The 121,255-nt window shown below is 38.8% G+C and overlaps 3 protein-coding genes across 6 annotated transcripts; 1 reads left to right on the plus strand and 2 right to left on the minus strand.

The window, feature by feature from the left end:
• Positions 1 to 14,533: 14,533 nt before the first annotated feature.
• Positions 14,534 to 57,886, minus strand: GSTCD (glutathione S-transferase C-terminal domain containing). Of its 2 annotated transcripts, XR_014493006.1 has the most exons (13): positions 57,040 to 57,886; positions 55,291 to 55,707; positions 53,723 to 54,175; positions 50,433 to 50,687; positions 49,716 to 49,809; positions 31,255 to 31,370; positions 30,271 to 30,315; positions 29,515 to 29,643; positions 28,891 to 29,024; positions 26,914 to 26,944; positions 20,595 to 20,664; positions 18,816 to 18,877; positions 14,534 to 15,297 (listed from the first exon to the last, which is right to left on the minus strand). XR_014493006.1 is itself a non-coding variant. In XM_083367093.1 (12 exons), the coding sequence occupies exons 1-12, from the start codon at positions 57,082 to 57,084 to the stop codon at positions 15,161 to 15,163; spliced, it is 1,926 nt and encodes a 641-aa protein (XP_083223219.1). In that variant the 5' UTR covers positions 57,085 to 57,886; the 3' UTR covers positions 14,534 to 15,160. The 2 variants fall into 2 exon arrangements, 1 of the variants encoding a protein (XP_083223219.1); XM_083367093.1 differs by lacking the exon at positions 18,816 to 18,877.
• Positions 57,887 to 57,932: 46 nt separating this feature from the next.
• INTS12 (integrator complex subunit 12) lies at positions 57,933 to 68,966 on the plus strand. 3 transcript variants are annotated; one of them, XM_083367098.1, is made up of 7 exons: positions 57,933 to 58,001; positions 59,498 to 59,661; positions 60,423 to 60,563; positions 61,930 to 62,117; positions 64,547 to 64,706; positions 66,269 to 66,421; positions 68,282 to 68,966. In XM_083367098.1, the coding sequence occupies exons 2-7, from the start codon at positions 59,506 to 59,508 to the stop codon at positions 68,852 to 68,854; spliced, it is 1,371 nt and encodes a 456-aa protein (XP_083223224.1). In that variant the 5' UTR covers positions 57,933 to 58,001; positions 59,498 to 59,505; the 3' UTR covers positions 68,855 to 68,966. The 3 variants fall into 3 exon arrangements, with proteins under 3 accessions (XP_083223224.1, XP_083223225.1, XP_083223226.1); XM_083367099.1 differs by having other exon boundaries at positions 57,956 to 58,230; XM_083367100.1 differs by having other exon boundaries at positions 57,983 to 58,068.
• A 199-nt stretch (positions 68,967 to 69,165) lies between these two features.
• ARHGEF38 (Rho guanine nucleotide exchange factor 38) lies at positions 69,166 to 121,007 on the minus strand. The gene is made up of 14 exons (XM_083367092.1): positions 120,177 to 121,007; positions 108,561 to 108,751; positions 105,963 to 106,086; positions 98,458 to 98,605; positions 97,099 to 97,116; positions 91,499 to 91,698; positions 88,958 to 89,091; positions 87,068 to 87,172; positions 85,266 to 85,388; positions 82,947 to 83,282; positions 81,398 to 81,538; positions 80,319 to 80,517; positions 73,740 to 74,002; positions 69,166 to 73,054 (listed from the first exon to the last, which is right to left on the minus strand). Exons 1-14 carry the CDS (start codon positions 120,379 to 120,381, stop codon positions 72,869 to 72,871), a joined length of 2,373 nt encoding a protein of 790 aa, XP_083223218.1. The 5' UTR covers positions 120,382 to 121,007; the 3' UTR covers positions 69,166 to 72,868.
• Between the last annotated feature and the right edge of the window lie 248 nt (positions 121,008 to 121,255).

The following is a 121,255-nucleotide window of genomic DNA, read 5'->3' on the forward strand; positions in this document are numbered from 1 at the left end:
AGGTAGGTAAAATGAGCACCCAGATTGTTGGGGGCAATTAAGCTGACTTTGTAATAATGCCGCTTGGGGGGGAGGGCGAAAGCCCTAATAAGCAGGCATTCTCTACATGGGGCTGCCCTTGAGATCCACTTGGAAGCTTCAACTGGTGCAAAGTGCAGCGGCACGGACACTCTTGGGAGCCTCCCGATACTCCCATATCACACCTCTCCTCCGTGCGCTGCACTGGCTTCCAGTTGCCTTCCGTGTGAAGTTCAAGGTGCTAACAATGACATACAAAGCCCTACATGGCATGGGTCCGGACTACATTCTCAGTGGGTGCGCCAGCCCTCTGGAACAGCTTGCCAACCGAAATCCGGATGGCCCCCGACCTCCGCACCTTCCGGCGCGACTTAAAAACTTACCTGTTCCAGCAGTCCGGCCTGGCCTGATAGCTCTAATTGGGGTCCCAGTTTGTTTTTACTATTGTTTTTTCACTATTGTTCAATCTGTATACCTACCTTATTCTGTACACCGCCCCGAGTCCCTCCGGAGAAGGGCGGTTTATAAAAACAAACAAACAAACAAATAAATAAATAAATAAATATACATAGAATGAAGGCTATCGCTAAGCACATTGATTTGTGCTTTAGATTGTAAGCCGCCCTGACTCTTCGGAGAAAGGCAGGATATAAATGGGATAAAAAAAAACCATTTACCAATGCATATAAAATTTACATTTTAATGGCAGGGGTCCGGAGTACCTTAGGGAACACCTGCTGCCGGCGTCTACTTCCCTCCGCCCTGTGTGTTCCCACAGAGAGGGCCTCCTCAGGGTGCCACCGGTCAGAGAATGTTGACTGGTGGCCCCCAGGGGGAGATCCTTCTCTGTGGGCGCCCCGGAGCTATGGAACCAGTTACCGGTTGAGCTCCGGACAGCGCCCGATCTTCGCTCCTTTCGCCGCGATCTAAAAACATACTTGTTCGAGCAAGCCAGCCTGGCCTGAGGGGGGATTGGTGGGGTTTTTATTATTTTTATTGGGGTTTTTAGTATGTATTAACTGTATTTTTTAATTGGGCATGTATTTAATTACTTTTTATCTTTTGTAATTTCTGTGTTTTATTCTTGCCCTGTACACCGCCCTGAGTCCTTTGGGAGAAGGGCGCTATAGGAATATTAATAAATTAAATTAAATTAATGTAATGAAATAAATAAACAAAGGTAACCAAAAAGAGTAGAGATAAGATAAAATCTGCAGTACATACGAAATACAAAATATCCACTATCACTAGGGTTGGGGTCATCAGCTGCAGGAGAGGGGGAGATAGGGTGGCCAATGCTGCTAGTGGTTTACTGCGCCCATCCTGGTTGCTGCTGCCACAGTCCCCAGCAATGTGGCCATCTGAATCTCCAAACTGCCAAACTGCTCCCTCAGCTGCTCCATCGATGGGCTGCAGGCTGCAACTGGGAGCTTCCACTTAGTGGGCTCGTCCATGGTGGGATTCGGCTGGTTTGCACCACTTCAGCAGAACCAGTAGCTAATTTTTTTGTTGCCCAGGCTCAGAATTGACTTCCAGATGTGGCATCCACACAGATAACTGGTTGTTCATATATTTCAATCTCACCACAGGGCTAATAAGCAGGCATATACATAGAATGAAGGCTATTGCTACTGCTAAGCTTGTAAGCCGCCCTGAGTCTTCGGAGAAGGGCGGGATATAAATGGAATTCTTTTAAAAAAATAAGGAAGCAAAGGCGCGGGGCCTCCGATCGGTGTTCACTTGGTGGATGTCCCAAAGGATGCTGACTTTTGACGATGATTTTAGTTGCCTGTGTTGGGTTGTGTTTCTTTGGGCGTGGGGATTAGCCTCGCTACACTTAATGGGGCAGAATCGGTGCTTTTTTTTTGTAAAAAAAAAAAAAAGTGCCGGAACTCACACGTCATACAACTAGCCTTGCTTACCCTAGTGCAGGGGTAGGCAACCTCGGCTCTTTTATGACTCATGGACTTCAACTCCCAGAATTCCTGAGTCAGCATGAAGTCCATGAGTCATAAAAGAGCCAAGGTTGCCTACCCCTGCCCTAGTTCCAAAACTCCGTTCTGAGGGTTCTATGACAAAAAAAAGCCCTGGGTAGAATGGAAGTACCGTTCATTAAGGCAATAAATTAATAAGCTAAGGTATAGTGGGAAGAAAACAAAGGGAAACAATCACATTAGTTTATTTCATGTACACCCCCCACGCTTTAGATGTTTTTTTATTTATTTTTCATGTTTCTTTCCAGTCACTTTCTGACTCCTGGTGAGTGCCCGAATTGGTCTCTGCAGTTTTTTGTTTTTGTTTGGCAAGATCAAGATTTCGGAAGTGATTTGACATTGTTGTTCTTTAGGGCTGAGAAGAAAAAGGGACTGGCCAAGAGTCATCTGTCTGTCTAATAACTCGGGGTGTCCCAAGTTTCTAGCCTGATGCTTTAACACTACACCAAACTGACTCTCTGGCTGTCTTGCCACGATATAACAAACAGAAGTGTAAATAAATAGAATAAAATTAAATCAATGAAACTGAAAATCAATCATTAAAACAACTAGAGTGAAAAGCTTGCTGAAGAGATGCTTTGGGCTGTCTTCTTAAAAGGTGTGAGTGTAGGAGTCAAACTAGCTCAAGCGAGAGTACATTCTATAACTTCAGAGCCACAGGAGGTTCTTTCCCACATATCTATAGCAAAGGTTCTGGCAAGTTGGGAAGGCATCTCGAAAGAGTTCCAGCCTATTTATATAAGCAGGACAATTCATAACAGGACAGGAACTAATGAAGACCTAAACTACTTAGAGCTTTAAGGGTCCATACCAAGACTTTAAATTGTGCCCTAAAAGCAAAGGGCATCAGTCCAGATCATGCACTACAGGATCCATATTATCTCTGTTGCTTGCTCAGGTCAATAGCCAATTGTAATTTCCAGTCACTTTAGAGGGTAATTTACAAAAGGAGCTTGTAATTAAGATATTGATCATTGTTGTTGCGTCAAAGCATCTCAGGAAGTATTGCATTTGGTGCACTGACTATAATTATTGTGCAAATGTGCTCCTTGCCAAAGCAAATCCAAAGGCAGCTGGAAATCAAGGAACAATCCCAAACTGTGAACCTGCTTTTTATGGGGGATGCATTCCCACCCAGAACAAGCTTCACTTTCATCCCAAGTTAAGCACCTCAATTCTACTTGGAAATTAATTTCAGTTCTTTCTTATGCAGCCCATCACTGAGACAGCATTCAAGGGTACTGATTGTTCCTTTGGAGTTAAAAAGGTAGCATTCCATAGGTCAACATCTAGTGGTCAAACAATACTCTTCCAGCACCACCTTCTGGACACATTCTGAAATAAGGTTGGGTGTCCCTCCAAAATCATGTCCCCAAGAGCCACCCTGTTAGAAAGATGGGAAGGTAGAAAGCAGCCAAGAGGTCCAATAAAGTTGCACTTTCCTCCAGCTATGATCTCTGGCATAGATCACTTTTGCAGATGACAAAGGTGTCTCAATATTTTATCTTGGAAGGAACACTATTGAAATGAGTATGACACATCTGGAATTGTGATGTCGTCCCTTTATCAATGCCTTATCCAAGAGTAGAATATTTGAGTAACCTATAATTATAGAGATATTCAAGGACAAGGGAGGACTTTTTAAATAAAGGCTTCTGCCTACATTTAGTATGCAGGTCACATTCCACACCCAGAAAAGAATTGATCACCTCCCTTAATTATGAAGTCTGTCGTGGCTGTTTTACTACTCTGCTTGGAAGAATAAGGGGTGAACAAGTAAATGGTGGCTTTCATCATCACACACCCTGCCCACATCTTCAGATGAAAAGAATATGAACATGATTTGCCTCAAGAGTTCAAACTGAAGCAAATCTGATCAGTTTCATTCACAAAAACACAAACAAACAAAAGTGAAAATTCCTGAGCTGGATTCTGAATTTGGCACTCCCCCCAAATCCTGATGGAGATGCCGCATTTTTTTCTAAAGCAACATAAGACTGTCCTGTGCAGGCCTCTGGTTTGCCAAGCCAGCTGACATGGACGTCTGGAGGACGGCTCTCATCTTCCACGTCGTTTCGCATCGCTGGGGGGTCCTAAAAGGGCCAAAGAGTCACCTTGGAGGGGCGACCAGAAAGAAGGGGCTTTTTCAGAAATGCGGGGGAGCCGCAAGCCCCCCGTTAGTGCCTGCATTCCCTTCGTACTGGCGGACGAAAGACTGGCCATAGTAATATGGCCAGTTAGTACCTGCAGACAGCCGAAGTCAAACTTACCACTAGGCAACATTAAAGCAGTGTGAAAGAGACAGGGGTAAGATTCCTCTCTTATACCTTAATCTTCTTCTTTTCACCTAAATAAGCTGCTAAGTACCTTCCCCCATGTGGAGAGGGAGGGGGGAATTCAATCCTCCCTTCAAATAAGTGGCGAGCAAGCTCAGGGGTGTTTTTTTTAAAAAAAGTTGGAAAAAAGAAAAGGATTAAAAGAAAAGAATTTTCAAAGTACTTGGGGGACACCCAGTGGCTAGACCTGAAATTGCAATCTGACTTTCTCTTTAAAAAAAAATCAAGAAAATATTTAAGAAACTTTGAACACCAGATGTGAAACTCCAACATGGAAGAGTTTCAAAAACAAATCTATGCTATGTGAGAAATATCTTACCAAACTTATCAATTCCTTTCTACAACTGGCAATGAAATAAGAGCTTTTGGAAAAGAATTAGAAAGCATCTCGAAGAAACAAACTCAAACTGTGACCACAACTAATATTTTATCGGGACAGAACTTAACAGAAGAAATTGAACAATCAAACACATTGGCAGAAGAATTAACTATTCAACAAATACAGACTTTTGAAGACCATAACGGGAAACAGGTGGGGAAAAAAGTATTCAGTCCAGGACAATTATATCAAGAGGTGAAAATAATGAGAAGATTTGGCGCTGTTAACAGACTCCTCAATCCTTCAAAAATGGAGACTGGAGGGCTACTTCAATATGATATAACAACACAAGAATGCTTCGATGACCCTGAGGCAAAGAAGCGAAAAATGACATGGCAAAGGAAGAAAGCAAGAATAAGATTGAAGAAATATGGACATCCTTAAGAGGCCTGAAATAGATAATACCAAAATAGACAGGATTGTACTTGGATTACGAGAGATTGTTTTGATGAGTAGATAAAAATACTAATTAAAAAAAATAAAACACAGATGTATGAATACTAACATTGAAATATTGAGCTCTTTAAATGACATGGATGTATATATGATAAGAATGATAGAATGTAACTAATATACTTGGATGTAGTGACATGAAAGGATGTATTAAATGTTGAAATGGAAGAAATTTTGGTTAATTTTTAATATGTGGAAACTATAAATGAGAAATAAGAATATTATATTGTCCTCCTCCTCTTTCTCCTCCTTGCAATTGGTATCCTAATGGCTACCATTCTAATATTGTACTACTAACATTGATATGGAAATGAGATAAATAAGAAGTGTATTTACATTACTAGGTATCGGAGAAAATTGTGTAAAGGGAAAGGAGGTTAGCAATATGAAAATGAGAAACTTTAAACGTTTAATTTTAATATCAATGTAAAATTAAAGTTGGAAAAATATATAAGGTGTTTGATGTTTTAAAGATGGAATGTTAAAATATAAAATATATCAAAGTATTGACAAATATAGGGACGCAGTGGCTCAGTGGGTTAGGACGCTGAGCTTGTCGATCAGAAGGTCGAATCCCGAGTGCCGCGTAGCAGAGTGTTACTCATCCCAGCTTCTGCCAACCTAGCAGTTCGAAAGCACGTAAAAAAATGCAAGTAGAAAAATAGGGACCACTATGGTGGGAAGGTAACAGCATTCCGTGCACCTTTGGCGTCTAGTCATGCCGGCCACATGACCACGGAGACATCCTCGGACAAGCGCTGGCTCTTCGGCTTTGAAACAGAGATGAGCACCGGCCCCTAGAGTCGGAAACGACTAGCATGCATGTGCGGGGGAACCTTTACCTTTACCTTTATTGACAAATACAAGAAAACTATTAAATGACTGATGGATAGCAATGAGAAGTATGTTAATTTAGATAAGAGATAATATGTATTAAAGGAAACAAGAGAGAGGAAGTATTGGTTACAACAATTTGGAGATTTGTAATAATATGTATTTTTCTGAAATGGAACTATTGTAACCCAGACACCACGTTGCTTTTTAAAGATACTATTGTAATATTGGAAAACTAAAAAAATGGAGAGAAAAAAAGGGTGTCCTGTGCAGACATAATGAGGACAGAGAGGCATGGCAATTGCTACTGCAGATATTATTTCAAGTGTGTTAAGCGGGCAGCAGTCTAAAAAATAGATGATAAATGGGCCTATAAAACCCCCTATGGTTCAGTCTGATTGCTCATTATATTTCCTCTCTTTTACTTCAAGTTCTCTGTTTGTTTAATTGTTCTCAGATCTACAATAACCAAGATGTCAACTGACTTCTGCTAAAGAGAAGAGGGCATTTAGATGCTATAGTACCAACTATTCAGGCCATTGCTATATTCTACAGATCAGGACTTTGATAATACCGGTAATAAAGATCAATTAGATGGGAGATTCTTCAAATTCATCCAAAAAGAAATCCAATTTTGTTTGAATTTTTAAATAAAGGTTTATAGCAGTTGCTACTGTAAATGTGGCCAGAGAATAATCTGACCATTACCCTGGAGTTACAGAATGATCCTCTAGCAGATCATTGGCACTAGCCAAACAGAATAGCCAAACACAAATCCACAGTTTCTCCTGTTGGATATGCAAAGCCAGATACCAAACAGGTCCGTGAAATCCTAATCCATTTCTCTTGCAGCAACCTCAGCATGGACATTGAAATCCTCAAGGTAAAAGAATATAAGGTAGTCTGGAGTGGTAACAACTATCCTGGCTAGAGTTCATTGATCAACAGTGCACAGTATCCTGAATGTATCCTTATATTGTCTCAGCTGCCTAAATGCATCAGCAAATATAGAAAACTGGCAGATGTGTCGAATGGAGCTTAACCAATAAGATGAATATAGTTGCTGCACGTGTGGGCACCTCTTTAAAGAGTCTATGTCTTCCCTTGAGTTTGTGTGATAGCTGCATCATCCCAGGAACATGTTTCCATTACAGAAATGTTAAAAAGGTGCATGTCTTTGTCATCACCTCCTTAACACTTCTTTAACTCAAATGCATTCTTTCTTGATATCAGGAAATGGTGCAGCAAGCCCTAAGCACATACCTTCCAAAGCATTTTTTTCTATTTTGGACCTGAATAGCTGCACAATCCTATGAGCTTCCCATAACTGTGATCAGATTAGCTTTGAAGTAAAGACTCTTCTAAAACTATTTGTCATCCCTAAAAGGAAACCCATGTTAAGCTGTCTGGAACTGATTGAAATTGCAGTCCCCAAACATCTGAAGGCACCAGATTGCCTCAGATAAAACAAATCTATTCAGCTGGCAAATTTCATATCTGCACATCTTTTGGCCACACCATCTACAATTTCCCTCCTCTCCACCACTATTCATTTTACTTACTGTACTAACTATACTTTTCTGCTGCTTTTCAGTTATCTGATATCAAAGCAGTTCACATCACTAAAAGGAAGACCACTAAAATAAAATAAAAACTATGCACAATTTGAACAACAGGAAATCAAGTCAAGAGATGCAGCTGTCTTCTCCCGGAAGACAAGAGATGGGTTGAGCAACTGCAGCAATGATGCTGTCACGGGCAGAACTCTGAAATATAGCACCCAAATCCTGCAGCTGCTTTTGACAAAATCCCTGTCCTTTGTGCCATTTCTTAATCTGAAAACTTAGCAAATTCCACTGAGCCTTCTTCAAGCTGCGCTCAACGTCTAGACAAATATCATCCAATTTTATCACTGTCTTTTTCTTGGATGGCTTTTGACTCCCAGAGTAACCTATGGCTGGCATTTCTGGGCAATCATCCTGACCTATCCAGGTCCAACATTACTTAGCTTTTAGAACAGCCAGTAGCTGGGCAGACTCTTTTGTAGTAATTTTAAAACCATTCTCAAGGTCGTAAAAGTGCAAAGATTGTATAGTACATGATGTTTGGGATGGGGTTGTGCTCATGCAGGAAGGACTGATTTGTAATAAGAGAATGCTCCTTGACCTGTGCTTTCATTGGGTTTGCAGGTGGTGGCAATGATTTCCTAAGATGAATTTGATTCCAATCTTCCCAGCATGCAGGAAGTTGGAAAAACACATCTTTTTCTACATTTTATTTTGTGATTTAAGCTTCGCTTTATTTTGATAAGCATCTATTTTATTGTCATGCTTTGTTCTCTCCATCTTTGCTGCAAAATGCTTTGAGTACTGGAGTTAATGGAACAGTAGGGTATCAATTCAGTAAGTAATGTGGTAGCCACATTTGTCTTAAACCTTTCACTATTGCCATCAGCCTGTAAAATGATAAAGATTTATGACAAAATTCAATTTTCACACTAAGATATGTGATTTGGCTGATTTCAGTACAGAGACTTGCACCAAATTAACTATTGTGGTTTAGTCAATATGAGCCCAAACAAAGACTGAAAGTGACTCTAAAGTGCCTGGAGTTAATCTTCTGATTTGCTAATACCTATCATCCTGAACATCACTAAGAGACTGAGTTCTGGTTTATCTAGTAGATCTTGCTTAAACAACATAGGTTATTGTGAACACTTTAAAAACACAAAGGCATAGTTGGTAATGTTTTAAATTTTATGGAAGCGGATTCTATAATACAAGTTTTGTAGCATCTACCAAATGATAATAGAATTAACAGGCCAAAGAGCATAAATGAGTAGGGCAGGAACTTACTGATATTCTCTGTAATGAATACTCATGTGTCTTTAATTTATATCTTGGTACAAAATTATGGGCACGATTTCCTAAGAATCCACATACCATTGCTTGGAAGTAAGAATATAGGAATACCAAGGAAAGTTTTAACCCTTTCCTTCCCCTTCTAAATCCTTACTGAAAACCATTCTATAGAAGCATCATTTCAATTAAGAAAAACAATTCCATTGGCATCAATTGAAAGTTTATCCAGACGAGTAACTTCAGAAGAGTAATTTTCATGATAGTTTCAGGAAGGAATATTAAATTCCCTTTCGTGTCTGCTGAAATCTTGATAACTTGCTGCTATTCCAAGCAATTATTTGCATGTTAAAGGATGCATGTTACATACCAAGATTAATTTAATAAATTAATTGGGCTCCATGTTAGAACTGCAAATAGTTAAATATAGAAATGCCATTGTGGCATTTATTTACAGTCCAGCCTGCCATAAAAATGCAAATATAAACTGTTACACAAATATTGAAGAAAAATTACAAGATTAGTTTTATACAGATTTTTGTATTGATTATCCTAAAAAAAATCTCTTCCAATACTGGAATTGGAATGAAGTAGATGCACTTGTCTATTCAACAATAACATTCTTAACAAATTCACCTTCTAGGAAGCTGACACATAAAGGACCTCTAAGACGCAAGAAAGTGAAAAAGTTCACACCTCCCTCTTTCCTCTAATTACAATCCTTTGGTGTAATTTTTATTTAAAACAGTTTAAGTAAATGAGTTAGTAAAAATACCAATCCATCTGATAATATGAAATACTAAACCATACTGTTGATACATAGGGCCTAGGGAAACTGCCTAATTTTTTAAAAAAAAAACTAATTCTGCATATACAAGTACAACATTTAAATAAGTGGGTATTGCAATTTTAGAAAAATAAATTAGCAGACCTAGTCAGAGTTCTGTGACTCGGTTATTTGGTCTTTGTCAGATGAATTTGACAGGATTGTCACATCGGTCTCTGTAACACATACTTCCACTACTAAACTTTATGCCAGCAAGAAAGTTAGAAGCTAAAAATAAAGCATAAAAAGTGTTGTGACCTTTTTGAAGGGGAAAAAAAGGAATGAATGCATGAAAGCCAATTGCCAATTTGAAAACAAATCTCTGGAATGCTTTGTTAACACACCCTAAACCATGACCCCAGTTGGAACACTACAATCTTAAAGAAAAAATAAACTAGAAAGCACAGTTGAACAGATAAAATTACAAGGAGAATAGATTAGGAAACTAGGTAATAATTTATGCATTAGCTCTAGTTGTTGATATACAATGGTGAACAAATGCCAAATATTTCAGAGAGAGTCTAATAATATTTTTGATTAGAGTAGAATGACTTACGAGGATCCTGAAGTGTGTGGCTTCATATATATTTTAATCAATTTATTTTGATAATATACAGCAAACGATGGTTACCAAAATATTACTTTTAGAGAAAATGTTTATTTCTATTCCCAAATGGCTCTCCCTAACCATCCAGTTATGCTTAAAATCCTACAAGCTAGACTCCAGCAGTACGTGGATCGATAACTACCTGAACTACAGGCAGGATTTCAAAGAGGCAGAGGAACTAGAGATCAAATTGCCAACATATGCTGGTTCATGGAGAAAGCTAGGAAGTTCCAGAAAAACATCTACTTCTGCTTCATTGACTATGCTAAAGCCTTTGATTGTATGGATCACAACAAACTGTGGCAAGTTCTTAAAGAGATGGGAGTACCAGACCTTCTTATTTGTCTCTTGAGAAACCTATATGAAGCAACAGTGTGAACTGGACACGGAACCACTGATTGGTTCAAAATTGGGAAAGGAGTCTGGCAAGGCTGTATACTGTCGCCCTGCCTATTTAAACTTATATGCAGAGCACATCATGAGAAAGGCAGGGCTAGATGAATCAAAAGTTGGAATTAAGATTGCCAGGAGAAATATCAACAACCTAAGATATGCAGATGATACCACTCTAATGGCAGAAAGTGAAGAAGAACTAAAGAGCCTCTTGTTGCGGGTGAAGAAGGAGAGTGCAAAAGTTGGGTTGAAACTTAACATTAAGGAAACCAAGATCATGGCATCCGGCCCTCTCAATTCCTGGCAAATAGATGGGGAAGAAATGGAGGTAGTGACAGATTTTATTTTCCTGGGCTCCAAGATCACTGCAGATGGGGACTGTAGCCAAGAAATTAACACTTGCTCCTGGGAATGAAAGCCATGGCAAATCTAGACATCACACTAAAAAGCAGAGACATCACCCTGCCAACAAAAGTGCGTATAGTCAAGGCTATGGTCTTCCTAGTTGCAATGTATGGCTGTGAAAGCTGGACCATAAGAACGGCTGAGCGCCAAAGAATTGAGGCCTTTGAACTATGGTGCTGGAGAAGACTCCTGTGAGTCCCTTGGACTGCAAAGCGATCAAACTGGTCAGTCCTAGAGATCAACCCTGACTGCTCTTTAGAAGGCCATATCCTGAAGTTGAAACTCAAATACTTTGGCGTGGCCACCTAATGAGAAGGAAGGACTCACTGGAGAAGAGCCTAATGCTGGGAAAGATTGAGGGCAAGAGAAGAAGGGGATGACAGAGAATGAGGTGGCTGGATGGAGTCACTGAAGCAGTAGGCGTGAGCTTAAATGGACTCCAGAAGATGGTAGAGGACAGGAAGGCTTGGAGGAACATTGTCCATGGGGTCGCGATGGGTCGGACACAACTTCGCAGCTAACAACAACAACCATCCAGACTGAAATAAAGGGAAATTTATACAGGCAGGAATAAATGTTAAATAGAAACACATAAAGAAGATTTGTCATCATAGGAAGAGGTAATATTAGCAAGATTCTCTGTTGGCTCCTTATTCATATATCAAATAGATTTGGTTTTGTCCGGTTAAAAAAAGTACAATACAGTAAAATGATTTCCTGCCCAGAAACTCTTATGATGGGGCAGGATTCTAATTGGTGATGGTAATCGAGTTCTGATCACATACCTACAGTATTTGGACTACTGCAATGAACTATTGAACATGACCTAGAAATTATAAACATGCAGTGGATAAGTCAAACTCCATCATGTGAAAATAACACATCCGTTACAAGAAGTCCCAATGAATTCAAATCTACAAGTTGCCAAAATCCTATGTGCTCACCTTGTCTGGTCATCTAGTGAGGAGGCACTAGTGGTCACTCCTCCTTACAAAGTTTTTGGTCCAGAGATCAAGTAACAGATCTTTCCAGAGATAGTCCTACTTTTATCGTATATTCTCCAGCCTGGAAGTCCAGGCAGCCTCTACACTACCGGCATTTCTAAAATTAAGCAAAAAGTGTTGTTCCAATTAGCCCTTACTTTAGTTTAACTCAGGGGTGTCAAACTCAATTTCATTGAGGGCCGCATCAGCATTGCGGTTGCCCTCAAGGGGCTGGGTGGGTGTGGCCTGGGTGGGCATGGCCTCCTGGGTGGGTGTGGCTAGTGTGCATATGTCCTACTGGGTGGGCGTGGCCAGCTCTACATCGTTCACATCAAGGGTGCCTAAGGGGGCCTGGGCAGGAGTGGGACAGATCTGAGGGTCTCTGGCAGAAGGGCCAGGGCCAAGGCAGTGGGGGCCGTTACCTCACTGTTTCCAGGATGGCTTCGTGGGCCGCATAAAACCACTTTGCAGGCCGGATCCAGCCCCCGGGCCTTGTGTTTGACATGTCTGGTTTAACTGAATGGTACTTACAATTTTCTATTGGTATTAACTATAATCTTTAATACATTTGGACTGTGGCCACACATTTGTTATATGAGGTATCCACAACAATGTGTCTGATTCATTTTTCCATGTTGCATCACTGTTATCTTGGATAGACGATGAGCTCTACAAGAAATTCTCTCACTAGCATTTACTGAAGAACTTCCAAAACACTTTTAGACCTGATTTTCTCCAACCAGGATCTTGTCACTTATGAAACTTCATTATCAGCTCATAAAGTGTCTTTTGAGCCCTTTTGCTTAGCCACCTGCTTATTTCTCTTTCTCCCACTGACTAGGGAGAAATGACACTGCTGCCATATTCCAGCATTTTTCCATTTCAATGTGTGAGTTCGTTTTGGATAATAAGCTTTTAGAGGTTTTTTTAAAAAGCTGATTTTAGTAATTATCTATCAAATTTCTCTCTGACGCAGTCAGTTTTGTAAGACTGTATTCAAACCTTTGTCACTTATGATTTGGTAATGAAACAGAATGGTACTACTAAAGATATTTCCTTTAAGATTGCTTCATTTATATTTTGGAAGATAAAAGCTGCACACATTTGGGTCTTCCTGCCTTTTATCTTCACAGAAATAAAGTGTGAACAAATTGCCTTGGGACTGTTTGTCTTGAAAGTCAGTTTTAAAGTGTCTTAAACATTACAATATAAAGTAATACAAGCAAAAACTATCATTAAATATGCAACGGACCACCTTAAATGTTCAATAGTAAATGTTAAATTTCTTATTGAAAGAATCCAATAGTCTCAAAAACACATTATACTGATATTAGAAAGCTAGTGCAATAGAATGAGAACAAGAAAAAATATGCTCATTGGTTATGCCATAAACAATAGTAAACTGTTACAAAAACCACTCAAAACAAAATGTTTCTTAACAGGATTACTGTATTACACATATTGCTCTTTCTTTGATTAGCTTTGGACAATCTCTTTAATTCTTCAGACAATAAATATGAGAGAAGAAACATAATCCAAGCTTGAAATATTAGAGTTTGAACATTTTATCCAGCCCTGACATTACTGGAGGAACAACTAAGTCTACTCTAATGAATTAATTCTGGAGAAGGTTTACAGTTCATTGCTTGAGTAAACCAAACAGAACCTAAACAATGTAATAATTTAAAAAGTGCTCTGTATCTGGTTACACTACTTTACCTTCTGAAGAATCTGTCTGAATGGTTAATGACAACATAACTTAAAATGAGGTTTTTTTAAAAAAATGAGCTGATATAAATTAAAGCCTGAAAAAGGAGTGCTATTCCAGTGTTTATTCAGGAGGACCAAGCTGTAACCTACACATGACCGCATATCTCAAAATACCAACAATCAGTTTTCCTAGAGAAACAGATCTAAAAAAAAAAAGAAATGAAGTACAGGCATGTGGCTTTTTTCTACTGTAACCAGGGCTTTTTTTTCTCATAGAACACTCAGAACGGAGTTCCGGCACCTTTTTTGGATGAAACCTTGTAGGGTAGGTAAGGCGGGTTATATGACATGTGTGAGTTCCGGCACCTTTTTCTTTTACAAAAAAAGTACTGACTGTAACTGTCATTCCCACAGTTGTTTTCTTTTCCCTATCCTCTTCCTCCCCAGCATTCATGTGGCCAAATCAAAACATGGAACATAATCCTCACAGGGAAAGATTAAAGGATCCTCTCACTGAAAGAAGATAAAGAGTTGCAGAAAAAACAGGTAAATGTACATACACACACTTAAAAGAATTCCTTACAAATCTGCTTTGTCCTTCAAAGGCCAGTAATCAAAGTTAATGTATAAATCTACTTGTAAATTATATACTGTAAATACAGTGGTGAGTTTGATCTGAAGCATTCCCTAGATGACCTTGGCTATCTTGAAATAGGCTAAGAAAGAGTGGACCTCGTTAGTACTTCAATGGGAAATTACCAAAAATATAAAAACCCTTAAGCTAGGGTAGGAAATTGCAAATAATCAAACCGCACTCATATAGTTATCAAGAAAACCACATGGATGTTGACCACATACGATCACATGTTGACTGCAATGTGAGATTTTTTTTTATTTAGAGTATACTTTTCTAAAAAAAATTAAAATATTTGACCAAAGTGATACTTTGTATTTACAGCAATACAGTTGCAACTGAGCACAAAAGATATAATTGTACAATATTGAAAAGAAGATACTATGATTTGTTCTCTAGTTCAATACTGATAAGCCTAAAATACTTGCAAAATGTTTCCCAATGTGCAAGACCAATTTTCATAAAAAAGGAAATCATTCTTCCAAGAATATATTGGTTGCTATTATAATGTAGACTGCTTAACATTTTGGGAGAGCCAGATGTGATTTAATCACATATTTCAAACAGGAATTAGGAAGCTTTGCAAGATAGCCCCTACTGCGATTCCTTCCTTTTTCTGGAGACAACTGATTCAAGATGTACAGCGTTTCCTTTCCAGTCTTCAGAAAGTTATTTGCATTTTGATCAAGAGAACTAAAAATTAATTCAACTTGACAGGAAAACCTTTGAATTAAATTGGGACACCAGTTATCAAATTATTCTTTGGGGAACATGACTCTGGTTCCATGGTTATCACTTGGACTGAGTAGTTGCTTCTTTCCACACTCCAAGCCCGGTCAAGGTCCACCAGTCCCATGCACTGTTTACCTGAAATATATGAACAGAATATATATAGGCAAGGTTAAGATAGGCAAGAAAATGGTAAGTGAGCACCTGTCCAGCCTAGACGAGTTCAAATCACCAGGACCAGATGGATTACACCCCAAGGTTCTCAAGGAACTGGCAGACGTAATCTCAGAACCACTGAACTATATTTTTCAAAGATCCTGGAGCACTGGGGAACTACTAGAGGACTGGAAGAGAGCTGATGTAGTTCCCATCTTCAAAAAAGGGAAAAAAATAGCTCCAGGAAACTACAGACCTATCAGCCTGACCTCAATAGCTGGGAAGATTCTGGAAAAGATAATCAAACAACAAATCAGCGAACACCTTGATGCAAACAAAGTCATCACTAAAAGCCAACATGGGTTTGTTAAAAACAGATCATGCCAGACAAATCTTATTGCATTCTTTGACCAAGTGACAAAATTAATGGACCAGAGGAATGCTGTAGATATAATTTACTTGGACTTCAGTAAGACATTTTATAAAGTAGATCACAACCTACTACTTGATAAGATAGAAAAATGTGGGTTAGATAGCATCACCACCAGATGGATTCATAGCTGGCTGACAGGCCGTACTCAGCGTGTGGTCCTCAATGGAACTGCATCTACATGGAAGGAAGTGTGTAGTGGAGTGCCCCAGGGCTCTGTTCTGGGCCCAGTGCTCTTCATCAACGATTTGGATGAGGGGATAGATGGGGAACTCATCAAATTTGCAGACGACACCAAGCTGGCAGGAATAGCCAATACTCCAGAAGATAGGCTTAAGATACAGGAGGATCTGGACAGACTCGAACACTGGGCGCTATCTAACAAAATGAAATTCAATGGTGAAAAAAGTAAGGTTCTACATTTAGGCAGGAAAAATCAAATGCACAGGTATAGTATAGGTGGTACCTTGCTCAATAGTAGTAACTGTGAGAGGAATCTCGGAGTCCTAGTGGACAATCACTTTAATATGAGCCAGCAGTGTGCTGCAGCTGCCACAAAAGCCAACACAATGCTAGGCTGCATTAACAGAGGGATAGAATCAAGATCACGTGAAGTACTAATACCACTTTACAAAGCCTTGGTAAGACCACACCTGGAATACTGCATCCAGTTTTGGTCACCACGATGTAAAAAAGATGTCGAGACTCTAGAAAGAGTACAGAGAAGAGCAACAAAGATGATTAGGGGGCTGGAGGCTAAAACATATAGGGAACGGTTGCTGGAATTGGGTATGTGTAGTTTAACGAAGAGAAGGGCGAGGGGGGTGACATGATAGCAGTGTTCCAATATCTCAGGGGCTGCCACAAAGAAGAGGGAGTCAAGCTATTCTCCAAAGCACCTGAAAGCAGGACAAGAAGCAACAGATGGAAACTAATCAAGGAGAGAAGCAACCTAGAACTAAGGAGAAATTTCCTGACAGTTAGAACAATTAACCAGTGGAACAACCTGCCTCCAGAAGTGATGAATGCTCCATCACTGGAAGTTTTTAAGAAGAGACTGGACAGCCATTTGTATGAAATGGTATAGGGCACAGGTCTGCAACCCGCGGCTCCGGAGACGCATGCGGCTCTTTCAGCCGTCTCCGGCGGCTCCCAGTCCTCTGCCATGTGCAGTCCCCCCAAAAAAAGTGGGACTAAAAAAGTTTAACCAATCAATTCAAATATGCAGGGTAGGTGCATATCTTGCCTTGGCTCCACTCTTCAGTCAAACCCTGTTCTGCACATTCGCGCATGTACACACATGCGCACACATTTTTTGCGGCTCCCAGTTTTTCCTTTTGTGAGGGAACCAGTTCCGAGTGGCTCTTTCACTGTTTCAGGTTGCTGACCCCTGGTATAGGGTTTCCTGCCTGAGCAGGGGGTTGGACTAGATGACCTCCAAGGTCTCTTCCTCCTCCTCCTCCTCCTCCTTCTTCTTCTTCTTCTTCTTCTTCTTCTTCTTCTTCTTCTTATTATTATTATTATTATTATTATTATTATTATTATTATTAAACTTTTATTCATAAAACATGAAACTCAGTCAACTGAACACTCAAATTGACTTGCACTAATGGTTGACACGGGCTGCTGCCAGCATCCTAGGTATCAACCAGGTATCTCCTTAAAATGTAAAATGTTCTGAATAGGACAGTTTTTTGTAGCTTTGCTGGAGTTATTGCAGAAAGTTGCAATTTCTTGATGTGTGTTGTAAAGTTTTTGGACATAGTTCCCAGTGCCCCGATGACATCCATAATTGCGCAGTTTCAATGGCCAGGTCGCGGTATTTCGTAATTTTTCCCAGTTCTTTTTCTTCGACTCTGGCATCTCCTGGTACAGCGATATCAATCAGTTGTACGCTTCAGTTCTCTACAACTGTGATATCTGGCGTGTTGTGTTCCAAATGGCGATCTGTCTGTATTTGGAAGTCTCACAAGATCTTCATCCTCTCATTCTCGACAACTTTTTCCACCCTACGTTCCCACGACTTTTCGGACACAGGCAAGTCGTATTTTTTACACAATGCCCAGTGAATTAGTTTAGCAACTCGCTCATGTCTAGCTTTGTAATCAGTTTGCGTGATTTTGCTGCACTCACATATTAAATGTGAAACAGTTTCAGCTTTGTTGTTGCAAAGTCGGCAATTTGGATTGTCAGTAGATGTTTGTATCTTCGCTTTCATGGCATTAGTTTGTAGTGCTTGTTCTTGAGCAGCCAGTATTAAGCCTTCTGTTTCTTTCTTGATGGTTCCCATCTTAAGCCATGCCCATGTCAAGTTGTTATCACATTTTCCTTCAATGTTTTTCAAATGTTGTCCATACAAAGCTTTAGTTTTCTATTATTATTATTATTATTATTATTATTATTATTATTATTATTATTATTATTATTATTATGTATGTGATAAAGGAAAAATCACTTTGTTTCAAAAAAAAATTCTGAAAGCCAGTTAAGATGTCAGCCTTACATCTGGGGAGACCCAAATTCCAGATCTCCCACAATCATAGAAGCTTACTGGTTAACTTGGGCCAGAACTCTCTCATCGCCACCTGTCCTATAGAGTTATTGTTGGGAAGAAATTGGAATGTATTTTGGGTTTCTGGAGATATATGAAAATATTATAATAATAATTGACAAAATACTAATAACTTTGAATGCTACTTTGTAATCTATCTTTGGTCTAAATAAAAATTTACACATCATCTAATTTTATACATCTGGTGACTACCATGCTTTATATTATATACAGAAGTCAATCCCTATAACAGTGATATCCATAGACAGAATACTATATAAATTATTTTTATATTGTTAAGAAACTGAGAAAGTAGAAGTAACAGAGGAGTAGCAAAAAGAAAATGTGTTGTTTGGAAGAGCAATTTGGGTTGGAAATATAATGAAAGAAATTTGACAGCACAAACTTAAGCATTTGTTGGTAAATATTCAAAAGTGAGTCCCACTGGTTCAAAAAACATTACTTTCAGGGAGGACTAGTTATGATTAAGCTTAACTGCACCCCAGTGTATTTCAGTACCTGCTTTTAGGGAACATGTGTTTCATGCTAATCTGATCTGACCTCCCTCCCCCTTCAGTCATCTGAAAATAAAATTACACACCCATTAGCAAGTTTAAAAGGTGAAGAAAGATGACTGAAATAGAAAGACTTTTAATGGACCCTAATGTCAAGTATAACATCAGAACTAACAAGACAAGAATAAGAACACAAAAGCTAAATGGAAGGACAGAAGATGCTTGAGGTTCAGAAATTTCTCCTTTTCCTATTTTTTCCATGAAGGGAAAAAGGACTGCTGAATCAACGTTTAAAAGCACACAAAGACACAACCATTCCACCCATCCTTATGTGACATATTTCCTTTATATATCACCAAAGTATTGTAAAAGGTACTCACACCCAATTGGTGAATGACACCTTTCAAATGCACAGCTGGGTTGATAACAGCATAATTTTGCTAACTTTAAAATCTGCCAGATTTACTGAGAGATACAAAAGGTTAGAAGATCCTGGAATTTCTTTATGTACCCTGAAGCATAGAGACCGAATATTTTATGCAGGTGTCAAAGCAAACACTTTTATTGTTGTTAATACCTCTGTGATATAGCCTGTAACTAAACACTTTCATTAATATTAATCCTCATTTTTTCTCCTGATTAATTATGCACCATCAAGTCATTGCTGATTCTTAGCAACCAGATAGATTTTTCTGTTACTTCTTGCAAATATTTACTTCAAATATTTATGGTTCACTTTTCAATCACATGTCTTCCTAAGACATTTAATAATGACTAAAACATAAAATCAATTAGAATAATACTGTAGAACATCACTTAAAAGTTTTAAAAATAGTCAAATTAATCAGCATTAGAATTTAGTCAATAGCCAGTTTTTCAGGGCAGAACAATTAGCTTTGATATAGTCAAACAATCACCAAGCTTGAAGGCTAATAGGCACAGGGCAGAGAGTTTGTTACAGAGAACACAAGAGTTGGGAAAAAGACGTAACTAAAATTAGAGTGGGGATAAATAGAGAGCTGTAACTCCAAGCTAACAGACAGCAATCAACTCTAAGTGAGTTACTGATATGCAATAAAGATTCCTAACTAGTTATGCCTATCATATGTCTAAACTAAGTATGAATCTAGAACTTGCTCAAGCCATGCCTTAGACTACTGCTTGAAAACTGCTGAGATCTTACCAGTGTGATTAATATTTTTTGTTCTGTTCTGCCTTACAGTGAACCAAATAATTTCTGTTGGTTGGCCTACTGTGTTTTGTTGCTGTAAATATTGCCTCATTTTATTTTTTAATATGTTGAGTGATATGTCTGATTTATTGATGTTGATTTCCATACTATCCATACTAAAGCATATTATTGCTGTTTTTTATGAGTCACTGACCATTTTGGATATTTATCCACATGTTATATATAATTAAATTGCTCAATGATATAAGCATTTAGCACAAAGAAGAGGTTGTGTTTGAATGTGTTATTATTACAAGAAAGCTAATTTCACAATAGCACCTACTGTACATCTATCAGAAGAATCAGGAAACAGATTTTGAAGAGAGGGAGGCAACATTAGTAGTGTTAGTATGATTTTTAAGGAAATCTATGTCTGCAAGGGCAAGGCTTGCCCAAGAGTCTTCGTGGTTGACAAGAGATTAGAATCAGCCATACACTTTTATAACTTCTTGTTAATAAACATGTCACAACCAGCCATTAATAGTAAGCTAATCACATCACCAACTACAGTGTATATAATCTCCACAACAGCTGTTCTACAGAAAAGCATACCTATTTGCCTGCGTTCAGAGGGCAGCTGGACAGCTGTCTGATCAGCAAATCTGCAAAGAATCATGTGCTCCTAGAATATAAAACACACACACACACACACACACAAATGGTCACTGGCATTGTTTCACTCTACAAAAATAATTATTTTAATAGGACTATCCAGAAAAGTAGGTTTATCTATGTTTCTCTTAAAAATTGCTATCAGCAGATTTTAGATTATACTTTTGTCATTCATTCTGAAAGGAGAGCAAGGGAAAGTTAATTCATGTTCATCTGACTCAGTCAAAACCGGATACAGCTATTATAATTGCAAATGAAAACTACAGGATTCTCCACTGGCAAATATTCTTTGGAAAGGGGAAACATATCCCTGACTGTATTTTTGCCTCTTTGCTTTTACTGCTATAGCATTAAATGACTTTAACCCAGTTGTAATGCCTCCTATGCTACTATTTTGTGCCTTCTCCTTCATTATTTTTGACTCTTGGATAGGCATGCTCTGTGATTGAGTACAAGACTCCCAGATGAATTCATAACGCTGTACTTTTATACCATGAGCTTTTGAACTGTTGATTTGTTTGCTTATTAAACTCTATCCCTAAAGATTAACTTTACCTGTACAATCTGGAACTAAGTTTCATTAATGCAGTCACATACTGTAATTGACTGAATATATTGTGCCTTACATGCTTCCTACTGAGAAGACCTTAGAAGTCAGTCTACTCCCTATTAAGTGAAAAAATAAAGATCAATGGCATGATGGTATATGTATTATTTTTATTTTTTCAACTTATGCTTTATTTTGTACAAACTGTTGGTCCTGAGACTGGTATGATATGGAATTTCAAACCAGTAAATTAAGAAGGAAATGTATTGGAAATTTAAACATAGGTAGACATATACATCATCCCCGCAAAAAAGGTGCCAGGCTTTGAACTACCACATCAGTAATGGGCAATCCTGAATAGAATTCACACCTCGCACGGCGTCTGCCAGGACTGTCCGTATAAATGGGGCACAGTATCCTCCCTAGTATGATTGTGAGATCCCACGTCAAACTGTAGATCACATTGTAACCAGCTCTAAGCTGAGGGCACATACCGGTCCAGTATCTGATTTTTAAAAAATACAAACAATGCTGTGCTTCAATGATTAGACGGCATAGACCAGGGGTGTTAAACTGCTGGCCCATGGGCCAGCTTCATCATACCTAAGCCATGCCCACCCCATTGCCAGCAATGCAAAAAGAGTTGCAATACGTCGCGACATGTCACATGACATGGCGAGTTTGACACCTGTGGCCTAGACATTGGTATCTGAACATAGATCTTTTTAACATTTGTATTTTATTGTGTTTTACTAATCTAGGTGAAATGTTAATAAATATTGCTAATCCATGTATAAAATGCCATATTCTCTTTCTCACTCTGGTTTTTAAATCACAGTGGGGGTTTTTTTGTATGTTTATTTAACAGTATAATTCAAAACAGAGTTTGGTATTCCAGAAATAACACTAACTAGGTACTTTGGATTCTAAATGTCTGGGAAACAGAAGATAAATCTAATATTTAGAAAAATGACATAATTGGAATAAAACTTCCTTAGATGTGTTAATGGCTTTATGTGTGTAAAGTGCTCCCTCTTTGGAAACATTAGCTTAAATGAAAAAGCTTTCTATTCGTGAAGAAAAAGGTTTTATTGTCTGGATATTTATACCCTTAATGGGACAAAATCATTTTATTAAATTGTACAACAGGTTTTCCTAATTTCCCTTTGCTCCTCTTTTCTAAAAAGCACTGTTCTGTATTACATATATGTGTATTTAATATTTACGTAACATCGTTTAGTGATACAAGGAATTTTCTATAAGAAAATTCACATAATCTCACTGACCAACTACCACTTCTTTATTATGAGTTTTTGGTACTGCCATTTTGAACAAAAAATTAAAGGATAAAAATGCTTTAAGCTTCATTTGACAAATAAAAAAAATACAAGACTGGGATAAACTATGGAGTGTGTGACAATGTCTAGCCACTAAGTTGGCTTCATAGGGATAATTAAAAGTATATAAATCCAAACTGGAAGGGTTCTCATTAGTGCTGATACAACCATGTTATAAGATATAAACTTGGAATTGGGACACCATCTGGTATAGATTCACATAAAATACTACAAATAAATTGGACTTATTTTGGAATGTCTTCTGGCACAAATGACCTTTTTTTAAAAAAAGAAAAAGAAAAAACCTGTTGCACATTTATGAAAACAATCTGTTTCTTGGAACCTGCAATGTTTCACTATGACACATCTTAACTTATGAATTTGCTATTTTCTTATCACTGCAACATTCAATGAACTCAATGAAAAAAAGAATTTTCAGAAATTTAAGAAGACATGGAAAAATATACTGCACCCATGATAGAATTTTTTTAAAATAATTTACATTAGTAACGTTTTATTTTTCCACTAGTTTAATACTTCCAGTCCAAATAGGTGTGAAGTAAAATGTTGATAATACACAAAAATAAAGTTAGCATGTATTTCTTTACATCTTTTTTTTTAATTTGAGGACATGCTGAGGTTTTGGACATAGCCATTGCAACGAATATGTGTGTGTGTGTGTGTGTGTGTGTGTGTGTGTGTGTGTGTGTGTAACGAAGCCAAAGACACCAGCCTGAAGATGACGAGTGGGACCTCGTTGAAACATCACGAAGACACTCTCAATCTTACAAGGGAAAAGACCCGAATACGACAAGACCTACATACCTGTACCTGTGAAAATCTACGAATATATATATATACACATACATACATACATACATACACACACACACACACACACACACACATATATATATATGTTTTTATTTTTATTCCATTTATATCCCGCCCTTCTCCGAAGACTCAGGGCGGCTTACAAGCTTAGCAGTAGCCTTCATTCTATGTATATGCCTGCTTATTAGGGCTTTCACACATACCCCAAGCAGCATTAGCCCACTGCTCCACATACATACACACACACATATATAAGTTTTGTATATAAATGCCTTTTAAGTGATTTCATCTAAAAAAGTGTTCAGAATAGATTTAATAAATTATGTGAAAAGATTTAATCCTGTGTTCTTTTACCTCCCTAGTTTATTTATTATTTATTTATTTATTTTATTTATTTAGATTTATATACCGCCCTTTCCCGAAGGACTCAGGGCGGTTTACAGGGCATTTAAAAGAAAGTCAATACAAACGTTAAAACAAATTAAAAAGATTAAATAGAACCCTGAGAAAATTAAAACCCAGTTAAAATTAAGATTAAAAAATCCTCAGCCTGGGCCAGAGAGCTCGAAGAGCCAGGTCTTCAGGTCCCGGCGGAATGAACGGAGGTTGGGGGCAGTCCTCCGCAGGCAGATGGTTCCACAGGGCAGGCGCACCCACTGAGAAGGCCCTACCCCTGGGTGTTACCCGCTGGCAATCTTTAATCGGCGGCACCCTGAAGAGACCCTCCCTGTGGGAGCGCACTGGACGAAGGGAACTTGATGCTGGCAGCAGGTGTTCCCTCAAATATCCCGGACCCTCGCCATTTAGGGCTTTATAGGTCATCACCAGCACCTTGAATACGATGTCCCTAAGTGTGAAAAACGGTCGTAAGTCACTTTTTTCAAAGCTGCTGTTGTGAGTAAAAAAAAAATCAAGTTCCACATGAGTTATTTATTTAAGCAGTGGCATGTATTAGCTTTTTAAAATATATTTTCATTTATTAGAAACTTCAAAACTATTCATTATTATGTTTCAATTTCAATTTTTTATTATGGTCACACTAGCAAATAAAACATTAAAAAAATAATAATAGTAAAAAAATAAAAGAGAAAATAATATATCGCAATTGGTGATAGGATTAATGAAGGCCAGTTAATGTTTGTCTAATTTTACACACAGCAGAGCAGACTTTGGACACGTTCAGAGAGGATGCTATTTCTTCTGTTCTCCATCTGAGCTTGGAGCACTTAGAGCAGGGGTGTCAAACTTATAACATCACGTGACGTGTCATGACATATCGCAACTTTTCCCCCATTGCTGTAGCTAGGGTGGGCGCAGTTTTGGCATGACACATCCAGCCAACGGGCTGGCCGTTTGACACCCCTGACTTAGAGGAAAGAAATACTCATGTGCATATGCTGTTTATCAACTTCAGTTCAGCTTTAAACACAATCATTCCTCAGCATCTAGTAGACAAACCTGGCCCTTTAGGCTTTAATACTCCTTTGTGCAACTGGATTCTTGATTTTCTTGTCAGGCCCTAGTATGTGTGAGTTGGGACTAATATTTCTAACACTATTTTCTTGGGCACAGGTTCTCCTCAGCAACCATATTGTGAAGTATGCTGACAATATAATAGTAGTGGGCTTTATTCAAGATGTGCTTACCTCAAGGAGGTAGAGGTTTGGTGAACTGGTGTATGAAAAACACCAGTGAAGCAGGCACAGCAGCATGCACATTTTCTGCGTCGCATGAGAAAAGTACATCTTCCTTCCCCTATCCCACTTTCTAGAGGGACGACTGAAAGCACCCTGTCATCCTGTCAGAGCCTTGGTGGAGCAGTGGGCTAATGCCTCCTTAAGTAACACCAGCTGCCTGCAATTAGTGCAGGTTCGCATCCCACCAGGCTCAAGGTTGACTCAGCCTTCCATCCTTCCGAGGTAGGTAAAATGAGGACCCAGATTGTTGGGGGCAATAAGCTGACTTTGTAATAATGCCGCTTGGGGTGTGTGTGAAAGCCCTAATAAGCAGGCATATACATAGAATGAAGGCTACTGCTAAGCTTCTAAGCCGCCCTGAGTCTTCGGAGAAGGGAGTGATATAAATGGAATTAAAATTAAAAAAAAAATATTGCATTACAGTCTGGTTTGGAAGCATCACTGCTTCAATCAGGAAGGCACTGCAAAGAATGGTGAGGATGGCTGAAAAGATTATTGGCAGTTCATTCCCTTCCATCAAGGATATAGCACATAAGCGTTGCTTGAGCAGGGTCCGTAAGATTGTGCGGGACACTACACATCCTCTTCACAACCTATTTACCTTGTTACCTTCTGGGAGGAGGCTTCGTGGCATCCGAAGCAGAACATTCAGATTCAGTCACAGTTTTGTTCCATACAGTATTAACCTTGTGAACTCTCAAGCTTCCTCTTTCCGCTATACATTCAAGATGGACAGTGATTAATATTGATATGTATTTATATGTAAGGGTGTAGGTATATATATATATATATATATATATATATATATATATATATATATATATATATATATATATATATATATATATATATATGCTGTATATAGCATGTTTATATGTGTGTTATCTACATGTACACTTTTGCAAGCAAGCAACAGATTTTCATTTTTAATGTGTGCCAGTGTATCCACAGTAAAAAAAATGAAAATAAAGGTTATAACAGTTGCACATAAAAATATCAGTATTTCTCAGATATTTTATTAGGAAAGGTGTTATGAATTGAGTCTGTGAGTCCTGATGCAGTATGGCAGGCTTTGAGCTATACTTTCAATGATCCCTTGTCCACAGGGCCACAGGTCATATGGTATATTTTTGTATTGGCCCTCCGATAGAAAATGCACTGTGGGAAGTACGTTGCAGTGGACTAAGGTTAATAATGCCCTTCAGATTTTTGGAACGGTTATTTGATATAAATACCTCGCTGCTTTAGAAGGGGATCATTAATATGTTATATTTAGCTCTTTAAATAAGGATTTGAAGTACAAGTCCAAATAATGTAATATTAAGTTGAGAGATACTTATTAAGAAATTTCAATCTGGAGAGAACATCAGGAGGGAAACATATGGAAGCAGAATGGTTGTTAAAACAGGAAACTGTTTCAAAGATGCACAGATCTGTATCTGGCCTAATACTACTGGATGGGCTCAGACTGCCTCCAGACATATTTCAGATACCATAGAAGACAGTAGAAACCACCTATTTGACAGCTATTCTTTGTATGTACAATTGATGGATGGACATAGTTCTTTTTATACTAGAACTAAAGGGTTTTTTGGCCCACGTTTAAATTCTTAATAGCTGTTTTAAATTTTAGGATTTGAAAAACAAGATAAGAAAATAAATTAAAAATAAAGTTGTATTTACTAAATGTTTATTCCTTTAATAAAAGGAGAAAAAGACACAAGCTTTTTAAGTTTGCTATTCTGATATATTTTTAATGGGAGATTTTTTTTACAGTAAAACTAAGCTAAACAAGAAAGATACGTAGAATGAAATTCTAAACCCAAAGTTTATATTTTCCTTACCTTATATGACAGCACTTTCTTGAACACATGGCTATAACAGAAAAGAAGATCTTATTTTAAATGTTAAACAAATTCTTAATCAAGTGATTGTGTTGTTGCGCATTGCGTAAGAAAGAAGCACCCAAAACAGATTTTATTTAGAACCTATCCTCTAAAAACAGATTAGCAGTTCAGTTTGTTTTGAACAATGTTGCATTCTTAAAAACTTAGTTTGGAAATGTTCCTGAAAAAACAGGAATACTTTAGAATAGTTGCACTTATTGCCTTATCTTTCCATAGCTATACATGCATGATAACATCTGAAGGAATACATTCTCCAGAGATTGCAACAGAAGAGTCTGGAGAGGAAAATTACAAAAACAAGTGAAATGACTGGCTATGCAAATGGTGTTAACAGGAAAAATGGTTTGGGGGACCATAGTCTCAATTATCTAAATAATGGACTGCTGGCACAAGGTCTAACAACTTAGAAGAACTGGTTAAAAATTACTTAGAATACAAGTCTGATCAGTAGAGCTTTAAACAGAATCCTTGGACGGGGTGGGTTAAAAATGTGAATATCTGTAACTTAAATATTTATGTACTGTAGAAGGAACAGAAGTAATAAAGTATTCACTCCTGTTTAGAAATCCAAATGAATGAATGTGACAAGGCTATAGAGACCATCTTGGTTAAAATAAGTGGAAGAATAAATATGCTTAGAGGGTGCTGCAAAGCACAATGAAGTGTTATATAAGTCTAAGTACTATTGCTATTATTGTTCTTGGTGTCTCCAAATGTCTACCTATTCAAAAAGAAAATGTGAACAATACCTTTTAAAATAAATGTCAAATCTTTCAAAGAGTAATAAAAGGATTTCAACCATCCAGACATCTGTTGGGAGTCTATAGTCATTCCAAAAAATCCTTGATTTGTCTTATGAACAGATATTTTTTTTCTTCAGGGGGAGGAAAACTCCTAACTCCGTACCAACTAATAGGGAAAACCTTGCAGGAAGTAATACTAGGAGAAATATAGGAAGAAGGTGACCATGTAATGTTGGGGTTCTTAATTTTAAGGGAAATTAAAGCTTAATATAGTCAAATAGGAGATACACCTCACTGGTAACACTACATGTGGAAAACATCTTGTAGTTGCAAATAAATGAATGGAGTTTAAGTGAGCAGTGTGACATGGCTGGAAGAAAAAGAGCAATGTAATTTTAGGCTGTCTCAACAGAAGAATTTCCAAATAGCAGGAAGGAATATTCTACCATATTCTACACTGATCAAACCACATTTTAAATATACCTAGTTCTAGGCATCACACTTTAAGAAGGATTAGAACAAAAGGTTCTCAGAAGGAATGATCAGAGGATCTTGTAAGACTCCTAAGAGACTTAGAAGAAATTGGGCCTCTTTAGCTTTGAGAAGACAATGGAAGGATAGCCTGCACTCTTCATAAACATGAAAATATATCCCAACAAGATATATCCCAAAATATATCCCAACAACCAATCTGTAGGTTCTGGTTGTAGAACCCATATGAAAAGTTTTAAGTTACAGAAAGATAGAATCCAATTGAAAGTTAGAAAAAGATTTCTCAAAAATAAGACCAATGAGCTACACTGGATCTGTTCAAGTGGAAGTCAGACATTTATCGGGATGCTTTAATCAGGATTTCACCGTTGAGAAGGAGGATGGATTTCATAAACAAAATGACTTTTTCCAATTGTATGTTTTGGGATGGGACTATGTATTTCTTTTCTACATAACACAGCACTAGTAACTTGCATTTTTCTTAAGTAACACAACCTGAAATATTTTGATATAAATTGTAAGCAACTTTAAATATTTTAAAATACCAGCTGTTAAACATAATGCTTCGATTTGCTGTTTTCTCTATTACGTGAGAAAGCTTTTACCACCGTACCCAACATGCAGTTTCAGATGTTGGGTAAAATGCTATAAATTTTAACATATTGGAAAAGCAACTGACCTTCGTGGAAATACAAACTTGGATGTATTCTGTATGAAACCATAACAGCAAGGAGAAATAACAAATGCTGCACCAACTTTGATACAGTGTTCAATAACCATGTCCGTTGCCACACCGCAAGCATGCAGTGCCACCTGCAAAAAGAAACTCTAAATATTTATTTGTTCAATTTTTATGGCTGCCCATCTCAGTCAATGACACAAATTTGAATAGAATACACTGTCCCACTACCAAGTGCCCATGAGAAATAAAGGCTTTCTATTCATATTCTGCAAAATTAAAGAGTGCACTAAGCATATTTGGAAGGTGCACTGAATAAGAGAGGGAAGCGTCTTTTTTTGTCAATGATAAGTGATTCCATGAATGAAAGCATATAACGAATAAGCAACCAATCATTCCCATGTCATTTTCTGAACAGCTGAGTTATCTATTGGACCATCAGCTTTTGTTAATTGTGACTTTTATTATTCATACTCAATTAGAAATAATGTTATAGAAACTGGCATGAGAATAAATGTCAACATTAACTCAAAACTCTTTCCCTAAATGAAAATTATTTTAAGATAGCATCTTTAGCTTTTCAAGTGCAAACAAGGTAATAATTACAGTGCTAAAATAGCTTACCCCAATATTAAAACTTCCTTTAAAATTGTCCATATTCGCTTGGATGAACCATATATTATCTAATCCTAATTCATCACTTCTTTTTTTTGCACATATGAGTGACTGTTCTTTATTTTCAACCAAAATTATCTACATTAAAAAAGAAAAAGAAAAAAATAATCCTGGTCAATTCCTGGATTAAAAAACAATACATATATTTTGCAATGAAAAGACTAAAGAGCTTGCATAAAGTTTCCTTGAACAGAAATATTTCCATTATAAACATAAATGAAATGCAGTTAAGCTTAAGATTTCCAATTTGCCAACAGATTTGGGATTATGTAAAGTTTTGGAATGAGTTTAAGCTAAAACATATTCAGGCCATTGCTTTAGCATTTTTATCAGATTTATATAAATTTATTTAAAAGTTTTACAAGTATCGTGTAGGATACACAATGATATGATATTTTATAATAACTGTGGAAGTTGTATAATAAATGTAAAAGTCTAAAAGCAAATTAGAATATAGTCAGAGAAAGATCCAACTCAAGTTTAATAAAGCACAACATAAAGGAAGGACACTGACATACTGGACCACTTCCAAATTTAAGATGAAGTATTGTTATTGAAGGATGGTTCATTATGATCAGTTAAAAAAATATATCCAGAAAAAGGTAAATAGGTATTTGAAAAACATACTACAGCACATAAGCCAAATGTATCTAATTGCATATTTGAAATTTTGAATTACCAATATTTATTTTATTGGTACTTTACCTGGCACAGTGGTAACATATAAGCAAGAACAATTCCAACATGGCCCTGTTCAAGACAAGAAATGAAAAAGTAAATCTTAATTCCACACAGCCACTGCTTTACAACTGGAAGTGTGCTTGAAATGGAAAATATACTTTATTTTGAATGTAAAATAAATTACAGAAGTTCCAAAAGAATTTTGGATTAGCCATGGTTCATCATAAAAAACACATCCGTTATGGTTATTCCGGGTTTTAAGGAAACAAAATCTGGATGGATCCCAAAGTGGTTTTACAGGATAAGTAAAGTAAGACTGGTTTGCCTGGGATTTCTCCCTCTCAGCACATCACCTTTCTCTGGCCTCCAAACTTAAGAGTCTTTTCCTTCCCCCAGACACTCACTGTGCCAATAGGCTGGCCTGCGCACTTGTTCGTTCTGGCAATGATCTTTTACTGTGTATTTCCCTATCACTTCTGCTCTGAACCTCAGAACAACCTCTGTCTCTGAAAAAAGTACACGCTTTTGCCCCAATATATGGATTGAGAGATGTATGCTTGAGATGGGCATTGAAACCTGTGGCACAGGTATGGAACATTTTGCATATCCTTATATGCAATGTATTGCAACAAAATATCAACAGGCACATGAAAGTCAATGAACCTCTAATTTGTTTGCCTCTGTCTTGTAGGCTGGTGGTACACTTGTATATGTGAAAAATATTTTTTTTATTGAAAAGTTTTTCAATACATTTTATCTTTAACAACCCCTCCCCCCCACCCCTACCCAACCCTTCCCAACCCTCCCCCCCTCCCCTTCCCCCCTCCCCATCCCCGACTTCCCAGAGCTAAATACAAGGTATAAAAGTAAAAACAATCATAAACAACCATATGCTAACAGCAATAAGCTATTAAGTCTATCGCACTCTAGCTCTTATAAAATGACTACAAGCAATACTAATATCACATCGATGTGAAAAATAATTGAGGTTGTAATTTACTACATTACCCCACCACTGCAAAAATCCACAATTACATCTCCAGGCTTAGACAGTTTTGTCACTAAAGCTATTAAGTTGTTCAGCTGCTGCTGTTTCCTCAAAGCACGATCAGCAGACATCTTTCCTAAGAATGAGAAAAAGAAATATAAATTGACTGAGGGGAAAAAAACAGTTTCTTTTTAAAAAAAATCAATTATTTAACTACTTATTCTGATTTGCAATTGATTTATTCTTAAAGTTTAGCAGCAGTAATTCTGATTTCAAATGGTGAAAAAAGGAGAAAAGAACAATCTCGGTTACATCATAAGTCAGTTTTCCAAGTAAGCGTAGGTTCTCTGACACATCCATGCAATTTTCTTTGCCAAAACAAAAGTAGTTTGCCACTGCATTGTTCCAAGGTATTTACTGACTCCCAGTCTAGTCTACATCCTTATTATTTTTTATAGAATCCCCACAAAAATTCTAAGTGTAATCCCGATTGGTATTTTGAGATCCAGTAAAATTGACAGAACTTCCTTCTTTCTACTACTCTGGTTTCATCTGACAATGTAATCTGATACTACAATAATCTGCACAATGTAAGTTTATATATGTACGTTCAGATTTACTAAGGATTAAATGTCAGCCTCTACTATTGTTGGTTCCTTATGCAACATTCAAAAGTCACAAAATGCACTACACAGCGGATTACAATATTTTCTATCTCATTTTAAACAAAAAATGCTTGTTCATTAAAATGAAGGTCCAATTCACTTTGATTTCTTTTATTCGAGAAATCCACAATCAACAAGAAAACCAGAAATTATTTATCTCCAGCAGAGGCCACACTTGGCATAAGTTCTTTTTAATTGAAGAAGCCGAGTTTTAGCTTTATCAAGGTTTGCATTGTCTTGAGGCAGCAGAACCAATGAATAGTATAAAACAGATTTTAAATTCCTATAAATACAAATCTGACAAAATATTAAGAGTTAGATTAAAAACAATGGCGACAGGAACAGGAGATTAAAAAATAACCTCGCAGAGCAGCCTCAATAGGTTTTCTTTTTTTTTCTTCTATTATTGGCTTTACAAAATGCTAACCTTTTACTACATTTGGCAGGGCTCTGCAAATGGCTATAACTTATTGCAAAACATACCCCGTATTTAATGTTTAGATTTTTGTGAAAAGCAGAACTTTCCTTCACAAACATTCAGCAATTTAGACAATGACCATACACAGGAACTGTAATTTAAATCATAAGAATAAAAAACAGACTTGCATATTAAAAGAATAATTTGTACCCTAAGAAAAAACATTTTACTTCTGTAATTCCTTCTGCTTTAACTTGTCGTGCAAGAACAACAGCAAATACATCTGAATTAACTATATGTTGTGACTATCTTTAACAATTTGGCAAATATTCCTTAGACTGCTTCCACACCTCCTAAATATGGAAGAGGAAGCATGAAAGACAATTGATGCTTGAAAAGTTGATTTAAAATGTAATTCAAGACAGCATGGTATTACAACGTGTTTGTTTTTCTTTACTCTTGTTGTTTCCTTTAGCTCTACTAGCCAAATTGTTTTCTGTTAAAATAAGTTCTTACAAGATTTCAAGCAGAAGAAAACGGCTTTTCCCACACAGCTTTTCCAAATATTTCCTGGAAAAATAACAGTATAATTCTAACAAATAAAATAAAATAATGTCCTGACTAGGTTCTCTTCGGCTTGAATTTGAGAAACTAACTGAAATAAAATCAAAACAAACTATATGAAAATAGCAATCAGTAAGAATTTCACTGAAGGGACAGTTTAATCAATTGTACCCTCTGGTACATAATTTTATTTAATTCTCAAGAGACATTTCTATAACATCTGATAAAGCAAATACATACCAACAAACTGCTAATGCCTATTTGAATCATTCAATCTAATGCTCTTATTTTAAAAGTCCGAAAAGAAATGAACTTTCTTTCTAATTCTTTCTAATGAAAAACATTTGAAGATCTGATTATGAGGTTTTTTTAAACATTGTTTTCTGTTTTTCCTTTTTTGTATTTCTTACGAACAAATTCTACATATTCTTAAGCAGTATTACTTAATTTCACTGTCACTTTAAGTCACTTTACGTTACCAAGTTACCAATGAGATAGCAAGTAATTTGGACAAAGATTCATAAATAGAACATATTAGATCTATCCATCCATCCATCCATTATAACCAAAACCAAGATCAAAACATAAAACATTCTTTTCCTGGTTTGCTATACTTAAGGTAAAGGTAAAGGTTCCCCCGCACATGCGTGCTAGTCGTTTCCGACTCTAGGGGCCGGTGCTCATCTCCGTTTCAAAGCCGAAGAGCCAGCGCTTGTCTGAGGACGTCTCCGTGGTCATGTGGCCGGCATGACTAGATGCCAAAGGCGCATGGAACGCTGTTACCTTCCCACCATAGTGGTCCCTATTTTTCTACTTGCATTTTTACGTGCTTTCGAACTGCTAGGTTGGCAGAAGCTGGGACGAGTAACAGGCGCTCAACTCTGTTACGCGGCACTCGGGATTCGACCTGCCAAACTGCCGACCTTCTGATCGACAAGCTCAGCGTCCTAACCCACAGAGCCACCGTGTCCCTTATGCTATACTTACTATATAATAAATGAATAAATGTTTTTAAGCAACAGCTCTAACTTAGATGTCATAGATTATTATTTATAGTTATAAATAATAGAAAACAATAAAACTGTTGTAGAGTTTCATAAATGATACCCCTTCAGTTACGCATCTTCCCCCTCACTTTAGAATTGAAATTAAAAATAAAAGAATCACTAATGGATCATTTGAGAATTGACGGAATTCCTAGCTACTGTGGCTAATCATCTTTAGCTAGGTAGTTAAAAAGCATATTCAAAGTCTGTGGGAAAGAACAATTCACCTTGTGGAAGTCATTTTACAATGAGTACCGTTTTAATTCACCATACCCTTAAGAGTGTAAGACAAAATAGTATGGTGAAGAACAATCTCTAAAATTCTGTCACTGAGAATCAAGTAATGTTTCTTACTGACAACAGCCAAAACAAATCATATTGTCATCATAATTAGTAACAATTATGTTACTTATTAGTAAAATGTCCCTGCAATGCCAGTAACTTCTAACATCCCAAATCCAACTGTCACAAAGAAAGGTTGTTTCTGGATGAACTTTGGCCAGATATAAACAGATGATTTTAACAGATATACATAATACCAAGGATAGCATAAATCAAAATGATTGATGCCTCTTTCAATAAGACTTTTAGTGCCAGAGAAAAAAATTACCAAAAAAGCAGAGACCTCTCTCTCTCTCCCTCCCTCCCTCCCCTGGAGAAAGCACACAAGCTACAATATTATGATCAAGACTTACAAAGTAATTAAAATGTGGAATGGCTATTGTAATTGTTAAAAAGTTCTGCTTTTCACTATTCATAAGATTGTAAATAGAATATATATTTATTTGAAGACTATAGAATACATACACACACACACACACACACACACTACTTATGTTTTAAAATGGCAGCTACATTTTATCTGGATAGTTTTATAAATGTTTTAACATTCAGATGGATTTACAGAAAACATGACAAAGTGGAATGACATTATACTGCAGCACAATATCTAAGGCAAGTTGTACACACATAGCTCTTCCCAAACCAAGGATAGTGTTTCTAAAGTGTACTGTGAAATCTGAACCAAGAACCTGCTTATTCCTGAATGTTCTGTACATGCACTGGTAATTTATGGAATGAACATAAAATAGTAACAATTACTAACTAGTTCAGGGGTAGGCAACCTTGGCTCTTTTATGAGTCGTGGACTTCAGTTCCCAGAATTCATGAGCCAGCATGGCTCAGCTTTTGAAACCTCTCTCCCCTCAGCATGCCTGGCTCAGGAATTCTGGGAGTTGAAGTCCAAGAGCCAAGGTTGCCTACCCCTGAACTAGTTCCAGCCAAAAATGTAGGTTTCAACTGTATGTACGCCCTACATTTTAGAATTAATAGCTCTACAGCTAGTCCTCGACTTATGACCACAATTCAGCCCAAAATTTATGCCGCTTAAGTGAGACATTTGTTAAGTGAGCTTTCCCTCATGTTATGACCTTTTTTGCCTCAGTTGTTAGGTGCATAACTGCAGTTGCTGAATTAGTAAAACTGTTGTTAAGTGAATCTGGTTTCCCCATTGACTTTTCTTATCAGACATTGATCACATGACACTGGGACACTGCAACCATCATAAATATGAGTCAGTGGTGAAGCGACTGAATTTTGATTACGTGATACTGCAAAGCTCATAAGTGTGAAAATGATAATAAGTCACTTTTTTCAGTGCTGTTGTAACTTCGAACAGTCACTAATATTAGACTTCAGCAGTACAAATACTTATGAAAGGTTCTGTGACTTAAGTAGACTTAAGTTATAACATCGAACAACTATATGGCTTTTTCGTTTCTAATCTGGTCTATAAGGTATATATTGAAATGCTTTTCTTTTACTTATGTTAACGGAAACAATAATTTATTACTGTAAACTCCGAGTAGGTATCTCACAAATACACAAAAGAAGATACCCATTGTTTGTAAACACCAATAAAAAATACATAAGATGTTACTTTAATTATATTCTTGTTATATATTTCCAGTGTTATGTCTGGACCATGGAGGCTTTTAAATAGGTTCAATCTGTTTTCAAGGCACTAATCTAGACAGGATTGCTAAATGTTAACTGTAGGTATTTAAATTAATAATACATTCTGTTCTTTTAGATATTAGGACAACATGAACTAGAAAAGAAAGTAACTATTTTGGAAGTTTAGACTAGTTAAATATTCATTTTACATATTAAAATAAAGAGCTAAGTTTGGTATTTGTTAATCTTTTTATAGTCTAAACTCAACAAGATACTGATAATCCCACTGACCTATTTCATAACAGAAACACAACACAGCAGTGATATTTTAATGCTTTCCCTAATGCTATTTCTAAATAAAAAAATCCATTCCTTGAAGCTAGTTTTTTCCATTTTGTAAATTTAAAGGTAGTTTTGGAAACCAAACAAAAACAATCTACTTAGGTCTCCAGATCATTCTATTTTAAAGCACCATAACATTTAATCCTGCTTATACTTGAATAGCTAGTATGAAAGACAGAATCAAACTTGCCAACTATGAGGTTAGTGTATGAACGTTTGCTGCTGTGCTTATGAATAATAATAAAAAACAGCAGGAAATTGTGTGACTACTATGAATACAATATGCCAAGAGATTTTATTATCCTTAAAAGTAGTAGACTGAATAAATTGGTTAACTAGAACTGGAGTTATATGAAGGATTCAAGTAGGTATTCACAATTATCCTGTACTTGCACTGCTACATTTGAAAAATTATATAACAACAACAACAACTTTATTGATTAGCCCTTGGGCCATATCAAAGTACAAAGTTCCAGCAACAAACTGTCACCAAAACTAGATAAAAACAATCCAAAATGGAATTTGATAAAATACAATTTAAAATGGAATTAAAATACAATTTAAGTTAAAATAGTAATAAAATACAAATTTAAGATATAGATAAAATATGGTAACATTATATTTCGGAGTCGCCCTTACAATCTACCCCAACTAGTCCCACATATGCAGATCTTAACTGGATCATTTTGTTTAAATACTGTGCTACGTTGAATATTCTTTTCAAGTTCTGGCCGGACATAAGGTAAGTTATTTTGATATGGGGATCCCAATGGGTCATTCGTTTGGTATATAGACCAAGATACCTGTCTCTCACCCTCTTATACAAACAACAGTCAAATAGGATGTGAGCCAGGTCCTCTACCTCTGCCGCTCCACAAATGCAGAGACGCTCATTATACGGTATAGCATGAAATCCCCCATATCTGACCATTGTATCAAGATGTTCGAATCTCGCTCTCGTAAATATCTCCCTAAGATGTTTTGGGAGTTGTAACTTCAAATAACTGTCCACTTGAAAAGTACATTTGTATTTACTTAGCCATTTCAAGTTACCCACCTTACTAAGGATAGCTATATCAGTTTGTGCTTCTATATCCTTAATTCTTTGGGCAACTCTTTTTTTAGATTGTTCTCCTGTTACGCAAGAAACAGGAAGGCCACAGCTTCTTACAAAATTTGTTAGTTTGGTGATCCAGGAGATTTGTGATTGCAGTTTTATTTGCTCTAGTAGGCATAATTTGGGGAGTCTATCAGTCTCCATTTCATTAACTTTGCACCAGTAGTTATAAGCTCTAATTTTAGATAATGCCTGAATTGTATGAATTCCCAATTCAGCTCTAACTGCTGCAGCAGATGTTCTTGGATCTACACCCAAAATACATCTCAGATGCTGGGACTGTGTTTGTTCTAGGACTGTGGTTGAATAAAGACCCCAAATTTCTGCTCCATACAAGAGCATTGTCGTAACCTTAGCCTTATAAACTTTGAGTAGTGGAGCTAGGGACCCTGGGTAACTATGGTTCTTTAGTTTGAGCAATAAATTCAAACGGGCTTTTGCTCTAAATGTACTTCGTTGATGATGGCAGGCCCAAGATCCAGTCTTGGAAAAAGTTACTCCCAAATATATAAAGGTATTAACCTGCTCAATTGGTTCACCATCTAATTGCCACTTATGTCTCTGATGGTTTCTTCCAAACACCATTATTTTCGATTTGGATTTGCTAATAATTAGGGAGTTATCCTGGCAATAAGAGCTGAATCTTCTTAATAGCCTACGTAATCCTACTTGTGAGTATGATAATAAAATCATATCATCAGCATAAAGCAAGCTGTTACAGTAAGTATTTAGGATCATCGGCATGTGTACCATGGTATCCCCATACCGCACCCTCAAACAGGTACTTGTGTAAAGGGCTTTAATCAAGGCCAGAAGTCTGGGTTCTATTTTAAGAGATGTCAATTTACTCCATAGTACGTCTCTATTTACCATATCAAATGCTGCTGTAAGGTCTATAAAAGCAGCAAACAAGGGCCTCCTCTTATAGGCATATTTGGCAATTAGATGGTTCAAAACAAAGCAGTTATCAATAGTAGATCTGTTCTGACTAAAACCTGCTTGTTCTTATGTGAGAATGTTGTTTTCCTCTACCCAGATTTCAATTCTGTTCAAAAGGTACCTAGCATATATTTTTGCTACAATGTCAATCAGGCTGATGGGCCTATAATTACTAGGATCCTTTTTATTCCCTTTTTTATATATGGGGACAACTATTGCCATCTTCCACCCGTCTGGTATATGGCAGGTGTTATTTATGTGTGTAAAAAGACCTGCTAATAAAGGGCCCCACCAGTTGGGAAATTTCTTAAATAATTCTGCTGGTAAAAAATCCTCGCCTGGGGCTTTATTGCTCTTTAAGCTTTTAATGATGGACTGTATCTCCTTTTCTGAGACTGGTGGCCAAGGGGGGAGAGTTCTAAGATTTACCAAATCACTGTTTAAAAATAATTTCTTTACCGGTTCGGTGGGGGCAAACAAGCACTGATAATAATTATCCCAGTCTGCAGCAGAGATTGGTATGTCAAATGCAAATCTCCGTTCCTTCAGAATACCTGCTACAGAGTGCCAAAATAATACTGAATTATGACTTCTGGCAGCCAACTCAAGTTCTGCCCAGATTGAAATGGCAAAACGTTTTTTCTTTAATGTTATAGTTTTTTTATATTCCCTTCTTGTGTGCAGCATCTTAGCTTGTATATGGGCAGTAGGATTCCTCTGGGCAAGCCTCATGGGTGCCTTCAATTTCTTTTTCTGTTGCTGGCAATCAGGATCAAACCAGCGAGGTCTACCCACTTGGGCTCTTTTTGCAGTAGATTTAGCTGTTAGGTGTTTCTTCAGTATGTTACAAAGATTGGAGAATGCATTGAAGGCTGACATCCAGTCAGTAGTAGATGACTGTATTGTTCTAGCCCACTTAGTAGCATTCTCTGTTTTAAGGCATTCTAATATTGCCTTAGTATCAACTTTGGCCCAAATTAACCTTTTATTTTGGGTCACCTCTACCTTTTTGGTGAGCCAGCTTTCAAGATGTCATGTAACAAAATACCTCAAAGAGCTGCAATAGATGTAATGACATACCTAGGAAAAGAGATCCACAGTTGTGTCAGCAGCGGACCACTGGATAATAGAAGATTGTGCAAATATTTAATTCGACCAATATATTACATACTGTGATAAAATTGATATGGCTTTCTTAAGCATGCCATGACAAACAAAAAAATGCTACGATTTATAATGAGTCAACAAACTGCTCACATAAAACACTAGTGTGAAAGACGTCCATATTATTACTCTAGAGATCCAAAAGGAGATGTCCTAAGTTGGAAACAACTTCAGCAGAAAGTTAATGAGTAGTCTCAAGTCCACTTTTCTCTATAAAAATTCATAGGATCTATTCTTAATCCACAAACTCTAATCATTACTAGATGGGCAAAGGCAATCACAAGTAAAAAGCTAACCTTTGTGAAAGGTTTGCAAGCTGGGGAAACGGGTACAAGGTAGACATTTTGCAAACCTTTTAAAAAAGTGCTGCAGAAAGGGAATGAGAAAGCAGTGGACTGTAATGCTCCTATAAGAGCATAAAATGTAATTGCTAAAAGTAAATTGAAATGGATAAAAAATTGGTTTATGAGAATCATGACTGGAATATAATATAAGCCACTTTTAGCTTCTCATCCCTCCTATACCAATATGTCAGACCGTAAAACCAGGAGAATGTTGCAGGCATGTACAGTTTTTTAGGGTTTTTTCTGGATTTTTATTGGAAGCTCCTGCTTTTACATTTGCATTAAGCTTAACTTGCCAACATGAGCTAGTATAACAAAAGAAGGAATGCCACACGTCCCTGACCACTGAGAAAGATGAAAAAAGGACAGTCTGGAACTGAACATCTCTTACGACAACCCTCTTGAGCATTTCTTGCGACACACAAAAATTGCAATGGTTTGCAAATTGGTGGCCTCATCCCTACTATCTAAAATAGTGTTAAAGCACTGCTTTTCTGCAATCTTTGGGCACTGAGAATATTTTTACAACTAACATAACTTTTGCTGTTATGAGTGTTGGATTATTTGGATTTGGATATTTATTGAAGCAAATTATCAATGTTCTGATTTATTATATAGTCCGTTATTGACTATGTGTAAGTTTCTTAGGAGTCACATGACTAAAATAACATTTAAGACTTAGTAATAAATAGGTAGTACATAAAAATGTAATGTGCCTATGAAAAAAGGCAACGGCTTATTCTGGGTTCAATAAATGGTTTTACCATTTTTAGCTGCGATAACTGCTCCAAATGTTTCCTATAATTGATTATTATTCTCTCACAATACAGCAGAAAAATTCATGTTGAAGGATCTCCCTTCATTTCATTCTCACAAAAATAAGTCTGTGAGATAGGCTGGATTAAGGGAGTGTCATTGGCCCCAAATTACTCAGTACATTTTTATGGTTAAAGGTGGACTTGAATCTATTTTTAAAGTTAATCCTTCAGCACTGTTATTAATTTAAAAATTGTGTTATCTCTTGGATACAGGTACCGGTATGTATTTATACTTTCCTGCTATTTTAGTACATTAAAAATTCTTAATCTCTATATCCTATTATTAATGTAATTTATCTTTACTGAAAAATATACTGATGAATATAAAAAAATTGTTTATAGCAGGTCTCTTCAAACGTTGCCCTTTTATGACTTGTGGACTTCAACTCCCAGAATTCCTCAGCCAGGCACGCTGTCTGAGGAATTCTGTGAGTTGAAGTCCACAAGTCATAAAAGGGCTAAGTTTGAAGACCCCTGGTTTATAGGAATCTTCAAAATGTATTTTTATGACACTGCAATAATTAATTACTTTTCTCTTGGCTTGATCTTGGTCCTATTTTCTGTTTGGTTCGAATTGACGAGGACTCAGAGTAGTTAACACTGAACGAGTTTATTGAATACACAAAGTCAACTGTCAAATGTCAAATGTTGCAACCCTTTTATAGAGAAAGCGTTTGAACTGTAACCAATACAAACAGTCTGTTTTCCCGCTCTTGGTTGTGGCGTCCAATGATTGCACCTTATTTTCCCGCTTTAACCTTGCAAAGCTGCACAGTGTTTGCAATATCTTTTATGGCTTATTGCTAACTATTTACATACACAACACCCCTTACCCCCCAGTTGGTGTCATTTCTTTACAAAGTCCATTAGGTATTTTGGTGGCCTATGTATTCTAGAAGGGTATCTGTTACTTTGGCTGCTAGGGACCCTACTTCCTGGTTGACTGCTTGGCTGCTGGTTACTATGCTGGTTACTGCTAGACCTGGGCTCAGGGTTACTGGCTTCAGATGTACTGCCTTGTGTATTAGGTTGTGTTTGGGATTCAGTTGTCACTGGCCTACTTCGCAGGGGTATTTCCCAATCAATTGGACTGAATTGTTGTTGATGGGCATCAGGAAATATGTCATCTTGCCCCACCACTACACCACTTTCAGGCCTAATGTTATCTGTACTGTTTGCCCTAACTGAGCTTTGGTCCCCCTCAGCTGGCACACACCCACTAGATCTTTTCCTCAGCTGGTCTATGTGTCTTTTACAGACCCTATTCCCTTCCCCCTCAATGATGTATGATAGGGGACCTAAGATTTCAGTTACCACCCCAGGAATCCATTTATCCCCTTGGGCGTAGTTCCTGGCCCAAATCAAGTCCCCCACTTCAAATGTTCTGTTAGGAATGTCTAATTCAATGTTTGGTTGGAGACGGTCGGGGTGTAGTCTGTCCAACTTGGTCAAGATTTTTCTTCCCCACCTCATTTCAGCTGGACTTTTCCCTGTAGCCGAACAAGGGGTTGTGTGTTGAGCCAACAAGAACTCAGCTAGCCTCTGATGCCAGTCACCTCGAATGATTCTTTTAAGCGCGTCCTTCGTGGTCCTCACGTTCCTTTCAGCCAATCCGTTGGTGGAGGGGTGGAAGGGTGCAGAAGTCTTATGCTTAATCGAGTTGGCCTTGAGAAAATCCTGAAATTCAATAGATGTGAATTGTGGCCCGTTATCAGACACTATTAAATCCGGCAACCCGTGAGTGGCAAAGAGGCCCCTTAATGCCTGTATTGTTCTGCCTGCTGTTACTGAACTGACCGGTACTACTTCTAGCCATCTAGAGTAGCTGTCGACCACTACAAGGAACGTTAACCCCTGGAAAGGTCCAGCGAAGTCAATATGAATCCTGGACCAAGGATTCCTAGCTAGCTCCCATTTATGTGTGCGGATGTGTTGTTGTTCAGGCCTGGAACGTTGGCACAGATGGCAATTGGCAACGCATTCCTCAATGTCTTGGTCCAATCCAGGCCACCACAAGTGACTCCTAGCTAGGGCCTTCATCCTTACTATTCCAGGGTGTCCCTCATGCAATTCAAATAGAATAGCTGATTTGTGGATTCCTGGGATTACTACACGAGTTCCCCAAAGTAAGCAACCCATATGAACTGATAGTTCATCCTTCCTTCGGAAAAATGGACTGTATTTTACGTCTGGGTTGGCGTTGGGCCAACCGCTCATGACCCAGGCCATTACTCTCCTTAAGATGGGGTCCTTATTGGTTGCCTCAGCTATGTCTTTAGCAGTTAGGGGCAGATCAGGAATATCTTGTAGGGACATTACTTGTCCCACTGGGGCAGGGTCCTCCTCTGTTGTGCTAAGGGGCAATCTGCTAAGAGCGTCTGCATGACCCATGTCTTTACCTGGTCGGTATTGGAGGGAAAATGAATATGCTGAGAGGAAAATGGACCATCTCAGCATCCTGGGAGACATAATTTGGGGAGTCTGTTTATCTGTGGTAAACAGTCCCAGCAGGGGTTTGTGGTCTGTCAGTATTGTAAAGTTCCTGCCATACAGGTAGTCGTGGAACTTTTTAACTCCTGCCACTATGGCTAAAGCTTCCCGGTCAATTTGAGCATAGTTCCGCTCTGCCTTGGTTAGTGTGCGGGAGTAATAAGCAATGGGTCTTTGCATTCCTTGGGTGTCTAAATGGCTGATTACTGCCCCAACGCCATAAGGCGAAGCATCGCACGCCAGGTAGATTGGTCTATTTTCTATAAAGTGGGTTACAGTTGAGCTACTGGAAAGGATATCTTTTAAGGTCTGGAAACTCACTTTGTGCTTGTTTTGCCAATGCCAAGGGGTCTTCTTATCTAAAAGCCTGTGCAGTGGTTCTGCAATGGCAGCCTTATGTGGCACAAAAGTGTGATAAAAATTTACCAAGCCTAGGAAGGCCTGTAGCTCAGCCTTGTTCCTAGGTTCAGGAGCCCCTTTTATTGCTTTAATTTTTTCAGGGGTAGGGTGGACTCCGCTTTTGTCAATCCTGAACCCCAAAAAATCAGTGGATTTAACCCCTATGCTACATTTTTCCTTTTTTAATTTTAATCCAGCCTTTCTAAATCTACCCAGTACCTGTTCCAGCCGCTCTATTAACATTCCTTCATCTTTTCCAGCTATTAGGACATCATCAAAGTAAGGGCATACTCCAGGTATGCCCTTTAAGGTCCTCTCCATCACTTCTTGGAAGATGCCTGGAGCAGCTGCAATCCCAAATTGCAGTCTGTGGACTCGGAACGCCCCCTTGTGGGTAACAATTGTTTGCGCCTCTGCAGCCTCTTTAGAAACAGTCAGCTGTAAGTACGCATGCGCCAAGTCGAGCTTGGCGAAGATGGCGGCGTCCTGGATCGTGGCGAGGACCTGCTTCACCGTCGGGACCGGGTAAGCATGCTTTTTCATTCCAATGTTGAGGGTCGCTTTATAGTCGGCGCAGATCCTCACATCCCCATTGGGTTTGAGGGGTGTGACGATCGGCGTCTCCCATAAACCGCCCTCAACAGGTTCTAAAACTCCGAGGCCTACAAGCCGGTCGAGCTCGGCCTCGATTTTTTCTTTTAAGGCAAAAGGTACCCTCCGGGCCTTTAGCCTGATTGGATTTACTGAGGGGTCTAGGTTAAAATTAATGGGGGGCCCTTTGTACTTGCCTAGAGATCCATCGAATACGTCTGCAAATTCTTTGCAGACGGATTCGAGGGTCTTATTTCTAATCACAGAATTTATTCCCCCTATCCAAATTCCCAGGGCAGGAAACCAATTAAGCCCTATTAAGCTAGTCCTATTCCCCTCCGTAACTACCACATCTAAGACCCCCTTAAATCCCTTAAAATTAACTCTAAGGCTGGTCTTTCCCTTTACGATTATTGGACTTTTTTGAAAGTCCATTAGTTGAATATTTGTTGGGCTAAGTGGAATTCTTTTTCCACTTAGTTGTTCAATTTTTTTCAGGGTTTCAGTGGAAATTATCGACACTGAAGCCCCAGAGTCGATTTCCATTCTGCAAGGAACCCCTTGCAGAAGGACTGTGATTTTTAATTTTCCGTCCGGAAAATTGTGCCCCCTTCCCTGCCTTTTGCGATTGACTCGGGCCACCTCCCCTGGGTTTGAAACTTTCGCCCGGGATCTAGGGGTCTCCTTGCCACTAACATTGGGGGTTACCTTACCCTCTGGCCACACATCGACTTCATTCAGACGGGAGTCCCGGACGCGGTTTCTGCAGATGGCCTGGATGTGGCCGGTCTTGCCACAAGCCCTGCACTTGGCGGTGCGGAATCGGCAGGAAGCGCGGGGATGGTTGCCGCCACAGCTGCCGCATCGGTTCTGGGTGTCGTTGTCGCGCGGTCTGGTTGCTGTGTCCCGCCACGGTCGTTGTGCCCCGGTCGGTGGTCTCTGCGGTGTTGCGGGTTGTTGCCGGCGGCCGGGTTCGGGCCCTTCGCTTCTAAGTTGTCTGGGTGCCATCTTCCCAAATCGCCTGGAGACTTCGGCGATCTCTTCCTCCCACTGCTGATCCACCTCCCCGCAGTCCACATAGCCCTCTTGGTTAATTTCAGGTGCTGTCGCCATGCTACTGCGGGGGGGGTCGCGATACCCGGTTGACTCATACGTTAGGAGTTCGTCGAGCACTTCCTGTAAATCGCCAGTAGGTTTGGCGATTATTCTGTTTTGTAATTGTTCATCGCGTAAGCCTAGCACAACTCTGTCCCGAATCCTAATTTCTAAATTATCGTATTTGCAACGAACTGCGGCTTCCCTAACGGCAGCGACGAATTTCTGTATGGACTCCCCCGGTCTCTGATTTCTCTTCTCGAAGATGCGCCGCCAAAAAAGTTCGGACCTCCGGGGAGTAAAGTGCACCTTTAGTTTTGCAAGGAGGTCGGCATAGGGCACGCTGGAGACTGGTTGTGGCTGGCACAGCCCGACAGCGACTCTGTAGACCGGTGTGCCGCAAATTGTCAAAAGTGCCGCCGCTTTTTTTCGGTCGTCGGTGATTCCGTTCACTAACAGGAATCCTTCGACCTGACCAATATATTCTTCCCAATCTTCGGGGAAGTTAGGGTCAAATTCCTTCAATGACCCGATTTGCGCCATTCGGAGAATTTTTTTTCCTATTCTGCCGCGGCCGCTCGGTTGACTGTGACTCGCTCAGACTTTGCCGCCTTCACGACAATTCTTCCTAATCTCTGGTCTCTGTCAATCCCACCCTCGTCGCCAGTTGTTTGGTTCGAATTGACGAGGACTCAGAGTAGTTAACACTGAACGAGTTTATTGAATACACAAAGTCAACTGTCAAATGTCAAATGTTGCAACCCTTTTATAGAGAAAGCGTTTGAACTGTAACCAATACAAACAGTCTGTTTTCCCGCTCTTGGTTGTGGCGTCCAATGATTGCACCTTATTTTCCCGCTTTAACCTTGCAAAGCTGCACAGTGTTTGCAATATCTTTTACGGCTTATTGCTAACTATTTACATACACAACATTTTCAATTTGGGATTTTTTTTTTTAGTTTTTTTTAGTTTTTGCACCAGTTCTCTCTGGTGTTGTTGTTTATATTTATTATATGTGATACATTACAAGAAGTTAGAGGGTACAGTTACAGAAGACACATTTCATGTCACCACCCTTTACAATTCTTTGCATGCTTGAAGACAAAGGGTGCTGATATTTATCAGCTTTTTCTTGCTGCAACAGATGTGAAATTTGCTTGATCAAAAACTCCTTGGGAGCTCCACCTGAATCAGTATCATACAGTCTACTACATGCTGTGCTATTAGGATAGCTGCTTAATTTTATTCTACTAATCTAAGGATTCCTGATGCTTTTTCTTCCAATTCCACCAAAATGTAATGCCAGAACTCTTAATAATCCGTTAGTGTGATAAAATGCATGCTGAAAGGCATTTCTGAAGCACACTGTTAGCTTATATTATGTTTTGAAAGATTTTAGTTTTAACAAGCGAAATGGTTGGGATTATGCTTAGCACGGTTAAAGATACGTATTTAAAAATGACCAGCTACTTTACAAAAATATGTGAATATTTTACATATTTATATTTTATAATATCTGGAAGTAAATTAGCCTTTTCTAAGACTAACCATCTTTATTTAATCTTTGTATATACAGTTGCCTAACTTTAAATTAAAATAATGAAAAACCTTATGGCAATGTTGCTTCTTTAGAATCTGCTAATAAATTTGATGAAATTGAAATTGAACTTATATTATCAGATAATACAATTTTTAAATTTTAATAGATTTCAAATCTGAAGGAAGAATGAAGATAAATGTCTAATGTTGTTAAACAGTGAACTGGTTCCAATTTGCATGTCTAAATTTGGGTAGCCAGACCTGCTAAAAAGGCAGATGGAAACAATAAACAACTGCAGATGTGATTTCCTTTATCTCTGTTTTAACTCTAAATTCCTGAAGACCAACATATAATGACAGCGTGCCAAAATAGAGCCTATAATGGAGACCTTGCTGATTTCCTGGCTGCGATAAATGAAGCAAAAAATTATATCTATAATCAAGATATATATGTATAATATTTTAGATGTATATTTCATATTTTATATATTTATCGCTTGTCCTTTTTAATCAAAATGTGATATGAATGTGTCATATGATAAACAGTATACCGTAAGATAATAAATATACTGTTCTCCTCCTGCCAAAATAATCTAACTGGCTTTAAAGTTCAATTTAATCATTTTTAAACAAAAATCTAAAAATCATAATTAGAGTCTATTGTCATGTTCTATCAAAGCAATTATTAGAGGCTTCCAACGTGGTCAAAGTCCTTCTGACAATCAATCAGGAGGTAAGAAGTGAGGGTGGTACACAACTTGCTGAACATCAACATGTTTTTACCTTCCTGAGAGAAGAAAAAACGTAGAAGAAAAAACAAGGAACTTAGTTGAAGTCAATGATTCTTGACTTTCCATTTAGTTTGGAAAAATTGCTCAATCAAGTGTTTACAAATAGCCACCACCACCACCACCTTATTTATATTAGCTGTCCTGTAATCTAATTAAAATCACTAAGAGGAGGAACACTTGCTCTTATATAAAGTGTACAACCTTGCCAATGTTTCCCTGATTGATGAGTTATGATCCTTATCTAGGATATAAACAAAAAAGAGCCCTTCCGGGAAATTCACACTAGTTGTGATGTGTTAACAGAACTGCTAATGTGTTTACGGTAATTTATAGAGTTTCCGATCTTACACACATGGACTGTAGTTCACATGATGGGACTTTTCTCCATTTCCTTTTCTTACACACTCAAAATTTGTTCCACATGGTCTCCAACTTCACTGAAATAGGCTACAGGAGTACATAGAGTAAAGAGGGTGAAGAGGCATCTCTCTTGATAATGATAGTATTCCGTGACTGGATGACTACCACTGGACATACTACAATGTTTTTATATACATGATATCTATTGTGCTATAAGAAATCTGTATAATTTGTGCACAGAATTCGTGTGATACAGTTATAGAGCACGACTCAATTTAGAATATTCATTGCATCATTTTAGAACACCTTTTCTTTTTAGGTATACGTTTGCCATAATAAAGCAAAGACTTAGAAATTGTAGCCCAGTAACGAACAGTTGAGTTTATTTAATTAATATATCACAAAAATCATACAACTCCTAGCAGGTTACAATCAAAATATTTTAAAAAAAATTATCTCATGACTTTGAATCTTTCCATGCAGCATTTTTTCCTATCTTTAACTAATTCAAAGTGTTTGCATCAACTAGTTCTTCACATAATACAGGGTTAATCTTATCAGATGTATTTATCTTAGGAATAATTACAAGGAATAACTACAAGGAATAAGCCACTGTTTCTACATATTTTACTGCCCTCTAGCGGTCTACAAATGAGGCAAACTGGTAAGCAAACAAAACAGCAATGATTTGTCCCAAAAATTCCAATAAAGAGAAATTTTATTTTTGAAAATTCTATACATGATCTCTGAAAATTTACTACCTTACTTTGAAAGCTATAATTTTCTTATTGTTTTCTTTGACTTAAGTCTATCTAAAAGTTATTCTAACCAAAGGTGTAAGCCTGATGCTCCTTTGAACCATCCATGAGTGAGCATCCCACATATGGTGGTTTCAGAAAATTGTTAATAACAAGAATATTTTCAATTAACAGACCGTCCATTTTGGAAAACATAATGAACTTCACTAAGACCATAAGACAAAAAAAAAAATCAAAAGCAAATGCTGTGAAACAGGAGTTTTGCAGTCAGCCAATTATTATTGTTTAATTATGTGGTGGAATGTAGTAAGGAGGTTGATTCCCAGGAAGGAGGGGTGCATTCCTGAGCAGTAAGAGGCAACTCAGCCCAGATCTTATGTGTGTGAGAGAGAGGGTGAAGGCAGTTCACAAAGTAAATTGTAGATGCAGATAGTAGAGGGCTTGGTCTGGCAAGATTTTATCTACAGGTATGAAACATTAAAGAACTCAGTTTGGAAGAATCACTGCATGTCATTCTTGGGGCCTAGTAGATAAACAACTTTTTAATGCCTGTTAAGGCACCTGAAATAAAATACACGGTAGAACATGAAAACAAAAACAAATACTTTTCCTAGATAAACTAATTGATTGACTACGTGCTATCAAATTGTTTTTGACTAGGTCAGGGGTAGGCAACCTTGGCTCTTTTATGACTCATGGACTTCAACTCCCAGAATTCCTGAGCCAGCCAAGCTGGCTCAGGAATTCTGGGAGTTGAAGTCCATGAGTCATAAAAGAGCCGAGGTTGCCTACCCCTGGACTAGGTGGTTGGTTGGAATCGAAAATAACTTGATGGCATATAATCAATCAATCAATCATTTCATCTAAGAGCATTCTTAATAGGATACAATCATTATGCTATTTGTTTTCAAATATATTATTTATGGTTAATTAGTGGTTTCACTGCTAACAGCAACATCACATATTCTCTCAATTATTTAAAAAAATTATATTTTTTTCAAAATTCAGTTTATACGAGTGTGAAATCATCATTTCACAAATGAATGAAAAAAAATATGATTCTATAGGAATATCAAGAGCCTTGCCTTTTCCTGGGTTGACTGCAGCAGGTAAACTCTCCCAGTCTAGGGCCCATGTAGGGTAAGGATGAGGAGAAAACATTGCTTCAATCCCTTTTTCCTGCATTTCAAAGAAAAGAAATCATCAATTCAGAAATCTGCTAGAAAATAACCTAGCCCTATCTATAAAATGTAAAGTATTATGTATTAATGACATCCTGGTATTAGTTGTTTGAAACATAGGATTATTACAGACAAATTATGCCCTTGCTTTTATATTTATCAAAGTAGATGCCCCAGAAAAGATTTGCAGTTGAGGTAGCTAAAATTGGCAGTTTTCTTACAACAGGAACCAAAACATTCTCTGTTCAAATCATCACTCAGCCATGAGTTACTCTTCAAAATATGTTTCTGCTTTATAAGGTTTACAAATTAAGTTTAAATAAAATATTTTACCCCTTAAGATAAAAGTAATTATGTAATCAAGCAAATAATACATTCTCCTCTTCCATTATAGTACAGAATTTCTAAAGCAACCCAAAGTCAACCTATTTTTTGGTTAAAGTTTCACTGTCATTGATGCAGAAAAGAATTATTTTGCAGAGAATAATTTAAGAAAAAATTAAAAACATTGCGAACATGATAAAATATCAATTCTCCAAACTACTTTTATTGCTAAGTTCTTAAAACATAAGGAAATATTTTTTATAGTTAATATATTTAACCTATAAAATAATTACCTACCATTAATTTTGTTATTGTTGGTCTTGGTCCACCTATAAACTGAATTTCCTCTGGAAAGATTTCTGGTTCTTTAAAAGCTGAGAAAGTATTCTGCTGGCATTCATTTGGTAAAGGTTGTGATCGACAATTCAGTATATTTTTTATATTGCATTTGTCAGTGGCTTGCTTTATTCCAGGTACTTCTAGAACCCTTTTGTACCAGCTCAATATTAAAGGCAGCTGTAATGTGTTGTTTTGGTGTTTCTTGCAGGCAGCCTTAAAATGATAAATGAAAAGTTTTATGCACCATTTTGATGTACAAAGAATGCCTTTCGTACTGAATACACACACACACACACACACACACATCCTTAATAAGGACTAAAAATGCAAATCCTGGGTGTGTGCATGTTAGAAAAGAATCGAGCAGCAGGATAGAAAAACAAACTGTTTAACATGCAAAACACTTAGCTTTCATCGGCCAAACTGCCGACATCATCAGAACAAGAATAGGAGATCTGGGAGTTTGCCTATATAGCTGGCTGCTTTTGCACCCTGCTCATTGAGCGGGTCACTGGTCTATTGACTTCAAACAGCCGTAGCGTTTCTAAATGTCCCGCATTTCTTCATGTGCTTGCAGGATCAGAAGTTGTTTTTTTATTCATGGTCGCTCCCCTGGTAAGCGTATACACATCAGGGAGCTGATTACCCAGCCACAATTGTTTTGTACCTCCCCCCCTCTTCTTTGGTCAAACCTGAGCCTCCGTCTCAAGACCTAAAGCCGGGCATGTTGTGGATTTGTCCTTCCTGGGGATCGTTGTTGTGGCCACACCCTCCAAATCAGGATCTAATACAGGGCATGTCCCAAAGAACAACAGCGATCCCCGGGAAGGATGAATCTTCAATGTGCCCTGTGTCAGGCTTTGGGACATGCTAATCTATGTTTGTTCCCACCGAACCGGTAAAGAAACTGTCTTTAAACAGTGATTTAGTAAACCCTAAAACTCCCCCCCTTGGCCACCAGTCTCAGAAAAGGAGATACAGTCTATCATTAAAAGCTTAAAGAGCAATAAAGCCCCAGGTGAGGATTTTTTACCAGCAGAATTATTTAAGAAATTTCCCAATTGGTGGGGCCCTGTATTAGCAGGTCTTTTTACAAACATAAATAACACCTGCCATATGGTAGAAGATGGCAATAGTTGTCCTCATATATAAAAAAGGGAATAAAAAGGATCCTAGTAATTACAGGCCCATCAGCCTGATTGACATTGTAGCAAAAATATATGCTAGGTACCTTTTGAACAGAATTGAAATCTGGGTAGAGGAAAACAATATCCTCACAGAAGAACAAGCAGGTTTTAGACAAAACAGATCTACTATTGATAACTGCTTTGTCTTGAACCATCTAATTGCCAAATATGCCTATAAGAGGAGACCCGTTTGCTGCTTTCATAGATCATACTTCTCTATATGGTAAATAGAGAAGTACTATGGAGTAAATTGACATCTCTTAAAATAGAACCCAGACTCCTGGCTTTGTTTAAAGCCCTTTACACAAGTACCTGTTTGAGGGTATGGTATGGGGTTAATGGGGCCCTGACTAACAGGATTCACACAAATAAAGGGATAAGGCAAGAGTGTATCCTGGCCCCATTATTATTTAATTTATACATCAATGACTTGCCAGGGTTAATGAAGGATACCATGGTACACATGCCAATGATCCTAAATACTTACTGTAACAGTTTGCTTTATGCTGATGATATGATTTTATTATCATACTCACAAGTAGGATTATGTAGGATATTAAGAAGATTCAGCTCTTATTGCCAGGATAACTCCCTAATCATTAGCAAATCTAAATAAAAAATAATGGTGTTTGGAAGAAACCATCAGAGATATAAGTGGCAATTAGATGGTGAAACAATTGAACAGGTTAACACCTTTGTATATTTGGGCGTAACTTTTTCCAAGACTGGATTCTGGGCCTGCCATCATCAACGGAGTACATTTAGAGCAAAAGCCTGTTTGAATTTACTACTCAAACTAAAGAACCATAGTTACCCAGGGTCGGTTACCACAATGCTCTTGTATGGAGCAGAAATTTGGGATCTTTATTCAACCACAGTCCTAGAACAAACACAGTGCCACCATTTGAGATGTATTTTGGGTGTAGATCCAAGAACATCTGCTGCAGCAGTTATAGCTGAATGGGGAATTCATACAATTCAGGCATTATCTACAATTAGAGCTTATAACTACTGGTGCAAAGTTAGTGAAATGGAGACTGATAGACTCCCCATGTTATGCCTACTAGAGCAAATAAAACTACAATCACAAATCTCCTGGATCACCAAACTAACAAATTTTGTCTTCTTGTCTCTTGCATAACAGGAGAACAACCCAAAAAAAAGAGTTGCCCAAAGAATTAAGGATATAGAAGCACAAAATGATATAGCTATCCTGGATAAGGTGGGTAACTTGAAATGGCTCAGTAAATACAAACGTACTTTTTAAGTAGAGAGTTATTTGAAGTTACAACTCCCAAAACATCTTAGGGAGATATTTACACGAGCGAGATTCCAACAGCTTGACACAATGGTCAGATATGGGAGATTTCATGCTATACCATACAATGAGCGTCTCTGCATTTGCGAAGCGGCAGAGGTAGAAGACCTGGCTCACATCCTATTTGACTGTTGCCTATATGAGAGGGTGAGAGACAGGTAACTTGGTCTATATACCAAACGAATGACCCATTGGGATCCCCATATCAAAACAACTTACCTTATGTCTGGCCAGAACTTGAAAATAACATTTAACGTAGCACAGTATTTAAACAAAATGGTTCGGTTGAGATCTGCGTATGTGGGACTGATTGGGGGAGATTGCAAGGGCGACTCCAAAATATAATTTTATCATATTTTATCTATATCTTAAATTATTGTACACTGCTACAATTTCATTTCAGATTGTATTTTATTCCCATTTCATTTTAAATTGTATTTTATTCTAATTCTATTTTAAATTGTATTTTATGAAATTCCATTTTAAATTGCTTTTATCAAATTTTAGTAACAATTTGTTGCTGGAACTTTGCACTTTGATATGGCCCAAGGGCTAATCAATAAAGTCTTAATAGATTAGTAATTATTAGTCTTAATTTTCATATCTGTATATAAAGAGGGAAGAGACTTATCTATAGGCTAAAGATGATCAAATCCACAAACAGGCTACAAAGGTTGAGCACTTCCCACAACTTATCATTGCTCAGCTTTTACTTTCAACAGAGATAAATTATTCATTCTTACCAAAAAATGATGGATACATGGCAAGAGAACTATGTCGGTCAAAGTGAAATAAAGCCCTTCAGCAAATATATGTTCCAGAGGTGGAAGTTCAGATGTCTTTATTTTCCTAATGTGAGATGGTTCCCTGTTGGTAGCAAGTGGCACCTTCTGCAGAGTTAGTTTAGAGAAAGCTGTCCTCAGTTCCAAATCTGCACAAGCAGGTTCCATATTTTCCACAGTCTTATCTTCTTTTGAGGAAACATCAGTGCTTGCTGTCTTGTCAAGCATCTCTTGCTGTTGAACTTTCTGTCTTCTAATTTTGTCATCATTGTGTACTCTTACAGGTTCCCCCAATTTATTTTCAAACTGCAGTATCTCTTTGGGAATAGTCTGAGGCTGATTAGGAGACACTTTTAGAAAGTTTTCAACTGCCAAAGGAATGCTGATCTCACAAAGTCTGGTCCATTCACTAACCTAGAAATAAATAAGGATGACGCAACAGTTAAAAGTGCTGGATTACAACTGGGAATATTCAGTTTCTACCTGACCCTCAACTAAGTAAATTTAATATGTGACTTTGGGGTAGACATTGTCACTCAACCCAACCTGAAAGGTATTACAGGATGAAATGAAGGGAAGGGAAGTGTAAATGAAGGGAAGTGTAAAACCTGAGATCCTGGGAAAAAATACTGGATATATCATTATCATCATCACCACTACCACCACTGACTAGCTGAGGATCAGCATGATTGTTGTTGTGAAGTCGTGTCCGACCCATCGCGACCCTATGGACAACGTTCCTCCAGGCCTTCCTGTCCTCTACCATCTTCTGGAGTCCATTTAAGCTCACGCCTACTGCTTCAATGACTCCATCCAGCCACCTCATTCTCTGTCGTCCCCTTCTTCTATTGCCCTCAACCTTTCCCAGCATTAGGCTCTTCTCCAGTGAGTCCTTCCTTCTCATTAGGTGGCCAAAGTATTTGAGTTTTAGCTTCAGGATCTGGCCTTCTAAAGAGCAGCCAGGGTTGATCTCCTCTAGGACTGACCAGTTTGATCGCCTTGCAGTCTAAGGGACTCGCAGGAGTCTTCTCCAGCACCATAGTTCAAAGGCTTCAATTCTTTGGCGCTCAGCCTTTCTTATGGTCATTAGCATGATAATAACAATCAATTGTAAAATATAAGCATTTTAACAAATTGACTGAAATGGCATACGTAAATTATTTGTTTTTGAAGCTACAGAAATAAATCTCTACTCATACGCACTGGAGCAGATTCCACTGCTACCACTGTATACCTAAAATAACTCCAAGTTTGTATTCATCAAAAAATAGCCTTGCTTTTACTATGCAACAAGCTGGTTTTGAAGCTGAATTAAAATTCATAAGACTTTAAATTCTAGCATTAAATCTAATATTAAAAATAAACAGGACTCCAGGGGATATTCTATTATAGTTTTCTACAGCTTGTTTTAGACATCTATTGGATGTTCTATATAAATATATCTTTTACTTTTATATACCAGAAAGTAGTTTAGAAATATATTTTATCTTGATTGCAAAGCACCTTCTAGATTTCAATAATAAACTCACTTCAGCACAAGCTTTCAAACAGGTCCTTTTAAAGCCCAAGAGTTCCACAATGCCTTTCTTTGATGGATCCGCCTCATAGGTTTTCTGTACTATATACCGCAATACCACAGCAAGCCCTGCACGACAAAATCTTCCATTCTTTTCAACTACAGCAGGTAAACAGCAGCTTTGAACCATCACAGGAATTTCAGATTTTTTGATGAAGCTAATCTCTGGGTACGCTGATAGTATTTTCTCCGTCTGTTGCATATCAGAAGTTATTTCACTTGGGGTTACTAAAAATATCCGGAAGATCTTACAATCACAATATGCCAACAGAAACAAGGATATAGACGTGTGCAGAGGGTAGGTACAGTCTTCATTATGACCGAAATAGTCTAGATATAGGCTGTCTTCGTTTTCGCTTTTCATGTTTTCCTTAAAGCAAGAAATGTAATTTTAAAAAATAAGAGCTAGAGTTATCTATTGACAAATCAATGTACTATAACCTACAATTACAGTCCTTATGGAAAATACATCATTTGGGTTTTTTTAGAATACATAAATAAACTAGAATTGATTCATGCTGTGTATGGACAGCAATCCAATGCCGAGTTCTCTTCTCTGAAATAGTTAGGACTTTTTATTTGTATAACACCTTTACCTTTTGCTGTTCCATCCTTCATATTACTGGTAACTATAAGAATAAAAAAAATGGGTATATTCTTGCACATTTCTAGGAAGGTAGAAAACTCATTATTCAGCAGTGTAGTAACATTTTACAACTTTCAAATGGTAATATTTTAAAACTAGATGGGAACCTTCAAAACAATTTTAGTTTACTAATTCTTACAAAAATGTTATAATGCCATTATAACAAGGCTAGTTACCATTTGCAGAATAAGTTTTAATGTTTAAGATACTTTGAAGTTATCAGCCAACCATACCGCACACTAATAAGGTGTGAGAGGCATCACACCTATGTGTACACATTACTGAAATAGTAATTTATTATATTGTTTATATATTGTAAGAGCATCTCATTCAAGTGCTGTTGGCAATTTTATTATAGATAGGGAATTTACATCACCTGGAGAGAACGACTTATGGCTGTGATACGAACATGGTCAGCCACAAAAACACATGACTGACAGGTATGATTTCTTAGTCCTAAGGGTGTTCTTTAAATTGAGATTATGATCTGAAAAAATGCTGAGTAGTACTTCACAATTTTTATAAGAGTAAAATAAGAGGAAGGAGGCGTTTTTAGAAATAAAGAATAGAATGGAAATTATTTACCAGAACTTCATGTCAAATTTATAGCAGCTTGCTATAATTAAAATATCAATAGTACATTATTTTAAAAATAAAATTGTCTAGAAGGAAATCACTGGTTTTAGAAGGGATATTTGCAGACATACTGAAGTCAAGGAACAAAGCTTATCTACAATACATAACTGCCTTTAAACATTGCTCATAAAACATTCTTTAATTGTTTTTCAGAACTTCTACATGATATTGAGGTTACAATTCTAAGTACTTCGAATCCCAATAAATGTTACAGCATTTATTCATGAATAAATATGCCCAGAACTGTACAGATGAATAGCAACCCAAAGTACTTTTTAGAGTAATTACACTAAATCAATGGGATACACTTTCAATGAAACAATGTAATACATAGGTACATGTTCTTAAAGCAGGACCCCATTATTGAATAGAATACTGTAAGCAAGGGATTCAGACTTAATTAGCAATATCAACACTAACCAGTTTCCACAAATATATCTTGAACCACAGTTCCAGCATTTTCATTACTAGTTCTTCCTTTTTTTACTTAATATTGCATGAACTATGCAATTACAGTTTCTTCCCATTAAGCCTAGGGATATGATCATGTTACATCTATAACTACAGCCTCAGCTTTCAGATGGTCTTTTACAGCTAATGCATTAATTCCAGATTTCATAGTTAGCTGAAGAAGCTCTCTACACTACTTTTAAACGCCTTTTGCAGAAACAAAGAGGTGAAAATCTCAATTAAAAGGATGCCCAAGGCAACTACATTATTCCTTATTTACAGATGGGTTCCAACAATTAAGAGGTCCCTTCAGTGGAGAAAAAAAAATATTAAGAGAATACAAGAAAACATCAGAAAGATGTTGTTGTTTTTTTGCCTTCATGTCATTTTACTAGATTTGATTCCTTGTGATTAACTGCAATTCCGATTCTTCAATTACATAGTAGATATTCTGTTTGCATTCCTTTCCCTTCTCCTATAAACGTAGCAGGCGGAATTGCACAAAAATTATACAATTTTTTACTCCGCTGGCATTGTACCAAGCTGACTGGTCAGCAACTGTTTTTCCAAGAAAGCGAGAAAGGAAGCACATCTAGATAAACTGTAATCTCAGAACAATTGTTGAAACAAACGTGAACCGAATACGCGCCGCGCATCCCTTACCGCAGGGGTCTTCAAACGTGGCCCTTTTATGACTTGTGGACTTCAACTCCCAGAATTCCTCAGCCAGCAAAGCTGGCTGAGGAATTCTGGGAGTTGAAGTCCACAAGTCATAAAAGGGCCAAGTTTGAAGACCCCTGCCTTACCGAATGGCTTCTTGTCCCCCGAAGCTCCACCCCTTCCTCCGCTTTGTCCGGGTTGGAGATCACCGCTTCCGGCGCCAGGCCGAGGAAGAGCGGCCGAGCGGTATCGGCTGGAAGCTTCCCAAAGCGGTAACCTGCCGAGGGTTGGGCGCGATTTTGGCGAGAAAGAGAGGACGGCCTGCCTTACGGGGTTTCGGTGCGCCAGAGCGAAGCCTGAGGCGTTGGGGGCTTAGGAGTAACCGCGGGCGGCGAAAGGGCGCGAAGGCTCGGTCCGCTTCTGCGATCGCTGCCCCTCCCTTGTTATGAATGAAGATGGTTCTTTTTAGTACTGTTGTGTAATAAACTTGGCAGCAGAAAGGCAAGGGAAAACGTCCCTTTTTTTGGAGAATGATAGGTGTCTGGAAATAAACCCATGTTAGTTTGGCCCACCCTCTTGTCTGAGGCAGAACCGTGGTCCTTTTGTGGTTTGTTTAGCATCCTGTGTCAATCCAGCCCGTTGTTTTTTTAGTCAGCATTTCTGCCTTGGCACAAGAGGAGAGTCCAGACCAGCTTTCAAAATGTATTAAGGTTAATTAGGCCAGGAATCGGCAAAGGGGAAAGAAATTTTTCCCAGGTAGATGTCATTATTATAAAATGATAAATGATAAGATTTCTATTATGAAATCTTATATGATGGTGAGATTAGCAAAAAGTAAAGGTAAAAGGTAAAGGTTCCCCTGCACACGCGTGCTAGTCGTTTCCGACTCTAGGGGCCGGTGCTCATCTCCGTTTCAAAGCCGAAGAGCCAGCGCTTGTCCGAGGACGTCTCCGTGGTCATGTGGCCGGCATGACTAGGCGCCAAAGGCGCATGGAACGCTGTTACCTTCCCACCGTAGTGGTCCCTGTTTTTCTACTTGCATTTTTACGTGCTTTCGAACTGCTAGGTTGGCAGAAGCTGGGACGAGTAACAGGCGCTCAACTCTGTTACGCGGCGCTCAGGATTCGACCCGCCAAACTGCCGACCTTCTGATTGACAAGCTCAGCGTCCTAACCCACTGAGCCACCGAGTCCAAAGTACAAATAGATAAAGTGACTGCAGTTGCATCAGATTGTAACATTTGACAGATCATCAGCAATCTTGCCTTTCAGAGTTCAGAACAACTCAGTCGTATTTCAGCCATTCTGTAATTGAGACTTTTAAAAGGCTTAATAAGTGTTCAGATTCTGTGGCAGCTCTCTCATCACCCCAAGTACAGATGTAAGATAAAATGCATAGAAAGTGAATTTTGTAGATGGCAAGACCAAGTGTATTATATGCGTATTTCACACTGATGAATGCATTATTATAGTCTGCTGTTGCTGACTATAACTTCCAGATGAGCCTTAACTGAGGCTATCCTAGATTCTGAAATTAACAGTGGGTTTCTTAAATTGATGCAATCAGAAATTGTATATGAACTGAAGAATTAATTGCTTGCATTCATTTAAGCTGTAAAAAGTAAAGTAATGGAAGAAACCTGCATTTCTTCAAACAATCTGGAATGATTTCACCAGTGCAACTATTTCCAAACCCTGTTAAAAACATGTGAGATCTGAAGGCCGAATGCATACTTAAAATTGACATTTTCCTTTCTTTTTAATTAAAGATTCTACCATGGCTGCTACTGTGAATTTGGAACTTGACCCTGTATTCTTGAAAGCTCTGGGCTTCTTGCATTCAAAGAGCAAAGATTCTGCTGAAAAGTTAAAAGCACTTCTTGATGAATCTTTGTCTAGGGGAATTGATTCATGTTATCGTCCACAACAAAAGGTACTGAAATTGATGAAAAAAATATATTTGTTGTCTCACATGGCATATTGTGTAACAATAAATGAGACCCATTTTGATTTAGAAGACTAGAAACAGGAGACTGTTGGTTCTCGTGCTACTTTAAACACAAAGCTAGTTAGATGACTTTGAGCCAGTCATATAGTCTCAGCTGTAGGAAGGAGGAAATGGCAAACCATTTTTGAAAATCCTCCCAAGAAAACTGCAGACTAGTCCAGCAAGTCTCCAGGAATCAATATTGATTCAAAGATAGATAAAAAATGTACCCTGTCCGATGCCATGTATTCTTATCTTACCGACCCTATTCAAAATATACTGTGCCCATATTAAAGGACCTGGTTTAAGACAAATTCTGGGAGGAAAACTATGATAGGTCTATTTGTTGCCTATTTCAGAAATAGATCGGGTTTACATATGACATTAGTCCAGGGGTAGGCAACCTCGGCTCTTTTATGACTCATGGACTTCAACTCTCAGAATTCCTGAGCCTGTTGGCTGACTCAGAATTCCTGAGCCTGTTAGCTGACTCAGGAATTCTGGGAGTTGAAGTCCATGAGTTATAAAAGAGCCGAGGTTGCCTACCCCTGCACTAGTCCATCAAATGTTTTTTTTTATTTTGATTTGGCAAGTTCTGTGAATCTAGCCATTTTAATTTATTCATAAGAATCCGTGTATTTTATGAGTTTTACTCATAATATTTACTCCAGTTTTACTCTTAATGTAATATTTTGTGCATTTTTTAGGAAGTAGATCAGCCCAAAGTATCCATTCCAAAACCAGTTTCTGTTAAGACCACTCCTAGCCTCACTACAAGTAACAATAATGGGAAACCAACAGTAGTTGAAAAGGTGAAAAAAGAGGTGGAAAAGAGAATTGTGGATAAGGTAAGTTTCTTTGTACATTTTGAACATTACACCAATTCCTAATTTAATAACCGACTTCCGGTTCAGCAATCAGATTGTAAGCAGAATGGTTGCTAAGTAAACAGAGAGAGAGAGAAAAAAAATGCTATAAAAATCACTGGTTGCTGCCTCACGTAAAGTGTTCTCACACAATTATGCCAGCATTACTCTCATTCTGTTGTTAGGCACCCAAAATGAGCTCATTGCCAGAAAATGAATTTTTTATTACCATTGTATTTGCAAATGGTCACTAAATGCTAAACAAGAAGTGGGTGTATTAGGGAAAGAGGTTCTGATAAAGTTACATATTTTTTAAAAAAATGCTAGCTTTTAATCTGAGGATTTCAAACACACAAATCATGCACATTTGCCACAAAAAATCCATAAAAGCACCTCAGTGAGCCAAAATATATAATTGCAAATGCTGTGCACCTAGAATCCTGTTCCATGACATCACTGATGGACTGTCTCTATTTCACAACCTGGAAGTCCCACCTATAAGATACGTGCTATGACATGAAAAAGGCTGAAAACTACTGTTTTAAATACATATTTTGTTTTGCAAACTATGTCTTTGCCAAATGTTACATAACAAAAGTTAATTTATTTCAGAAGTATAAAATGTGCTTTCCTCTTCCAGTCATTTAATTTTTAAAGGGCACTCTTTTCTTTTCTACAAGTTACTTCGTTGCTTTTCAATGATTAGGAGAACATGTTTCATTACTCAAACTATGTTTATTTAGTCTTCCCTTGCAATGTCACTTTGTTATTTTAACAGCATACTTTCAGCTTAATACAAGACTAATTAAACTAGTTTGTCTGAGTTGGTAATTCCTTAATTGGGGTATTGTTGGTATTCTAATCTCTGCTTATCAGGGTGTTGCTGGTGAAAAGCTGTTGTGGTCTTCTTAGCTTTTTGATTGCCCCTTTTGAATGATGTGTAGATGTTTTTTTATCTCTGTGTGCCTGTTGATGGCTGATTTGTCAGTGTCAGGCCTCCAGGAAATCTCTTGTATTTTACACATAGTGGCTGTTGCAATCCTTATACGGTATATATTGTAAATGACTTTTTTTCCTGGGGCTACTGGGTTTTGTTTCAAAGGTAACTATTATTAGCATGCACATGTGTCTTCAGTTTCCTTATTGGGTGAGGGGTGGCATATAATAAATAAAAATAAATAATTGTGCTCTTTTGTTCCTTTGTTATCAGCAGCTTTTTTAAGCTTATGTAGCATATTCTTCCTTCCCCTAAACAGAGATAATTACTTGGGGCAAATATGTAACAGAATATATTAAATATTTATTTGCTCAGAGTTTACATTTTGTTTGTTATGTGAATATCTGTTAGATAAAAGTGGAAATCAGTGAAGGAATTGACATTGCAAAAAAACCAAGACTAGAAAAGCCAGAAGCTCACACTTCATCAATCACAGTGCAGTCAAGCAAGGATTTGGCCATGGCAGACCTTTCTAGTTTTGAAGAAACTAGTGCTGATGATTTTGCAATGGAGATGGGTCTAGCCTGTGTTGTTTGCAGGTAAGTTTTTTATTTAATATTTATAGCATACATGAAGACCACAATTAAATATTTTGATATTAGTTGTAAATGGAATCTTTTGCCTAAATAGAGATCTTGACTCCTTAAATAATTCTCATAAGTTGTGAGATATAAATACTTTTGGTTTCTCATACATCATGTGTATCTAAAGCATACCTGTTAGAAGATGTTACATTCCATGTCAGTGAGATTATAAATACAAAATTGATGGAATCATCATTGGACGGAACCATATAAGGCCACTGAGTCCAAATCCTAGCGAGGCACAGGAATACAAATTAAAGCATTCCACACATCCATCATCAAGTATTTGGTCTACCAACCAAAGCCTTGGCTCATGTTCCTAAGACCAATTACTACAGAATAAAAACTGCTTACTTCTCAGTAAAAGCTAAGTAGAATCACATATCCTGGGATATTTTTTTGCCTTAATTTGGTTTTTGTAGCAGCAAAATGTTCCCAAATCCATCTATACAGTATGTTCACTCTTAATTTTCCTATTAAATTAAAAAAAATCTTTTTACCTAGCCTTCTGCAAATAGTTTCTATGGATACATATGTATCTGTCCAATGGGGATACATATAAAAGCAACTTAGCAATTAAGTAACCTGATTTGTTATCTAAAAATAATAGCCATTAGGGAAATAGTGTTTTGCTAATGTCGTTAAGGTATATTTTCATTCATATATAGGATTAATATTGTAACTTAAATGTTTCCAGTAGAATAAAATTTAATGCATATAATTTTCCTACTAATCTACAGCCTTATCTGATGTAGTCTTACTCTTATGACTTGAAGGCCTAACTTTTCCTCTGATTCAGTAGCTATCTTCTATTTATGTTTACTGTTTAAGTTGAAGGAATATGATTTGAACAATGTCATTGCACAATATTTTAATGCTGTATTTGTACTACATTTCATATTATTTAAATACTTTAACGGGTCAGCAACTTTCTTACTTTGATTTCCTTAACATGATTCTAGACTCAACAATTTTCATATAAATTTGTCTTGCTGTGGTTCTCTGTGCTTTTTTCTGTTATATCAGGTGTAGATATTTTGATGTCCAAAAACATACTTGATTTTTCATAATTTATCATTTAGAATTCCCAATTAAATATATGCTGCAATTGGGATTTATTTCCTTTTTGGATTAATCGGGAATTGGAAGAGAGGTCACCTTGCTTTTGTTGACCTTCGGTCATTGACCATTCTGGCTGAAACTACTGGAATTGCAGGTCTGCAACATTTAGAGAGCAGCAACTTTTTATACATCTGCTTTGAGTTAAAACCTTTGGCTCATGATTTTGTTGACAATTTTGGTCTGTTTTGGTTTGCATGTAACTAAGATAGGAAGAGAAGAGCATATCTTCCCTCTTATCTACCAGGAACGCTGCCTCATGTAATATATTCCCATGCAGCTTTCATATATGCTTAAGGTGATGGCACCCAGAGTCATTTTCAACCACAAGATAGGTGGCATATAAATTAAAATTCTAAAATAGCATAATAAATTTTGGTACCGGTAACTATAATGTTGCTTCGACCTGTAAACATTAGATTATATGCTGACAGGCAATAATCATTACACCCATTGATAAACGTATGGTAGACCTTTGGTTGAAAGAACCAGGCCTAAGCTTGCAGGTTTGTTAGGTGGAATTGGAAAGCCCTAATTTGGCTTCCATTGCTCACCCTGTGCATATCTGTCCATCTTTTCCAGTTTCACACTGTTGTGATTTTGTAGCTCCTCCTAATTCTCTACAGCTAAAGATACAGAATCATAGGGCTGGAAGAGGTCTTCTAATCAAACCCTCTGCCCGAGGCAGGAGCTCTTATTGCATCCCAGACAAATGGCTGTCCAATCTTGAAGACCTCCAGTGATGGAGGACCCACAACTCCAGGAGGCAAGCAGTTCCATTGATCAATTGTTCTCACTGTCTGGAAATGTCTCCTTAGATCCAGGTCGGATCTTTCTTTAAAACAAGCTTCTACCCCTTACTTCTTGTCCTGCCCTCGGGTGCTTGGGAGAATAAGTCGACCCCCTTCTCCCTGTGACAGTTCCTCAAGTACCAAGACAGCTCTCCCATCACACCTATTGCTTCTCTTGGTTAGACTAGACATGCCCAGTTCCCTTAACTATCATCATATAGTTTAACCTCTAGACCTCTTATCATACTTTTGCTTTTCTCTGCACTCTTTCTAGGGTCTCAGCATCTTTTTTGTATTGTGGCAACCAGAACTGGTGGCTGTATTCCAAGTATGGTCTCCCTAGTGCTGTATAGAGCAGCGCTATCACATTTCGTGATCTTGGTGCTATCTCTCCATAGAGACGAATTTGTAAAACGATGTTTCACGAGATTGTTTGAAGTAAATATGTTTAATTGACTACTTTGTGTTTTATAGACAAATAACAGTGACTTCTGGAAATCCATTAGTGGAGTGCCAGGAATGTCATAACCTCTACCACCAAGACTGCCACAAACCTCAAGTGACGGACAAGGAAATGAATGATCCACGGGTAGTGTGGTATTGTGCCAGATGTACCAGGCAAATTAAAAAAATGGTAAGTTTTTTTTCTATGTCTGTGAGGAAATATTGATTTATTTAAGGAAGAGATTCCTTAACTGACTAGAAAAAAGAAGATTAGAAAGAAGAATAGCTTGCTTTTAATAAATTCGGTTGACAGCAACAGGGTTCTTTTTTCCTAATGTTGTTTTATTATAAAATAAAAAAATATCCTTCAAATGTTTTGAAATATGCTGTTTTGTTTTTAAGCTGATGTTGTTTTGATTTTAATAGTTTAATACAGCCTTTATAAGAATAGTTACAGCAATAATATTTTTTAAAAAATAATTAGTGATAATTACACTGGAAAAACAATTCAGCTCAAAAAGTTTGTGCTAAATCTGATTCACCAACCCATGTTCTTAAACCCATTAGTGATGATCACTTCATAAACTACTTTAATAAAAGCCTGACTTTTATTGGATCAGGTTCAGAATATTTAAATCTCATAAAAAATGAGGTACTTTCCTATATTGATTTTCCAGGAAAAAAAGGCTTTATTTTCACGTAAACTGTTATTGATTTCACATGTAAAATTTATTATACCTGTATTGGTAAAATTGAGATAGAAGGAGAACTTTTTTATTATTAGAAAAAAGACAGAATAACTTTTTTAAAAATCAAAATATGAGAAAAATTTTCAAAGGAGAGATGAACTCTTGTACCTTCATTTGCAATAATATTTTTAATAAGGTCTAGCTTTTTTAAAGCATAAAATAATTTCCCCTGTCCTCCAACCATCATATTCTACCAGCTAATAAACTACTGTTAATTATGTGTTTTTTACAAGGCCTATATAGGTGTCTTTGGAATTAATAGTTTAAAAATCATGTATACCATAGGTTCATATTCCACTTTGTCTTGTGTTTTATCACATAGTAACTTTTGCCTATTGTGTAGTCAGCATAATATGTAAATTTAATTGAGTCTATCCTAATTTTAGTTTTGAGTATTTTTACATTTCCATTTCCTTTGCCATTTTGTCAAATTAATTGATGGAATTTTATTAAAATTTAAATATTTATTTTCATACATGTAAATTTAAATATGTACATTAGATATATAAATTAGCAACTGCCTAGTTCAGGGGTAGGCAACCTCGGCTCTTTTATGACTCACGGACTTCAACTCCCTGGCTCAGGAATTCTGGGAGTTGAAGTCCGTGAGTCATAAAAGAGCCAAGATTGCCTACCCCTGTTCTAGTGGTTAAGGCACTAGGCTAGAAATGCCTTCTAGCTTGAATGCTGGCTGGGTGACTTTCTTCTCTTCCCATGTCAGACTTGGACAACAAGTTGATTGGTAAATTCCTGTCACAACAAATGGATCAACGACTTGATTGGTACAGAAAAAAAATGGACCTTGCACTTTGGGGAAATTTCTAGGAAGAAAAAAAAATACAGTAGTAGTACATTAGGTTGTTGTATAAGATCTCCTGCACACCTCTTTAAGTTCCTTTATTGTGATTTGTCAATGTTACCTACTGGAAAGCTTAGTAGATACAGGTAGTACTGTTAAAGCAGAAAGCTATTTTTTCATATATTCAATATGTAATTTACACAGGCTCAGAAAACACAGAAGCCTTCCCAGAAGCCAGCTCCTGCTGTAGTGTCAGTAGCTCCAGCTGTGAAAGATCCATTAATAAAGAAACCAGAAATTAAGCTAAAATTGGAGACTACACCAGCCTTCCTAGCATTTAAGAGGACAGAGGTCAAGGTACTGTGCAGAGTGTACTGTGAAATATTGATTGATTGATTGAATTTATAGGCGTGTTTTTAGTTTAATTTTGTTTTGTTTTTCTAACAGGCAGTATTTTGTTTTACTAACATTCCTAACCTCATAATATCATCGTCCACTTACGCTTAGAGTTCCGTATTAAATATTTTTATTCTTAATTTTGTTCCATTTTGTTAGTGATTTTGAATAAATTACATAATTTAACATCAATACAATAATATTTAATAAAATTTTGTATTTCATTTTAAAAACAGAATGCTGCAGGTTGTTTTCAGGAATATCTATATTCATTTCTAGATTTAGATAGGATATAATATAATGTTATCTCTGTAAGTTTGTAATTGTTCTTTCTTTTCATTCATATTAAAGTGAGACAATTACTGGGAAATCACATTTTTATACCTAAAAGTTGTATAAAGTAAAATAACAGTTTTAACAGTAAAAATATTAAAATGTTATATTTGTCTTTTACTGCACTATTACTTACCAAGTGAAGGAAAGCAAAAATTACCAAAGGAAATAACTAACAAAGTTTGTGGTAAAATTACAGGTAGTTATGACCATTTAATGATGGTTTGAAATTATGATCGCCTTCAAAAAAGTGACTTACGGCCTATCCTCAAAGTTAGAACCATTGCTCCTCCCCCATCAGACAAGCAAAATAAAATGGAGAAGCTGGATTTGTTTAATAACCACATGATTAACTTAATAACCATGTGACTAACAATGACAATGTTAAAAATAATAGTAAAATTAGATCCAGTTGTGATGACTTAGTTAATCACTGCATCACTTAGCAACTAAATTCAATTCCCAATTGTGGTTGTAAGTTAAGGATTACTTCTATTTGCTTCTGCTATTGCAATTTAGGAAGCTTCTAGACAAATTCCGGGGCCATGGCCCTTCAGGTTTCCTGAAAGTTAGGAAATGTCATGGGCCTTGATTACCAGCTGCAAAAAATGCAGAACCAAAATTAACGTGTTACTTTAGGTAAAAAAAAAAAAGAAAGTGATAGTATTTTAAACCAATTAACATGCAGGACACATAGTTGAATTTTCTATGCGTTCTTTTATATTTGTAATAGATAAGAGAATTCTGAATCAGTTTGGTAGGATTCTGCCCTTCTAATCAGAGTTAAAAAGCACAATCCATCTTTTCAACTTGTGCCATTCAGAAAACACTGCTTGCCTTCATGCCAGTCCTAATAATTTTAATGAGGCTTATACAGCACCATTTGTGGTTGACTGTATCAAACAATTGAATATAACTGTGATGGAAACCTATAAATATACTATGGAAATCTGCATAGTATTGAAACCTATACATGTACTATTAATGTGCCCTATTGCATCTAAATGTCTAAACCACTGCTATTTTTGTCTCAATAACTACAAATTATATTTCTGAGATCCATTATTTATTTTCATGTTAAAAATAATTCTTGATTAAAAAAAACCTTAGGTATGGATCATTGAGCTATTGCAGGCATGTCAAACTGCTGGCCCACGGGCCAGATGCATCATGACAAAGCCGCACCCACCCCATTGCAATGGGGAAAAAGTCGCGATACGTATTGCGACATCACGAGTTTGACATGTCTGAGCTATTGTAAAGTATACATACAAGAAAAAAAAATTGAAGCTATGGTGGTGGTTGGCCTGGAACATTAAAAGATATTGAGGTGCTTATTTTTGTAGTCTGAGCCTTTGAATAAATAATAGAGTCCACTGATTTTTTCGTCTAATAATGATAGGAAGGTAAATGTTTAGTCCTTTTGCTTTGCATGTTGATCTCTGCTCAATTGCATGTTAGGTTACACTTGTTTCTATTTGATTTTAGACTTCAGCAACAATTTCAGGGAACTCCGCCACTGCCAGTGTTTCCTCCTCCTCAAACAGTGGCCTTACTGGATGGGCAGCTTTTGCAGCAAAAACATCTTCTGCAGGCCCGTCAACAGCTAAGATGGGGTCTGCCACCCAGAGTACCGGTGGGAAGCCCGTCCCTGGCTCAAACAATCAGAAACCCACCGGTTTGTCAGGGCTGGCCACAACCAAAGGGGTAGGGTCAAAAATAATATCAGCTAGTAGCACAAGCCCTGGCCAGTTGAAGCCATTACCACCTCTGACATTGGGGAAAATGGGTCTCTCTCGTTCTGTCAGCAGTGACAATGTAAGCAAAATAGGCCTCCCTAATGCAAGCAGTTCAACCCCAGGTAACAGCCCAACTATTGGTGGAAATGGCAACAGTGTGGCAGCAGGGAGCAACGGGAGCAGCACTAGCAAGTCAAGTACAGAATCGGGCAATCAGTCCCCGTCGCTGAAAGGCCCAACTTCACAAGAATCACAGCTCAATGCTATGAAGAGGTTACAGATGGTCAAAAAGAAAGCAGCTCAGAAGAAGCTAAAAAAATGATAGGTCTATTTTTTAAAAAAAAAAATAGATAATGCTATCAATAGTTTAGTCTGCAAAGTGCAAACATGTCGTTCAACTCTAGCCAAATACAGTAAAATCAGTGATCTATAAATTACTGTTGTGTTTTCATTTGACACTGTATGTATTCACAGGAATTCACATATGTGCTGTCTGCTCCATCCTTGACATTTACTGGCAAGACCATGTCTTATTTTACAATTTATATTCTATCTTTTAAGTTACACATCTTTCCAAAGAATAGCTCGCATACTGTATATACAATCTTTTAATACCAAAATCTTGGCTCCCTTTTCTTTTGTGCTCTATAGAAATCAACTAAGCTGATGTTTTCAATCTATTTGAAAATTAAACTAGCCAGCACTTCAACTGTTTAATTCTGGAAATTTATCCAAAATAGCTTACGAACTCTTGGTCTCATGAGACAAAATTTCAGTGTACAATATTTTTAGCCACTTGAACAGTTCAGGTACTTCTGGAAGGAAGATCCATGTTAATAATTTTATATGTAAAGTATCTTGAAGTGATTCTATTCATTAAAAAAAATATTGGGCAAGGTTGTTGTTGTTAGTTGCAAAGTCGTGTCCGACCCATCGCGACCCTATGGACAACGTTCCTCCAGGCCTTCCTGTCCTCTACCATCTTCTGGAGTCCATTTAAGCTCATGCCTACTCCTTCAGTGACTCCATCCAGCCACCTCATTCTCTGTCGTCCCCTTCTTCTCTTGCCCTCAATCTTTCCCAGCATTAGGCTCTTCTCCAGTGAGTCCTTCCTTCTCATTTAGAGGCTAACTCACTAAACTGCATCATTTGCAATAAGTTTGTCAAAAAGCAGAATTAAAGCAATATTTACTTTTGACTTTCTTTGCTGTTTCTTCATAGAATGGGAGAAAATATTTAGAACTTTGGAGTTAGGTTTATGGTAAAAGAAAAATCAATGCTGCAAGCATTTTATTAGTCACATTAGTCACCAAAAAAAAGTATGTATCACACAAATAAGGTGTATATGTTTGTGTCCGGAAATCAGAAAGCAATAGAAAGATCAACTATTTGAGTATTTGCCACCTTGTCATATGAGGGATCACTGAAAGTCTTATTGCTGAAATTCTCAACCCAGCAATGAAATATATGAGACTGATATGAATGAAAACAAATATACATGTCCCAGGAGCCAAATGGGGTTGGTCATCGGACCAGAGATTTAGTCTTCCAATCTTTTGGACTTGTGCTGTAGACTAAGACTGATTCTAAAGACAATTTGTAAACTATCTTTGCAGGATTGATCTTAGAAACCATTTATAAATAGTTTCTCGAACTCTACTGACATATACTTTGCTAGCCCTTAATACATGGGGAATAGCATCAGATTTAGTGACCTTTGTATTTTTATTTTTTAAATGATTTGGACATTGCCTAGGAAGATATCATTTATTATGAATGAAGGCAAATGTATGTATGCTGTCCCACTCACACACATACGTAACTGGATTAGTGAGTTTATTAATATTCCCCAACAATTCCCTTCACCAAAAACCCAGTACTGTCCCAATTAAGTCCAGCCATGAAAAGACCAATGCTGATCCACAGATCAATGGCTAAAGACTCCACAAGGCACTTGAAAGTTTCTCAAACAAAGTAAAGCCACAAAGCAAACTTAAATCCACAGTACAAGAGAGTTCACAAGGCAAGAAAAGTCCAGCGTTTCCAAGGCATGATCCAGGTCAAGGCAGTGTCAATCCAAAGTGAGGCAGGAATCACAATGACCAGAAAACACAGCTAAGAAACAAACATGTTCCCAGCATAACCTCCATCTGTCTGCTCTGCTAAATAGCTTCCCATGCAGCCCATCAAGAAGAATGAGGCTTTCTCATGAGTAATCTGGTTGACCTTCTCTACTCCTGCCTTTTCTCTGCCCTACCTGTTCTTGGATCAAGAGCAGAAGGCAGTTCCTCTTCCTTATTGCTGACTGGCTACACCTGTCTGCTTTCCCCACCTGGAGCCTCAGGACTATTCTGCTGCAGCTGTACTTCAGCCAAATCCATCACAGACAGCTGCTTGGAGCCATCAATCAACTCAGCTCCTGAGGTGCCAGGAACTGGTTCATTTGAGGTGCCAGGAACTGGTTCATCCTCCCCCAAGCTGACATCTAGAGAGGTATCTGGGGAAGCATCTGGTGGATTTATCAGTGTCCCAGGATAACGTTGCAGGATTAGGTTTAGTCTTCCAAGCTTTCAGACTCATGCTGGAGACCATCCTCAGGGAACTTCTCTCTAGCACAGGGGTCTGCAACCTTGACAACTTTAAGACTTGTGGACTTCAGCTCCCAGAATTCCTCAGACAGCTATGCTATGATTGAGGAATTCTGGGAGCTGAAGTCCACAAGTCTTAAAGTTGTCAAGGTTGCAGACCCCTGCTCTAGCAGAATGCATGCTTTGGGGTATTCTCTCTGTGTTATTTATATAGTGCCTGGCTGTTTGTGGCTTTTTAGTTATTGATTGGGATGTTGATGGCCAGCTATTACGTTATTGACTGTGGTTTGCTTCTGCTGCCAAGTCTTCGCCCCCTAAGTACTTGGTAGCACATATTCTGCTAGAGAGAGAAGTTCCCTGAGGATGGACTCCAGAATGAGTCCAAAAGCTTGGAAGACTAAACCTCTGGTCTTGGTGACCGACCCAGATTGGATCCTGGATATCATTTATGTTTATGTTCTATTAATTCAGGAGTACACAGAAGTTTTGCTTTTAAAATAACCTCTTCGTTTGGGGCAATACAACATTGTATTAATTTAGACATCTGATCTAAAGAGAATACTGAGATTTCATTCTAATGACTGCCTTGATCTGGAGCACTAATTCTATCCTGTTATTTTTTCTTGGGGGACATGTCCTCCTTGCCACAGCAGAGTATGCAAACACAGTATAATCCTATAATGCTTCATTGGAAGCGAGCTCTGCTAAATACAGAGGGATTTCTCTTTAAAATACAATTCTGAAACAAGAAATGGGTCCTATTAGAATTTATGAAGCTTAATTCCTGGTAAGTGTAATTGCATTTATCTCTCCATTGAGGCTATCAGCTGTCACTTAAAATATGTTTCAGGATGCATTTTCAGCAGAACTACAGTTCTGAGATAGCTGTTATGAAGTAATAATCTGTTGAAAGATCAAATAGTGCACAGTTCTTGAAATCTTCACAAGCTTAAATCTAGAAATGTCTTGCATAACCAAAAGGGCACTTCCATGTGCAAGAAATCTCCAGTGAATTTTCTCAACTCTCTGTACCACTTCAGTTCCTTACACCTGAGTCTAAACTGTTCCTAAGAGTATTTAGAAACCTGAAAACATTCAATGGACATTATAGGGTTCTTCTTGCCCATTCCTGATTAATTCACAGATCTATAAAAGTCAAAATCTAAATTTCACAGCTGGCATATTTGGATTAGTTGTGTTGGGCTTTCGCAGAAAAGTTCAACAAGACATCTTGTGGCACCTAAAGGACCAACTGGATTATCATATCATGAGATTTTTGTTGTTATAGGTGGTTTAACACAGCAGTCCCCAACCTTTGCTGCTGGGCTGGGGGGGAGAGGGGAACCGGGCCATGTGAACCCATGAGTGATGGGCCAGCACACACTCATATGTACATAGCTCTACTTGCACAAGTCAAACGTGTACATGCTCATTCAGGCTAGTTCCAAATAGGCCACGGCCTGGTAGTTGGAGACCCTCAGTTTAGCAGATTAGTTCAATATAATTAAATTTCTCATAAATCTGTGGAAGGCATTGCAAGAGTTCTTGTCCAGGCCAGTGTGACAAAAGTTGAAAAGTAAAAGCAAATGCACGCATTCCATCAAAAATTCTTCTTCACAAGTACTTCAATTCCGGATTTTGGAAGCTCTTGGCTTACTGCATTTTTTAAGGCACAAAAATTCACGGGTGATAATATCACAACAAAAGTCTTCTGTCTCTGAGAATGTATTCCGTCAGCAATCGGATATTTACGCATATGTCATCTTCCCAAGATAATTAGCTGGCACATATCCTTTTTCTCCTTCAACTTCAGCTAACCACCATTCTTTATTGCCACTCAGGTCTGAAAAACGAAGAATTTGAACTCGCTGATATTCATGAAGACTGAGTTCCTGCTTACTCCTTGCTTGAAATGCATGAACAGCATAGAAAGTCTAAGAGGAACGAGAGAGAGAGAGAGAAAGAGAGAGAGAGAGAGAGAGAGAGAGAGAGAATGAATTAATGAATGAATATTCAATTCTACTCCCTATTTCAGTGAAAAACAGGGGAAAAAGCACCCAATCCAGTCAGGAAATCAAGCAACATCTTTACTATGCTTGTTTCTTTAAAAATCTTGTGTCAGATTTGGAATAATGTGTTTGAGTAATGTCACTAATATTAGGCCTAAATCCCTAAGTTTATAAACTCTATACTTATTTCCCAATGAGATAAGTATGAAGCCATGAAACAATGGCATATTAAAGTTACCTCCTGGGTCTTTGAATACTTATCCTAATGCACCCTGAGAACCATAAAACATGACATGCTCTAACTTAAAACGATCCTGTAGCAGTACAGAATCAGCTCCAGATTTCGAAAAAAGCCAGACCTAGACCAGATGTTTTAGTGGGCCTACTTATTTGCCTTTTTCATAACTGGTCATTTGCACATCATCTTCCTCTGAGATCAGTCTATGCAAAAAGAGTTGGCAAGATTAATAGATGCTGCAATTCATTTATCTGGAGAAAAAAAATGAACGGGCAGCTACAATTAGGAAGCCCTCAGCAGCAACTAACTTATCCCTGAATTCATCCCCTCTTTTTTTTTAAAAAAAAGGACTCATCAGGAAATCATGCTTACATGTTGCTCATCCGTTTCATAAAAGCTGTCCAATTCAGAGCCATTAACAGATTCTTTTTCACACAGGCTATTATAGGAAGAGTCACTGCCATTTCTTTTGTGTCCTGTGGGTTTTGTACTGTTGTCATCCAGTTGTCGTGAAGAGACAAAAAGGCTGATGTTATCAAAATCACCATCACAGAAATTGGTTTCCCCAGCATTTTTTGGTGCCTTGGCTGGTTTATACGGTTTCAGGAAGGAAGAATAGACGTATCCTTTAAGAACTACACATAGGGGAGGAAAAAAAAGCCCAAGAATATGAAAACGTGGATTTTTAAAATTTTATCGTAAAAACCTTCAACTATTGCAAGTTAAGAGAGTAGGGGAGGAAAAAAAAGCCCAAGAATATCAAAACGTGGATTTTTAAAATTTTATTGTAAAAACCTTCAACTATTGCAAGTTAAGAGAGAGAGAGAGAAAGAGAGAGAGAGAGAGAGACAGAGACAGAGACAGAGACAGAGACAGACTTCTGGTTCTGCCTCGTAGTGAAATAGCTGAGGGATTGCAGAGCTCTGCACCCCAAGGCTGGTTTCATCCCACCAGGGTATCCTAAATGGGTTGAAAGTCGCGCCAGAGAGGTGACAAAGGAGAGGCACCCCGATGATCGCAGAATGACAGAGGTTGATCCATTTGATCTGGGGCAGAGGTCAGCAACCTGAAACAGTGAAAGAGCCACTCGGAACCAGTTCGCTCACAAAAGGAAAAACTGGGAGCCGCAAAAAATGTGTGCACATGCGCGTACATGTGTGCATGCGCAGAACAGGGTTTGACTGAAGAGTGGAGCCAAGGCAAGATATGTACCTACCCTGCATATTTGAATTGATTGGTTGAACTTTTTTAGTCCCACTTTTTTTTGGACTGCACATGGCAGAGGACTGAAAGAGCCGCATGCGGCTCCGGAGCCGCGGGTTGCAGACCTGTGATGTGGGGGAAGCCAGGAGAAAGGCTAGCTGCACATCAATGTCTAGCCCAAGCTACCAGCAACTGAAGTTCAAAAGCACCAACCAGAACAACAGCGAACAGCGTGCTTGGAACTGGGTGAGAATATCGATCTTCTCTCTTCTATTTTGCAACTGATTCCCTGGAAAAGATCCCCAAAGCAAGAAATCCTCCAAAAATGAGAAGAAGGGGACTATACCCCTACCCTTCCATAGACAGAAGCAGCGATTTAATTTTTACAGGGGAAAGAAATATACTGAAATGAAATTAACACTATTACAATCTGGATAAATCTGAAAATTAAGAAAACCATTAAGATTTTACGTCTCAAAGAGTTTTGATGAAATTATAAAAAAAATTCTTTGTTTGAAAAGTTGGAAAATGAATAACTACTAACATTTTGTAGAGGATTAGAGTATAGAACAACAGCAACACTGACTCAGAAATTGGCAATACACCTAGAAACATAGAATAATCTGTTCCCTTGAACCTTAGTGACCTTCAGCCAAATAGAAAACAGTTGGGAACAAGGAAAGAAAACATACTGGGCCATCTACTACAAACTGAGAACTATATTTGTTTTAAAAGGTTGTTGGAAGGTTGTTGAGAGTGTGGTGGCACATCAGCTCCCTTTGGTCCTGGATGAAGCGGATTATCTAGACCCGTACCAATCGGATTTCAGGCCCGGGCACAGCACGGAGACGGCATTGGTCGCGCTGGTGAATGATCTCTGGAGGGCTCGGGACAGGGGTCATTCCTCTGTTCTAGTCCTATTAGACCTCTCAGCGGCTTTCGATACCATCGACCATGGTATCCTGCTGCGGCGTCTCAGGGGACTGGGAGTGGGAGGCACGGTTTTACAGTGGTTCTCCTCCTATCTCCAGGGACGCTTGCAGTCGGTGTTGACAGGAGGGCAGAGGTCGACCGCGAGGTCTCTTGTTTGTGGAGTTCCTCAGGGGTCGGTCCTCTCGCCTCTCCTGTTCAACATCTATATGAAACCGCTGGGTGAGATCATTCGTGGCTTTGGAGTTGGGTATCATCAGTATGCTGATGATACCCAGCTTTTTCTTTCGACCCCAAACCACCCCAGTGATGCCCTCAACGTGATGTCCCGTTGCCTGGAGGCGGTTCGGGTCTGGATGGGGAGGAACAGACTTCAACTCAACCCCGACAAGACCGAGTGGCTTTGCATACCTTCATCCCGGGTCTATTCGGATATTCCATCTCTTTCTATGGGGGGTGAATTATTACCCCCCGTAGATAGGGCTCGCAACTTGGGAGTCCTCCTAGATTCACGGCTCACCTTGGAAGATCACATGGTGGCTGTGACTAGGGGGGCTTTCGCCCAGGTTCGCCTGGTGCGTCAGTTGCGGCCCTATCTAAGCCGGGAGGATTTATGCACGGTCACCCACGCGCTTGTGACCTCTCGTCTAGACTACTGCAACACTCTCTACATGGGGCTTCCCTTGAGGACCACCCGGAGGCTCCAACTGGTACAGAATGCAGCCGCGAGAGTTGTGTTGGGAGTCTCCCGATACTCCCATGTTACACCTCTGCTCCGTGAGCTGCATTGGTTGCCAGTTGTCTTCCGGGTGAGATTCAAGGTGCTAGTAATGGTGTTCAAAGCCCTACATGGCAGGGGTCCGGAGTACCTTAGGGAACACCTGCTGCCGGCGTCTACTTCCCTTCGCCCTGTGCGGTCCCACAGAGAGGGCCTCCTCAGGGTGCCACCGGTCAGAGAATGTCGGCTGGTGGCCCCCAGGGGGAGATCCTTCTCTGTGGGCGCCCCGGAGCTATGGAACCAGTTACCGGTTGAGCTCCGGACGGCGCCCGATCTGCGCTCCTTTCGCCGCGATCTGAAAACATACTTGTTCGAGCAAGCCGGCCTGGCCTGAGGGGGGATTGGTGGGGTTTTTTACTATTATTATTGGGGTTTTTTACCATGTATCAACTGTATTTTTAATCGGGCATGTATTTAATTATCTTTTAGTTTTTGTAAATTTCTGTGTTTTATTCTTGCCCTGTACACCGCCCTGAGTCCTTCGGGAGAAGGGCGGTATAGAAATATTAATAAATTAAATTAAATTAAAATTAAAAACTGCTGATCTTCTGGGATTATAAATATTTAGTGAGCTGTGATCTTTAAGCTCAAGAATTGTCTTCAGAAAAAGAGAAACTTTGTTGGCTAATCTTCTAGGGGGGAATTTTACTGGATAGTCAAACATACTGGACTGCAACTTTGGCTGGTAGATAAATTGTAAGACCCCCCAAACAAAAGAACTGTTATAAAATACTGCTTTCAGTGGTGCTTTGATAATTGGAAGTGCATTGGATGATAAAAAAAACTACTTAGAAAGATAAGAACTATATAAGATGTTGTTTGGACTTTAAGACTGGCTGGTTTAAAAGGCTAAACACAGAGATTATGTACCAGTGAAAGAATGTCTGGAAGGAGGAGATAAAATGGATGTTGCATACCTATCTAAAAGTGGCAGGCAACTAATATCTCCTTCTGAAGACCCCAGCCTGGAACATCACAGATCTGCAAAAGCAACACTTCAAGACAAGGCAAATACTTTCCAGAAGGAAATGTACGCAATGGTGACAGATTCAAATGACAGTGATTTCAAATCATGATGAGATTAAGAACAACTTTGATGGCATAAATCAACACATTTCCAACTTAAACGTACAAGTAAAAATTCTCAAAAAATGATGATAAAGAATGAACAAACAAACCAGATAATAGAATACAAATCAGAGGACAGTGATCCAAAGAGGGAAGCTATAAAGAGAATTACAAATTAATACAAACAAAAGAAAATTTGAAACAGGACATATAGTGATCCTATTTTTCAGGACCTAAAAATCAACTTGAAGATTGGAAAAATGACCTAATAAAATGGACTATAGAGCAACCAGGACAATCATTAAACTTTGGGAGACAAAAAATACATATCTTATCTAACTTGTTTTTTCTATTCCCAACAACATTGACAAAAATACAGGAAAAAACCCCAGGTAAGTCGAACACACTAACTTGGAAAGCAAACTGGCAAAAGAAGGCTAGAATCAGATCTGAGAGATTTGATGCAACTTACCAGATGAAATACTATATGATTAAACACCAGTTTAAATACAGTTAAAATAATAGATAAATTATGGATATAAAGGGGGTCTCACAGTAAGAGAGATAAGATATATTAGTATAGCAATTTCTATAATATATGAAATGTAAAAATATTGGGATGGTGCATATGAATGAAAAGGTAGGATATTTAAAGGTTATTCACTGAGAAAATTATGACTATAAGAATGGTTTGAATAAAGGTAAAGGTAAAGTTTCCCCCGCACATGCGTGCTAGTCATTTCCAACTCTAGGGGCTCATCTCCTTTTCAAAGCCGAAGAGCCAGCGCTTGTCCAAGGACGTCTCCGTGGTCATGTGGCCGGCATGACTAGACGCCAAAGGCGCACGGAACGCTGTCACCTTCCCACCATAGTGGTTCCTATTTTTCTACTTGCATTTTTAGATGCTTTCGAACTGCTAGGTTGGCAGAAGCTGGGACGAGTAACAGGCGCTCACTCTGTTACACAGCACTCGGGATTTGACCCACCAAACTGCTGACCTTCCGATCGACAAGCTCAGCGTCCTAACCCACTGAGCCACCGTGTCCCTTATATGGTTTGAATACAGAGGGGAAATTAAGCTTAAATAAAAATCTTGAAAACAGGACATATAGTGATCTAACAAGATGACTTTTATAAACACTGTTGAAATATAAATTGATAAGAAAAGATGCTATATGCTGATGTTACTGTTATTTGTATAAACACAAAAAAAGCTTTATATTTAAATTTATATGTATTGAATTTTAAGAATAATACTTCCTTAATCTTGACAAAAGGAGAATATTATTGGATGAAGAGAAGATCAAAGAAATATATCATTAATTAATATATTGATTTTGGAACTATAGAAATTAATGATTATTTGTTGTTTTTTAAACATATTAACCCAGACAACATGCTGTTTACTAAGCATTAAAGAATGTTATTGTAAAAAATTAATAAAATATATTAAGAGAGAGAAAGAGAGAGAGAGAGAGAGAGAGAGAGAGAGATACAATCTGAAAACCCAGTGAAAGTTGGAGGAATCATGAAAATGCTGTACAGCAGGGGTGTCAAACTGCCAGCCCATGGGCTGGTTGCATCATATGGAGGCCCAGCTCTGGCAGTGAAAAAAAGTTGTGATACGTCGCAACACATCACATGATGCAGCAAGTTTGTCACCCGTGCTCTAAAATATTGCAAACTATACAATCTAATAACATTCTTCTATCAACTAAAACATATAGGGAACGGTTGCTGGAATTGGGTATGTGTAGTTTAATGAAGAGAAGGGTGAGGGGTGACATGATAGCAGTGTTCCAATATCTCAGGGGCTACCACAAAGAAGAGGGAGTCAAGCTATTCTCCAAAGCACCTGAAAGCAGGACAAGAAGCAACTGATGGAAACTAGTCAAGGAGAGAAGCAACCTAGAACTAAGGAGAAACTTCCTGACAGTTAGAACAATTAACCAGTGGAACAACCTGCCTCCAGAGGTGGTGAATGCTCCAACACTGGAGGTTTTTAAGAAGAGACTGGACAGCCATTTGCCTGAAATGGTATAGGGTTTCCTGCCTGAGCAGGGGGTTGGACTAGATGACCTCCAAGGTCCCTTCCAACTTTATTATTATTATTATTATTATTATTATTATTATTATTATTATTATTATTATTATTATTATTATTATTATTATTGTGTTTTGTTCTGTTTTGGCAAGTCCTTATTCCATCAGTATTCAGCTAGACTTAGTACTTGTGATGCAAACTCTGACATGTACATTATCCTGACTAGAATACTTCTTCCAAGTTCTACAAGACACTGTCATAGAGTTGCAAAGAAGACACTCACTAAAAATGGGTAAGAACCAACCATGAATGCTGGATTGGTTCATATGGACTGCCTTCTGGTTAAGTTAGGAATTTCACATAAATCTCAAGTCAGTGGCTATCAGGAAGCAGAAGTTCATGAATCTTAAAAGTTGCGAGGCATAACAAACACAACTTTAGAGATCTGGTTACTTTAAAAATTTGGATAAATTCCAAGTGCTTGTTGAACTGGATTGAGAAGAATTGGAAGATTAGTTAAGAAGATTTTAATATCTTATTTTGTTTTAATGTATTTAATTATTGGCCATTCACTTTCGTTGGACAATGGACAGCACAAACAAACAAGATTATTATTTAAGTCAAAAACCTATAGTTATTTAGGAATAGCAATATAGAAATGGAAATAATAAAATAAGAGGTGAAGCAGTGATTAAACATAAGTGTCCATTAACCCCATATTTAAAACCAAGAAGGCAATGTTAAATGTCAAGTCTCTGCCACTAGGGCAGGGGTAGGCAACCTCGGCTCTTTTATGACTCATGGACTTCAACTCTGAGCTGGCTCAGGAATTCTGGGAGTTGAAGTCCATGAGTCATAAAAGAACCGAGGTTGCCTACCCCCTGCACTAGGGCATATCTAGGCTGAGAGTGCAATGTGAAGTACTTACTTCCAGTATCAACAAGCCACCTGCTTGTACAGCCAAAAGGATCCTTTTGGTCTATGAGAGCCACCACCTCTCCTTCATAAAGATCAATATCCAATTCCTGTGTGGCATTGCATTTACGCTTGGCTTGGTATAGCAAGTCCACATTGTACATAGAAAGTAGCATTAACCTGTGGGCTTCTTTCTGACGGGGAAATTCAGGCTGGAAACAAAAAGCTGTTTCAAAGAACTAATATACCATGGAACAGCATGCTCATCATTAACTGCAATTTTTTTACATAATGGGATTTCATTCCTGGCTTGGTTTAAAATAAGAAAAGGCTTATTTAATTATGATTTGTCAAATAAACCACAATTAGCCAAAGCCAAACGCAAGTTCATCAAGTTCAAAATCACTTTATAGTTTAGTCCAATGTATGAATCCAATCTTATTATTCAGATACTTGTGCTTGTTCATATTTTGGAAGCTATAAGGTTCGTCTTCCACAAAACATCATGGTACATTTATCTGCTTCTCTCATTTTAATACATTCATTCTGTCAATATAAAGCATTTGAAATTATCTTTATCCTATAGTGATTCACATCACAAGCCTATCCTTTAGAAATTAGCTAGCCATAGATAATACTATTTTATGACAAATTTTAAATATACATCAAGAATTAGATGCTGCTTCGTAGGCATCTGATATTGTTTAAATGACAGCAGAGTGGAAACTGGGATCCACACTTCACCAAAAGCGATGCTTATTTGTTAGAATTGTATCCACTTCAGTGCAGTTACTCAGTCGTGGTTTAGCATGTATGCACTTAGCCATAGCAGACTTTTGGTTTTAGACAGTGGTGGGATTCAAATATGTGAACAACTGGTTCTCTGTGTGGATGCCACTTCCGGAGGTCTGTTCTGGGCCTGGGCAATGTAAAATTAGCTACCGGTTCTGCCGAACTGGTGTGAACCAGCTGAATCCCACCACTGGTTTTCCAGTATACCCAAAGGAGATCTCAATATCTCTAGATTGAATATAAAGATGGTGAATCTGTAGGTTGATATAATTACTCAGAGTTTAATGGCAAATTACATACCTGGAGAGAGACAGGCCTCTTTTTTTCAAAACTCAGCTTTCTTTCAATAAAGGTTACACCGTGGTTTTCCTTGATACAACTCAAATTGTGAACATCTTCAAGAACCTGATCCTGTATTTCACTGATACTTGGAGAAGATTTCTGCAAATTATAAAAGAGCTTCAAGGTTACCTAATTATTCTGCAGCTTCAAGTATGAAGAAGCTTCTACTAAGAACCTTATCTCTATCACAGATTATAACAGACACATATTAACACATTGTAACTACATGTGCTTACTAGCCATTCTGCAAGCACATTTCCAGGTTTCCAAAATCCTAGTGCCTAACTGATGAGCTGTGTTTGCTGTATCTCCCAGAAAGCAGTTAGGGAAAGAACTAATTGTTCAGCTGCATAGGTTAATTCATTTTAATTCATGCCTTATGGGGGAAAAACACTTTTTTGAGGCAATAGTGCTGATTCAGAAAACATTGGATAGCAAAAGACCCAGCTGAGCAAATGTAAATGTTAGATGCAAGGATATGCTACTTCCAGATAATGCAATCCCCTCTGCTTACTGAATTGGAGCTTAACTACCAAAGGGATGTGCAGAGAATTGTTCTCATAATTTATTAACTCCTGGATTTAAATACGGTGTGCACCTTCCCTGTAGAAGCATGATGGGTGAAGTGGTTGGAATGCTGGGCAGGAGGTTAGCTAGCCTACGTTCAAGACCTGGGGGCTGCTGTGGTGCAGGGTTGAGTTCTCGTCCTTCACTCCAGCTCCTGACAGGGACATGAAAACGAGCTCCAAACTGGGCTTGCCCAGGGCAACGGTGATGACACTGGCTAATGTTTTCAACCCAGAAGCACTTCAGTGCTTCTAACTCAGGGGTCTTCAAACTTGGCCCTTTCATGTCTTGTGGACTTCAACTCCCAGAATCCCTCAGCCAGGCAAGCTGGCTGAGGTATTCCTGGGAGTTGAAGTCCACAAGTCCTAAAAGGGCCACATTTGAAGACCCCTGTTCAAACTGGATGCTTCTAACTTTCCCTATAAACAGAGATCCGTAACTCATGGGCTGCAGTTTACACACAGCCACCCAACTTCATTGAGGTCCCCTTTTCCAAAGTCATCATTTTGCCAGCAAAACAAAACAAAAACTATACACATTTCAGCTCTTGTTTTTTGTTTAAAATGTTAGTGGCGGGAAAGGGGACAAGTGTCTTCTGGCAGATCCTCCATCCCATTTATACCCTTAGCTTGAAAAAATCTCAGAGGCAAAAACGACCTTCCACATTTTGGTGACATCACTAACCTTCCTGTCATGCTTTTGAAAATGGAAAGTGCAGACCCAATCTAAAGAAAACCCTCCATCCCTGTCAACATTTCATCATCCAGCAACGCAATACCACTTCTTCAAAAATGTCTCCAGGATTTGTTTATTATTCAGTTGGATGAAGGTGAATTTGAATTGCTGGTTTAAAATGTGAAAGACAATTTGAATTGCCAACATAAGAAGCCTCCCTTCAAAGAAGAAAGAATTACAACTGCTTGCAGCAGGGTGCTAGTACCTCTGGTTTAATTGCTAGTAACTGGGATTCATTGGTTGAAAAGGACCGTGACGCTGATGACATCATGTCTTTCAGGAGAGCGATGAGACAGCACAGGCAACTGGTCACAATTTCCTTTGCTGCTTCATTGAACCTCTGGAGCTCCTCCACCAGCTGAGCGTTGAGGGCCTCGTATTCTTTCCTGGCCAGGTCAGTATCATCCCCTGAAGCCTTCTGATACAAGCTACTATAATCCAGAAGTTTGTCATAACGTTTTTGGATGAGCTTCTGGGGGCCGAGGAAAAGAGCCTGCAGTTTAGTCAATGGAATCAGCACCAACTTTTCTACTCGATTCAGCTTCATGCATTGGAAGAAGGGAAGGCAAAAGACACATATCAGAGCAAGGAAATCAGCAACATTCCCATTTGTTAAACAACATTAGTATCACTTTGACATAAGGATGGCATCATACAGACAGCAGTATGTTGGCAAATAAGGTAGTCTGTATCTTGCATGTATTAGTAATGACCTACAAAGCCCTACATGGCATGGGTCCTACAAAGCCCTACATGGCATGGGTCCGGAATACCTTGGGGAGCACCTGCGGCCGGCGTCAACTTCCCTCCGCCCAGTACGCTCCCACAGAGAGGGCCTCCTCAGGGTGCCACCGGTCAAAGAATGCCGACTGGTGGCCCTCAGGGGGAGGGCGTTCTCTGTGGGCACGCCAGATTTATGGAACCATCTTGCGGTCGAGCTCCGGATGGCGCCTGATCTCCGCTTCTTCCGGCGCGATCTTAAAACCTACCTTTTTGAACAAGCTGGCCTGGCCTGATGGGATGGGGTTGGGTTTTATAAATTGGTTTTAACTTTTAATCTGTACTAATTTATTACGGGCATTGCTGTTTAATTACTTTTTAATTTTTGTATCTTGTTTTTATTATGTATTGCCCTGTTCACCGCCCTGAGTCCTTCGGGAGAAGGGCGGTACACAAATTAAATAAATAAATAATAAATAAATAAATAAATAAATAAATAAATAAATAAATAAATAAATAAATAAATAAATAAATTAGCCTAAGGAAGTGAAATTGGACTTTGTATTTGTGGCATTCTGCCCAAAATGCAGGTAGTTCTCGACTTACATCAGTTTATTTAATGACTGTTCAAACTTATAACAGCAGAAAAAAAGTGACTTATGACCAGTGGTGGGATTCAAATATGTGAACAACCGGTTCTCTGTGTGGATGCCGCTTTTGGATGTCCGTTCTGGGTGTGGGCAACAAAAAATTAGCTACCGGTTCTGCCAAAATGGTACAAACTGGCTAAATCCCACCACTGCTTATGACAGTTTTTCACACTTATGACTGTTGCAGTCATGTGATCAAAATTTGGACACTTAGCAACTGACTGATAGTTGGAATTATGTGAAAGTCTGCTGGATGGCAGCAGAGATCAATAGCTGTGGGATCATATCATGAAAAGAATGCCACATGCGGGATTGTAACTTAAAGTATAAGAGAATTATGTATGGCAAAAAGCAAAGGAAGGAAGGAAGGAAGGAAGGAAGGAAGGAAGGAAGGAAGGAAGGAAGGAAGGAAGGAAGGAAATGTTCTAATGTTCTGCATACCCAAGGAACTAAGAGGAAGGACAATGTATCTGAATGAATAGTAAACCTATTTATATCCACTTTTTGCTAGTAATAAATTATTATTATTATTATTATTATTATCATTATTATTATTATTATTATTTCTCTAGTTTGGAAAATCTTACTAAATTCCTGGTTGTCTTAGGAAAATCAATTTAGGTAATGAATAATAAGATGAAACCCTAATTCAAAAATGCAGAATTTTCCATGTCATAGATTTAAGTTACAAAGTTTATGTTCAGGTGTAAAATTTACTGGATGAGTCACATTTTCTATTTAAATTCATCTTGTAAAGTTGTTGCAAGAATAAAGGTGGGAAAAGACATACTCGATTTTCTTCCTTTTGAAGACCACAGGTAGATGGTTGACATGGCTTTTATCCTCCAAACAGGTATGTGTGGTGGGCTATGCCCTGACTCAACACGTAAAATTTGTGGCTGAGCAAGATTTTTTTTTTTAAAAAAAGAGTCCCTAATCTATATCCATCATTTACATTATATCCATTCTCAATTCATATCTTTTGAACCATTCTTCTGATACGGAAGGCTGGATTTTGTATATACTTAATGTAAATTGGAATGTATAGTAACTAAGCTAAAAAACAAACTGTATTAGATTTGTTGTGTAATGTATACCCCTTTTTCACAAAATACATTTCCAATCACTTTAAATCTATATATTCAAGAACTTACAAATAGTTTGCTGGGATACCCAGCATTAATCAATGTGTCTGAAGATCTGTTTGCCCCTTTTTCGTTCTCATGTATCAGATCCTGAAGTTCACTTATGCACTGTGCTCTGACAAATACAGAGTCCTGAAAAAAAAAATGAAATGAGCAAAAATAATGTTACATATACTCACAAACCACCACTCATGTGTATACTTGCTCAATAATATTTTCAGTAAGAAGTGAATAATTTATGAAACAATCTGCTTGCTAAGCACTTTGCTGTAATATTTATAAAGCTATGTAGATAGGTCTCTCCCTCTCTCTCTCTCTCTCTCTCTCTCTCTCTCTCTCTCTCTCTCTCTCTCTCTCTGCCTTCAAATTATTGTTAACTCCTGGTGACTGCTTGGACTGGTCTCTATAGTTTTCTTCGCAAGACTTCAGAAGTGGGTTGTCATTGTGTGTGTCCTAGGGCTGAGAGAGAATGACTGGCCCAAGGTCACCCAGCTGGCTTTGTTTCTGCAACAGGACTAGTTTCCCAGTTTCTAGCCTGGTGATTTAAACACTACACAAAACTGCCTCTCTAAAACCCTAACTACAGAAGTAAAAACCAAAAAATTGCATTTCATCCCCTTTCATTTTCTTCCATCCTGTGAAAATGCAGGGAACAAAGAGTGGCAAAGATGATAATCAGACAATACATGTTAAAAGCTGGTAAACCAGTCCTTTCAAAGACATTAACACCAAAGTGTTATTCTAGGGTATCCATCAGACCAAAGCAAACACCCAGCCATCTATAGTTTCATTTCACAAGTTTGGTGGCTATATAAATCATTTAAATAAATATATTAATAATGATAAATTCTGAACTAGATACAAAAGAGATCAAGCCAGCCAGAAGATGGTGGTGGTCTAGATGAAGATCAATATAACTAGAAAACTTTTCACAAACACAGGTTAGGAATATTGGTAACCAAAGCAGGGTAAAAAGAATGTTGTGTATCTCAGCTTTTAATCCTATTTTCCATATTTCTTTGCAGCTGGACTGTAGTGTGGTGACCCTGACTTCTGCAGAGGAGACTTCTCCAGAGTCTGCAAATATATGATTAGTCCATGAAAATGATCCCTTGGATGAGGCCTGAAGCATAGATCTATAAAGAAATTGACTGGAGCCTTCAGACTTCAAATAGAAGACTATATTTTTCGATAGTACAGTATTATTATTTAAAAGCTCTTTGCAAATGAAAAAAAAAATCCCAACAGAAGAAGGCATTCTTTTTTTGATCTGCTAATGTAATTGTTGTCATTTATTTAAAAAATTTAAATAATTTATGCAATATGTAAATAAATTATGTAATACATAATACATAAATCTGAAGACTTTCTCAGATTATTTATTGTATCCACCATTCAGCATTTCATACAATTTGGGCCCAAAGATTTATGATCTGATTTGCATATTATAGTAAGCCATGAGTTGCTTAACAATTGTTTGTAACAACAGAACAAACCAGAATTGATTGTGCAACAGATAGCCAAACTATTTTTAAAAAATGACTTTCCATATTTTACAAACACAATATAGTCTTAAAATGTACATTTGCCACTAAGTGAATTTTAAATCTTCGTTTAATTATCTGGTCTGAGAATTCATTTCAAAACACTATTTCTGACATTTTTAATATGGATTAAGAGGAGCGCTTCAGAACTTTCTTCCCATCTGTGAGATCAATTCAGGATTTGAATGAGGTTTGACCGGTCAAATGTTGATTTGCAACTTTTGAACAGTTAGCACCAATCTTGCAATATTGTTACATAACACTTACTTCTAAATGTTGAAGAGACAATGGAATATTCTTCACACATAGTTTGACCATCTTTTCTAAGCTTTTGAATAACTTCTCCTCTTTATTAAAAACTTCATCTTTCACCTAAAGGCACAAGAACATTATAGTTAGGATAAGAACATAATTGCTAATAATAATGTCAAAATGCCTCAGGGTTCTTTCCGAGTGATCTGCTGAGGCATCTTCATATAACACTAAATAGCAGTTTAAAGGAATGTCAAAATATCTTCACTACCATTCTGGTTCCATTTCTTTAATTTCAGTCCTGTGAGATCCTGGTTGCTCTCTGAGCTTGGTGGTTTTCTTGCAGACATTTTATTATCTAGTTTGGTAATGAAATGTCTGCAAGAAAAAAAAACTGAGCTCAGAGACCAACAAGGACCGCACAGTTCAACTCACTGCTACTGGTACAAATATTCTCTTCCATCAATTTCAGGCTTCTTCAACATTATCTGAAAATGAATACTGATATGTTTTATAGGCAGGCATTTTTAAATTCCCTTCATTGTACGGGAACCTTCACTGTGTTAGCTGCCGAGAGCTATTTAAGTGAGATGGACAATTATATAAATCTCATAAATAAATGAATACATTTTTGAATGAATAAAAATATTATAAAAAACAAGGGAAGGATTTCTGGGATTGCTTTCACTTCCTTCATGATAGGTGAGATTTTGAGGGGGAGCATATAAAGAAACCAGCCATAATTTCTGTAGATACAGAAGATACTTAATTTAAGAAGCTTGTGTCTGTGAGGTCTTTCTGTAAAATAGTAATGTTGTGCTTTCAGTGAGCAAATATGAAATTGCACAATAAAGGTTCATTCAAATTGGTACGTGACTTTAGCTCAGTTGTGGGATTCAAATATGTGAACAACTTGTTCTCTGGAAGTTCATTCTGGGCCTGGGCAACAAAAAAATCAGCTACCACTTCTGCCGAAGTGGTGTGAACTGGCTGAATCCCATCACTGGTTGAGATGGAGATGGAGCAGTTAACTACACTTAAAGCAGTTTCCTCTATTCTTAAAGCATTGATCAAAATGTGAAATAGTAAAGATTTGAAATTAATCGAGCTGCCAACTACAATAACCTCATCTGAAGCCCAATTTTCACTTTTGTACTGTGTGCTAAGACCCCCATCTAGGGCAGAAAATTTCACAGACTACTTTGTTTAGTACTGGCTTCCTATTAAAAGATTAGTACTAAGCCACTGAAAAATGCAATTGGTTTTTTTTTGTTGTCAGATACATTCTGAAATTAATTCTCATCAATAAATAGCCCATACTTATGAAGTCAATCACAGACCCTAGCATAATATATATTTCATGAGTACTTTACCTTTTACCAATATAGATTATTTATTTATGGCCTAGTAAGCTACTGGTTAGTACCACTTTGTTAATGAGACTGGTTGAGATCACAAAGCAAAGAATTTAGCAAACATTCTGATCATAGTGCCTACAGAACAACTACAGAATTGTGACATTCTCATTAAAGTACCGTAAATTATGTACTCCAGATTTCTTAACACCTTGGTAAATGCATGGGCAGTTGATAAAACCTGTTTTGGAATGGGCAAATAGTAAGGACATAATAAGAAAACAAAGGAAGGATACCACAGGAATGAAAATGCTTAGCCTTCTGATCACTAACCCTCTTAAAATCCCTGCCAAACAATGGCTGGATTCACATGCTGCACTAAACCATAACAAAGTTGACTTAGTTGTCGCTTAAGCATGTTGCATGAAATCAACCACTGTGGATTTTAAATTATTGATGTGAGTGAATCCAGCAAATGTTTGTGGATTCGAGAAATCATGCCTAAACACACCATAATTTAGTGTGATGTGCAAATACAATGAGTGATTACCTGAGGTTCTCCTCCAGTCAAAATCTTCAAGTGACCAGTCACTCTCTTGGACTTTTTACTAATTGAGTGAATATTTAACTTTGAAAATTTATCCTTTAAAGATTCGTCTTCATCATTTTTCTTATACTTAAGCACTGTAATCAGACAAATCACATTAATAGTAACAATGTGTACTGATAAGACATCAATGAATTCCTATCTACTTTTTTAATGCTATCACAGATTAAAGGGGGGGGGAGAAATGGAGGCTACAGCTTGTTCTACTTATGGAAAGAAGAGATAATTAAATCCTTATGGCCACAGAAACTTTTAAAAAGTTTAATTTCACTAATTGTTCCTGCCATTTTCAATAGAAGCCTTTGTTCTATTGCAAAATGCATATAGATGCTTGAATTCTATATCATGTGTTTGCAATCTTTAGTGAATTTATCAGGGAGAAACTCAAATATAACAAGAAAAAATGCTTAACTTTATGATATGTCTTAAGCAAATGCAAGCATCTAACACTGGAGCTATAGCATTTTTTCCCCAGTCTTATGCAGTAAGATAAATAAGATGGGAAGAAAATGTGCCTTTTGGTTCTGGGATTTAATGGTGTTTTTTGCCTATAAATAAGCATATATTGTTCTTTATGAAGTACAATAAAAGGTAAAGGTAAAGGTTCCCCCGCACATGCGTGCTAGTCGTTTCCGACTCTAGGGGCCTGTGCTCATCTTCGTTTCAAAGCCACTTGTCCGAGGACGTCTCCGTGGTCATGTGGCCGGCATGACTAGATACCAAAGGTGCAGAGAACACTGTTACCTTCCCACCGTAGTGGTCCCTATTTTTCTACTTGCATTTTTACGTGCTTTCAAACTGCTAGGTACAATAGCCCAAGGCAATTACCATATAAAGAGACAGGATACCCATGAACTCTAAATGTAAATGTAAATGTCTATACTTTAAAGCTAGTAATTGTTGAAAATTGAATTGTGAACCTAATGAATATTACTTTGATCCTACAAAGAACATGCTACAATATTTAAAGTATCCACTCAAATATCATAACCACTGCCTATATTTGGACATCTCAATAAGCCAGGGGTGTCAAACTCCTGGCCCATGGGCTGGACACGTCATCCAGAAGCCACGCCCACCCCATTGCCAGCAATGGCAAAACTGTCCCGATACGTTGCACGACGTCACATGATGTTGCGAGTTTGACATGTCTGCAATAAACTATTTTCTCACAATATGAATATATTTAGCTTTTTTTCAGGGTTATGGGTCCTTACCATCTCTTCCTCAAGCATAGCCAGTGGGAAGAGGTTTTTTTGGACTGCCAGGTCTGAATTGTGAAATTCCAAACAATGTCTTGCTGGATAGAAACAGGGAGTTATAGATAACCCCAACTATTTGCTGCCATCTAATAATTTTTTAGATTTTTGCAGCCCTACTTTGTGATCAGATAAGATTCTACATAAGGCATCCAAATACATGACATACATATCCAAAACCAGCCAAATGCAAAGCGTAGATTATTGTCATATGAAGTGACTGCATATGACAATGCTGGATTTACAGACCATATTAATACAAACTGGTATTAATTTAAGTTTGATTTCCCATACTATATGAACCCAACTATATGATATATGAATGGACACCATGTGTGAAACCAGCCAATTTTAATTTATTCAATAGTTAAGCAGCTTAGGACTTTTGTCTAACATTTAGAAAGGTCTCTGAATCCTGGTCTTATGTCTCACTACACATTTTGGGCCTAATAAGCTAATATTGATGCATTCACATTTCTTTCAGGAATGCTTTGTACAAGCCAAATGAATTATCTTAAATTTTAAAACTTCATGCTCAGCAGAATTATTGTAGCTTGAATTTGAGTTCCTATCATGTGAACTTAATATTTCTATTACAAGAATCTTTCCTGTAATAGTTAGTATTACATCTGCAAATGTGTTTGGCAAACTTTCCCTACACAGAACAATCATTCTGAAATCAGACAGATATTAAACTGACAGAATCACTTTCCTAAAATTAAAGGTCCCATAAAATAAAAATCCCACAGGAACAGGTCCATTGTCTGTAATTGCAAATGCATTGCCCATATTTGTCATAAATGAATCCATGGCTTAATTTGTAAATAAATGTAGTCAGGTCTTTAGATGAACTCAAGTTAATGTGGAATGAACAGCCATCACAGGGAAGACATTTCAGTTGTATATCTAAGCTTTAGCCAAAATAAAAGTCCTAGCAGATTCATTTGATCTAATATTCTGTATTTCACAGTGGCCAATCAAATAGATTGAAGTTCACAAGAATGGAAAGGAGGAGAATGATGCTCTTTCAGTTATTCCATAAGTAGTTATATTTAAAACAAAGCTGCTTGTTGCTGCTTGCCATGTATGCAAGCTCCAAATTTCATTCCATTCAGGAAAAAATCAATATGGTCCAGCATCTTATTTTCTTTAATGGTCATTTCATTTTTCTGGAAAGTTCATACAAGCCAGTCCTTACAGATATCCCATATTACTGACTTCTTACCTATATCTTTTCTCCTTTTAAATTCATTTATATTCATGTTCATATCTTTCATAGCAACCAAGGCATCCTGAAGTGCTTTGTGGTCAGGGTGCGACCTGGGAGTTGCATTCAAGAGCTCACATAATAACAAAGGATACTTCATTACACGTTGTATTGGTTTGATCATCAGAGATCCCATTTCTAGTAGATTTGGTTTTCCCCTAGAATTTAAATTAAGCCATGTTAAGTACAAAAGAGAGTTCTTGCAAAATAGGGAAGAAGAAGAAAATTGTATTTCCTTGTAATAAGTTGCTTTCACAGCAACCACACACTAACCGTAATTCTTACTGTAATCCACTTAGTAGTGGGGAAATGTTAGCATGAATGTTTGATTGTTAATCTACAATTGTAGATACGCCTATTTCTGCAATTGCATTAGCATCTTTGTTGTTTAATATGCCAAATGATCAATATCTTCCATTGTTTTATGTCATGAATCTTAGCAGGAACAAAAATCTAATTCCCTTCTGTTGTAGTTCTGAGTCACCTACTTTTCAATGACTGTGCTGTCATAGCACACCAAACCACAAACTAAGTACCACAGTTTAGTTCAGTATAGTGTGCAAAGCCAGCTTTCTGGCTAATGGTAAAGATTTCCCTTCTCCAGTCATGTTTGACTCTAAAAGGCAGTGATCATCTCTGTTTCTTAGTGAAGGAAGCAGCGTTTTCCAAAGACACTTCGGTGGTCATGTACCTAGCATGACTATATGCTGAGATGCATGGAATGCTGTTATCTTCCCACCTAAGTGGTACCTATTTATCTACTCACATTTGCATACCTTCGTACTACTAGGTGGACAGAAGCTGGGGCAAATAACAGGAGCTCACCCCATTGGGCAGTGCTTGGGTCTCAAACCCAGGCTGTCAGCTTTCCAGCTGACAAGCTCAGATTCTTTAACCACGGAGCCAGCTTAAAGTGCAAGTCCACAGTATTTGCTTAATTCAATGAATGATAGTTATGTTAGCTGTGAATAAGCAGATTGCTTAAATACAGCTGCAAATGACAAGAGATTCATAAAAACATTACTTTTTGGAATGGTTTAACTGGTTTAAAAGGCTATTCCTGAGCTAATTTCAACCCTAGATTTAATAGCATTTGTGGTAATTATGCAGAGCTTAGGGAATGCTCCCATTACAGTGATCAGAGACTGCATTTTGCCAATCAGGGCATTTTACCATTTACTGTATACTACCACAAAACTTCATTGTATCACACTGGAAATAAAACTTCACTTGCAATTAATCTAATATAACTAGTACAATCAGATTTTGACCTTCTTTCTATTGGCAAAGTAAATTCATTTAACAGTTGCAGATATGTTTCTTTCATGACTTGGGAAGCCTTGCTTCTTTTCTTTCTATAAATCAGACTCTCATTATGTTACAAGAAATGGACAGGTTACTACACCTTTTGCAATCTGAGTTTTTCTCCTGTGGGAGTTTGATTACTGAACTCTATCCAGCAACCCAACATTAGGTTAGGTTGGGTTAGATTAGGTTAGATTAGATTAGATTAGATTAGATTAGATGAACTTGTTGCCCTTCCCTGTTGACTCAGTGACTTTACTTTTTAAAGTTGGAATTTTGCTATTATTTTTCCCAGGTACAAATCTTATCTTGGCAGGGTCATTTCCTAAATAATATGGCTGCAAACCATACTAGGAAACAACAAAATCTCAGATGTTAGTGGCAAGACGCTTCTATATTATCTCCAGGAAAACTACATGAACTGCAGTACATGTCTATGAAATCATCAGAATTCAAGCTCAACTTGAAGGAGACTTTTTGAGAACAAGCAAACAAACAAAATGACCCATGCTGCAGAATAAGGAAATTAATTTCTGCCATGAACTCAGTTGTTTGAACGGAGTTATTCAAGCTAGATTTGACAGCTTGGGGGAGCTCCTACTTCATAGTATACAGAACTCTGTTTCTCTGTTTAAACTAAAATGCAAAAGCTTTACACAGAAGGATTCTCATTTCTTTGTAGCTGTATATGTGTGTGCCTGCCTAAATGACTCTCAAAATTATTCATAGGATGTCATAGAGCTATTATTCTGCTAATCACCAACATACTGTCTTTGCTATGAGTTAAGGGCTCTGGGTAGAGCTTAGAGAAAAGGGTTATTGTGGAGCTGAAACATCTAGTAGACAGATGTGCAGAAATCCACATGCCAAAATGCTCATTAGGATTCCCAAAAAGAACAGAGCCTGTTATTGTGTCTGGATGCTTGGAGGTTGCACAAATCCCCTGTATCTAGTCCAAACAGCCCCATCCATATATTGTATTTTGAAAGCTAATGAATTACTGACCAATTTATAATCTGTGCAACTCACAGCTTTTGGTATACAGTACACTTTGACAATGATAAAGGCACATTGTTTTGCAGAAATTCAGCACAAGTAATTTAATGTACATCTACTATTGGTACACCTAGGCAAGAACTCCCTCTTTTGTCTTTGATGGTTTTTTTTATAAGCACAACCTTAACTACATTTGTTTGAGACAAGAGCTTTATTATGCCAGCTCAGGATCACAAAAATCTTTCCAATTAAAAAGATTTCATTGGCCAAGGAAGGGCAGGTCAGCTGTTGAAACTGTGGCTGTGTTTTGTTATAGGACAAGCATACCTGTATATATTATGGCAAGTCACAGACAAGTTCCATTGATGACCAGAGGTACTGCACCAGTAACGATTAGGTTGAACTGGGTAACATGAAAAGTGTTTCCTGATTTTTTTTCTTTAATTATATGGATGCTGTATTTAGAGTTCAAAACTATACACACCCAATCATTCAACAACCAACAAAAGGCTGACTTTACAGAAACTGTTAAGCCAGAACATGCTTTATTTATTTTTTTGGTTTTCGTTATGTTGTATGAAGCCAACAAATTGCACTTTATTAAATAAATCTTGTTTAAACCAGCATTGGATGTGGAGACCATGAGCAGAAGGCAACAAAATGACTGAGAAAGAGAGGAAGTCACTGGAAACGTAGCAGCTATTCCCCTACTATCTTTGACATCAGCACTCCTATCATCATCATCATTCCCCATCACTCTTATAGCAGCCAGGCTGGACTTATGAACAGGAGGAGAATGCGGACAGCAAGTCTTCACTACTCATTTGCTAAAGACCAGAAGGCGATTTTCTTTATCCTCAGGCTACTAATACCCTTAGAGGTAGAACTCCATGTAGAGCTCCGTGGATAGCATGGCCCTGTGAAGGAAGGATTTTGAGGGGGCATGAAGATGTGAGAAGGTAGGCTCTTTTGTATTTCCAGAGTATGAAAGTGAGCAAGTTGACTTCATCTAGGCCTTTCATATACTGTACGAATGTTGGATTAAGATTAGGTTCTGTTTCTGATCTCCTTCTTTCTTGTCTATCTTTTTGCTGAATAAGAGTTTGTTTGTTTGTTTTAAATTGCTTGATTATGGTCTATCAAGTCATGGTGGGTCAGTGGTCAGAATGCAGTACTGCAGGCTATTTCTGCTGACTGACGGCTGCCAGCAGTTTGGCAATTTGATTCTCAAAGTTCTCAGGTCTGTAAAGTGAGGACCCAGATTGTTGGGGGCAACTTACTGACTCTGTAAACCACTTAGAGAGGGCTGTAAAGCACCGTGAAGCGTTATATAAACCTACGTGCTATTGCTATTGCTATTCTTATCCCTCAAGGGACTACTCTATGTGATACTCCTCACCATATACGTAGATATTGTAGGTTTTCTGAATGAACTGCCCTTAACCTGCTCAATTTAATGTTTAGTTTAGTTTAATGAAAAGAGGGATCAGGGGTAACATGATAGCAGTGTCCCAATATCTCAAGGGCTGCCACAAACAAGAGGGAGTCAAGCTATTCTCCAAAGCACCTGAAGGCATAACAAGAAGCAATGGATGGAAACTAATCAAGAAGAGAACCAACCTAGAAATAAGGAGTAATTTCCTGACACTTAGAATACCGTAATTAATCAGTGGGACAGCTTGCTTTTAGAATTTGCTTCAGTGCTCCATCCCTGGAAGTTTTTAAGAAGTGATTGGACAACCATTTGTCTGAAATTGTATGGGGTCTCCTACTTGAGCAGGGGGTTGGACTAGAAGACTTCCAAGGTCCCTTCCAACTCTGTTATTCTATTATAACATTTTAAGTCTGCTGGCCATAATCTTCTTTCCTTGCTGGTGGCCATAATCTTCTTTCCTTTCCCCTTTACCACCATTACAGCCTTTTCCAGTGAGCTGGGTCTTTGTATAATGTGTCCAAAGTAGGATAATTTGACCTGTTCATTTGTGCCTCAGTGACAACTCTGAATTGATTTGTTTGACAATCCATCTGTTTGTTTTCTCAGCTGTCCATGGTTTTCTCAATATTTTTTTTTTACTTTATTGATTTCCAAAAAAAAATCAGAATATAATAATATATTCACAGATTTACATACATAACATCCAGATTCTGGATCTTATTATACATATAAATAGGTTTCACAACTAGCCACCGCAGATGCAGACCAGTGCTAGTGTAACTTTGGGAGAGTATTCTAAAGATAGTCCTCAATTTATGACAACTGTTAGGACTAAAATTTCTGTTGCTAAGCAAGGCAGTTGTTAACTGAATTGTGTCCAATTTTACAATCCTTTTTTTGCCAGAGTTAAGAGAATCACTGGAGCTTTTAAGTGAATCACATAATCATTAAATAAATCTGGCTTCCCTCATTGATTTTGCTTGTCAGAAATTGGCTGGAAAGGTTAGAATGGCAAACATATGACCCTAGGATGCTGTAACCATCGTAAAAACACACTATTGCCAAAAGTCTAAAATTTAATTATGTGACCATGGGGATGCTGTAATAGCCTTAGATGTGAGGCCTGGTTGGAAATCACTTTTCTTCAGTGACATAGTAACTTCCAAAGATTACTAAATGAATGACTGTAAGTCAAAGGCTTCCTGTACAATATATAAATTGCTCCTTTTGGGGAAATGTGCCTTCAATAACTCAGAACAAATGGAAAACTTCTGAAGTATGTGTGTTTTCCTTCACTGGACAGGGGCAAAAGAAAACCAGTTTTGGGACCAGCAACAGCAACTCTAAGAAACTACAAAATCTACAACATGAGGGGGGGATTTTTCTTTTTTAAAAAAGCATTTAATCCAACATGGGGAAATTAAGTCTTATTGTTTCATGTGCCCTACACTTTTCTATATTGTAAAACATTGACTATTTTGCATTGCTGAAATTATGCTTAACCAAAACATATTTTCTAAGAACCATACTGTATCTATTTTCAGTATAGATGACATTCCAGGATTAAAAATTTGACTTGCTTTATGTAATTCTTTGTTTTCTATTTTTTCAAAGATAGAAAAGTATCAAATTTAGATCAGGGAAACTAGATCTAATTTCCTTTCAACCGTGAAGCTTACCAGATGATTTTGAGCAAATTGGGCATTCTATATCCACCCAGCTGATCTCAAAGCTGAAGATAAAATAATAGAAATGGACATAAATGAGGAATTTGGATGAGAATGCCAAAACTGCAATACATCTAAATAAATGTATAACTTACCTTTCTTCATATATCTTTCTGCAAAAAAAGAAACACAAAATTATCAGCAGTCTCTTAAGAAAAGAGAATATTAGTAGGTTGATCAGGTATCTCTGATTTTTTTTGAGCCAGTGGGCATTAAGTATTTTGAGAACTGTCACAGGCATCTAATGAAATGGCTACCATAGAGAATCTAACTAATCACAACATATCAATTTTCAAGAACTGTTGAAATTATTTTCCATGACACACAAGGACATCTTTAGTCTCCCAGATGCATTCTGTCACCTCAGCTTACCTTTGTATTTTTTTCTTGGCAGATAAACACACATCCTAACAAAGCACAGGCTGGAGCCACCCACTGCTTTTATTGTTAAGATGAATAAAAGAATATATAAAAGAATAACAATAAAAGAATAAAGTATTCATTGTTAAAAATAAAACCTAGAGGATCCATGAGGAATCCAGAAGCCGCATTGTAGACCCTAAGTGCTTAAACCAAACTATATCTTGATTTAGTATTGCTACAATAAGGCAGTAACTTTTTCAATATTACATATCCCTTCTGACACAATGGGACTTTTGAATCTTCCCTTCAATTTTAGATTCATCACAGTTTGATATTATATTGTAATGTTTTGGGATAAAATAAGGACAGAGGTCTATTTGCCTGGACCTGAGAAAGGATGAGACATTTAACAAACAAATAAATAAATATTAATTCATAAATAACTTTCAAGTATTGCTTTGCTGAAGAACAACTGGAGTATTCGTTGTGCAATTTTCTAAATGTTTCACTGTATTGATTCTTCAATGAATTATTCCCTTCCAATCTACTTCATGAAGCAATACATTCCACTTGCTTCTAAGTCAAGCAAAGCACCTACCTCTGTGGCTTCACCTCACTGTCTTGTTTGAAAACCCTTCCAAAAATTCCAAAATCTGGAAAAGGCTGATGCCAATGTGCTTCCGTTCAATTGCTGGAATTCTCACAACCGCAGTAAATAGAACTGTGGTTTACTACTTAAACATATGAATTCTTGGGCCTTATTGCATGAATAATAAGAAAACCTATTCTTTTTCTTTTCTGTTTTATTTTTATTCATTTATTTTTTGTTTGTATTAGTTTTTTGTCCTTATAATAATTAAAAATAAAAAGTAATATTATATTTTTGCTAACACTTTTAATTCTTTGAAGCCATGCAAAAGGAGCCAAGAGCATTAGATAAATCTAATCAAGTAACTTCTTCAAAAAACAGTCCTTAAAGGGAAGACCCTTAATAAAGCAAACTGTTGAAAATATAATCCCCCCTCCAACTCTCACATAATTTACTCTCACATAAGCTTTGCAAATGCTTTTTTTTTAAAAAAAAATCTTACTTCAAGGATTGTAGACAATCTTTTATACATTCTTTCAATTCCTCATCCTTTTCATAGAATTCCAGAAGAAGGTGAGCATCATCATGATGGTAACAGTAGATTTTGTATGCTTCTTCTAGTACATCTTTAATCTGTAGAAACACCTGACCTGGGAAAGTGAAAAAACATACATATAAGCCAAAACAAAACCACTGTCACATGATACATGGTCTCCATTAAATCTGTAAAGAGATATATGGTCTCCTGTAAAAGTTGCAGGTCATTTATGATTGGTCTTGGAAATTCTGCTTTCTGCTTTCTGAGACACTATATTGATAAGAACTTGGCAAGGGGTTTCATCCAATCGGCAAGATCATGGATTGCAGCTCCAGTGCTCTTCAAGGAGAAGAAGGATGGCTCCCTACGCCTGTGTGTAGACTTTCGTGGCATTAATGGGGTTTGCGTCAAGAACATGTAACCCCTACCGTTGATGAAGGACTTATTGGCCCATCTGGCCAGCGACATCGCGGTGGGAGCAGTGTTACTCCAGAGGAACAGCCAAGGGACGTTACAGCCCTGTGCCTATACCTCCCGTAAGCTAACAGATATAGAATGAGCATGGGCAATATGGGAGAAGGAGGCATTCGCTGTACAGTGGGCATTGGCGATGTGGTGACATTACCTGGAGGGCGCAAAGGAACCATTCGAGGTGTGGACGGATCACAAGAATCTGGAGGCTTTGCAGACATCACGGTGCCTGTCCCCAAAACACATACGGTGGGCACAATACTTTCAGTGCTTCCACTTTCGGTTACTGTATGTACCAGGGGGGAAAAACTTTCTGGCAGATGCACTGTCATGCATGCACCAATATAAGAGCAAGCGGGAGGAGGTAGTACACGCCATTATGCCTCCCTTCAGGCAAGCGGTGGCGCAAATGGTTGCACACCATCCGGCCAGCAACCTGGTCCAGGAACTGCAGACGCCACGCAGGATGATCCCTGGCTGAGGGACCACCAAGCCCTGCTAACAAAAAGGGATGGACTGGCATGGAAGGGTGATAAGTTATATGTCCCACAGGCGATGAGGATAAGGGCATTGCAAAAATGCCATGATGTAAATCAGGCAGGACACTTTGGGTTACTCAAGACCCTGCACCTAGTGAGACGCCAATTCTGGTGGCCCCAGATGAAGACGGATATTGAAGCCTACATACGGGGCTGCCCTGTGTGTGCCACTGCAAAGCCTCATACCGGGAGGCCACCAGGGCTGCTGCAGAAAGTGACGGATCCAACCCAACCATGGGAGGAGATAGCGATGGACTTTGTCATGGAACTGCCAGAGAACCATGGTTATATGGTGATCTGGACGGTAGTCGACCTTTTCTCCAAACAGGCCCATTTTGTACCATGTAAGGGGTTACCGTCTGCACGGAAACTCACTAAAGTGTTCATCATGCAGGTATACCGCCTGCACGGGGTACCCCAGCGGATAATCTCGGATCAGGGGGTGCAATTTACAGCCCACGTCTGGCGTGAGTTCATCCGTTCCATCGGGTCATCTCAGGGACTCAGCTCGGCATACCACCCGAGTACCAACGGGGCAGCAGAATGGGCCAATGTGATGGTGGAGCGATATCTACGGTGCTACGTCTCCTATCAGCAGAACGACTGGGCTGACATGTTACCATTCGCAGAAGTGGCATACAATAATGCAGTGCATAGCAGTACTGGTTTTATCCCCTTCTGGGTGGTACATGGTCTGGACTTCGTCCCAATCCCCGAGTGTTCGCAGCAGGATCCCTCCCCCTGTCAACCCCAAGACTGGATAGCCCACATTAGGGGTTTGGGGAGACGTGAAGAGGGCCTTAGTACAAGCGGAGGAGGCCGCAAAGGTGCAGGCAGACAAGAAAAGGACAGCCCAAAAGCCTTTTCGGGTGGGGGACATGGTATATTTATCAACCAAGTACCTCCGCTTGAGGGTGCCATGCAAAAAGCTGGGACCAAAATACTTAGGGCCATTCCGGATCACAAAGAACATCAACCCAGTAGCCGTTTGGCTACAGCTACCCAGGTTCCTGGAGAAGATACATCCGGTCTTCCATTGCAGCCTACTGAAATCGGTAGAGGGGATCCCCTTGAGGCCTGTAACAAAAGCCCTGGGGCCCGTTACGGGGGACCATTATGAGGTGCAGGAGATACTGGACTCCTGGCTCCGGCAAGGCCAGCTGCAGTACCTGGTGCGGTGGAAGGGATACCCTATCACAGAGGCCTCATGGGTGGGGGAAGCAGACATTCAGGCTCCTCGACTGGTGAAGAGGTTCCACCGACAGCATCCCAGTAAGCCGGGAGGGGGGGGTTAGCTTAACTATCTGCCACAGTGGGTGATTAATCATATGTGTCTCCTTATTTTCCAGGTGGAGCCCTGGTAGAGGGGCCTCCTGTCAAGCCCTGTGGACTTGCCATTTCAGGGAAGGGAAAGGGAGGGAATTCCCCTTTGCCTGAGGAATCCCTCTGCCTGACCTCCAAGCAGCTGAGGCTCCTGGCTGCATGCTGGACTGCTGGAGACAACGCTGGAGGGAGGAGGCAGAGGCCAGCTATGCCGGTTTTAGGGACGGACGCCGGATGCTGGATCAGTACTAGTCACTAGCACTGATGATTTTACCTAGTTTGGGTAATGAAACATCTGCAAGAAAACAACCAAGCTCAGAGACCCCTTCATGTCAACCCTGAGCTACAAATATTTTCCTTTATTGGTATAATACCTTGAAAAGATCTGAGCTTTTTCACACCTGCTAAAATTCGTATTTTAAAGCAGGGGTGTCAAACTCGCAACGTCACGTGACGTGTCGCGACGTATTGCAACTTTTTCTCCATTGCTGGCAATGGGTAGGGTGTGGTTTTAGCATGAAGCATCCGTTCCTTGGGCCAGCAGTTAGACACCCCTGTTTTAAAGGATCAGTATTGCCAATAGAACACAAAGTATTAATCAGCTTGCTTTTGTTCCTTTACATTGTTTTTGCAGCATACTGTATAAATAAATAAATAATAACTCATCTCCATCATGATTATTGTCATTTAACCGAATTTTAAAATGATTGTATGCTTTTGGCTGGATGGGGGGTGGAGCTAAGGGGATTGCCTGTATATAAGGCAGTGGGAGCAAGTCACTCGCAGTGCTGACTTTATTTGCTGTTTAGTTGCTGTTAATTGCTGTTATTTGCTGTTAATTGCCGTCAATAAACACTGGTCAGAATGTTCCTGCCTAGCCAGCTACCTTGTTGACCATCATTTATTATTTGTGGAACCAGGGCTGGTAAGGACTGTGAGTTGGAATTCCTGCTTATGAGTTGGAATCTCAGTTGGCTTTCTCAGTGGTAGTGCTGCAATTACTGAATATTGCTCTAAATGACATCCATTAATGCAGGGGTGTCAAACTGCCGGCCCATGGGCTGGAGCATCACAGAGAAACCACGCCCATCCCATTTTCGGCAATGGGAAAAAGTTCCGATACGTCGCGTGATGTCACGTGACGTCGCGAGTTTGACATGCCTGCATTAAGGTCTCTATTTTAAGAGAACCTATTAAGAATTATTTTTTAATTTCCTGCATTAGGAATCTTTCCTTGTCATTCTCAGTTAAGTCAGGATGTGCAAACCAATCTTTATTTATATTCTTGGCTTGAAAATAAAGTACAGCACTGTTTGGCTCCTTGATTTATAAAAAGGTAAAGGTTCCCCCGCACATGCGTGCTAGTCGTTTCCAACTCTAGGGGCCAGTGCTCATCTCCATTTCAAAGCCGAAGAGCCAGCGCTTGTCCAAGGATGTCTCCGTGTTCATGTGGTCGGCATGACTACAGTAGATGCCAAAGGCGCATGGAACGCTGTTACCTTCCCACCGTAGTGGTCCCTATTTTTCTACTTGCATTTTTACGTGCTTTCGAACTGCTAGGTTGGCAGAAGCTGGGACAAGTAACAGGCGCTCACTCTGTTATGCGGCACTCAGGATTCGGCCCGCCAAACTGCCGACCTTCTGATCGACAAGCTCAGCGTCCTAACCCACTGAGCCACCGCGTCCCTTGATTTATAGTGGGCACTAAATTAAGTCATTCCGGATTTGTTCAATAGTCACAATAATGGTAGAGGCCCAATGATAATCAGCTTCAGAGCACACAGCTTGGTTTTGAAACACAAAGCTGTTATGAAAAGAAGCACTAAACAAAGAAAAGCACACATCAAAAAGGAAGTCAGTCTCTGAGTTCTTGAAAGCAACTGAAAGAAACTTCCTTAAAGAATCTACTTCTCATTAAGAGTATGATGCAGGTAGAGAAATGTGAAAGCATAAACATGGTTTCATTTAATACTTCAGCTGCAAAAAATATATCTGTAAAAAGCAGCACCTCTGTGCAATGTATTTATTTCATCTCCTATCTAATTTGGGGACAAAACAATTCAGTCTTTGATTTTTTTCCTTTGTGTCTAGTAACCAAGATAAATGCCAAACACAGAAAGGTGAACTGGACTGACAAGAGGCTAAATGCACAGCTTTCATGACAGATAAAGTGTACATGGATATGATTAAATGGAGCCATATCCTTTTGACTGCATGCATAAGAAAAGGAAATCTTCTCTTCCCCTTTAATAATGCTACTAAGAATACGAATCAGCAACCTACCAAAGGCCTTCAATCAGACTGTCCTTGAATGCTGCAGAAGGCTGTCTCAAAAAAGCCATTCAACTTATAACTAGCTATAATGAAACATGATTATTTTTCTACCTTGTTGCCTCTAAAACAGGAATCACATAGCTAGTCTTACAGTCAACAATAATATTAATGTTTCTTCTGAGATTAACTATTCATTGGCTGGTTTCATTAATCTCTTTAAGTCATGAAGCACTTGACTTCCTTTTGTTTTAGTGTTCGGTGTCATTTGTGCTAAATCCTAACTTTAGGGTGTTGTTTAAACCCAGCCAATATCTCAGTCAACAAATCATGATTTGTTATGTCTTTTTTGTTTTAAAAAAATAAAGACAAAACCAAACATTATATAATGTAAACCCAAAATAGTCAGAAAGCTACAGGTTACATGAAGCAGCTGTGGACATGTTGATGCTTTTCCACAATAGAAAATGCTCCAAAGTAAATGTTGCTATCTTCAGATCTCTAATTATAATCTGGATGTCAAATTTGAACCAGATCTTCACCCTGTGTTTGTGTGTGTGTGTTTGTGTCTGTGTGTGTGTGTCTGTGTGTGCATGTGCATGCATGTTCATGGAGGTTAAACACTTATTCAATCTTGGCTAAATCTTCAGCTTTGCTTTTGATTAGAATTTGGATGGCTGATCATCTGAAATCTAAGAACTGTAGGCTAGATTGAGAAGTTGAAAAAACATTGGAGGAGGACAATGACAAATCATTACTCATAGCAAGAAAACTGCTTGAATGTGTTCTAGTTATAGGTTTGTCCATCCCTGCTGATTTAACATATTATATACAGAATATTGAATTTTATCAGCATAAATTAGGAGCAACTAAAAGATCAAAAAGTTATCTAGCTAGAATGCTAGATATTATAGATATTATAATTCAGAAACATATTGAAGGTCAGTTATGTTTGCTTTATATGACATCAAATAAAGCACAATTTGGGAAACTTTTAAAATCCTTGTTTTAATCTATGTGAAGATGTTCCTTCTATGCAGCTTTGTCCTTTTTTTTTCTAGGCAGACCCAGTGTGATATAATAACTGAGGTGTTGGACTGGACCTGCAGACACCCAACTTCAAGTCCAGTCTTAGCATATGGAAACACGCTGTTGTTATGAAAGTAAAATAAAAATACCCATATACTGTAAGCTGCCTTGAGCTCCTGGATGAAAACCAGAATAGGTATAGGTTCCCCCGCACATGCGTGCTAGTCATTTCCAACTCTAGGGGCTGGTGCTCATCTCCGTTTCAAAGCCGAAGAGCCAGCACTTGTCCGAGGACGACTCCGTGGTCATGTGTCCAGCATGACTAGACACCAAAGGCGCACGGAACGCTGTTACCTTCCCACCGTAGTGGTCCCTATTTTTCTACTTGCATTTTTACGTGCTTTCGAACTGCTAGGTTGGCAGAAGCTGGGATGAGTAACAGGCGCTCACTCTGTTACGCGGTGCTCGGGATTCGACCTGCCAAACTGCCGACCATCTGATCAACAAGCTCAGCGTCCTAACCCACTGAGCCACCGCGTCCCTGGAGAAAACCAGAATATATTCTAATAAATATACAGGGTTAGAGGAGGTTTAGAGTGTAAGACAACTAATCTCTGACTGGTTCATTTGAAAAGGGTTAAATAATACAGTCCACTCACCTGTATCATGGAAACTCCTAGAGCCAGTCAATTGATCTGTTTGCATATCCTCTAATTAAAAGAGCTACAAAGCAACCCTCTCCATTACAGAAAACACTTGAAAGCCAAGTAATGTGAAACACAGGTCTCTACAGCCACATCCAGGGCAGGAGGTCAAAAAAAGGAAGATGGCAGTTTAGTAGGACAAAATACATCCATTTGTTCAGACCCACATAAATGTTCTGTTATGTCTTGCCTTTTTAGACCCCCCACCACCACAAGTGGATCTCTCTGCTCTCAAACATTGATTGGCAAACAGGCCTACTGTTTCCAGCCTGACAAATCAGGAAGGGCCTAGTAATGACAAAGCCTTGTTAGAGCTATCCTGATGCATGGGACCTTCCTACGTCCTGGGGTCAGGGCTCTTCAATCTCCAAAATAAAAGATATATGACCCAGTTAGTACAATTATATGCTGCTGCAAGCATCAGTAAGAAACTCTGACAGGAACGGTTGCCACCTAGATTAAGCTAGTTGAGTATGATGTTGCAAGTTGTTTTTTTTAATCCCATTTATATCCCGCCCTACTGAAGCAGTAAGCGTGAGCTTAAATGGACTCCAGAAGATGGTAGAGGACAGGAAAGCCTGGAGGAACGTTGTCCATAGGGTCGCGATGGGTCGGACACGACTTCGCAACTAACAACAACATATCCCGCCCTTCTCTGAAGACTCAGGGCGGCTTACAATTTTAAAGCACAAATTAATGTGCTTAGCAATAGCCTTCATTCTATGTATATGCCTGCTTATTCGGGCTTTCGCGCCCCCCCCCCAGCGGCATTATTACAAAGTCAGCTTATTGCCCCCAACAATCTGGGTCCTCATTTTACCTACCTCGGAACGATGGAAGGCTGAGTCAACCTTGAGCCTGGTGGGATGCGAACCTGCACTAATTACAGGCAGCTGGTGTTACTTAAGGAGGCATTAGCCCACTGCTCCACCAAGGCTCTTGGTGATTATGGGCCTGAGTCTCTATCTTTCATTTGCATACTACAGTATTTGGAATGGTAGTTTGGAGAAATAAGCAGGTAAGGTTGACTCTGGCTGAGCAACAGGCAATTTATTGCAGCATTATTATTATTACAACAACTGTTGTTGTTATTGCTCCAGGTAGCCCTGTAGAGTTCAGGAAGACAACATACCAATTCCTTGTATGGCTGGTTCCACATCTGATGTTGCTTCTTCCAACAATGACAACAGTTTTGATGATATTTCATGGACCAATTCAATGTTGCTAAATAAGCTATCCACATCAAGTCGAGCAATCTAATGAAACCAAAACAAAGGGCAAAAACTGAAAAAATGGGATGCTACTGTTGTCAAGCTACTCTTTTGCTCAGAAACACACACTACATATTCACTTTTCAATGGGTTTTCTTAGGATCAGACAAAAGGGAGGTTCAAATAAAAGAACAATTGGAATAAAAAAAACCCAAAACTGAATTTGAAATAGTCATATACAGATGATGACCATATAATAAGCCAAAATTTATACCTTGCTACTAAGATTTTTAACTAACAGGTTAAAGGCTATATGATGAAATGGATTACAATTTTTGTTACAATAAAAACAATTTTATTTATTTATTTACATAATATAAGAAATATATAAAGCAAATATAAATACAAACATTTTCAGCTGATGTATCTTCATGACAGAATATGTATAGATCAGTCTTCATTCATTTTTTTAAGCAGTGAAGTCAAAATCTGTCTGGAAGATTATAGAGGCTGAAGGGCAATGCAACTAAGAAACACAAGGTTGCGGAATGGCAACTATTCTCCCTCTTCCTCACAGCAAAGAAAGTAAGTTTTCCTATCTTTTGTGTGTTTCTCCAACAAAAATGTGATAAAACTAAAGATAATATAAATAATTTGGATTATCTGCTTGATTATTAATCCCTAATGGTCTATACTTTTAAACATAGAAAAGATACACACACACATACACATACACATACACATACACACACACACACACACACACACACACACACACACACACATATATATATATATATATATATATATATATATATACACACACACACACACACACACACACACACACACACACACACACATACATACATACATACATATGTTAAATGTTTGTTAAGTATTTAGATTACCTTGCTAGGCCCCAAACATGGGACAAATCTTATTTCCTGTTTCAGCCTAACCCAAGGTCATCCACAGCTCATATTTGTGTAATTTTTTTTTGGAATTGCTAACAAAGAATTAAAGGGAGACTGATATGCATTTCAAACTTATTTGTTCTCATCAGATGAGAACATACATATATACATATATATATGCACATATATACACATATATACATATATACACACACATATATATATACATATATACATATACATATATACATACATACATATATATAAATAGTTAACAAGCATTTACATATGTGTGTGTGTGTGTGTGTGTGTGTGTGTGTGTGTATGACTGCCTGTTTTGCTTCAAAAACAAAACTCTGAATGTGTATGTGGTAGCCAGACATTTCTGAAGTGCCAGCTGAACAACAAACTGACAGAATAAAACCTGCATGAAAAGATATAATTGTAATCAGCACTTCCATTAGCATCACTGTCTCAGATGCACTACCCTGCAGTCTGGGTCTGCAAAGCTAATTACTGTAAATTATTATTAACTATTTGCATGTGCAAATACAGTCTCTATGTCTCTCTGGCTTTATTTATTAAATTTCTAGGCTGCCCACCTCAGCTAAATGACTCTGGGTGGTTTACAACAACATAATAAAATAATATCAAACCAGAACAAAGCACAGATAAAAAGTTAAAACGTATAAGCTTGAAGTGAAAGTCAAAGGTGAAAATTCAGAAGGCTAAAAAGTTAGCAAGAGTGGGAATGCCCTCAAGCCACCAGCTGTCCCCAGGGCTGCATCACACTTCAGAAGATTGGGGGCTCACCTCTGAGGGTAAAATTTCTGAAGAACAGGGATAACAGCAGGGAAGGCCCCTCCTCCTGGTTCAGCTGGTTCTGCCAGTTGAAATTCCTTGACAAATGGGATATGAAACATGACGCCCCTGCTTGACTGGGTGGGATGGGTTGATGTAGTTGGGGTGATATGTTCCCCAGGTAACCTGGTCCCTTGCCTTGAAGGGCTTTAAAGGTGATGACCAACACATTGAATTGGACTCGAAAGCAAACTGGCACCTAGTACAACTCATGTAGTAGAGATGTTACATGCGCACATGCATTTTGATGACACACCACTGATTAACTGAATGTTGGCTTCCTCGATTCAGTTTCCTGGGTGCACAAAACTGACTGAACATAAATTTATCACTAATTTCACACATCACATTAAGTGATGCTTCATTTATCTTGTGAACACAACTAGTTTCTCTTTCTTCTGGACCTGCCAGCCAAAGTTCTTTGGCTGACACGATCCAAAGTGGGCCCTTTTCACTGAAATGAATGAGACAAATTATGAGGTAAGGCAGTTCCTCAGATATCCTGGACCCCTGCCATAAAGGGCTTTAAAGATAATGACCAACACTTTGAAATGAACCTGGAAGTAAACTAGCAATTGCATCCAGCTTCTTTGCTTTTCTCAGATAAAGTGAGAAAAAGAGCAAAAGGGCAGGGAGGGAGGGAAGGAGGGAGGGAGGGAGGAAAGAAGGAAGGAAGGAAGGAAGGAAGGAAGGAAGGAAGGAAGGAAGGAAGGAAGGAAGGAAGGACTAAAACTTTCTTACCTGCCTTTTTTTCAAGGGCTCAACCACTATTCTGATACAGAGTTCCAGATCACTAAGATAATCTCTTTCTGTTTGGAGTATTTCTGCAATTATCTTTTGCCTTCTGGCCATCATTCGCTTAATTAGTTGTTCTTCAGTTTCCAAGGGTAAACCAACTGGTCCTACAGATCCTGCATGGGGTGCCATCTTTTCTGTAAACAAACAAACACACCTTTGTTTAAAAAACAGGTCAACAACTTGTTTAGGACTAAATGACCCACAAAAATGAACAGCGGCACATGGGAACAGCACACAAATCCAGAAGTTTGCAGCGGATATTCTATCAATGTTCATGAACATGATCTAGTGGCTTACTCCATGCCCAGCTTGGATATAGCACACTGTGCAAACATGTTTATTGTCTTAGTTTATAAGCAGCACTAAGCCACACTCTGGTTTTCTTTGATTAGGATCATCAGGTGAAGCTTCTACAACTTGCAGACTGTGAATTATGCCATAGCATAATATGCCATGAGATTCTAACTACTCGGGCATTATTCCATAAAATATGGTTAATGAAAACATGGTTTGGCTGTATATATTTAATAGGAACTTTCATAGGAACAAAACAGATGTTTCTGAATTCAAAGATAAGTACAGGTAGTCCTCATTTAGTGGCTGCCTCATTTAGTGATTCTTTGCAGTTGTAACAATGATGGAAAAAGTAACTTTATGACCAATCATCACATTTACAACTCTCACAGATCTGCAAAGGAAAGCTGAAGTAAGATCACAAGGACAGTTGCTGTTTCACTTAATGCCCGCTTTACTTAACAACCAAGTAATCAGTCCCTATTGTGAATGTTAAATGAGGACTAGCTGGATTTCTGATTTCTCAACTGTATTTTAAAGATACAGAATTCAGATATAATTCTGGCTTAGTAGCTATCACATAGTTCCTAGTTATCTGACTCTGTTCTGAATAAAATGCTGAAATTTATGCCATCTGAGAAAGTTTCCCGTTAGTATCAGGTTTCCCATGTATTTCAGGCAAAGAAACATTATAGTCTCTATAACCTTGCACAAACCGCTAGAGAATTTGACACTGCTCAACTATTATCAAGTCTATCAACTGATACCTATTTATGTAATCCAAAACCCGTTTTGTTTTTTGTTTAACCATGTATTGCAAGTAGTTATGAAAAAGGCACATAACTTTTACAGGAAATATCTGATTTCCATTCCTTGACTTTAGATTCTTTTTAAATGATTGAATGAATGTTTTCTGGAACATTCAAAAAATTCGGTAAAAAAGTATCAAAGATGAAATAATATCCTTTTTGTGAATGCTTCTGATGGACTCCGATGGGTAATGTCCCTCCTACCTGGGTTGTGAATTCTGTGAATCATTAACTGAAATTATACCTGGATCTCCATACTGTTAAGTGCAAATCTTTTTCTATATACTATATTTGCCAACAATAACCATTTCTAACCTTCAAATAACTATAAGTTGGATAGAAGGATAGTTAAAAGACCATCTAATCCAGGGGTGTCAAACTTGTAATGTCATGTGATGTGTCGTGTGATATCGTGACTTTTTTTCCATTGTCAGCAATGGGGTGGGTGCAGTTTCACCATGACGCATCCGGCCCGCGGGCTGGCAATTTGACACTCCTGATCTAATCCAAGAGGAGGCATTTCAGTTAGCCTCTGTAGCATTCAATTGCTACTAATGGAATAACCTTAAGCTAATATTCATTTCTTAACAGTATCCCAACATAGTCATGAAAGGCAGGGATATTTTTTGATACTGGCTCCTTGGTTCATCTACTCTACTATAGAAGCTATTCAATATATTGCAGACAGGAATGGTCCAACTCCTAATAGAAGACTGTATTTACAGCTTGCAGGGGTGTCTTCAGGCTATGTTCAAAAACATCAAGATTGCAGCCGTGATAGTGCAACCAAAGCTCCAGCCTCACATAAAAAAACAGGTAGAAGTTTGATTGCACTTGTTGCCTTCTTGACTTTTTTTACTACATTCTTTTTATTATTATTATTATTATTATTATTATTATTATTATTATTATTATTATTATTATTATTATTATTATTTTTAATCCCATTTATATCCCGCCCTTCTCCGAAGACTCAGGGCGGCTTACAATTAAAGCACAAACCAATGTGCTTAGCAATAGCCTTCATTCTATGTATATGCCTGCTTATTAGGGCTTTCGCCCCCCCCAAGCGGCATTATTACAAAGTCAACTTATTGCCCCCAACAATCTGGGTCCTCATTTTACCTACCTCGGAAGGATGGAAGGCTGAGTCAACCTTGAGCCTGGTGGGATGCGAACCTGCACTAATTGCAGGCAGCTGGTGTTACTTAAGGAGGCATTAGCCCACTGCGCCACCAAGGCTCTTTTCTGTGGACACGTCTGCAGTCTTGGGGCCTATACAGTAGAGATCACTAAAGGCTTGGGTATCTTCTGAATCTTCCTGTAGTTGCCAACTAAAACTGACATAACAAATATAGTTTCTCCTGGCCAATCCTATCCACATACATATTAGTAAATCCACTTGGATTGCAAAGGGATGATTGAAAATGATTCAGAAACATCAAACAATACAAAATGCAGTTGCTGGGATGCAGATTAAGACAGAGGTATGTAATCTACAAACTATCTACAGTGTCTTTCCAAAAATTGCGACTTGATTGTAATCTTCATACATCTACTCATTAGGGTTATATCCAAGTTACTTTTAGGAGATACCAACTCAAGGATTCCCCATGCATTTTATCCTCACCACAGAATCTTCATGAGGTAGGTTTTGCTAAAAGAGTGGCTGGCTAAAATCATTCAGTGAATTTTGGCTAAAGGTACATTTCAACCTGGTCTCCTTACCCTATACCAACACCTTAATCACTATATCCCATGGCTACATGATGAAAGAAGGGCACTATTAAATACAGGAGTGATTAATTACTTGTATTTAATCAGTGAAATCACATAAACACTACACCACACAGAATCTGTTGGTGTGGGGCAGCTAATCAATTTAAGTAAATAAATATAATTGTTTATCTTTCATAAGGCTTGAAGATTGGTTCATATATGTGCATTTATTATACATTATGACTTAAAATGGTAAATTGTCTTCATTGTACTGCATTTAAAGAAAACATAATTAAGATGATATATTCAGTTCCCACTTTTGCATCATGTTTAGATTAATGACAGATGCTACAGTATAAATAGATGCTACATTATTCCAAATTCAAACTTCAAATCATACTCATTTGGATTTTTTTAATCTTATCATCTCATTTCATATAATTATTAAGAACTGTATTACAATATGTCTATTTGATTAATAGGATATTTGAAGATCAGTTTTGACAGGGAGTTAAGCTATACAATATAAGTTCTTGCTATCTTATAAAAAAACAGGGAGAGTTTTTAGGCTTTCAAAAATACTAATTTAATTAACTATGATTACCTAAAGCTCAAAGAGAATGACATCTGAATAGAGCTTTTAATATGAAAAGTTTAGAAAGATCAACAGATATTTACATAAGCATAATTTTCCCACTATGATACATACCGTATATACTTGAGTATAAGCCGACTCGAGTATAAGCCGAGACCCCCAATTTCACCCCCAAAAACTGGAAAAAGTTGGTGACTTGAGTATAAGCCGATCCGCCGTTCTGCAAGCCTCCGCCGCCGGCTGCTTCGTTCCGCAGCGGAAAGAAGCAGGCAGGCTGCTTCGTTCCGCAGCGGAAAGAAGCAGCCTGCTTCGTTCAGGCTGCTTCGTTCCGCAGCGGAAAGAAGCAGGCAGGCTGCTTCGTTCCGCAGCGGAAAGAAGCAGGCAGGCTGCTTCGTTCCGCAGCGGAAAGAAGCAGGCAGGCTGCTTCGTTCCGCAGCGGAAAGAAGCAGGCAGGCTGCTTCGTTCCGCAGCGGAAAGAAGCAGGCAGGCTGCTTCTTTCCGCTGCGGAAAGAAGGCTGCTTCTTTCCGCAGTGGAAAGAAGCAGACTGCTTCGTTCAGGCTGCTTCGTTCCGCAGAGGAAAGAAGCAGGCAGGCTGCTTCGTTCCGCAGCGGAAAGAAGCAGGCAGGCTGCTTCTTTCCGCTGCAGAAAGAAGGCTGCTTCTTTCCGCAGCGGAAAGAAGCAGCCTGCTTCGTTCAGGCTGCTTCGTTCCGCAGCGGAAAGAAGGCTGCTTCTTTCCGCAGTGGAAAGAAGCAGCCTGCTTCGTTCAGGCTGCTTCGTTCCGCAGCAGAAAGAAGCAGGCAGGCTGCTTCGTTCCGCAGCGGAAAGAAGCAGGCAGGCTGCTTCTTTCCGCTGCGGAAAGAAGGCTGCTTCTTTCCGCAGCAGAAAGAAGCAGCCTGCTTCGTTCAGGCTGCTTCGTTCCGCAGCGGAAAGAAGCAGGCAGGCTGCTTCTTTCCGCTGCGGAAAGAAGGCTGCTTCTTTCCGCAGTGGAAAGAAGCAGCCTGCTTCGTTCAGGCTGCTTCGTTCCGCAGCGGAAAAAAGCAGGCAGGCTGCTTCGTTCCGCAGCGGAAAGAAGCAGGCAGGCTGCTTCGTTCCGCAGCGGAAAGAAGCAGGCAGGCTGCTTCTTTCCGCTGCGGAAAGAAGGCTGCTTCTTTCCGCAGTGGAAAGAAGCAGCCTGCTTCGTTCAGGCTGCTTCGTTCCGCAGCGGAAAGAAGCAGGCAGGCTGCTTCGTTCCGCAGCGGAAAGAAGCAGGCAGGCTGCTTCGTTCCGCAGCGGAAAGAAGCAGGCAGGCTGCTTCGTTCCGCAGCGGAAAGAAGCAGGCAGGCTGCTTCTTTCCGCTGCGGAAAGAAGGCTGCTTCTTTCCGCAGTGGAAAGAAGCAGCCTGCTTTGTTCAGGCTGCTTCGTTCCGCAGCGGAAAGAAGCAGGCAGGCTGCTTCGTTCCGCAGCGGAAAGAAGCAGGCAGGCTGCTTCTTTCCGCTGCGGAAAGAAGGCTGCTTCTTTCCGCAGCGGAAAGAAGCAGCCTGCTTCGTTCAGGCTGCTTCGTTCCGCAGCGGAAAGAAGCAGGCAGGCTGCTTCTTTCCGCTGCGGAAAGAAGGCTGCTTCTTTCCGCAGCGGAAAGAAGCAGCCTGCTTCGTTCAGGCTGCTTCGTTCCGCAGCGGAAAGAAGCAGGCAGGCTGCTTCTTTCCGCAGTGGAAAGAAGCAGCCTGCTTCGTTCAGGCTGCTTCGTTCCGCAGCGGAAAGAAGCAGGCAGGCTGCTTCGTTCCGCAGCGGAAAGAAGCAGGCAGGCTGCTTCTTTCCGCTGCGGAAAGAAGGCTGCTTCTTTCCGCAGTGGAAAGAAGCAGCCTGCTTCGTTCAGGCTGCTTCGTTCCGCAGCGGAAAGAAGCAGGCAGGCTGCTTCGTTCCGCAGCGGAAAGAAGCAGGCAGGCTGCTTCTTTCCGCTGCGGAAAGAAGGCTGCTTCTTTCCGCAGCGGAAAGAAGCAGCCTGCTTCGTTCAGGCTGCTTCGTTCCGCAGCGGAAAGAAGCAGGCAGGCAAGGCACGGAGATCCGGAGACCTGCCGACGTTTGGGGAGGTTTGGGGAGGTGCCCAAACCTCCCCAAACGTCAGCAGGTCTCCGGATCTCCTCCCCAAACCTCCCCAAACGTCGGCAGGTCTCGGGATCTCCGTGCCTTGCCTGCCTGCTTCTTTCCGCTGCGGAAAGAAGCAGGCAGGCAAGGCACGGAGATCCGGAGACCTGCCGACGTTTGGGGAGGTTTGGGGAGGTGCCCAAACCTCCCCAAACGTCAGCAGGTCTCCGGATCTCCTCCCCAAACCTCCCCAAACGTCGGCAGGTCTCGGGATCTCCGTGCCTTGCCTGCCTGCTTCTTTCCGCTGCGGAAAGAAGCAGGCAGGCAAGGCACGGAGATCCGGAGACCTGCCGACGTTTGGGGAGGTTTGGGGAGGTGCCCAAACCTCCCCAAACGTCAGCAGGTCTCCGGATCTCCTCCCCAAACCTCCCCAAACGTCGGCAGGTCTCGGGATCTCCGTGCCTTGCCTGCCTGCTTCTTTCCACTGCGGAAAGAAGCAGGCAGGCAAGGCACGGAGATCCCGAGACCTGCCGACGTTTGGGGAGGTTTGGGGAGGTGCCCAAACCTCCCCAAACGTCAGCAGGTCTCCGGATCTCCGTGACCTGCCTGCCTGCTTCTTTCCGCAGCGGAAAGAAGCAGGCAGGCAAGGCACGGAGATCCCGAGACCTGCCGACGTTTGGGGAGGTTTGGGGAGGTGCCCAAACCTCCCCAAACGTCAGCAGGTCTCCGGATCTCCGTGACCTGCCTGCCTGCTTCTTTCCGCAGCGGAAAGAAGCAGGCAGGCAAGGCACGGAGATCCCGAGACCTGCCGACGTTTGGGGAGGTTTGGGGAGGTGCGCGTGCACCTCCCCAAACCTCCCCAAACTTCGGCAGGTCTCCGGACAGCGGCTGCTTGGGAGAGGTGCGCACAATCCCGGAAGCACCAAAGCCTCGGCCGCGCACAAGTCCTCGGTAAGTTTTTTTTGTTGACTGGAGTATAAGCCGAAGTGGAATTTTTCAGCCCAAAAAGTGGGCTGAAAAATTCGGCTTATACTCAAGTATATACGGTATGTCCTATTATACTCCTATTTGTAACTTGATCCGTCCAGACCAAAACAAAAACAAAAAACCATATAAACCAGTGGTTTATATTTTATAGGGTTGGTGCACTAAGCAATAAATAAAAATATATGGTAAATAATTTATAGAAGAGTTATGTTGCTCATAATGAATGCCAACTATTAAAAAAGGATCACTATATATCCATTTAGGCCACAGATAACAAAAAAAGCTCTACCTTATGCAAACAATGGCTTAAGGAGGAAAGCTGTTCAAGTGATCCATTATTTTATTTTACTAACTCTAGCAGATTCGGTTCCTGTTTAAATTGCTCATCTACTTACACAACACTAACCTTTCAATACAATGTCTATTGTTGAGATACTTCCTGTTTCTAAATTGATTGAAAAGCAGTCACATGTGAGAAAATGTTCCCAAATTTGAAAATGAAAGGATATTCCACAAATAACAATGCCACTCATCAGAAATAGTCAACACTTATTTTGGGCCTGGGAATGCCCTTGAGGACCACTCGGAGGCTTCAGCTGGTGCAGAATGCAGCCGCACGAGTTGTGATGGGGGTTTCCCGATACTCCCATGTAACACCTCTACTCCACGAGCTGCATTGGCTTCCGGTTACCCTCTGGGTGAGATTCAAGGTGCTGGTAATGACTTATAAAGCCCTAAATGGCTTGGGTCCGGGATATCTGAGGGAACACCTGCTGCCAGCATCAAGCTCCCTTCGTCCAGTGCGCTCCCACAGGGAGGGTCTTCTCAGGGTGCCGCCGGTAAAAGATTGCCGATGGGTAACACCCAGGGGGAGGGCCTTCTCAGTGGGTGCGCCTGCCCTCTGGAACCAGCTGCCCATGGAGCTGAGGACTGCCCCTGACCTCCGTTCATTCCGCCGGGACCTGAAGACCTGGCTCTTCGAGCTGTCTGACCCAGGCTGAGAATTTTAATTTTAATTTTAATTGGGGGCTTTTACTTTTTCAGGGACTGTTGTAATTTTTTAATCGTTTTTAACTTTTGTATTTCTTGTTTTAATTACCCTGTAAACCGCCCTGAGTCCTACGGGAAAGGGCAGTATACAAATCTAATTAAATAAAACAAATCAATGTATATGAATAAATTAATGGTAATTTGTTGTCTCACACAAATGCCAGTATTACAGCATGTTGTTACAAAATTAAAAACCTAGGAATGATATTGTTCATTCATATTTTTCCACTAATGTGAAATGAAGTAGAATCCAAAACACAGCTGGTAGCACTATTCCACTAGTCAGGGGTGTCAAACTCGCAATGTCATGTGATGTGTTGTGCTGTAGCACAACTTTTTTCTCATTGCCAGCAATGGGGTGGGCGCAGTTTCGCCATGATGCATCAAGTCATCCTCTTTCAACCAAGTTTTGATGAGTAGGATAAAATGGGGGGGAGGGTTTCCTATGTGTGCTGCCTTGTGCTCCTGAATGAATGGTGGAATATAAATCTAGCAAATAAATGAAATAATAAATAAGTTACGTGTAATCATGGAATGCATGACTCTAAATAACCATGGGTTAAATTTTAAGAAATGGCTGGGATTGTATAATGCGGTATGCCAGACTACCAGCAGTTCTCAACTTACATCCATTTGTTTAGTGACCATTCAAAGCTCAGTGGCACTGAAATAAGTGACTTATGACTGTTTTTCACACTTACACCCATTGCAGTATCCCCATGGTCAAATGATAAATATCAGACCCTTGGCAACTGGCTAGTATTTATGATGGTTCTTGTTTCCTGGGTTCATGTGATTCCCTTTTGCAGTCTTCTAACACAGGGCTCCCCAACCTATGGGCCATGGCCTGGGACCAGGCTGTGGGCTCCTGGCCAGCGAGCCGCAGAAATGGCTGGCTGGTGCACTCACATGTGGGCATGCATTATCCCCCACTTGCACTAGCACCCACAGCCCCATTTGCACATGCACGTGGGCACAAACGGGGCCGCTAGTGCCAGGTGGGTGTGCGTGGCTCGTTTGCGCATGCTGCATGCATGAACGAGGATACTAGTGCTGTGCCAGTGCACGTGGCCCCATTTGAGTGTGTGTGTGTGCGCGCGCGCTCCAATTTGGAAGCTGCTCTCCTTCTCTCTGGGCTGCGAGCCCACAAAGGTTGGAAACCTCTGTTCTAACAAGCAATGTCAATGGGGAAGCCAGATTCATTTTACAACTGTGTTACTAACTGCAGTGATTCATTTAACAACTGTGGCAAACAAATGGGTCAAACTCACTTAACAACAGAAATTTGGGGCTCAATTGTGGCTGTAAGTCGATGACTACCTGTACGATGAAGCTGATAATGTTGCCAAACCTGGTTAGAACTATTTACACATATTGTGCTATATAAGCCAGGCAGTTGAGTAAGTCCAACTAACATTAACCAGAGGTTACGTGATTGTGAAAATCCAACCACAAGAGATTTCCTACCATGAGGAAACCCAACGGGAGGGGCTTATAGCAAGAGCAGCAAGGTGCACTGAGTCTAAATCAGGCAATGTGGCCCAGGGCACGTTTTTCATCCAGAGGCCTCACTAGAATCTGAACAAATTTTGTGATTTCTCTTCAGGGACTCAAAATATTTGTAATAACTAATTATGCTAATGGGAATTAAGTTTACATGTTGTCCTAATCTTCTTGACCTTATTCACATATACTATTAAGCCATAATCCATCAACTACAGTGGATGGGGTCACACATCACTATACAATCAAAGCTAAGAAAACAGATTATGGCTTGTTACAAATGTCCATATAGTGTTTGTCCTTAGCCCAGCGCAGTGTTTGAATTTAACTATTACTTTGCAAACCATGATTTATACCTTTATGCGTTATGAGTAAGCTTGTTCAGCAAAAGGATCTCCATCTACTTTTCCATCCCTCCAATTGCTTCATGGGCAGAATAGAGAAAAGATCGCCTTTTGTCCTATTTTCTATCTCTATTCTCCTGTCATTATATAAATAAAAGGGTTAAAGCTAGAATAACTAATGGCTACCATATTTTCCGGCGTATAAGACGACTGGGCGTATAAGACGACCCCTGACTTTTGAGAAGATTTTCATGGGTTAAAAAGTAGTCTTATACGCCGGAAAATACGGTACTTCTTTTGGGACTGTCCAGTGATTACCCACAGTATTTTTTTCCCCAGCAATTCAGGGAAGTTCTGTGCTTTTGAGATACAGATATAAGAATAATGTAAATTATTTCCCTGTTTTTTTTCCTGCCTTTCTGTCACTAATGGGATTCACTGTAGATCCTATAAAAATAAGAAAATCCTGTATATATTGACTACAGCTGGAAATGGGCAGTGTTGTGTATTAAGGCTTAAAGAAACACCTAAGCACTTGTATAACAGTCACTACAGTATGCATTTGAACTATAACCATTTTGGCGGGAGATCTAGGTTCAATCTGATTGGTTGGCTGTATACTCAGAAAGGTATATAAAAGTGCAAGTACCCCCTAGCCCTTCAGTACAGTTATGGTCACCTAATAAAGAGCTGTTTGCTTGTACTCATGTGCCTGGCATCATTCATACTCTTCAGAACCCACTACACAACAGGCAGAAAAACTATTTCCCAATACCAGCTTTCTTTTGTAGCTAAACAGAAGGTAGCCTTAACAAATGAAGCATCTGGCAATGGTTTGTCACAGGGAAGTTCTTTCCGGCTAATTGCTCTGTCAATACAATACAATCCCTTTGCATATAGGGAAATACAGCCTGCATTCTATAGGAAGGTTCTGCAGATGGAAAGGAGGAGTTTTACACCACAGGCTATTGTTTGTCACTGACTTCCACTGCTACTGGGACTAAAATGCTCCTGTGAGGTTGCTTTAGGGCAATGTTACAAACCTGTTCAGCATTACAATGTGGTTTTATAACCCACATTCCACCAGCAGAGTGAATGCTACACATACGCTATTATTTAAGCCACTTTGGCTGCAATCCAAAATGATTATTGTATAGCCTAACCTTCTCATACTGAATTTAAAAATGTCCTTTTTAGGAATAGGAAAAAAACCCTCTATTTACAGGTAGTTCTCAACATGACCATTTTTTAAGGATTCAAAGTTACAATGGCATTGAAAAACGTACGATGGGTTCATACACTTATGACTGTTGTGGCAATCCCATGGTCATGTGATCATGAGTTGAGTGCTTGGCAATTGGCATGTATTTACAATGGTTGTAGTGTCCCAGAATTATGTAATCACCATTTATGACCTTCCCAAGCAAAGTCAATGGAGGAAGCCAGATTCAGCTAACAACAGTGTGATTCACTAATGGCAAAAATTCAGATGAGACTCAATGACATTATCATTTAGCAATGGAAATTCTTGTCTCAATTGTGGTTGTAAATTGAGGACTACTTATATACCTATGTATGTGTCTATACATACAGTTATAGCAGTTAGACTTGGACTTGCCTTGTTCTGTGAATAACAAATTAGTGTTTTCTTCATTTATGGCCTCAGGGATATAAGCACGGAAAAATCAATATTCTCACTTCACTTGTTTAAGATCCAAACATTAACATAAAAAAGCAAAACTTTTTTCTCTTTCCATGATGAAGCTCCCACTGCTTAATTCCTATTATTTCATTTCATGTGCAGCCTGTCCCATAAAGTCTGTATTTTGCAGAGTGCATTTTCCACACTGAAAATAGGGGAGTTTGTACCTGTCTAAAATGTGGCTTTAAAGAATTGTATAATTGTAAACAAAGTTAATGTGGCCTTTAATTAAAATCTTCTCTTCAGTGTAATGAGTTAAGCTGGGTACCTTTCAAGGTATTTCTCTCTTATTGCTGTTTCTGAAACAGTAATAAAAATGTATTAACTGCCTTAAGTATCTTTCAGGTAGAACATCCTCCTCCTCCTCCTCCTGATCGTTTCCAAACATATGGATTACTCCTGCCATCACTGCACGCTGCTTTGAGAAGGTTGAACTAAACATTAAGAAAAGTAGCTTGATTCTTCCTTCTCCACCCTCCCCTGCCCAATTTTACCTTGCAATTTCTGGTTGTATTCACTCCTGTCTGACTGGCTCCTCCTCAAGGTTGCAGAGCTGCTGTTGTGGTCTCCTGCAGTGCTGCTCTCCACCACCGTGTCCGTCTTCCTCCTCTCCAGCATGTACAATCTCTGCTTGAGGAAGGTGAGGTTCTTTTTCCTGACCCCCACACTTTCTTTTCCAGTAGGATCCTTGGTTTCCATTTCCAAGCTGGTATTCCTTGCCCAGGTGGTTGAGAAAATAACAATACCAGCAGCTTACCAGGGAGGTGTTTGTGTGCTTGTTGTGTGGGCAACAGGATCAGCTTCCTTCAAGGAACAGCTGACGTGCTGAAGAGACCCACATAAGTTCACTTCTTACCTGGCTCACCTGAGTGCCACCTTTACAGTCTAACCGGGCTCCACCCCTATGAAGTCATCCTTTAGTACACCGACTAGGGAACCAGACACCTGTTACCTGAGAGATTTGCAGCAGCAGGTATAGCATAGCAGCAGGGACCAGATCTCCCTTATTAACTTCTTTTTAGAAGTGGGTGTTTATGTATTTCCATTTCTCCTTTTTATTGACTTTCTGCTGGGTTTTTTTTTAAAAAAAAGTTGCAAAATTTCTGTTTATTTTTTTTTAAATTTATGCATGCTTTAAAGGCTGCTGGCCAGAAAATCTGCCTAAGGCCCTATTTATTTTCCCCTGTAGGTAAAATGTATGGAGCCTCTGAAGCTATTTCTGCTTGAAAGGTCCCTGTCATGTCGATCAAGCTGAGAGCTCCTCTTTTGTCCTACTTAAGGACTTTATTAAAAGAAAGAAGTTAATTCTTTGAGGATCAAGGGATTCTGCTGTCAGGGTTGAGCAATAAATCTCTCCCCCCTGACCCCCCCAATATGTAAAACATTCAAAAGATGAATTTGCCCATTGGGAGGCAGAACCTCTCGCAAGCACCTCTCTTTTGTCAGGAAATCAAACCAAACCCACATATTGTGTCACCATCCAAGTTACTTAAAAGAAGGGCAACCCTAAAGCTCCAGGTGTGGGTTCAAAGACCTGGCAGCCAGTTTTTCTCCAGAGAAAGGAGAGAAATAT

The sequence above is a fragment of the Vipera ursinii genome, assembly GCF_947247035.1.
Source record: "Vipera ursinii genome assembly, chromosome: 7".
NCBI lineage: Eukaryota > Metazoa > Chordata > Lepidosauria > Squamata > Viperidae > Vipera > Vipera ursinii.

Bases quoted from the DNA above. Each gene is read 5' to 3' on its own strand.
- GSTCD (XM_083367093.1), bottom strand. From the start codon at position 57,084: ATGAAAATGCTGGAACTGTGGTTCAAGATATATTTGTGGAAACTG. The intron at 31,371-49,715 runs GCAAGGCTCTTG...TCTCATTCTTAG, and splicing joins TGCAGTCAACCCAGGAAAAG to GAAAGATGTCTGCTGATCGT. The intron at 29,644-30,270 runs GTAAAGTACCAA...TTTTTAATGTAG, and splicing joins ATATGTTACCACTGTGCCAG to ATAATTTTGGTTGAAAATAA.
- INTS12 (XM_083367098.1), top strand. From the start codon at position 59,506: ATGGCTGCTACTGTGAATTTGGAACTTGACCCTGTATTCTTGAAAGCT. The intron at 59,662-60,422 runs GTACTGAAATTG...TGCATTTTTTAG, and splicing joins GTTATCGTCCACAACAAAAG to GAAGTAGATCAGCCCAAAGT. The intron at 62,118-64,546 runs GTAAGTTTTTTA...TGTGTTTTATAG, and splicing joins CTAGCCTGTGTTGTTTGCAG to ACAAATAACAGTGACTTCTG.
- ARHGEF38 (XM_083367092.1), bottom strand. From the start codon at position 120,381: ATGGAAACCAAGGATCCTACTGGAAAAGAAAGTGTGGGGGTCAGGAAA. The intron at 106,087-108,560 runs GTAAGAAAGTTT...TGGTTTCATTAG, and splicing joins AGCCCTTGAAAAAAAGGCAG to ATTGCTCGACTTGATGTGGA. The intron at 87,173-88,957 runs GTAATCACTCAT...TTGTGCCTTTAG, and splicing joins TGACTGGAGGAGAACCTCAG to GTGAAAGATGAAGTTTTTAA.